The following is a 121,669-nucleotide window of genomic DNA, read 5'->3' on the forward strand; positions in this document are numbered from 1 at the left end:
TTGTCATTGGTGTTACATTATGTCATTGGTGTTAAACCAAGTTTTGGTGTTATGAATGTATTTTCTTGTACTTTCTAGTAATATTTTGTTGTTGATATGGGATGTAAGCCATTGTTGATATTTCAGTCTTTGCATCAAAGCCTTTTTGGTTGAATATTTTTGTATTTGTTGGTTTTAAAGAAAAAAGTCAAACTGAGAATAAAATAATTTCATACAATGCTGGGTAAAGATGAAAAATTTGATTAAACAAATATTAATAATCAATTATTTTTCTTGCTGTTATCATTCCTCTACTCAACCTTTAACTAAATACACAAGCTGTGATGAGAAAAAATATTTAGTATCAACATTAATGTTGTTTAAATCACAGGTAACACCAATGACAAATAAATGACTCATGGATTCTTTATTAAAATGTATTAAAAAGTAAAAAATAGATTAAGCTCCCAGTTTTGCGGATTCATAGATTTGACAAGTTAATTAATGCTAATAAAGAAGTTTTGGGTATATTAAAAGAAGTTCATTTAAGCAAATTTCCATCACCCGAATTCCACCTTTTCTGTAGAATGACCCACATGACGGGCTACATACATGTTGTGACGAACTTCGCATCGAGCGCCCTTGGAAAAAGAAGTCATCGGCCCCCTAGTCGTACATCACCACCAGCCCAATCCTGAACTTCAACCATACCAAGACTGACTATAACCGTGAATTTTTATTGTTTACACCTAATTCAGTCCTAGCTATCATGATGCTCCTGCCTGAATATTTCAAAACAGGCAACATTTTTTTAAATAATCTACAGTCTAATTTTGGTGAGCCTGACCCCGCTGTATCCTCACAGTCCTATTTCTAGCTGACAGGAGTGTGATGGTCATGCAGGTCAAGGTATAACACATTCAAATATGCTCTTCTACATACAACTACATCTACATTTTATTTGTTGTCACATTCCTGTCAGCTGGAACCACCAGGTGTCCTTTGACCTCACTTGACAACAACAATCTTTTATCCTGGACATTCTTTGTTTTCCTCACCATTCTCTCTATAGGCTGTGTTACTATTCCAGGAGATGTGCAGGGGATCTGAAATATTCCCTGTTTGGATCTGACATTATTCCATGGTCAATGCCACTTTGATCACATTTCATCCCGGTTCATGACTGTGTCTAAATTCTGAAAAATGTTTGCGCTGCAGGAAGCACACAGTGGCAGTAAGGTATCAAGGCTGTCAAATCCAGTGTTTGCATAACATCCTGTCAACCAAGATGCCTTTATCCGACAGGTTTTTGAAAGCATTAGATTTGTCCTTTACTGCTTGTGATCCAACAATTTTGTGTGCGGTGATGCATGAACATCTTTTTTTTGTATGAACATTAATTGCATTCTTTTAGAAAAATAAGCATTTTTTAATGATTTGAATTGAAATTCTGATTTCAAAATCACTTGATTTTGTATTAAAACATTAGACATGGTGCACCGGAAGTAAATTGTACCGTAACTGAGCACCTTTTTTTCTGCATGTTTTTATGCTACATGTTTGGCTATTTAGGTACTTGCATTATATATGAATGTATTTGAAGTCAAAGCCTCTGAAAGAGAGTGACAGTGTGAGCTCTGGATGATTGAATTAAACTCATAATGCTTTCCAGTCTAAGCTTTGATGTCATTAACATCACACACAGTCAGTGCTTTCATACGCCAAACAGAGTAATATTATTCTCTTGTCTTTATCTGATATATTTATTGGATTTCAGAAAACTTTTGTGACGGCCCAGCACACATCACACAGCCTCTTAAAGATGAAGTGTGGATTGTTATTATCAGATCAGCCAGTTACAATTATGCATCATGCAAGTTTCAAAAGGGCCAAAGCCGAAAAGTGAATAATTAGTGCCATTGTCTGCTGTTACCATATGATGATGTTGCATTGCCATTGGCTAAGCTGCATTTAAACAAAATATTATTTCAGATATGACAATTCCACATTTTGGGGTATTCTTTAGAAAGTGCATTTTATCGCGCACTCTTAAAAATGCTGGGTTGTCTCAACCAAAATCCCTTTGAGGAAGTTGTGCCAATAGTCGACCATGTTATTTCAGTTATGCAGAACTTATCTACTTGAATGAGGAAGCACAGATATCCGTAAAATCATGTGCTAATCACTATTAAACATATTTTTGACCAAACATTAAACCTGATATTATCTGTACCTGAACTTTGTTTCTTAAGTTTAAAGGTGCAGTGTGTAGTTTTTAGTGGCATCTAGCTGTGAGATTGTGAATTGCAACCAACGGCTCAGAAGCTAAAGTAGCTCCCACAGGACAAACATGTTGTCGTCTAAGACAAAATACAGTAGTGACAAAATGTGCTCTATAGAGCAGTTTGTCCATTTAGGGCTACTGTAGAAACATGGTGGCACAAAATGGCTTCTTCCACGTAAGGGGAACTGCATTGTATGTAAATAAAAACGGCTCATTTTAAGGTAATAAACACATGACAGTTCACACATGACAGACCTCATGACCGACCTCATGTAAGGGTTTATACTCCACTGATAATAAATGTATGTATATTATATTGTATTTCTGTTATTAGATCCTTCTAAAAGTTGCACATTGCACCTTTAAATTGAGATAAAAACACCTTTTTTCTAGGTTGTTTTAGCAACCGCACATGCGCATTGGTTAAAAAACACTTCAAGCAACTCTCTAGAGCCCTTGCCCCCGAGAATTGTCAGTTGTTATTGATTGATGATTGGTTCCTTTAACTAAAAGGCGGGACTTCTGGCACCAGAGCGACCATATTGAATGCTGCATTGTCTCCTATATATTTATAGTAATACAGTGCATATTGTTACACAGTATCTTTGTAAAATATGGATAAACCAAACTGTTGGTTTAAATTAACTTAGAAAATGTCCATGTGAGACCTAACAGTTGGGTTTGTTCATATTTGACCCAACCATGGCAGCAGAGTTTATCAGATATCAAGTATGCATGTGCATTGCAAAGGTCCATGCCTATCTGATCCACTCCCTCACTAAACTCTAATTAACAGAATAAAACCGATTAGGTAGAAGATTCATTACGCTTGACATCAGGGATATCAAACAAGCCACTGATCGACAAAAGATACCAAGCGTCTGACTTCTGTATCGACCACCACTGTTGGCTACAAAGCAACAATCCGAAAACAAGCCTGTTCTTCTGAAAAAACACCTTTATCCTTGATGTGTCATCAAGATAGAATCACAACACGACAGGAAATTCGGTTCAGACCCAACTGAGAGCTCTGTGTATTTAAGACGGGGTGTGTGTCTGCTCACTCTTTGGTTTGTAAGGTTCAGGGAAAATTTATAGAGCTCAGATGCAAAACCGTACATGTTTTCTTGTAAATGAGCATTTTTTAGACTCTTAATTGATTCTGCCAACAAACCCATTCTACTGTATAACTATTTTATGTTATAAAAAAAACTGATACAGGGGTAATATATGCTATATTGAAATCTGGGCGCATTTGTTTTATTTTTGGTGACATTATGACCCTGCACGACACTATTTTATGCCGATGCCATTAGTAAAATGTTTTAAAAAATGTAGAAGTTTCAGTGTTCGTTCATTCACGAGTTGATTGTTAATAACTTTAGCTGTATTGTTTAAAATGATTTGTCAGTGTTAACATCTCCATAAACAACCTTTAAAAGAACTGCTTGTACTATTTCCCAGAATATGGTAAATATTCCAGATATAGGTTATGTGATCTTTATTTTTCTGTGTTGTCTAGTATTTGTATTTACAGACGTTTTAGTGCCACCTGGACAATAAATAAATACAATTTTGAGAATAGTCAAAACATTTTGAGATAAATATAATTATAAGAATTAAAGTCACAATTATGAGCATAAAGTCAAAGTATTTCGAGAATAACAGAATTCACAGACATTTTGGATCTCTAAAAATCTGAGTATGCATTCAAGGGTTGAAGAAATCTCATTAATGTTCAATCCTATAGAAAGACTGACATAAGCAGTACTACTGTTCAGTATTGCATTGTTATTTTAAAATAACTAAAAAATAACTTTTAAATATTGTATCATCTCATAATGATAATTATCTTGACACCTTTAATAGCATGTACAGTTCATAATGTATATTTACTGTAATGCGTGACAACAAGAATGTAGCATATTTTTACTCCTGAAAAAGTGAAAATTTTAAATTAATATAACTGCTCGTCCTGCTTTGTGTGTCTTCTGTAATAAATGCATTCAGTCCGCTCCATCTATTCTTTCAAACCAAACTACTGAATTTCAAACCATTCCTGAAAATCAGTGACCTAAAATCTTCAGCTTTGTCTTCGGTCTTTGAGTTCACTTAACACAAAATTACTGACAAAATTATTAATTTTATCTTAGTGTAATGTCATAAAATAATGAAATCTTTTTTTGGCTTGGGTGCTTTTTTAAACAATGTTCTTAACAATAGACAAAACGCAGAGACAAACTAAACCTTAAAATAAAATAGAGGTGAGTGTGTATACAATAGTTGTAGCATCTTTACCCACACTGCAGTATATTTTACTAGTAATGGTTTAAATAGAAACAGAAGACGTATGCAGTGATTAGGTTGAATTTATCTTACACTGTGTTGTATTCCAAAAAGTACTGTCAAAACGGTACCATCAACAGGTTTTTCATTAGTGATAATAATGCCCTGGGACATAGCAGGAAGACATCAGAAAGCATGAAGCTCAACTTAATTATAGACAAGCTAAAGCCTCATGCAAGATTTATTATTTATTCTGTCTTCATCATCTCTCGCAGTATGAGAAACACTTAATCCGTCACCTTTCAATATGAACTCTCATGCAGACAGCACAGAGTAACAGTAAGGTTTTTATAGACTGATTTTAGAATAAAGTTCACCCGCAAACTATTATTTACTTAATGTGATGGGTCAGACATTTAAACCACACAAAGTTCATGTATGGCAGAGGTGGAAAGCCCATCTCCAGGAATTTAGATCCAAACCTCATTAATAACCCAAATGAGCCCATCAGGGATTTGTTTGGAGGTAAATGAAAACACATTCAGGTGTGTAAAGGCAAGTAATTAACACTGCAGTACAGCTGTCCAATACAGAAGCAGGGTTTGACACCTCAGATTCAAAGATACAGTTCACCCAAATTATGAATATTATGTCAAAATTACTCAACCTCAAGTGGATCAATTCTGTAGGTTTTTCAGTAAAAAGATTAATTTGCTTTGTCTTTATAATAATTCAAAGACTGAATGTGTTAACCTTAGATTTTTACCAATGCATAAAAAAGCATAAATTAATTCTAAATTGGCCTAATAAATACACATTTAGACTCAGTGAATGGCAAGAGACAAATATAATATGTTTTGCTGTAAAACCAAATACTACAAAGCACACGCAATCACCATAATGCAAAATCATACAGAGCTAAGAAATCATTTACTATAACCTTTAACCTAACACTGCTGTCTAAAGCCAAATACACACATTTAAAGACCTTTTTTGAATTTCTGTAGTACACTTTATGCAAATTATCACACACTAGTTGCATTAGGATGAAAGGTGGGCTTCATTCTTGTATCATCCCTCCTGGTGACAAGTAGGCCTATTGAAAGGGCAGGGGCGATGTTTGCGTTTGGCAGGTAATGGCAGTTGCCATAGCCTAGCATTCACACAAAACAGCAAAAATTAACAGGCTATACAGATCCTCTTTAAAGACAATTTTAAAAATTTTTAGAAGAACATATCTGAACTGTGGTACATTACTAAAAGTGATTATTTACACGTGTGTTCGACTTATTGCTACGCCACAGGAGCCAACAGGCGGATGACATCAAAGAGTGATTCAAAAGCAAACTCTTCCGTATGATTTCTCGAATTGCCCTCACGGTACTTTGATGTCATCCGCCTGTCGTTCTTGCAGCGCAGCATGAAGTCAAACACAACTTATAATAGTAGGGTTCCCCCTGCATGAGGTCTCATGATGATCGCTGCTGAGCAATCGTCATCTCAGTTAAAGATTGGGGGTAGTGTAGTTCTTTACCTGTATTTTGGCAATTAATTGTTTTAACATTTAGACAGACTTATTGTTCTCCCCCACACGCGAGCAAGATGCATATTGCATAAATTATTCCAGAAGTAATATGATTTGTTATCTGTGGATAAATAAACATGTCCTTCCACTTATTCATTATTTGTGCGCTTTTTAAATATAAAAAAGACCTGTTTTTACATTTACCCATTTTAATTAATATTTAAGTCTTAGTTGGTTAACTCGTGTGTGCTATCACATCATTTAAAAATCTGTTTATTGCCGGTTGTCATGGCAAGATTTGGCTGTGGAGGGATGTTACAGTAGCCTAAATATTTTATGTTGATAATATCTTGTTTTAGTTTATCTGTTGCTGAAGTTGCACTTACAGTCTTTGAAAAGCTTTTTTGCAACAACCAGGATTTTCAGTTTCTATTTTTGTTTTTCGTTTGTATTACTTACATATTGTTGTTGCCTGTAAGTGAACGTCCGTGCAATCTTTAGCAGGGCCGTGTACAGGGGGATGACCCAGGATCAAAATCCAACATTGATTTGAAATCAGGATCCAACGTTGACAACATACATTTTTTCAGTATAAATCTGTGGACATTTATTATGAAATATTAGCTTACAACCTTTAAAGGGTTTCAGCAGATATTAAATAGTCTTAATTCACAGTAATTAATAGTCAACACATCTGCTCAAAATTGGATATTGACGTCAAAATCCTGTGTTGCCTGATGTCAAAATCCAACATTGGCCTGACGTCAAAATCAGACATTGATCCATTGTCAGGATCCGACATTAAAATCCAATGTTAAAATCCGATGATGATCTGACGTCTTGATCCAACGTCAAAATCCGACGTTGATCCGACGTTAAGATCCAACGTCAAAATCCAAGGTTGCTCTGACATCAGGATCTGATGTTGATTTGACTTCAAAATCCGACGTTGATCCGACGTTAAAATTTGACATTGATCAGACGTCAAAATTCGATGTTGATCGGACACATCACATTTTGTGTGACGTCCGACGTCACAATCCAATGTTGATCTGACATCTTGAAATCCGACATTGATCCGACATCAGGATTTGATGTTGCTTTGACGTCAAAATCCGACGTTGATCTGACGTTAAAATTTGACATTGATCCGATGTCAAAATCCGATGTTGATCGGACACATCACATTGACATCTGCTCAAAATTGGGTTTTGATGTCAAAATCCAGTGTTGCCTGATGTCAAAATCCAACATTGGCCTGACGTCAAAATCAGACATTGATCCGTCGTCAGGATCCGACGTCACAATCCAATGTTGATCTGACGTCTTGATCCGATGTCAAAATCCGACATTGATCCGACACCAGGATCTGATGTTGATTTGACGAAAAAATCCAACGTTGATCCGACGTTAAAATTTGACGTTGATCCGACGTCAAAATCCGATGTTGATCGGACACGTCATATTGACATCTGCTCAAAATTGGGTATTGATATCAAAATACAGTGTTGCCTGATTGGCCTGACGTCAAAATCACACATTGATCCGTTGTCAGGATCCGATGTTAAAATCCAATGTTGATCTGACGTCTTCATCCAACGTCAAAATCCACCGTTGATCCGACATCAGGATCTGATGTTGATTTGACGTCAAAATTTGACGTTGATCCGACATCAGGATCTGATGTTGATTTGACGTCAAAATCCGATGTTGATCCGACCTCAAAATTTGACAGTGATCCAACCTCAAAATTTGACGTTGATCCGACGTCAAAATTCGGCGTTGATCCGCCGTCAGGATCCAACGTTGATCTGACGTCAAACTTTGACATTGATCCGATGTTAATATCCAATGTTGATCGGACACTTCACATTGACATCTGCTCAAAATTGGGTATTAATGTCAAAATCCAGTGTTGCCTGATGTCAAAATCCAGCATTGGCCTGACGTCAAAATCACAAATTGATCCGTTGTCAGGATCCGACATCAAAATCTAATGTTGATCTGACGTCTTGATCCGACGTCAAAATCCGACGTTGATCCGACATCAGGATCTGATGTTGATTTGACGTCAAAATCTGACATTGATCCGACATCAGGATCTGATGTTGATTTGATGTCAAATTCCGAAGTTGATCCGATATCAGGATCTGATGTTGATCGGACACATCACATTGACATCTGCTCAAAATTGGGTTTTGATGTCAAAATCCAGTGTTGCCTGATGTCAAAATCCAACATTGGCCTGACGTCAAAATCAGACATTGATCCGTCGTCAGGATCCGACGTCACAATCCAATGTTGATCTGACGTCTTGATCCGATGTCAAAATCCGACATTGATCCGACACCAGGATCTGATGTTGATTTGACGACAAAATCCAACGTTGATCCGACGTTAAAATTTGACGTTGATCCGACGTCAAAATCCGATGTTGATCGGACACGTCATATTGACATCTGCTCAAAATTGGGTATTGATATCAAAATACAGTGTTGCCTGATTGGCCTGACGTCAAAATCACACATTGATCCGTTGTCAGGATCCGATGTTAAAATCCAATGTTGATCTGACGTCTTCATCCAACGTCAAAATCCACCGTTGATCCGACATCAGGATCTGATGTTGATTTGACGTCAAAATTTGACGTTGATCCGACATCAGGATCTGATGTTGATTTGACGTCAAAATCCGATGTTGATCCGACCTCAAAATTTGACAGTGATCCAACCTCAAAATTTGACGTTGATCCGACATCAAAATTCGGCGTTGATCCGCCGTCAGGATCCAACGTTGATCTGACGTCAAACTTTGACATTGATCCGATGTTAATATCCAATGTTGATCGGACACTTCACATTGACATCTGCTCAAAATTGGGTATTAATGTCAAAATCCAGTGTTGCCTGATGTCAAAATCCAGCATTGGCCTGACGTCAAAATCACAAATTGATCCGTTGTCAGGATCCGACATCAAAATCTGATGTTGATCTGACGTCTTGATCCGACGTCAAAATCCGACGTTGATCCGACATCAGGATCTGATGTTGATTTGACGTCAAAATCTGACATTGATCCGACATCAGGATCTGATGTTGATTTGATGTCAAATTCCGAAGTTGATCCGATATCAGGATCTGATGTTGATTTGACGTCGAAATCCAACGTTGATCCACCATCAGGATCCAACATTGATCCGACGTCAAACTTTGACATTGATCTGACGTCAAAATCCGATGTTGATCGGACACGTCACATTGACATCTGCTTAAAATTGGGTATTGATGTCAAAATCCGACATTGGCCTGACATCAAAATCAGACATTGATCTGACGTCAAGACCAACGTTGGCCTGACGTCAAAATCTAAAAGTGATCTGAATTCAAAATCCAACGTCGATCTGATGTCGCAATCCAACACAAGTGGATACAGCAAACTTACAACATAAATGTTTTTCCAGTATAAGTCTGTGGACATTAATTATGAAATATTAGCTTACAACCTATAGGGTTTCTGCAGGTCTTAAATAGTCTTAATTCACCTTGACATCTGTTCAACTTCGGGTATTGATGTGAAAATACTGCTGCAGTTATCATTCAGTGAAGCTCATTAGCACCACTACAAGGAAGATCTGTAACTACACCATCGCCACTCCAGCCAGCTACAAGCGCATTGGCAACATTAAGGCAACAGCAGACATGATTTCCTTTGAAATTAATAGATGGTAAATAATTACTTTATATACACAGAGAACTGCTGGTTAAGAACGGGAAGAAAGGAAAGAAATACGACAAGACAATCTAGACACCTCCAGCGGCAAAAGAGGGCAGGGAAGAGAGAGACATGGAGGAACTCTTTCATGGCCTGCGGGGACTCTGATATCTGCTTACTTCTGTGCTGAGTCCCACCCCACTGTCATCTCCACAAACCTCCTTCATTTATCAACAGAATGAAGAGCATTCCTATCTCACGAGAGAATGGTGTGCTCCGCATTAGCACATCAAAGACCCTCTTATTTCTAATTCCATCTAAAGTAATTGTTAAATGAACATTGCTAACTGCTGACTGGAGCTTGGATATTAAAAAAGGAGCTATGTTCAGAAGAGTTTTTGGGTGATCAAAGGTATGGAAATATTTCCATAAAACATAGGCTGTTAGAAGCTTTGACAATACTGAGCAGGTGGTACCAAGTGTGATCTTATTCTGATTTGGGCAAGGTGAATGGAAGCAGAGCAAATCAAATGAACACACTCTTAAAAATAAAGGTTTCTAAAAGGTTCTTTGTCAGCTTAAACAGCTTTTCTTTTTAACAAGTTATACAGGCTATAAAAATGTAATAAAAGTAATTGTTATTTTAAGAATCTTTGGGGGAACCTAACATGCTTCTATTCATATGAAGAACCCTTCTTTTTTTTAAGAGTACATTGAACTGTAATGCTTGTTTGATGACCAAAGAACTTGCAATGTACATTATGTAAAGTTCTCCCTGTGCTTTGTCTGAGCATTGTCTAATACCTCATGCTGTATGTGCCCACTTTAACAATCAAGCCAGTCACTCCAATGGGCCACTGTTTCATTCGTACCTTTTAACTTAATTAAAGAGCTAAAGGGTAAAGACGAAGTCACCTACTTTAGTTATAGCCGTCCACATAGATCAGGTTCAGTCGTGGGTGCTAAAATCCCAATGCACACAAGCTAACAATTACATTCTAAAAGAATTACAGTAGTCACATGCAGTCAACAAAAAACTCAACATCTTTCCATGTACATGCTGGAGTCTATCCCAGTGTGTCCCAAGGAGCATATACCTCATTCACACAGCACTTTGGTCCTACAAAACACCCATAAAATGAAGGTAAAATGAATGTCCCTCCTAGAAAGGGGACCTTCATTGTAAAAAATCTTTGCTGCCTAAAATTTTTTGTTGAATCAAATTTACAAGTCATGACAACTTAGTATTTTTTATCTTGACAAGGGATGAGTTGCTACAACTTATAAAATTAATTAGACTTTTTTCAACTATATGTTATAAGTTATAACAACTCATCTGTAGTTATAACAACTCATCTCTAGCCAAGATAAATAATAGCTAATAAGTTAAAATGACTTGTACATCTGAGTTGATTAAAAAAATCTAAGGCAGCAAAGAATTTGTTACAGTGTAGTGACATTCCCATAACATTCCCGGAAAACCCCACTGTGTGAACAAGATGCAAAATCAATGCCGTAAGGGGTGCGCCGTAGTGAAGACGGGTGTGTCATCGCAACAATTAAGTTATGGTTCATCTCTTTAAAATGATGGCAGACCAACATTCATGACAAGAAATGTCAGTAAACTGGACTGAAACAGGATTTTCTGTGTATTTTCCGTAATGTCTGTCTGAAAAGGGCTATATAGGCATGAAGCTCTCTAAAAATGTGGCCAGTAAAACATTTTAACAAATGTGTACAATCTGTTTCTAAATTATTTAACCTGGAAACTTGAATACAATGTTTTGTTTTGCATAATACATAGCAGTAACACTAGTTGAACACTAGTTGTTGGTTATTGAATGTAGTCTTCATGTTATGCCACGGTGTTTCATGTTTCTGTCATCGTCTTCATGCCATGGATTATGTTTATTGGATTAAAGTTCCCCATCTGCACTTAGGTCATCTCATGTTTGGGCGTTGGTTTGGACAGACACTTACACTACCACACAATTTTACTTTTTCTTAGACAAAAGCTCTATTCGGACAGGATTAGTTTTACAGGGGGACCTTTGAGAAAATCGTGCTTCTCTGTGTTTTTAATCCCGTCCGAATCGGCCATGTCTGTGTTTTTCTCTGACGACCTCCGTAAAAATTCCAGAGCAAAACAGGGTCTGCAGCTTTTACAAAAGACTTCGCTCCCACAAAAACGTGTTATTTTCTCCCGCTCCAGCCCACTAGTTCTCCAAAATACGTTCTGCGCATGAACCACATATGAGTTAGCTTCCGATACTTGTGCATAAAAATTATTTTATTCAGGACAAACAAGAAACCTTAAACAACTTTAACAAAACAAAGAAACTTTCATTAATTGTCCAAGTAACACCGTGCAGTATTTTGTAAGAATTTCTCATATAAAATAACTTCATAGCAGGACTAAATTAAAAACAAACCTTAATATTTGAAAATTCCTCTTCTTTTCTGAAATTTTAGCATTTTCCAGATGCTGGAAGCAGGTGTATGTACACTTTTGTTGGCAACTGTATATAAAGATTATCAAGAGCAAGCTGTTTATTTCATACTACAGGAATCCAGATGTTCCAGCACAGTGCCAAACCATGTAGACCGGTAAACTGAATTAAAAGGATCAGGCTGGAATAGGAATGCTAAAGGAATGCAGTTTGGTAAATCGTGTTACCGTGGCAAAGCAACATGTGCCTGGTAATACCGAGAGGGCCATGCTAATGCAACACAATGCTCATCTCATTTCAAGCTTCGTTTGTTTGTCTCTGCGAAAGACAGTTTCTACCATTTCTACCATGACAGTGCAACACTTTGACACTTCTGGGATGAATTCACAAGAAATGATCATGTCTTATGAAGGTTAAGTGATAAATGTTTCTGCCTAAACAGCATCCACATAACCAGCTAATGTAGCAAAAAAAATCTGTGCCTGTATAGCTCAGTGTAGTGATAGAGCATTGCGAAAACAGCACAAAAGGTCATGTGTTCGGACCCAGGGAACCAACATACTGATAAAACAATGTATACCTAATGCATGTCAGGATCCTGCCTAGGAGTCTTGTGTTGTATTTGTATTTGGTCGTGGTGGCAGGGTTCTGACAGTCCCAGGCTTTATGTGGAGGCTCATGTCTTGTTTATTGTGTCATGTACCTCCGGTGTCTTGTCTCTTGTCCCCGCCCCCTCGTTCTCCTGCTTATTGTTAATTATTACTTATTCCCATCACCTGTTCCCTCCTCTTTATCTTGTTTGGATTCCTTATTTAATGTGATTGTGTCCTTAGTTCTGTGCAGGTTCATTTTGTATTGTCCGTGTGATCTAGTCGTATGTATTCCAGTCAAGTATCTAGTAGAGTTTTAGTGTCAAGTCTAGTCTAGTGTTTTGTGTCTGTCTATACTGTTTGCCCCCACGTGGGCCTTTGTTTTGTGTCTGTTAATAAAGTGTTTTCAGTTCACCTCTAACATCGTCTGCATTTGGGTTCTCTCCTGCAAATCCCTGACAGAATGAACCTGCCAAAATTGAACCCAGCAACGGTGTCGGGGTCAGCTACAGTGTTTGTCCTGCTGCCCGCCGTGGTGCGCCCTGTCTCAGATTGGCTGACCGGGCGGGTCCGAGTGAAGCTCTTTGCCGATCTTTGGAAGCCCGCTGTTGAGTCCGATCCGGACCTTGAGGGGTTGGCTGCCTTGTCCGGTCCGATCCTTGGACTGGCCGCTGTTCAGTTTGCCTCGGCCTACGGGATGGCCAAGTCCGCGCAGTCCACGCCGCCCACCGAGCCCGCGCATCAGCTGCAGCCACTGCCGTCTGTGCATCAGCTGCAGCCACCACTACCCAAGCCCCCTTGGACTGTTTTGTTTGGTAAATGCCATGGACTCATGTGTGTCTGATTTAGTTTTGTATTGTTTTATCTTTTTTTTTTTCCAGCACCTACTTTTATTATCTTATATTTTGATGTGTTCATAGTCTAGTCCTGCTATTATCTGTCATGTTTTTCTTGTCTTGTGTGTTCCCTTTTGGGACGCCAGGTGGTCCGTGTGATCTAGTCGTATGTATTCCAGTCAAGTATCTAGTAGAGTTTTTTTTGTCAAGTCTAGTCTAGTGTTTTGTGTCTGTCTATACTATTTGCCCCCACGTGGGCCTTTGTTTTGTGTCTGTTAATAAAGTGTTTTCAGTTCACCTCTGACATCGTCTGCATTTGGGTTCTCTCCTGCAAATCCCTGACAATGCACTGTAAGTCACTTTGGATAAATGCATACATGTAAGAAGGATATGCACATGGATAAGCTGCCTATTTGTTACATTTGATATAAACCTCTGACAAACCATTTACCATCATATGCATACATTATAATACCTTATATTATTGAGATGCAGGGTTGCCATATACTGAAATCACGTGATAGCAATAATGGATACTTTGGACAGAAATTATTGATCATACTGGTCTCTTAATCATTGGCAAATCGTATAACAATTAGTAAACTGAAATGATATATCTAATAAAGTCCTTATAGTATTAGATTCGATTTTATAAGAACTATTTGTAGTTATCCTATTTACTTTCAAATATGGCAAAAAGATATGCACCCAATTTATAAGAAAATAATGAATGATGTCAGACAAAGACATCATATATGGTTTTTTTTTTTTTTTTTGCAATTGCTCCAAGCAAATATTTCACTTCAGTTTAATTCTTGAGGCACACTAACACACCACAGACTCTAATAAAAAAAACAAAATAATGGATTGGGTTACTGCAGCTTAGTTAGTATTGCATTGTTTTATTCATTTATTTCTTGAATAAAAGCATATGCATAAATGTAAAATTAAATGACAGAAGTTATAGACAAAATTGGACAAAGCCATTATTTGTACACTCTAAAAAACAAACGGTGCTATATAGCACCAAAACAGTTGCTTTGGATCGTAACGATAGAAGAACCATTTTTAGTGCCATATAGCACCGGTGAAGAACCAGTGAAGCACCTGTGTAGAACCATATAGTGCTATGTAGAACCATATGTGGTGCTATATGGCCCCTATATGGTTCTACACTGGTGCTTCACTGGTGCTTCACTGGTGCTTCACTGGTGCTTCACCGGTGCTATATGGCACTAAAATGGTTCTTCTATCGTTACGATCCAAAGCAATTGTTTTGGTGCTATATAGCACCGTTTGTTTTTTTAGAGTGTAAGTTACATGAAAGAAAAAGTTTTCTATTAACCATAGTATAACCCAAAGTACTGAGGTACAAAAATAAGCTATTAATCACTGCCAAGAGATGCAATCAGCAGCACACAATGTCTAGGTATACGATGCCATTTGTTCTGTCCTAGTTTAAACGCACAAGGTCACTTTCGGAGGGTTGCACAGCACCGGGTTCAAATCAGGTTATAACAAAACACAGAGAAAGCACCAGGCTGTCAGCTTTTTCATTCCAATGGTTCATATATTCCACAACTCGCTAAATATTTAGACATTTTGACAAACAGCCTGTCAGCATAAGTCAGTGGTGAGCTGGCAAGACCCGCAAACACCCAGCCAGAGCAAAGGTAAGAATGTATGTTCTTCCTCATCGCTCACCCCATGGAGCAGAGCAGTTCTGTCGAGTACACAAGCTTTATTAAAGCAGTACAGAGCAGCACATTCAGCCTCTGCATCAAAGAGAGTCACAGATGGGAAGGAAGGATAAAGATGGGCCGAAGACATGAATCTGATAGTAAAATATGAACTGATCTCTTGGCGGCTCATTACGGCAGCCTGAATGATTTCCATAACCTTTTATTGTAAGATTCGTATCTTTAGGCACTGGGTCAGAATAAATTACATAAACAATTATATACTGTATTACAAAAATAGGGGACTTTTCTATGTCTCAAAAAAAAGTATAAGAAAAGGGGAGTAGGAACAACAGCACAGGAGTCAAGGCAAAGTTTACAAAAATGTACGTATGTGGTCGTTCGATTTAATACGAACCTCATGAAAAAATGTAATTTAAACCACATTTAACTACAATGTTGTTACAATGGTATAAACAAAGTTGTGACTGCTGAGGTAGCGCTATATGCAAGGTAAAGTTATATGCTAGTGTTTACTATTGACTATTGATTTGGCAGGTCCATACTGAACAAAAAGAAAAATTTATCACTCAGAAAAGTCCATTAACAATCTCCAAACAACTGATTATTCCTTAAATCCCATATTTTCATCTGATACAGACTCAAACATAAGGGGCCCAATCATACACCTGGCGCAATGCAGTGCAATGCGTGACGCAAGTGTCTTTTGCTAGTTTCAACCTTGCGCAATTATCATTTTCACGTTTAGCACCACATTGTTGCAAATGCATTTGTGCCCAATGTTGCGCCCATGGGCGTTCTGTTCTGAAAACGAGGTGTGTTCAGGCGCATTGTTGGCGCGTTGCTTTTTTGAGGCAACTAAAATAGACTATGCCATTGACCAACAAAAACATGGTCTAAAGTCAATGGCGCAATATTGTTAATTTATTTATTGAGCGCATTAGAAATATGCACCTATAAAATGGACTAAAACGCGGGTTTGCTTATCACACATAGATGCGCAGCAGCGCAAAAAAGCTTTTAAATATAAAAAATGTAAGGATTAAAATGTAAAAGCTTATTATTGAGTCTCTTGGACATAAATGAGGACCGATTATGAGACGTTAGAAGGCGTGAAGAGCTGCTTCACCTGTAGCCTGGTAAGTAAATAAATGCTTTGCTTTAAACAAATGCATCTGTTTTTAAATGTTTTTTAAATGCTTCCCCACTGATTTATTATGATGACTTTGTACTTGTGGATATGGTGAGATGAGAACCTTTTTTAAGTAATGCTTTAAAAAAAATCCATGGTGCTGTCCGAGTGCTGAAACGGCTCTCCACACATTTGTAAATTCTTTGTCTCTTGTTTGTATTTTTAGAGTACAAACCTTTACTTATTTGCAAATTATTTTATGAGATTACAATGATTATGTAGGATATTAATACATTTACAGCAATTAAAAGCCTGCTTTTTTACTTCCAGGACTGAAAGAAAATGGTTTTAATCGGCTTTTAAAGGTTTTAATCCCAGGCACAACTTGATTTTAAAGGGGATGAGGGCTGAGACTCTCATCGGTTTATTGCATGTTATGCCCAAAACACACCCATTACTTATTACGAAAATAGGAACAACCCCTTTAGGCCGTGCGCTTGACGCATAAACCATTTTTCCCGTTGTTAAATTAGCAAAAGTGGGTTCGGACACTCCCATTTAGACCATGCGCTTAGATCGTTAAAATAGGGCCCAAGGTCCGTCTGCACACACACAGAGCTACTGAAAGGAGCTGCTCTGTGAGAGAGCCAATCAGAGCGAGCTCAACATTATTATTCATGACCCTTTAAAATAAGGTAATAATAGACCATTTCATTCTGGGGGCAAATCTTAGGTTTGTAAATGTACATGTAAAACCGTCTCTGGATAATTTTTGCACTTAATTAAGCCACATACCTTCTATAGATATATAGATATCAGAGAACAATTGAACTTTTTTAAACCTTAAGCAGTGAAAAAGATAATGAAAAAAACTGCTTTTCTCACCCTCAAGCCATCCGAGATAGATATGACCATCATCTTTTAGACAAACAAAGTTTTAGTTATTTTAGAAAATATCCAAGCTATTTCAAGCTTTATTACTGTAAAAGATAGGGTTCACCACTTTCAAACCCAAAAAAAGTGCATCCATCCTTCACAGATGTAATCCATACACTCCAGGGGGTTAATAAAGGACTTCTGGGGGTAATCAATGTGATTTTGTAAGAAAATATTCATATTTAAACTATGATAAACTATTTATAAACTATAATACCTAGCTTTTTCTCTTTTCTTTAATCTCTAATATCCAGAGGATCTTTGTAACATTGGGTAATATTTCATGAATTAGGCCAAGTATTTCAAAGATACGGTTACTTCGTGCAGGAACACAAATCATCATGACAAACATCATGTGGCTCTATCCAATCCTGAACAGCAGGTTGGTAAATGATTATGTTCGGTAAATAAATTCTCTCTTTTTCACTCTAAATGACTGGGGGTCTATCTGACAGTCCCTAGTAACAGCAGACAAGAAGAAGTGTCCATAAGATTTGTTTCTGACACAGCTCGACTAAAGCACAGGTGACGTGCTAAGAATTATGTCCATTACAATAAGGCTTTCTGTGCAGAAATAAAGAGAAATGTGCCATTCTCACCAACTGAACACTAATAAGGGGCATATAACTAAATTGTGACTAATGGAATTTGTACATGGCCACAGGCTATATGAGAAGAATTTAATGTAATCAAAGTGACAGTTGCATAGAGGAATTATGCAAATGTGCTTATGGCTCAAGATTTAGGATGGCGACACAGAACAAAAAAATTTTACACATGCATGTGTGCCCACAAAGCAAATCATAAGCTATTGAATTTGCTTTCTGCATACAAAAGATGCAAACACTGCAAAAAAAATATTTTCTTAAATATTTTCTGTTTGTCTTGTTTCGAAAAACATCTAAACATCCTTAAAGCCAGATCAATTTGTTTAAAAACCATGGTTCTTAAAGGACAAGTTCGGTATTTTACACTTAAAGCCCTGTTTTCAGATTGTTTATGATGAAATAACCATTTTGACTGAAATTTGGACATATGATGCTGGCCCGAGAATTTTTGGTTTCTGTTGTATCACCCCCACCTCTACAATGGCTACATAGGTGCACTGCAAAAATCCTTCCTAAAATGCATTAAACTAGTTTACAAAGACGTGAAACTGACCGAGTGGTCAGGGGTGTTCACTGATATGCTCACACAAAAATCGCTGCAAAAGATGCTTTCCAACAGGTGTTTTATCATTCGTTGTAAACTTGTGGACCTATTTTTCCAAACGCCTCGCACCCGTATATTCTTCCGTTGAGAGCTTGAATAATAGACACTCCAGTCCAGTAGGTGGCGATAATCCACCTTTGCCAATTGCAAGAATACAAACAAAGTTCCCGTCGCGGAGTAATATCGTCCCTCACAGCACATCTAATTCAAGTCAATGGCAAAAACCACGATAAAACCTGATAAAAAGCATCTTTTGCAGCGATTTTTGTGTGAGCATATCAGTGAACACCCCTGACCACTCTGTAAGTTTCATGTCTTTGTAAAAGAAAGTTTAATGCATTTTAGAAAGTGTTCCAGTGCACCTATACAGCCATTGTAGAGTTAGGAGGTGATACAACAAACACCCAAAAATTCTCGGGCCAGCATCATATGTCCAAATTTCAGTCAAAACTGTTTTATTTCATCATAAACAATCTGAAAACAGGGCTTTAAGTGTAAAATACCGAACATGTCGTTTAAGAGTATAATAAGTAGAATTGGGTTATTTTCCTACCTTATTGGCAAATAGTTAATTCTTCTTTTATACATAAATCTAAGAAATCTTACTAACAATAAAAATTACCAATAGTTAAAAAAATGAACTTAATTCAGTAACTGGATAATCTCTACAATGTAGAAACCAGGGGGAGGAGTTACTAGAATCAGGAGCTTTTACCCCAGTTATCTTGTTGTATATGTTTTTGCTTATTAAGGGGATTTTGTCATCATTTACTCACCCTCATGTTTTTGTAAACCTGTATGAGTTTCTTCATTCTGTTGAAAACAAAAGAAGATGTTTTAATAAATGATGGTAACCACCATTAACTTCCATAGTAGGACAAGTAGTAGCATCTGTGTATATATCAGTTTATAAAACGACTTATTTTGGACAACATGAGGGTAAGTAAATGCTGACAATGATTATTTTGTGTGAGCTATGCCAAGTTTGTTTAGTTATTTTACTGCACTTCACTTTTTTTGCACTGCACGTACTTAAAACTATTCAAATTTTGTGGAAATAAGAATCTGTTTTTGGAACATAGTGGACTTTGGGTGCAGTTTTATGAGTTCTTCCTGAATATGATCATCAAAAATAATTGCTTCAATCAAATGTGTTCTGATCATTTTAACTCTGCTCTGCAAGAGGAAAACAGAAAGTTTAAAAAAAAAAGCTGAAAGCCTTGTAACAATAAATAACATTAGCCATTTTTTTTGTGAGAACGGGATGACATTTGCTGTCAGGAGCTGAGTAAAAAATTAAATCCATGTGCGACTGTCATGTACCTGATAAATCATAATTTTCAGCTGACATAAGGCAGCTAACCATATTGTAAGCACCATCAACCACTTCTTTTCGATAAACTTCCTCTATAGACGGTTTCAGCAGTAACAACATAAACAAGCGGCTGTCGTGGTCCGCACGTAACTTCCGGTAAACTCTGCAAAGAATAAATAACAACAAAGTTCTTTAAACATAGTTTATTTATATAACAAGCATAAAAACAACACATAGATTACATAGGAAACCAAAACATTTGTTATTTTCAACAAGTCATTTGTTCAATAGATCAGTTTAGCAACTAGTCAGAAATAAAGTTCGGATCCAGACGTGCATTGCGTCAGCGTCCGATGAAACCGTCTATACTTTCACCATCATAATTTATTGATTAAAAACAATAGGTAGGCAGCACACAAACAATGTTTACACATTACATATGATTGCTAAAATTTCTACAAGGTCCATTTAAATCAAACTGCTAAATTTCATCAAAAGAAAATCACTACATCATTAAGCTTGCACGTGTGCAGCTGAGAATAACATCACATTGAGTTATGGTCAAGTTGGACCATAGGTTCAAGGTTGTTTCGGGTTTTGAATAGAGACATTTGTACCTGACACAGAGATTCAGCAGTGCCATGAAACAACATAGGCTTAGTTAAGCACTAGCTGACCCACTCTTAGCAATAAATCTTTTATCAGAACCACACTGCGCATCAGGCGTGCACCCGATCTTTGTGCAAAGCTATATCCACGTACAGTATCCATTATTAAGCAAAGTGTGGAGAAACCCAGAGTGGGGGGCAGGACAGAGATATTTGGGATGTTAAGGTTAGACGCATAAGAAATTTAAGGTCCATCTACCCTTGTACGTATATGCCCTTGCAAGATTGTTGACCTTTGTGAATTTTAAATAAATATTTACTACAATATTATTTCATGACTTTAACTAAAACTGAATTTGTGCATGTTTTTTTTTTCAGTTTTAAAAATAGAAAATATATATTTCTTTTTTTCATACCATGATGTTTCAACTTAAATAATTTTTTTTTAATTTGATCATTTTTTATATTTTTTATTTATAATCTGAATTCGTTCATTTTTAGATGAGTGGGATGTCCCATGATCACAATTATTCACCAGCTAAAACTTACAAGTGTTCTGCAAGGTTTTTATTTTATACGGCAAGATTTGCAAATTCACTATGCTTCCTCAAGCATGAACATTTAGTGCTATTTTTAAACATTCACAAATGTCATTGGTGACCTTTCAAGGATTTGACTGAAAAGTGAAATGTGAAGTGGCAGGTAATTACTCGTGTGTGATGGCTGTCTGTCAATCTTCCCTCCGTAAGCCATTGTTGTTTCACTTCATGTACATTCCTTGATGTACATTTTCCTGGTTCTTCATCTCGTTCAGTTCAGTCATGGTGGCACTTGCTGATAAATGCTTTTATATGTATGATATACATTAAAAACAAAAATAAAAATGGCATTATCAAAAAGCGGCAGCACCTTTTACTTTAACATTTAGAGCATTTTTCCAATCTCATAATGAACTTGAGAAACAAACACATTCAGTTTATTCCAGCTAAGCCCTTTTAACTTTTTGTCAACAAAACTGTTTCTCGTCCCCGATGGGCGCTCAACTCTTCGACTCCTCTACAAAGGCAGAAATTTGCAAATGTAAAGAGTGCTTTTCCCCAGGGCACCAATTAAAACTTCCTTTGGCTGAACGACAGCATGACTTCCATCTTTTGGTTGCTTTTTCCCTCTCCATCTCCTAAACTTGTAACAAACTCCTGAAATCCGCAATAGCGGACTATTAAAAGCCTTGGTGATAGAAATGGAGAAAGATGCTATTAGTCACGCATTAGGCTTAAATTATGGAATCATTTCTGAATGTATAATCAAATATCTGCCGCTTGAAAATCATTATCATATGCTTTGCATGAACTTGAAACGTAGCGCATCCAGTAGACTGAGGCGGATGAACGGAAATGAGATTTTACACTCGGTGCAATTTCAATTCCAGTGAACAGTAGACTTTAATATGTGTCATCCAGCTGTGTGTCCAAAATCAGTTTACTACGGTGAGCTGCAGGTTTTAATAAACTGAATATGCAGCATTTATTCACATTGGACAGGGCAGACCAAGACATCTAAGAGCACAAGAAGCAAAAAGTATGACCGTTTTGCTCATTGCCATTACTTAAAATCTGAGACAAAAGATGTCTGAAGTGACCAAATGTGACACCGTCTGTGAAATCCAGGCTAAAGTCTTGGATTAGGAGCTCCAAAGTTTGATTTCAATCATTGATTTTACATTGATTTCCAACCCAGTATCACAAAATTACATACCTATAGTCATTAGTCACGTACATTTTTATTCTTTTTCGTGACACTGTCACGTTTTTGCGCATTTATACGTGACCCTATCACGCATTTCTGTTTACATGTCCCTGTCACGTATTGGTTACTCAATTGTATTTTAAACCATTGTCGCTTTGGTTTAGGGTTGATTTACATAAAATTACATTCTTACCCAAACCCAACTCTAACCGTGGGTTCACACCAGCCGAGTTTGAGGCGTCAAAATCACGTCTACCTCGCCTAGTTTGCCGCTTGAACAGTTTGAGTTTACTCGCTTCATTCACGCGTGACAGGCGCGTGTGAAATTGTAGTCATCGAGACATTCACACGGAAATTCACGTCATGGGAGGGGCTTCTGCGACTCCGCCTGCTTTCTGTAATCACGTCACTACGAGAGCAAGCTCCTGATTTTTTAACGTGGCACGTTTTTCCGGCAAAGTTTTTTACATTTTTTCAACTCGCGCGTTTGCCGCGGCAACGCTCAATTCGCGGCAATCGCGCAAACTAGACGAGCAAATGAGGCGGAAACGCGTCTACCATGCCACACTAAACGCCTCATTCGCGCCGTGAGACCTCCAGACGTGCGTCAACGCGTCTTCACATTGACTTAACATCAAAATCACTCGCGGTTGATGCCTCTACCATGGCTGGTGTAAACGCAGCCTAACCCTAACGCCAGGCAACAATGGTTTAAAAATTTGAAAATATAAAAAAATTAATCCGAAAAAAATGTATAAACCAATACATCGTAACGCAAACACCAAATCTATCCCTAAACCGAAGCGACAATGGTTTAAAAATAGGAAAAAGCAGTTGAGTAACCAAAACATGACAATGACACGTAAACAGAAATGCGTGATACGGGTCACGTATACACGCTGAAAAACGTGACGGTGTCTTGGAAAATAATCAAAAATGTATGTGACTATAGGTACATAATTTTGTAATACAGGGTTGCGAATTCAATCTTTGACATTGTCTTTCTCAGTCAATATTAAAGATATTAATGTTATATTATCAGAATTTTCTTTACATTATGAATTTATGTAGAAAACAGGAAATCAGAAAAAAGGGTTTTCACAGTCAGGGTCACAAATCCTCATTTTCATCATAGCAAAACAGCTCAGAGAGAGAGAGAGAGAATAAAACTTGTGCTACTGAATCTCCATCAGCACAAATCTTTTACTGAATCAGTGTGGCCTTTAAATGTCCAACGTGAAATCAGCCAAGTCAGATTATCCAGTGATGGAGTGCTAAACGGGTCAATGATGCAATCAGCATTCAATTGAAGATGCTGATAGTTTGGATATAAATTATTGGATCATTTGAGAGAGAATATTATTCAAATTAAATTTTCATTACTTTTCCAACAGCTCAGAAAGGTTCTTTAGGTCAAATATTGTGGTAATGTGTCTAATTTCTGTGGCATTATCAAAACATTTCTTTGTTGTTTAGGCATGCGGCCATCCCAATTCCCAACACAGCAGTCCTGGATGAAAAATGGCTTGAGGTTTGGCCGCCCAGTGACAAATGGGACAATGCAGACAGCATGTGTAAATAAATAGCGCTATTCATTCTTACTAAAAATCTCCTTTATTATTTCTGCAATTCTGTTTGGTGCCACAGACAACACCCCAGCTTTAAGTGTCAGAGTTACAGATCCAAGGATTTTGTTATTGAGTAGTTCGGACTGCACTGTTTGATATTTGGTTTCACTCATTTTTATAGCCCAGCAGAGGGGTTGAAAAAAGATGCAGGGTTATTAAGCATCCAGTGAAGTCCTGTAGAGAGAGCGAGAGAGAGAGAGACTTTCACTTCTCAAGATAAGAAACAGTACATCTTGGCTCTTGGTGGATAAAAAATGAATGGAAAACCAACTTAAATCAAACTCTACCAGTCTGAAACACACTCTATCCCAAGTGATCAATTTTGATTCGTGCTTGTGCTGCAACATCATCTCAACTAAAAGAAAACATTTTGTATCCACAGCGTATACAGTTTGTAAAATCTGCAGTGCAAAAAAAAGTGTAAGGTTAAAAGGAAGAGAAGCAAAATATACATTAAAGTCAGCATGACTGCAGTAAATAAATATCAGAGACAAGTTCGCTATTTGTTTTTCATCAGACAGCCTTAAAATTTGGTCTGGGGATTGTGTAACGATATCAGATTTTAGCTGATAAATGATCCTACTTACAACAGTAGCAGCACCACAATGAAATCTGATGTGAGGTAAGATTTCATCTAAAAGCAATAATGCGGATCACATCACTAAATTCATCGTAATACAGAGCCCCTAAGGTGACATTGGAGTAAAAAAAATCTAAAGTTTAGTTTCATTTGCTCACGTGAAACTTTCATGTGCTCCCGTGAAACTTTCATGTGCTCACGCGAAACCTTCATCTGCAGATTTTTTTTAAGTTTAGTTCCAAGTGTTTTTTAAGTGAAACATACGGGGCCCCTAAGGGGACATGGAGCAAAAATTAAATAAAGTTTAGTTTTGCATGCGCATTTAATTTAAATTTTTTAGATTATCATTATAAAAAATTATCATTACCGCAACATGATATTACATTAAATATATGCATTTACAAACTTATGTTTTGGTAATGAGAACTAAAAAGTTGTCAACTTTTATCTGTAGAGAAAAAATAAGAACTGCTTACCTGGTAGCCATCTTGAGTGTTACAGTAAATTATGTCCCTTCCTACATTTTTTTTTAAATATTAGTTCCTTGAGGTGTTAAACAATGATTGAAAATTGTTGCGGAGGATGAGAAAATTGGTCTTGGACATATTTATATTCCTTATTATTGTCCCTACATTTACACCAAATACCACATGTTTCTTTACTGTCAATGTTTATAGTATAGCATGCACTGAAGTTTTTTATTTTTTAGATTTTTTGATTATAAATATGTCCATGTGAAAGAACCCAAATCCAGTCGTGCGGTTATGAAAATGTTCCCCTTAATTGTAGAAAAACAACAAAATTGGTTTATGATGTCATTTGAAATCATGTGCAAAATAGTACGTGAAGAGATGTTTGTAACTGTATGCTTCTTATTTTGATACTCTTACTTTGCATTTTCATTTTTTTTTATCAAAATGTTTCATGACAAGTCTAATTTCGTGAGAATTATCCGAGCGTCCTTTTTTATCATAAGCCCTTTAGACACATCTGCAGCAGGCACTTATTTTGGCATGACACGTGATGCACACAGGATCTCTAAAAGCGTATTTTGAAAAAAAGGAACCACACATGATGGGCTACATACATGTTGTGACGAACTTCACATCGAGCACCCTCGAAAAAAGAAGTCACCGGCCGCCACTGCACTTGGTCATTTGCATTTTCTGAAATTACTCATATTGAATGTGTTGTGCATGATGTTTAAATAAAAGTTTAAGAACTCATTATGAAAAGTTTGCAGCATAAGAAAACTGACACATTTGTGGAGTAAACTTCTGAAGCAACAATCCCTGATTGATCATAATTTTCATTTCTAATCTGAATTCAACAAAGAGACCACACAGCAACTTTTCACTAAGACAAAGTGGGTTGGTGAAGCATTTCAATCTGAATAAAGTATGTAAAACTTTGTAGCCAGATGGAAATGTAGGATAACTACCCTTGAGCCAGATGTTTCATTATTTTCTCTGGGGTGGATATGCACATCAAGAAACAAACATGGTGATCAAAACCACTTTAATCTTTCCATCTTCAACCTTTTCTAAGTGTGCATTAGCATCATGCTTCTGTGTGCACATTTTATGAGCAGAGCTCCAAAAGAGCAGCATTGAAATTATTCTTTGACTCATTTTAGCACACTCACTAAAATGCTCACTGGGAGTAAATCAAATTTATATAGTTCACCATATTATGATTAATATGCAGGATCTTGTCAGAACGTGACCTTTAATGTGTAATAAAATAATTAAAGACGATGCCCAGCTCCCTTAGCATTTGTGTATTCTACAGTAAATATCCAAGGTTAGATGACTCTCGATGTAATGAATGCTCTGATCTTTTGTTATCGTTCTCTGCCCGCTCCCTTTTATCCCATAATTGACTCACTTAAGGGTCATGTTGCGTTATTCAACTGCACGAATAAATAGCACTTTGATCCACCAACAATGGACCCATGATCTTGAGGATAATGCACCCATCATTCAGCCTGAGCATCTGCTCTGTGTCTCTAAAGATACTCACTTGGTGGTGGGCACACTTGTGGACTGTGGGTGGACACAAACAAATGACCTTCAATCAGCCCATTATTATCGACATCTGACTCTATACTTTATATATCTCTCTCAGTAAGATAGATTAGCCATATATATGCCATCCGAAGCTTTCTGTGTGAGTGTGATTTCATAAATCATAGCTTAATTGAGATATGAGACTGGTGTCAAAAGTATTCCCATTTAGTACTCAGGTACAAGTATAGATACTAGAGTTTAACAGGACTTCTGTAGAAGTATCAATTTAAGCTTTTTACTCAAGTAAAAGTGTAAACGTTACGGTTTCAAAACTACTTAAAGTATAAAAGTAAACGTAATGTAATGAAAAAATGCCATTAAGGACAAAAGCTTAGGCCGTCCCAAAGGGTCCTATTGTGCACTACTTTACCTCCTCAAATTAAAAAAAATTAAAAAATCCTAAAGGCCATAATGACTATAGTGGTATATTAAAATGTTAATGTTAAAAAATTGGGATGCACTAGGCTCCCTACTGAAAAATCCAGCCAAGACCAGCATAAGCCGGTAAGCTGGTTTCAGCTGGTCCCCAGCTTGGTTTTAGCTGGTTTTGCTGATGTAGGAAGCTGGTTTTGTTGGTGTAGCAAGCTGGTCTAGCTGTGTTTTGGTCACATTTTAAGCTGGTCTAGCTGGACTTAGCTGGTCATGCTGGAACACCAGCTGGCACACCAGCATGACCAGCTTTGTCAGGCTGAGAGGACCAGCGTAAACCACCTTAAACCAGCTAAACCCAGCCAAAACCAGCTACCAGCCTATGCCGGTTTTAGCTGGATCCTTCAGTAGGGCTACCTGTTTCAGCCACATATATGCCCATTAAAAATGAATGCCTTTTAGTACAATTGCAAATACTCAGGGGCCAGTCACACCAAAAGCGCTTTAAACGCTTGCAAACGCAAGGCGCGACGCACTGCCTTATAGACCAGTTCAAATGATGTAAACAACACTGGTCCAGAAACACTTCCTGTTACAGTTTGTGACAGTTATTTTTTTATTTTACATATATTATTATCTTTAAGATGTTTTTTTAACTTCAGTTAATTCAGGTTTATATGTTCTGTTGGGTTTTTTATCCCAACGTTTATCTAGTGTTAAAAAACGGAAACAGGAAGTGCTTCTGGACCAGTGTTGTTTACATCTTTTGAAATGGTCTATTAAAAAAAGAGCAGTGCGACGCGGCTTTTCATATTGCTAAGCAACCACCGAGTCAGCTGTCTTGTCAATCAAATATTGAAGTGTGAGGGCTCTTTTGCTGTTAACTGTCATATTAGCAGAAACTTTAAAAAGAGGGCGCTTGCTCTGGCCTTGTTTGAGGGTGAGAGGTCACGAACACGCAGGAGAGAGTGAGCAAGTGGAGTCCGGTTCTTAAAAGCAACTGTAAACTTCCCTCACCACAACGCAAGGCCTGCCTCTCCCCTCATTCGATTGGACAATGGAAAGACGCGAATGACATCGGGCGCTTCTCCGCTCTCAGCGCTCCTTCAAAAACGCGTGCGCGGCAAGCGGCAAAAAAACGCAAGGCGCTCGCCGCGCATAAACAGCGCGCAAACGTGCCCTGCCCATAGAATATCATTCAAAAAAGGCGCATGCAACTGCCATAAACGCTTTTGGTGTGACTGGCCCCTGAGGCTATTTTGGGGATTTTCGCCTGGATTTGGCCTACCCAATTTCAAAAGCTTCCCATACCCACATGCAGAGGTGTACATACAAAAGTTTGGTATCATTTTAAAGGAAATGCTTTGAAATTTCATAAAACACTGTTCAAAGTGCTAAACATGGTTGTATGTGTTGTCAGTCCTCTAATAAACAAAAAAACGAATAGGCGCTTTTTGATGTTTTTTTTCTAAAGTCTGTATTTTAAAGTGTATAACTCTGGCCCTGAATGGTAACGAAACCTGCAGATTCCAGCAATTGCCAGCTTACAGAGGAAAAATATTTTTTTTCTCTATCATAATCTATGCAAAAGTTATTCTACTCCAACTGAAGGGAGGAATAATGCCCTATTTGAAGTGCTCCCATAACCACATACAGTGGAATAAATGCAATATCTTTATATAATTTTAAAGAAAACCCTTTGAAGTTACATAAAAAGCTGCTGTTTGTGACAAATATTATTATTAAGGGTGTTTTTCATATGATGAAACACCAAATTGTCTATGAAAGTGAATAACTCTGGTTCTGTGTGCTCTAGCAGACAGTTCTGGGCTGGGTTTCCCGATAACGATTGAACTTAGCACTTAAGAGCGTTTTCTACGAGCTACTTTACGAACATTCATTGTTCATTTACGTGCGTATCCCAAAGATGCACGTATAACGATTGCTCGCAGTTGGGTTTTAAGTGCTACTTACGAGTCGCTATCCATTTGTAAAGTGCTGAAATGCCACCAATAGAAGTACTCGAATTTTTAGCAGAAGCTTGTTTAGGCTAATTATTTTCAGCTGATGTGCACTAATATTTTTAATATTATTATTCATAAAAGACTTTTTAAATGTTTTAATAATTTGCGCATAATGAAATATTATTTTCCGTATTTAGCTAGGAGTCGTCCCACTGCGAAATGCCCTCTGCATTTAATATTTTAGTTTAGATTATTATTATTATTATTTGTTTTTATTATCTATGTTAATTTATTATTGTGGATTATTGCATTGTACCATAAATATTTATTTGGTTTCTTTAATTAGATGCCATTTCCCAAAAAATTTCAAAAAAAAATTTAGATGCATCAATCGGTAGGAACCATTTATCAATTTGCTAGTACCAACTTTTACCAAAATACAAAAAAAAAATTACCAACTTGTACCAAATACGTTTTCCTTCTTTATTAATTTATGTTTAGTCATTTAAATTTGATTTCTCATTTGAATTTTAAATATATTATATTATATTATATATTTCATATAAAATAAACAAAGAAGAACCCAATAAATAAATATACATTAAAAACATTAAATTATCGTCATTGCAGAAGTGCAATTTGCTGGTTGTCCTGCAGGTGACCTTGTAACTCTGTTGTCTTACGATGCACTTATGAATGAACGATTACTCCAGAGCACTCGTAGATCTACAATGATTTTCAAGTGCTACTTAAGTTACAAAGCTTTTGGGAAACGGCCCGTAATTTTAAGATGATTTGTACGATCGTTTTTACGATCAACTTAGCCTTACGATGCTTTTGGGAAACCTGGCCCAGGTTGTTAGCAGCAGCAGACAGTAAACACCCAAAAAAAGAATGATCTCTTTAGCATGTCGCATTCAAAAGTTATCATTATTTTACTGAAGGGTGTGCAAATAAATTTTTCATATAAATACAAATTTTTTGTTTTGCACATATAATAAATAGCAAGGGATTATTCATGCATACAACCAAAGAAAATGCTGTGAATGGACTCATTTTTTAGAGTAGGACCTAAGAGAAAAAATGGTGTAGCATTTGTGGCTATCTGTGCTATCTGAGGCAGTTCACGCTCAAGTTTCACATAAGTTTACAAAAGTCCATTTTTTACCTCATTATTCATTTGACGATTGTTAGATAGGTGATGATAATATGACAAAATAACACTGTAGCCTTATTCCTGAGAATGAGAGCTTTCATTTGATATAAGGCTTGTGTTACGATGAAAAACAGACAGATAGATCCCAGAGCAGATGACAAATGATATTTATTAAATGAAATATAATGTATTCAGTAGCACGTCTGGGCGCAAAGGCCACTCCGAGGCAGACGGCAAAAGGAAACCACACACACACTGGGCTTCAGAGATAGTCCACACACGTCCGGGCAACCGCCACACTCAGGCGAACGGTGGGTGAGAGAGAGAAGATCACAAGCCACAGCAGGAGAGATCCACAGCTCGCTAGGGCACAACGCCAACTCGTCAGGCGAGCGAGATGATCCTGAGGCGGGCAGAGAGAGAGAGAGCGTTAGAGGTGCTGTGAGCCGACAGAAGCTGGACAGCTCCCCAGGCGTGGGACCGCCCAACAGGACAGCGACAGAGCTGCAGAGGAAATCCTTAGATCGCTGAAGGAAAGGCAGTCTATGAGCAGCGGACGAGAAAGCGGAGATCAGCAGATGACAGAAACAGGAATCCAAAATCTACGGGTAGCAGATAGCACAGATTAAACGGGGCAAAAATAAAACTGACAAGGTAAACTAGGAACTAGACAGGACAAGACTTGAATCTAGCAGCGCTAGAAACCGGCGAGCACATACTAAGACGGACTTGCAAAGAACACTAAAACACACAGGGATTAAATACTGAATCGAATGGCCATGAAATGCATAGCAGGTGAGTGGCGCAGGTGCAACAGATAACACTGATTACACCCGTGACTGAAACGCGCACATGAAACTATAAACACAAAACACCAACACAGAGAAACCAAAAATAAAGCAGTCAATGAAACCAAAGTCATAACAGGACCCCCCCCCCACGACCGCCACCAGGCGGTCCAAGGGAGGGCTCACCTCGTCGCCGACGGAAGTCCACAATCAGGTCAGGGTCCAAGATGTCCCGGGCCGGTACCCAACACCTCTCCTCCGGACCATAACTCTCCCAATCCACTAAATACTGAAAACCCCTGCCCCGCCGACGCACATCTAAAAGGGATTTAACAGTAAAAACTGGGGCACCGTCCAAAAGCTGCGGGGTGGGAGGGGTGGGAGCAGAAGGGACAGGGTTAAGGGGAGAAAAAAAAACAGGTTTCAGTTTAGACACATGAAAAACTGGGTGAACTCGACCGAGAGCAGGAGGCAATCTGAGCTTAACCGTCACCGGGTTAATAACCTTTTCAATACTGTATGGCCCAAGGAAGCGAGGTGCCAACTTGCGAGATGGCCCTCGGAGAGACAGATCCTTGGAAGAAAGCCATACCTTCTGCCCACAAATAAAGCGGGGCGCGGGTCTACGGTGACGATCAGCCGCGGCTTTGGTCCGTCTGGAGGTCCTGAGTAAAGTACTTCTAGCCCTCCTCCAGGTGCGTCTGCAACGTCGAACAAAGGCTAGCGCAGACGGGACCACCGCATCGAGTTCTTGATCTGGGAAAAGAGGGGGCTGAAAACCCATGGAAGCTTCAAACGGAGACATCTTATGGGATGAAACAGGAAGAGAGTTATGTGCATATTCTACCCAGGGTAACTGTTGGCACCAAGAGCTCGGATATTGAGATGTCAGACAGCGGAGCGCACGACTAAGATCCTGGTTAGCCCGTTCACATTGCCCGTTGGTCTGTGGGTGATAACCTGAGGACAAGCTGGCTGTGGAGCCGATCTGTCTACAGAACTCTTGCCAAAAACGGGAGATAAATTGGGGACCCCTGTCAGAAACCACGTCCGAGGGCAGACCATGTAAGCGAAAGACGTGTTCTATCATAATCTGAGCCGTTTCCTTGGCAGAGGGGAGCTTGGGCAGAGGGACAAAATGCGCTGCTTTAGAGAAGCGATCGACAATGGTCAAAATTACAGTGTTACCTCTAGAACTGGGTAAATTGGTAACAAAATCAATGGCTATATGAGACCAGGGACGGGAAGGGACAGATAAGGGCTTAAGCAGACCTACTGGGGCTTGATGAGAAGCCTTATTGCGGGCACAAACCTGACAGGCTAACACAAACTGTCTGACATCGGAACCCATAGAGGGCCACCAAAATCGCTGACGGACGGCAGCCAACGATCTCCGAACCCCAGGATGACAGACTAATTTGGATTCGTGACCCCACCGGATGACCTCGGAACGGAGCGATTTAGGAACCCAAAGCAGACCCGCTGGGCACCCCTCTGGCACTTCTCCCTCTCGTCCGGCCTCTCTCACCCGCTGTTCGATGCCCCAACGCAGAGCGCCCACCACTCGCCCTTTCGGAAGAATGGTTTCGTCTCTGCCGGAATCGGAAACATCGAACAAGCGAGAGAGAGCATCGGGTTTAGTGTTTTTTGAACCAGGCCGGTACGAGAGGATGAAGTTAAACCGGTCAAAGAAAAGTGCCCAACGAGCCTGGCGAGACGTTAACCTTCTGGCTGAACGGATATATTCTAAATTCTTATGATCCGTCCAGACCAGAAAGGGTTCCGAGGTCCCCTCCAACCAGTGACGCCACTCACCCAAAGCCAATCTGACAGCCAGCAGCTCCCGATTCCCTATGTCATAGTTTCGTTCTGCCGGGTTAAGCCGGTGTGAGAAGAAAGCGCAAGGATGCACCTTGCCATCCTTAGACGATCGTTGAGACAAAACGGCACCAACCCCGACATCCGAAGCATCCACCTCAACAATGAATTGGGAGGTAGGATCTGGAATAGAAAGAACAGGAGCAGTGATAAACCGGGACTTTAAATTATCAAAGGCCTCCTGAGCCTCCTTACCCCAGACAAACCCCTCCTTAGTGGAAGTGAGAGCCGTAAGGGGTTGAGCAATCTGACCAAAGTTTCTAATGAATCGCCGGTAAAAATTGGCGAACCCTAAGAAACGAAGTAATGCCTTACGGGAGTCGGGGACAGGCCACTCGGCCACCGTTCTGACCTTGGCTGGATCGGGACGTATCTCACCCTCGGCAATCACAAAACCCAGAAACAAAACTGACCTCTTGTGAAACTCGCACTTCTCCGCCTTCACATATAACTTGTTCTCAAGTAACCGACGTAGGACTTGGCGGACATGCTGAGTGTGTTCCTGCATAGAGGGAGAAAAGATGAGAATATCGTCTATGTACACAAAGACAAATTTGTTAATCATGTCTCTCAGCACATCATTAACCAAAGTCTGGAAGACAGACGGAGCGTTACAAAGCCCGAAAGGGAGAACGCAGTACTCAAAGTGTCCAGTAGGGGTGTTAAATGCTGTCTTCCACTCATCGCCCTCTCTTATGCGCAGCAAATGATAGGCGTTGCGCAAATCCAACTTGGTGAAGACCCGTGCTCCCTGCAAAAGCTCAAAAGCAGAAGACATTAAAGGAAGAGGGTACCTATTCTTGACAGTAATGTCATTTAAACCCCTATAATCAATACAGGGACGAAGGGAGCCGTCCTTCTTTTTAACAAAGAAAAACCCCGCCCCTGCGGGAGAGGTGGAGGGACGGATGAGACCGGCACGAAGGGCATCATTAATATAACGGTCCATAGCCTCTCTCTCAGGACCAGACAAAGAATAAAGTCTACCTTTAGGCGGAGAAGTGCCTGGGAGGAGTTCGATAGAACAATCGTACGGCCGGTGAGGAGGAAGGGAGGTGGCCCAAGCTTTACTGAACACCTGACCGATATCGGCATACTCCGCCGGGACTCCGGTCAAATCAACCGCTGAAACCTGAGGGAGAGAAGAAACAGAACCCGAAACAGCAGAACCAAGACAAGACACATGACAAGACTGAGACCAAGCTAAAATAACACTTTGTTGCCAATCAACGTGGGGACTGTGTTGTGCCAACCATGCATGCCCTAAAATGATGGGAGATAGAGAGGCATGCAGAATGTACAACACAATCTCCTCACGATGATTGCCAGAAATAAAAAGACTTACAGGGGGAGTGCAATGAGTGATCTGTGCCATCTGCTGACCTCTGATGGACCATACATCCAGGGGAGCTTCGAGAGGGACTGCAGGAATGCCACAAGCACGAGTCAAATCCTCACTGATAAAGTTGCCCTCGGCGCCCGAGTCGAGCAGAACCATGGTGGGATGATCGACCTCAGAGAAGGACAGGGTGACCGGTAGTTGGGTGCAGGATGATGTGGAGGTTTTCTGTGACGTGGTGCCCACCAGGACCCCCTGATTCACCGGTGGGCGGCCCCTTTTACCGGACAGAGTTTGGCAAAGTGCCCAGGTTTACCACAATAGAGGCATAGTGAATTCTGAAGGCGACGCTCCCTCTCTCTCTGCGATAGACGCATCCTGCCCAGCTGCATGGGCTCACTCTCCACTGACATCGAATCATTGGGCTGGCTGGACTGGGTGGACTCGCTCAGAAAAGCCCGGTGACGGAGAGAACGGCGCTGGTCACGAAACAGCATCCGGGCCTCAACTCTAAGTGCAAGCTCGATGATACCGTCAAGTGAGTGTGGCAGATCGTGGGTTGCTATCTCATCTTGAATCTTGTCACTCAGACCCTCAATAAACTGCGCCCGGAGAGCTGCCTCGTTCCAGCTGCATGCCGCTGCCAGGGTCTTAAACAGAATAGAGTAATCCGTCACCGAGCCCGTTCCCTGGGCGAGACGAGCCAGCCGAGCCGCGGCGGCATCTCCACGAACGGAGCGATCGAAGAGTTTAATCATCTCTTCCCGAAACTCCTCAAATGACTGGCAGCATGGATCCTGGGCGTCCCAGACTGCGGTGCCCCACTGGCGCGCTCTTCCCACTAGCAGGGTAATAACGTAAGCGACTCGGGTGCGCTCAGTCGCATAGCGGCGAGGCTGGAGAGCGAACACCAGCGAGCACTGGGACAAAAACGCCCGACATGAAGATGGATCGCCGTCGTAGGGTGGAGGGTTGGCAGCATGAGGTTCAGAATCAAGGGAGTGACGGGTCCGGTCGAGACGTGTGGAGAGCTCGCTAATACGAGCGGACAAATCCTCCACCTCCTGAGCAGTAGAAGAAAGTTGCGCAGTGTGTTGGCCCAACCAGGCTCCCTGCTGTGCGAGCGCAGAACGGACAGAGTCAGCATCTGCGGGATCCATGTAGGTGGCAAGTCCGTTCTGTTACGATGAAAAACAGACAGATAGATCCCAGAGCAGATGACAAATGATATTTATTAAATGAAATATAATGTATTCAGTAGCACGTCTGGGCGCAAAGGCCACTCCGAGGCAGACGGCAAAAGGAAACCACACACACACTGGGCTTCAGAGATAGTCCACACACGTCCGGGCAACCGCCACACTCAGGCGAACGGTGGGTGAGAGAGAGAAGATCACAAGCCACAGCAGGAGAGATCCACAGCTCGCTAGGGCACAACGCCAACTCGTCAGGCGAGCGAGATGATCCTGAGGCGGGCAGAGAGAGAGAGAGCGTTAGAGGTGCTGTGAGCCGACAGAAGCTGGACAGCTCCCCAGGCGTGGGACCGCCCAACAGGACAGCGACAGAGCTGCAGAGGAAATCCTTAGATCGCTGAAGGAAAGGCAGTCTATGAGCAGCGGACGAGAAAGCGGAGATCAGCAGATGACAGAAACAGGAATCCAAAATCTACGGGTAGCAGATAGCACAGATTAAACGGGGCAAAAATAAAACTGACAAGGTAAACTAGGAACTAGACAGGACAAGACTTGAATCTAGCAGCGCTAGAAACCGGCGAGCACATACTAAGACGGACTTGCAAAGAACACTAAAACACACAGGGATTAAATACTGAATCGAATGGCCATGAAATGCATAGCAGGTGAGTGGCGCAGGTGCAACAGATAACACTGATTACACCCGTGACTGAAACGCGCACATGAAACTATAAACACAAAACACCAACACAGAGAAACCAAAAATAAAGCAGTCAATGAAACCAAAGTCATAACAGCTTGTCCATGTTTGTCATACTTGAAAAATATGGGGGGGTGATAGTGTAAATTAATTGTAAATAACTTTCTTACAGTAAAACATATCTCAAAGTGATGCATATCTGCAGAAAGTAGAGAGTCTAAGCTTTCAAACAGTATCTCATATGTGGTACTGGGTCCATGACAGACGATTATAAATTTAAGGAAGATTTTATATTAAGTAATAATAAATAGTCCTGGACCCGGTACAGGGTCCATGTGTACTACTGAGCATTAACATGTGTTTCATAGAGCGGAAGATATGTTGACTGGTTGCCTAATTGTAATGGTGCAAAAAGTCAAAACCATAGCCTAGTTATCCCAACATTGTCAATCACGTTATCAATCGCAAACACTAATTTATTCAAACGTCTCTCTACTGAATTACCTACTTTAGCTTAATTTGCAGAGGATGAAGAGAAAGCACTTGTTTGATAAATGACCCAGTAGTGGAGAAATTATAACCTTTAAGAAATAATCTTTTTTGAGTAACGACCCCAACACTGACTATGTCCTCCTTGCTGGAGTGTGACATGATTTGTGTCATGTGCAGGTATGATGGATCACGTACAAACCAATAGGGTGTCGGAAGGTATATGTTTATACTTCTCATCTAACCACAAATTCACTATATCCGGATGGCGTGATTTATCTGGGTTTTTTTAACGATGAAAAGCCGGAATGAAAACTAGTTGAAATAAAATAGGAGTAACAAGGTTATTTTTAAAAGGTAAGGAGTAGAAGTAAAACGTCAACTGAAAAATAATTACTCCAGTAAAGTATTAATACCCAAAATTTTTACCTAAGTCAGGTAACAAAGTATTTGTACTTGACACTTTCGTTCTAAAGCCCCTTAAAAACAAGCCATTTGGTTGTGTCCCCTCCGTAGGAGTTTTTACAGGAAGTGAAGTGGGTAATCACAAATAAGCATACTAACAGGCTGGTGGATCGAAATTTAAACACAAAATTGTGTCAGCAATGTATGTTTGTGTGATTATTCAATAGTGTCCTAGGGTTGTAACGGTAACCGGTATGGCAACACAAGCGGGGGACTCTGACGTAATATTATTACAATTTGCGTCAATTTAAACACGTTATTTCTCCTGCACGAGTTTAAACGAAAGGGACTTGCCTACAGTCTCCACAGACCATCCCCTAAAAGTAATCACGACAGAAGTGGACAAAAGTGGAAATAGAGACAGATTAAAATGCCAGGTGTAAACATGAATGTGTCTCTCTCGTCCACTTGTGATCTGATCGACGAAACGGCATCTTAATACCACGTATGAACAGCTCCTAAAAGAGTAAGATAAAATGTATCTCTCTGAGGCATTATACATGCTAAAACCATTTAGTGTCACCTTGCCGTTGAATCTATAATTTTAACATGCACTACAGGCTGCGATACATCTGGCTCCAAATCTCTCTTCTGTGGTGCAACACTAGAGCCATCATGTGGCTGAAATAGAAGTTATACTTTACCAGAGGATAACATACTCTCAGAAAAAAGGAACAGGAAGGTACAGAAGTTGTCACAGGGGCAGTACCTTTTTAAAAAATACACTTTTGTACATAAAAAGTGCACATTATACCTCAAAAATACATATTGGTACCTTAGAGGTATACATATTGGCACCTCCAAGGTGCATATCTGTACCAAAATGGGACATATAGGACCCTGTCAGTACATTATACTTTTTTTCTGAGAGAGCAGTTTGCCTTCGTTGAGTGTGGGACAAGTTGGTGATTTTGAGTCAGTTAGGCAAAAAAATCAATTTCTTTGGGCAAAAATATGTTTTAAATATATGCTAAATACATTTTGTTGAAAGTAAAGCTTAATTAAATATATTTTTGAATTTAAAAAACAATAAAAATATATTTAGTTTTACCTTCATATATTAACATATTTTTCAAAATGTATTTCAGGGGCAACAAATACATTTCTAATTTTATAACCCATATGGCAAAAATATATGGCTCCTGGCCAAAATATCAAAGTTTCTATAAAATGTATAATTATAAAATGTATAAGTATAAAATATAAAATTATAAGTATATTTGTGCAGTTGAAAATATATTTAAAGGAATATTCCATTTTCTTAAAAGAAAAATCCAGAAAATTTACTCACCACCATGTCATCCAAAATGAGGATGTCTTTCTGTTAAGTCGAGAAGAAATTATGTTTTTTGAGGAAAACATTGCAGGATTTTTCTTATTTTAATGGACTTTAATAGACACCAACACTAACACTTAACCTCAACACATAACAGTTTTTTCAACGGAGTTTCAAAGGACCACAAACGATCCCAAACCAGGCACAAGGGTCCCATCTAGCGAAACGATTGTCATTTTTGACAAGAAAAACAAAAAATATGCCTTTTAAACCACAACTTTTCGTGTAGGTCCGGTCCAGCTCGACCTAACGTAATTGCGTAGTGACGTAGGGAGGTCACGTGTTACATATATAAAACGCACATTTGCGGACCGTTGTAAACAATAAACTGACACAAAGACATTAATTAGAATCAGTTGACAACAACGTAGGAACGGTCCTCTTTCAACACACTTGTAAACACTGGGGCGGAGTTTCGCGTTCGTCCTCTGTGACCTCTTGACGTCATGACGTATTGCGTGGGGTCACGCTGGCGCATCTAGACGAGAAGTTGTTGTTTAAAATTGCATATTTTTTATTTTTCTTGTCACAAATGACAATCGTTTCGCTAGATAAGACTCTTATGCCTCGTTTGGGATCGTTTATAGTCCTTTGAAACTCTGTTGAAAAAAACTGTTAAGTGTTGAGTTAAGTATTAAATGTTGGGCTCTATTAAAGTCCATTAAAATGAGAAAAATTCTGGAATGTTTTCCTCAAAAAACATAATTTCTTCTCGACTGAACAAAGAAAGATATCAACATTTTGGATGACATGGTGGTGAGTACATTTTCTGGATTTTTCTTTTAAGAAAATTGACTATTCCTTTAATTTTAATCTTTTCAAACCTACACTGTAAAATAAAACTTGCTGCACTGTAAAAAATACTTTGCTGCCTTAAATTTTTTTGTTAAATCAACTCAGAAGTCATGTCAACAGAGATGAGTTGTCACAACTTATAAAATATAGTTGAGAAAAGTCAACTTAATTTTTAAAGTTATACAACTCAATACTCAATACACAATAATGGGTAAATTAAGCCTATTTTTACTAAGTACGAACACTGACATATGATATTGTGCAAATCATGTCGATAATGTATGTTGGGGTGATCTCTGTTATACATTACATGTTCTAACTGGTCATATGGCAGAGTAACCATCAATGCACTTACACTAATGGGAGCTAAACCACTTATAACTGTGCATAAGTGCTTTGGGGCAGGGTATTCAAAATGTATATAAACCTTGAGTGTTAAATATTTTAAAAACATGTCAGTAGTTAGGCCAACTTAGAGAGTAAGTAGAGTAGAAGAGTATTTCAAAGTAAAACAAAAAGGGACAAACCTATATTTGGTTGTAATTTAACCTATGGTGGGTTGTTTTAATCCAATGTTGGGTCAAATATTAAAAATTGAAATAATGCAGCATTTTTAGATTGTATGTGAATCTTCCTGAAATGTACTGACAGTGATGATCAGAATGAATGCAAGGAGCATGACAGTACAATTAAAGCAGACATTTTAGTTGTTACAATAAGGGTCAAAAACAAGACACACAATTCAGTTCAGGATAACAGCTAGAAAACCTAGAGTGGAAGAGCTTAAGGGCATTTTTATCCTCGGGCCAACTAACTAAAAGATGTGTCAAGATATTTGGACTGTTCAGACGATGTAACACGTAATAATGAGTTAAACTACATTTTTTGCTTACCACACTATCATAATGAATGAAGATCATAATGCAATTAATAGACAGTACTATAATTTTAAAGTAGTTGAAACCCTGGTTGAAAATGAAGTGGTTTTGCTCTGAAGCACCAACAAATGTGGTTAGGAGAAAGCTCATGAGCGCACTGAGCAGAAACAAGTGATCAAAACAGAATAATTTGTGTATGTGTTTAACATATATTTATTCCTGTATCAGTTACTAATGATGGTAATCATATTTGTTTGATTTTCTCAGATGCAATCAAATGTTTCATGGCAAAACTCATTAGTTACAACCAAGCGCACCCTTTGCATTTTAAAAGGCAAGAATTACAATAATCGTTGCCTTCATTTTAAAAGTGCCTTCTAGTATCTCATGGAAAATGCAATAGGAAATTACGAAAACATGACCATATTAAATTATGCTGATCTGGATGATGTTTAGTTTTCATAAAACCTTTTTTTCAATATTAACACTTTAATTCATAAATACATGAATGTCTGCATGTTCCGATTTTGAGCCAGTGAACCACTTTTACTGCTGTTTAGCACCACTTTTAGAGTGCACAAATAAAAAATGCAGAAAATGATGGATGATCATTCCTGGTTCATGTATAATATATAATTTGTGTATTTGATTAACAATTTTATTTTAGTAAAATGTAAATGATGAAATGAAAAGGTTACTTTCAATGTTAAAAATCCAACAATGTAGAAATAGACCTTCAAGGAAAAGTAAACAAGAAATGTATTTTGTAACATGAGCCGGTAGTTACTTCCAGTGTGAAGAAAAATGTAAAGTTAAACCACTAGATTAGTACAAAACTAGTTATTTCCAAACACATCCCACATTTATTCGCAGGACAAAACAAACTGAAAAGACATTGTATAAAGCTCAAGATCAAATCAAAAGATCAAATTTAAGAATATTTAATGCATTTTTTGCCACTAGTAAATTGATGCCGTTTTTGCCACTAATGTTTCTGAAAACCACAAACGTATTAGTTCTCACTACAGGTAAGATAACCTGTTTAACCTGATATTTGTAGTAGAACTATGGTAAAGCAAATGGTAATGAATCCACCAAAAACATTGTTACTTCCCTTTTCTACAAAATAATAAAACCATGATTACTTTTCTATAAAATACTACTAAAAACAGTAAAACATTATTTTTCGTATTCACGTTTTTCGTTGTTGTTAAACTGTCACGCGCCACTAGAGTGCGCCACAATGCTTTCGGTTTGTAAAGATTTTGTTTGGGGCGGGGTCTCGTGAGCTCATTCGCCTTCCCATTTCTATCATCCGTCCCACTACCGAACGGCCATTTTACAAATCCGATCGTGAGGGTGAAGGTGAAACACTCTTCGACGGAATTTATCGGCAAATCTTGACCACATCGCGTTTTTAATCGTATATATCGCTTTCGTAAATTCTTTATCATTTTTTCAATCAGCTACTTTGTGATCATGTCTCGTGATCGGTCCCGTAACCGCGGAGGATTCCAGCAACGAGGCCGCGGAGGCTTCGGGATGCGCGGTGGGATGGGAAACCCATTCTTTAGGAATCAAAACCAGCAGCCTTTCCAAAACCGTGGGGGCCATATGGGCGGTGGGAACAGGCCAAACCTGGGATTTCAACAAAATCAAGTCTCTACGCCGCAGAAGCCACAGGAACCCGCACAGAATAAGCCTGCTATCCAGTCACCGCCGGCCCAAGTTCAAGGCACGGCCCAACAGAGTAACGCCGCAGCAAACAAAGGCCCGTCGACGCCGCAGGCTGCAAGCGCCGCTAACGTTACTCCGAAGATCCAGTCTCCGCCGCCTCAAAATAACGCCAACGTGAAGAACCCAGACCTCGGTTCTCCACAGAACCAACCAAAACCTAACGTAAACGTTAATCAACCGAAACAGAACGTTAATCAACCGAAACAGAACGTTAATCAACCGAAACAGAACGTTTATCAACCGAAACAGAACGTTAATCAACCTAAACCTGGAATGGGGAATGGCCAGAAACCACCTAACGTTACTCCGTTAAAAGAGCCAGAGCAGGCAAAACAAAGTCCAAAAATGAACGATGACGTCCCTCAATCTCATGTAAAATAAACTACGAAATAGTCATTTAAGAGGAGAAAAGTTATCAAATATTGTAATTTAAAAAAATGAACATTATTGCTCGGTGGCGTGGCGTTGCTGAGGCACGTCCGCCATTTTGTAGACACTAACAATAGATGGACCCATGTTGGTGTTTTGATGCTGTCTTTTTCCCGTGTGAATATGAGATAAATAATAAGATTAGTGAACCTTTAACGTGTATCTATATTGTTTTACTGCTATTTTTAATTGTCTAGCGGTGCCTTGTTGGTAAAAGTAGCGTTATGTTTGTTTTGCGCAAACCTTTGCATCTGAAGCAAGGTTGTTTTTGGAAGAAGCGTCGACTAAAATATATTATTTTTTAATCTTAAGTTTAAGCAAATTCTAATTGGGTAATAATTTTGTGAAAGATGAATTCAACGTTTAATGTTTTGACGTGAAAAAAGCATATTCATTTGTCAATTGCTCTCATTTTAGGAGCTGAAGGCAACACTGTCTCTACTGCGCAAGCCTGGGGAGAAAACATATACTCAACGTTGCCGATTGTTTATTGGTAACTTGCCAAACGACATCACTGAAACAGATTTCAGGAAAATGTTTGCAAAGTTTGGGGAACCCAGTGAAATCTACATCAGTCAAAGCAAAGGTTTTGGCTTTATCAGACTGGTAAGATTTTTTTATGTGTTTTCCTTTTAAATCTTCTTTGTAACTGGTTCATGTAAATGCACACATCTAAAATTACATTAAGACTAATTCAGTCTTTTTGTTTATAGGAATCTCGTGCCATTGCTGAGATTGCAAAAGCTGAGCTGGATGATACTCCGATGAAAGGCAGACCACTCCGAGTTCGTTTTGCCACTCATTCTGCTGCACTGTCTGTGCGCAACTTGTCTCCCTTTGTCTCAAATGAGCTATTGGAAGAGGCCTTCTCTCAATTTGGAGTCGTGGAAAGAGCCATAGTTATTGTGGATGATCGTGGACGTTCCACAGGCAAAGGCATTGTGGAATTCTCTTCCAAACCTGCAGCTCGGAAGGCCATTGATCGGTGTAATGATGGGGTGTTCCTTCTTACAACGTATGTTGAAGATCTTTATTATGTAATGAGACAAAGGAGCCATTTGGTTTTATTAGATACAATAGATGCATGTATTCATGCTATTGTTTGTTTTTTGTTAGGTCACCTCGACCAGTGGTTGTTGAATTGTTAGAGCAGTATGATGATGAGGATGGTTTGCCAGAGAAGCTTGCCCAGAAGAACCCCACTTATCAAAAGTAAGTTCTAAATTATTATGTTTTTTTTTTTTTTCGGTTGCTTTAATCTCCGTCTCTTGCAAAGAAATAATCAATTTTTAACTCAAAATAGGCATTAATCAATATGAACTTAATTGTGATGTTTTTAAAGGTTTGTAGGTTTTTTATCATGTAAATTGAGATGGACAGATGGTGTGATAATCATTTGGGTTGGGGGTGGTGTTTTGGCAGCTGTAGGGCTGTAGGTATCAATTCTTTTTGTAATAGAGTAATCTAGCACTTGATCGATCGATTAATCAAGTAATCGGATATTTTTTTTTACCAAAACAAATAATGCATAACGAAAATTATGTTGCTGTAAAATGTTCAAGCATTTGGTTTTTATTTCTGAACAAAACAGAGGTATTGACATTTGGCTTTTATTTCTAAAAAAAACAGAGGTATTGATTCCAACTCCAACATTTGGCTCCAAAACTAAGCCTATTTATTGCTATTTTTACCCATTTACTGTTTATGCCAGTGCCAACAATTAAGCCATTTAATTTATTAATATGCACAACAGGTTTCATACTGTAATCTAGCCCTGACATCAAAGTAAATATCTGTTTTATGTAGATTTCTACACCTGCAGCATTTACCATTAGGTTACTAACAAATAATATATAATTTCTGGGGTGAGCCTAAGCAAAGTTATTGCTTACATAAGGTACGAGAGCCGTGCTGTATCGTGAATTAGTAACAGCTGAAGGTCGTTGTTATGCTGCGTTCAGACCAGCCGTGTTAAAGGTGTCATGTGCGAGTGATTTCAATGTAAAGATGCGGTAGACGCGATTCCATCTCATTTGCGCGTCTAGTTTGCGGGGATTGAGCGTTGACGCAGGAAACGAGCGAGTTGAAAATGTTGAACTTTGGCGGAAAAACGCGCCGCGTTAACCAATCAAGAGTAGTAGTGACGTGATTACATGAAGCGAGCGGAGTCGCAGTAGCCCCTCCCGTGACGCGAATTTCTGAGTGAATGTCTCGATGACTAGAATTTCACGCATGAGTGATGACAAGAAATCGTTACTTCGTATCAGCAGCAAATATTCTGTAGTTACTTCGTATCGGCAGCAAATATTCTGTAAGGAGCATCTCTAGTTTTTAAGCTAAGCTTGCAGGCTTCCCTGAATAGGGTCTTTGTTTTCAGTAGGCTAACCGTATTTGCATTTTCTGTATTGGATCCTATTAGATCCACTGCGGATGCAATTTCGTTGGGTTGGCAGCTTGTCTCGCATGACATTAAAAAGCCCACAGGTGTGTGCTTGGCATTAGGCATGAGCCGGTTTCAAGGTATACCAAGGTTTTAAACAGTCAAGGTTTCAAAACCACTAACATTTTACACAAAATTAATTAAATAATTTAGTCATGTAATTTACATTTAAATATGTTACAAAACATTTTTTGAAAGGAAATTATACTTTAAATGCTTTATTTTCACCCAGCATATATGTTGCTTACAAATAAAATGTATTGTGTCCAGTTTAAGTTGTTTGTATACATCTGAATAAACACTTCTTAGTGTTGCAATGGCAATACCGCAATACTGTGAAACCATGGTATTTTTGCTTAAGCTAATCATACCAGCCCATGCTCACTTGGCATCGAGCATCGTTATGATCATGACTAGTTTAACTCCTGCACGCTCACTTCATTTTTGTTTCTCCTCCTGTGTTTTGTGTAGGTCACGTGCATGACCTTGCTTTTTCTACCATCGTCAAGTTTTATCAATTAATTGTTAACATCCCTAATGTGAATACCCCGTATGAATGAATGGTCAAGTTTTGTGTGTTTATGGTCATGTATAGTGTATGGATGGAGGTTATGGCAGTATAGACAAGAATAATTTTTAAAACAAAAAAGCTATAGTGTAAACGGGGCCTTAGATGTACAGTTTATCTTGATGTTGTAAATCGTAATGAGCATGTTTCTAATGAGATTTTCTTTGACTTTAGGGAACGGGAGAACCCTCCACGGTTTGCCCGTCCTGGCACCTTTGAGTTCGAATACTCTCAGCGCTGGAAGTCTCTCGATGAGATGGAGAAACAACAGAGGCAGCAGGTGGAGAAGAACATTCGTGAAGCCCGTGAAAAGCTGGAAGGAGAAATGGAAGATGCCTATCACGAGCATCAGGCGAACATGCTCAGACAGGGCAAGTAGAATTCTACAATTGAATCAACACAAGTTTTTGCTCTCGAGTTTATTATTGTAACAAAAAGCTGTATTAATGGTTATCTTGTTTTTCAATAGACCTTCTTAGACGTCAAGAAGAGCTTCGACGCATGGAAGAGATGCACAGCCAAGAGATGCAGAAGCGTAAAGAGATGCAGCTCAGGTATGTTTGTGTAAAGTTTTGATGGTAGTTCTTTCCTTCATAGTTCATATTTTTCACAGACTGTCTCTGAATGTTCTTATCCAAAGACAAGAAGAGGAACGCCGCAGGAGAGAGGAAGAGATGTTGCGGCAGAGGGAGCTTGAGGAACAGATGAGGCGCAAACGTGAGGAATCTTACAGAATGGGCGGTTATATGGACAACGTAAGTAATGCAAACCCATATTAAAATGACACGTTGATAAAAAACCTTTTTAAACAAAACTTAACTTGCTTTTTTTCGATTTCTACAGAGAGACAGGGAGATGAGAATGAATGCTGGTGGAGGCATGGGTTTGTCAGGTACAATGCATATTAGATCTTATATCTCAGAAAATTAAGAGTGATTAAGTTGTTACCTCTAGATTAGTGTTGAGAAATGAAAACTAATTCTCTGTTCTCTTTAAAATATAAAGATATGTCATTTGGATCAGCTAGCCAGAAGTTCCAGTTGTCAGGATTGAATTTTGAAGCACAAGGATTGGCGGGAACATCACCGGCGGGCATGGCGTCCAACGAAATGGTAATGTATTTCTGAGACGAAAGAGCGAGTGGATGGTGTGTGCGTGTGTGTCTCTTGTGGTTCATAAGAACTGCGGCCATCGAATTTAGTTTGATGTTTTAAAGGTTAGGTTTGTATTTGGACGCTTGTCTGTGGACCTTATGTTGATCACCTATGAAATAATGATATTGCTACCAACTATTAGCACCTACAAAGTCAGCACTCAAGCTCAGCTTCCATCACCACTTTTCTCTGGTTGCTTTGCAAGTCTGTCTGTACTAAAGCCTGGGAAATGTGCAACTGTTTGCTTACAGCAGTTTTTTGTAAGTCCTGTCTTAATTGAGACAGGCACATTTATGCAGTGTTTGCTGTGTAGTATTGAAATTCTCAATATGGCATCTTTATAAAGACAAAGTCTGTGTGATGTTTTTTAATATGTGGTGGAACAATACGTTGAAATACTGTGCTTGTTTTTGTAGTAAACCACTTCTGTCATTGCACTTTTACAACCCCCTCCAGTCATATTAGCTGCAGCAGTGTCCATGTGAAAGTGCTGTTTCTATGTGTGGTACACTTTTCTTTTCAGTTACTTTTTTGTAGTTCGGAAAAAAGAGGCTTTTAGTGCAGATGGACTTCAAAGCAGCTTGTTCACAAAATGTAAAGTTACATTATTGTAAGTGTGTTACATGGCTGAACTTTTGAGGAGCTGATGTTGGCTGGCACCCATATTTTAATTAAAGTAATTATGGTTGGCAAAATGGAGTTGGGCTTGACCCTGTTCGCTGTGAGGAAATGTTGGCAGTTTCTTCCTTGGACTGTCGCTGTTGCAAACTGCAGGGCACTCCACAAAGACCCTGTATGTCTGTTGTGGTATACTTACCTGAATTTCTACTTTTAAGTGATTCCAAAGTTTTAAAGCATTTGTCTTTAAATACGTACAGCATTGTTTTTTTGATGCAACTGTACCATTTAAGACCACAAGTTATATTACCTGTGAGCTTTGAATATTACCGTAACTTAGCTTTTTCTTGGAAAGCTGTAAGGTGCATTGAAGTTCTCATAACAGCAGCAAGAGCAATTGCTTGCTTTTTGGATGCATTTTATTTTTTGTTAAACTTATGTGTGTCGTTGTTAGGAGGGCCACTCGTGCCAGAATCACAGGCATTGTAATTAGGGACAGTATGTACAATATATGTTTAGCTCTTTAGCAGGCTACATCTAAATTTGATAATCTGCATCTGTTTAAAGTTGTTTTGATGTCTTTCTGTGTCTTAAAGCTATTGTGTTTACCAAAGCATTTTACATGACTTAACAACGGCAGGCGCTTTTGTGAAAATGCAAGCCGTGTTAATTCGCAGACCATTTGTTTAGTCAACAAATATTATTATTGGGTTAACAGGGTTTCCCACAGAAAATGTGTTAAGGTGGTAGGGTTGGACAGGTGGGTGAGGCCGGGGGCGTGGCATCAAAGGGGCGTCATGATGAAAATTAAAATTTTTATTTAAAACACTCACATAAAACTTAATTTTGAAGAAACCATGAATGAACACATACCAGATTATTAATTAATTAAATGTTTTTGCCTCTAACGGGAATAGCTAAACTAAAGGGTTAATAAACACAAACTAAAGCAGATGTTGTAGAACGTCTGGCGAATGATGATACATAGCGCAAAAATTTTAAACTGATTATTTCCCACTATTAATTACATTATCTCAAAGAATTGTAGCATGTAAATAATTCACATAATTAATCTGAGCAAGAGCACTCAACAATTATATCTAATCAACAGGCACGTGAAACCTAGCTAGCAGGTTGCACCAGCTAACTTACTTTAAATTGGCAACAACTATAAACTAACATAATAACAGGCTTATATAAACCCAAAACATAAGTCCATTTACAGTTCTCACCAACATGTTTTATCAACTGGCTAATCTCCACACATGACGGACCACGTCTTTATCTCATTTCGGCCGTGTGGCGCGCATGCACGCTCGCGGTTTAAAGCGCGTCTGCGGTATTCTCCGAGATGTTTTATCAACTGGATAGTTATCCTCCAGACACTAACGGTCCGGACCACGTCGTTCTCATTTCAGCCGTGTGGCACGCGTGCCTGCTCGCGGGTTTTTTACTCAACTGTCCAAAGATTACAAATTTTCAACTCGTGGGTACTGGGAAAAAATGCAAAGGGCTCAGTGTTGAGCTTGAAATAAAACCAATACAACCACTCTCATTTTAAACTGCTGGCCTCAGGAAAAATGCTTTGGTGGACACATAGCTGAATGTGAGTCTTATCCCAGTTGTGGAATATAACAGGATTGGAACTACTTCTGCAAATCAAAAAAAATCTTACAAAATATTATTTTAGTGTTTTATCTAGATTTATTAATTTTTAGCCAATTAAATTGATTAATTTTTACTGAAACAAAGTTAAAAGTGTGTTTAGTTAATGTTAAAGGTGATGTTAACTTTTAGTCCACATGAAATCAGAATTGATCTCATTAACAATAATGGCTTTGCTACACACAATTTTTTGTTTTGAATGAAAGCTTTTCAAAAAGGCAACCAACTGTTGTCTGCTTGGGTGTTGTGGGGTTCGGTCTTTTTTCAGGTTTGGCTTGATTCTGGTTGAATCTTTCCTCTGTAACAGTTTGGTCCTGTGACCAACATTAGTGTCCGGTGATATTAAATGGATTGCAAATGCAGTTCATGTTGACTTCTGCAACACTGCAAAAAAGATTTAGATGTGCAGCAAGTGCCTGTAGCAGAAAAATGCCAGTACATTACAGCTATTAGTGATGCACTGAAAGTAAAATTCTTGCCCAAAACCAACATATCTAGATTTATCTAGAATATCTAGACAATTAACAAAGTGCACAATTAAATAAGCATATGTTCAGTGAAAAAAAACTTTTACATTTAAACTCATTTTAAATTAAATGATTACATGTTTTTTGCTGCTTGGACAGTTGTGGATGCAAATGCGTTGCATTAAAGGGTACCATGACTATAAATGCATCTATTTTTGCCTTCTACTACTGAAATCCTTTGATGGAAACAATTATTTTCATTACTTTAAAACCACAGCATGTAATAGTCATTTTAACCTTTGGAGTTCTGCATTGTTTCACAGGTCGTGCATGCTTGGTCGATGACGTAATGGTTGTCGCAAAATATTACTTCAGTTTACTATATTAAATACTGTGGCATCTACTATAGTTTTTCATATGAGAACCTTCTTGCCCCTCAGATCGTCTTTATTTTGATCATCTTTCATTTATGTGTTTTCTGTATTGTTCATAATTTGTCACTCGCCGGTTCACATTGAAAAGCTGAACAGAAGACATTGATGTTCTTGTGTTTTTAATGGCATTCAGGTGTCAAGAAAACATAGTGCCATCTACTGTCTTTGTGCATTTAAAACTCTCATCTTCGGTTTCACATCCTTTTAGTTTTACCTCATTGTAGCATTATTAGAACATATTTTGATAGGAGCCATTTGCAGTCATTTGGTTTTTAATATAAAAAATTTGAGTGAAAATATTTACCGTAAACCTTCAAATAATAGCCGAGTCCCAAATAGACGTCTGTCTCTTTTAGACGCCTGGTGTGACGACAGGTTTGGCTAAATAAGCGCCTATCTCAAAGGGCGGGGCTGTTTTTTTAGTTTCGGGCTCTAATTAATGTTCTAAAACCTGTCAGATTGTCTGTTTAAGCCAGTTCTATGGTGCAGATTGCACACGCCAAAGTTTTTATTACCGTTCCGTTACTCATCACTATGACAACACAACAACGTTCGTCGTCAGGATTGCTGTGATGATGACAGTAGCGAAGTGGCAATCGGGAGAGTTGGGACTTTTCCCGGTGGGCCGGTAGTGTTTTGAGGCCGCTAATAATAGCCGGGCTTTCAGTCTTTTGTCATGCATGCACTCCCGCCACACATTGTATTTCTCACGCAGAAAAACTATTTATCATATATTTAAAATGCTGCAGCGCCAAAAATGTATCTGGCTGCACCGCTCTCTCTATCAAGCCCATCTCCCCTGGAGTTCTAGTCGAGCGTGCTGTGTGCCACTTATCAGCCAATCAAAAAAAAGAGAGACTACACAATAGCCAATCAGAACATAGCACTGTTGTATCTGTGTAAGATTTAACGCAACAACCAATAAAAAGGCATATTCTCGTTTGCTTTATTTATGCTGCCAATAATTTAAGACTGTTATTCTTACACTAACTAATTTGTTAAACACATTTAAATTATAAATAAAACGTTATATGTGGTAACCTCCTGCTGTCATCCTTGAACAATTGAATTAAAAGCCTGTCTCTTTTAGACGCCAGGTGTGACGATAGGTTTGGGAAAATATAAGCCCGGGCTATTATTTGAAGTTTTACGGTATCAAAGTTTATTAAAATTATGCCATTTGAACTGTTTTTAATTCCGTTTCATATAGCCAATGCCAGCTTAATCTCTTAAGCCATAAATGTGTTTATAGTCAGGGTACTGTTTAAAGTGTGCATCTGTGTCTTGCACAACTGGAAAACAATCCCAAGAAGATCTCGGCACCAGCATTACACTACATGATAACTTTTTATGTGAGCCCTTCACAATGCTTTTATTATCTGATCTGGTCAAGTAGTGTCCTCTGTAGCATAAAAATTAAAAATATGATTAAAGGTTTCTGTGGCAAAAATTTTGGTGCATCTCTAATAGTAATTCTTATAAAACAATATATTAGTTAACCTTGACAAAACGATTAGTCGCAACAGTTCTTCAGTCAGACTCCGTTGTCTTTTTGGGACTGTTTACACCTGGTATTAAGTTGTGATTCGATCTACCAAAACATAAGTGGTCGATGCAAAATACAGGTCAGGGTTTTCCACAGAAAATGTGTTAGTTAAGGTGGTAGGGTAGGGGCATGTGGGCGTGGCCGGGGGCATGGCAATCAAAGGGCCAGGGTCATGATGAAAATGAAAATATTTTTATTTAAAACACTCAAAGAAAACTTAATTTGAAAGAAACTATGACAGAAAATGAACACATACTAGATTATTAATGAATTAAATGTTTTTAAAGGCGCTCTAAGCGAATCTGTGTGACATCACTTTTTGTTGATGTTTGAACTGTTTTCAAACAAACGGAGCGTAGCTAACTCCTCCCCCTCCCTTCCGTGCTTTCATGAACGCGCCCAAACCCCACCCTCAAATCCTTCTGGTCGTTTATTGGCTGGTACACTTTATGGTTTCTGTTTGTAGGTTTGGCCACTGTTATTATTGCAGTTTGTGGAGCCTGGGCTGTCTACAGAGATCGTGTTTTTTTTTTTACAGTTTGATCAGCGGACAGACAGCAAGCAGATAGTGAGATGTTTGCTGTATGTAACAAAAAATGTTTTATTGTCTAAAACGCGTGAATTCGCTTAGAGCACCTTTAACAGATACCTCTAACGGGAATAGCTGTGTGATGAAGTGAAACTAAAGTGTTAATAAACACAAACTGAAGCAGATTGTAAGATTGTAAAAACGGATTATTTCCCACTATTAATTACATTTATTTAACAACAGGCACGTGCAACCTAGCTAGTTTGTTGCTCAAACAACAAAAATCACCAGCTAACTTACTTTAAATCTGCAAGAACTATAGACTTTTTTTTTGGACGACCTAGTTAAGGCGGTAGGGTTTCCCAGCTTAGGCGGGCCGCCCAAATTGCAAAGTGCTGCGGGAATCTCTGCAGGTGTTAACGGGTCTAAAACATTTTGAGCGTGAATGTGTTCAAGCAGCCAAAAAAGACTGCCTACTTTCCGCCTACTGACCTAATGTGTAATTTACAGCCACAATGTTTTCCCATCAGTCCTGATTAGCGTGAACCCTCAAACACGTCTCCATTAACCGCATATACAACACGCAGACAATTGCATCCTCATGCTGAAAGTTTATTATTTAAACCAGTTATTTCTCCTGCTCCTGTTGTAACATTTCGCCCATAGACCATCCCCTCGAAGTAATCAAGACAGAAACGGTCGAAAGTGGCAAAAGAGCCAGATTAAAACACCATGTGTGAACAGATATGTCACGTCCACTTGTGATCCGATCGACCAAAACGCATCTTAATACCAGGTGTACATGGGTCTTTTGTGACCTTTTATCCTTGAGTGATTTTGCCTATTGATTTTATGGTCTCTTAAGTGTCACACCCATGTTTCAGATTTAAGTAAAATTTTATAAAACTATCCTAAACCAGTCATCTGCCTTGGATGTGATCGTAGAAGACTTCTATTGATATCTTTGTCTGCTCAAAGGCCGAAAAAAGTGTTAAAAATTACAAGCATTAAAATATCACATTTGAATAAAATAAGTCTTTCACACAAATGATTGTAAGCCTTAAAGGTATAGCGGAAGATTTTCCCGAATTATTTAAAAGAAACGCCCCTCCACATTTTTTAAAAAATGCACAAGCGCCACACTCTCCCTCCTCCCGAGAGGGAACACCTGTTAAACGCGTTAGTTGCTGTCGGCATGTTTACCGTGTCTGTGCGGTTCGTGACTCGTGCCATCGCTAATCATAGCTTACATCAACTTTTACTAGCAGTGATTTTAAATGGATTTCTCCAAATAGCATGACAAAATGTACCTTTCCAGTAGAAACTTCGCGTGGGAAGCCCAACCTGTCCTATTAGCTCACGCCAGCATGTGAAATAGTCTCCCATAAACACTCTTGTCTTGTTTCTTTCTTCATAGTCCTTTCTCTTCTTGTCATACAATTCGTTGCGACCCTCCAGACGTTTTGAAAAAAAAACACTGTGAGAACGCAAGCTTCAATCAATGGTTGACACCGTAGCACAACACACGTACACGTGAAAGTGCGCATGTGCAGAAAGCAAACCTAGGGACGAGCACGTACGACGGTTATACGTCAACATATCATCAGAATGATTGACATCTGGGATGACCAATAATATATGTGATCCACCCGGAAAACGAAAATCTTCCACTATACCTTTAAAAGTAATTCATCCTGTCAGCATGCAAAATACAAAAAAGTTTTTAAAGCAAGACTAATGTAAGTCTTAAGTAATATTAGTCTTAATTCCATTTAGTAATCTTGGCTAATTACCAAGATTAGGAATATAGTTTCACAGTAAATAAAAGGGTTTCACAGTAAAAGCCAAAGACTTATTGCCATTGATTGTTACTTTCTGGGATCAAACTGTGAACGTCACAAGCTTTTTGTCACGTTTACACTTCTAAATCTTCCATGCAAAAATCGTCCAACTCTGTGTACTGTAGTATTTATCATAGCTGCGCTAATAGAATGCAATGTAATGGGATATGACTAATGAATACATTACCCTCTCTTCCTTTTTCTATGTCACCTGTGGCACCCGTGGATCTGCGTGTTGGAACTGTTTCACCGATTGTTTTCCTTGGACCCCACTTTTAAAAAACGCTTTGCTCATAATATGAACTCATGGAACTTATTGACCTCTTTTGATTTTCTCCCCTACCAATGGAAACTTCACAATTTCAACAAAATTAAAATCCCCCCTACTCCAACTGATACATAACTGATGATACATGTAGCGCAATGAGCGTTTCCCACAAGGTGGCCCAAGGGGCATGGGTGCTGGGAACCCAGGATATGGCAGGGTCCGTGAGGAATTTGATGGACCTGCCAAGAAGCCACGCTTCTGATCTGGCACTTTAAAGCAGATTTTGTGTGATGTGGAATTCCAGAGGCTCAGTTCTGCAGTTAAGAATGATGTATTTAAGTTTCAAGAATTTTCTTGCAATTTTATCCTGAAGACTCCTTTTTTCTTTCTACTTTTATTTTGTATTCTTAATAGGTTTAACAATAAAATGGCTCAAGTTGGCACTAGCTTAGTGCTACCAATATGTAATTTTTCCCTTGCTACTACTCTACATCTTGTCATGTTACTTGTGTTTATACTGGTGAATATTGTGAGTTGTTCAGCTATCTTTATGGCTATGTTCTTTGCCAATTACATTTACAGTAATGCATGTAAGTTTTCAATAAAGAGTACAGTTGTTATTCCTAAACCCCACTCCGGTGTTGTTGGCACAATTTTAATTTAGTCTCAAGATATCTAACCAGTTTTAAAGTTGCTGTTTGTGGTTTTTGCTAGTTTCAAAGACCTAAACATCCTTTTTAATTTAAATATAAAACTTTATTTTTTGCAAGAAATATCTTGTCGTCCATCTAAAAAAAATTAACTGCTAAATTTTTAATTTGTTTATAAATGTAATTTGTTTGGTATACATAGGTCCTGTACACACTGCATTTTAATTCGGCTGTCACTTTACCTTTTAATGCTTGATCCTGTTCATTACACACACAGTTCAGTCGTTTACGGGACTGACCACCGCATTCTACAATCGAATTAACTCCCGCAAAATGCAGGTAGTGACAACCGCAGTTACAGAAACTCTCCATAGACACATTGGACATAGAATAGCTTTTGGCTTTTTTCCATACTTTTGTAATGACATTCCAACGTTCTGCAACCAAAAAACATCCCCTGCCTTTAATCTACCCATTTTTTATCATGCAGCATTTTTGTGGCATTTCCAATTGCAATAATTTTAATAACAAAAGTTGTCCAATGTTTTTGATTTAAAAGGGAACAAAACTATATACTTTTTTATCTTATTGCTAATATTCATTTTATATACATACCCTCCCATACACTTTGTTACAGTCTACTGATTTAAAAAAGTTTAAATTTTAAACCTCTTGTACTTGGTGCAAGAAACGTTTTTCAATTTTGAACATCACCTCAACCACAGCATCTAGGGGTTGATTGAGTCCCTTTCAAGCATTGTTGTCCGTTCTTCTTTTAACAATAAATATCCCCGGAATTCAAATTTCTTTAAAAAAACATAATATATTGGCTGCTAAAATGGTTTCGTTTTTTTTTTTTTTTTTTGCTTTGCTGGGGAGGAATTTTTAAGAAGTTTTCCCCTACTTCGACAACGTTTTTCAAGAACGGAACAGAAAAGATCTGAGCAGCATGTTCTGCTTCATCTATATGGGTGTACACTTTTGCTTGTGCTTTAAATCAAGCAATGCTGTAGCCACTGAAATTCGTTTTTGCTTTTCTTAAACTTGGTCATTAAAGCGACTTGTGTTTAATTGTGCTGCAGACAAACCTTAATCAAAAAGTGCAGTTTGTCTAAAATAATACTAAAGACACAGAAATATACTTTTGCACATCCTTGTTTTTACAAAATTGTCCAACTAAATTTATTAATTTTACATATTTGCTTATATAAGCATAATGCTATGACAACAGGGTGAAAGTTTAAGTTATTCGACGTTTCAAACAATTGTACAGTGACGCTATTTTGTAAAAATTTTAGTGGGTTTTTTCGCTCACTATACCGGCATATTGCGATTATTTTCTACAGTGACCAACATTGCAATAATCAAAACTAAAATGCAACGAAAAAATTATATATTAGAACAAGAATTCAATGTTTAAATTACACAGAAATATGATGTGGGAGAATTTTTTCCTTAGAAATATTTTTCAACTCAGTAAATTTAACAAATTTTATGCAACGTTTAATCAGAGCCATTTATACATGCAAGTTAATTTAATTTCAATGGCGGTCATGTTATTCAATATTTGGCACGCACAGAAAGACTGAATTTAAAACTCTTGACTATATGAACGGCAATGCACTAAGTGCTGCCCATCCACATGATTAATTCTAGTCTCATAACTGTTATGAACTTAAATGTGGAAAGTATTTAATGTAAGTGTAAACTCAGTCACATTATTCTGTAACAGTTCTTTTCTTAGCATTAAAATGTCTATTTTGAGAACAATGACACTGTTTTGCAGTAAGGGTTTATGTGTATTCAACCTATTTGTTGAATAGGACAAAAACAGTTTTGCACATCTGGTATATGGTGTAGTAATTGACACACAGTTTTACATAGTTTTATGTCTCATGTTAAGAACTCACTTAAGCTGTTAACGTTTTCCTCCAGTTAAAGATTTGTTTGTCAGTTAGAAAAATTACTATTCAAAGCAAGTTTTCTATCTAGTGTACACTAGATTTGTTTTCACAGATAACATTCAATCAAATACAGTAATCTAATTTTTAAAAAAAAAAAAGTGCATCAGTTTAATTTTGGGCATGATGCAATTTTTGCTAATTTCATAAAAATTCAATAAAAAAAAATTATCAGTGCAATTTGTTTGTTTGCAGAATAATGAAGTTACTTTTAATTGATTCACTCTAAGGCCATCCAAAGATGTAGGTGACACAAAAAACACAAGATGCAGGTACAAACATAAAATTCAGTCCTAGTCATTTCTGACGGTATATTGAGGAAGTGAATTGGTTTCTTCCAGACTGATCATGTGTTATTTACAACATTGTGGTGGTTTCCTGGACAGGGTTTATCTGAGTCCCTGACTAAAAAATAACCTGCATTGACATATCTTAACATATATCAGTGCCATTGTTTTGTCCCAAGATGTGTTGCTTTTTGCAATAAACTAAAACTACTAAGGCCTAGTCCTGGATTAATCTAAACCCAGTCCAGGAATCTGCCACTATAGCCAGTAATCCATCTGGACCATTTGCCTGTGGACAGGCTAGAGTAAATGTTCATTATGTAGTAAATCACTTTAATGTATCCATGCAGACAGTTTTTATTTAATTTAAATTGTAATATAATAATATCTACTCTAAAGCAGCTTTTAGCAATTATGGTGACTACTTTTGGTTACATTAAAAAAAATTAAAAATTATTTACATTTTTCTTGAACATATCAATGTTATTGCTAGACTAATTTGATTAATGTGTAATGTTGACTTTTTTTTTTTTTTTTTGATATCTATGGTATTTTATGATTCAAATCCCATTAAGCATACAATTAGTTTTGTTTTAACGTCAAGAACAGAGCTAAGTAAGGTAATTTCATAATTTTGCGTTTTCACGCGTACATTGAGAAAAATGTGAGGAGCTCAGATGCAAAGGCACTAAATGCCACCTCCGTCAAAAAATGAGATATTAACCAAATGCTTTCGGCACTTATTATACGTTAATCGAATACTTTAGTATTTCATCTTTTTTGTATTTTCGTAGAGTATTACTTTTTTTTGCAGAATTCACTATTTTTTTCTGTAAATGAGGATTTTTATCATAATATAATACATGTTAGACACGCTTGGAGGGTTTTGCATCTAAGCTCCTTATCTGTTGTACTGGTTGTCTATACATTTTTTCCTTGACAGGTTTGTTGGTGACTGTTTCAAAATATCTACGAGTTTGAAACTATTGTGGATTTTGGCCATTTAAATACAAATATTCTCAGCATCAGATGTCATGCACATGGACTGTGACCAGCTATTTCATATGAATTGTACATATGAATGGCAATACGTTAGAATTTCAAGCTACACTCTGATTGGCTGGCTTTCCACAAGAACCACAAGACAGGGTACTCAATTCTTGATCAGTCCATCAGGACATGCTTGAATAAGCACTGAAGAGGAAGAACTAGCTGCTTGGTATGCCGTTATGAGATTTGTGGCAAGATATGAAATTTTGTTTGAGAAAGGTAAAGAAAGCTCCTTATTCTTATTCGCACATCTTTTCTTTCAGCTTTACAAACATATCATGAAGGGAACTGACTATGCATGTTAGTCAGATGGCTTTTGCTCAGAATGCGCTACAGGGTTAATCATAGAAGATTATTATTTCTCTGTTTACACTAGTGCTTTTTTATTTTAAAACTGCCTTAATATCTTTAGCTACATTAGTGCTACAGTGTGCTAACCAATACATTTAGAAAAGGGCTTTATCAGTGTGGGTGTCACATTAACACCCAAAAAGTCATGTCTAATGAGACCGCTTTGATTTGTATTATTATAGGGTGGTTGTGTTTAAACACTACCAAGAAACGTTTATTTCCAGACACCTTGTAAAAGGTTTTTTTGCATAATTTGTGCGTTTTAGTAGCATTTGAACATCTGAAACACTGCAAACCCTGTAGTTCCATCTGCATGTCATTGTTTAGATGGTCGTTGCAGCTGGCCATCTTTCCATAGCCTAATCTTTGTATGAGAGAGGCTTGATGAATCATGAAAAAATACACAACACCCAATTAGGGAGGAAATGTGGGCGCGCATGTGTTAGTTTACGAAACTTTCCGGCTAGATCCATCTACACGGCTTCGCAACCCCGAACTTTTCAAACTAAAATGGGGTCGGCAGTGTTTACAAAAGTCTAGGTTTACAAGGGTGTTTATGCCAGGCATGAAAATAATAAAAGTTCTGCGTTTAAAACTGAAAACACTAATGTAAACTAGGGCTGTCACAATGATTGAATAATCGTCTCATTGCGATTATTTGACCTCATCGCAATGATTTCAGATCACCGCAATGATTGCACATCTCTTTAAAAAAACACAAGGGGGAGCTGTAAGAATTGATTTTTGCAGCCACTACAGACATGTGCGATCCAATCTAATATGACCTTAGCAGGATTGGCTACTATTTCTTAGCTATTTATTTTCGTTTTTTTAGACACTTTATTTTGTTAATTTCTTATCAAAATTTTTAAATTTTTGAAAGATATATTCATTAAATAATTACTTTTAAATATGTGTTATGGTATAATTATTTACTGCCAGGTAAACCTTGCAAAAGATTTTAAAAATTACAACAATGTGTGAAAATTATTTAATAAACAAACAAAAAATGTATGAGAATTAAATGTCAATGCAATAAAACAGACAATTAATCGTCAAAGCACTAAAACAGGCAATTAATCGTTGTAATCGCCACAAATTATTAGACAATCAACCACCAGCCAAATTTCATAATCGTGACAGCCCTAATGTAAACAAAGTATATGTTAGGCTATTTCATATTAATACAGTAAAAGTGTGATACCTGGGATACTCTGTTCCTTTAGCATTTACCAAATTTTAGTTTAGTAATTCAGGGTTCCTACGGGTTTTGGAAAAGTATGGAATTTAAGTACTTTCCAAGTCTGGATTAGTATGGAAAAAAGAAAATTGATTATGGAGAAAAATGAATTTCCAGACTATTGGCCTATTCAGTTTACTAAAATATAAAGATATATCAGAAATTTCTAATACATTTATATTATGACGTTTGGGGCATGTTTTGAGTGCTGCCATAACATCAGCGCTATATCAGACCTGCTGCAGGACCCTTTAGGAAGCAGTAAACATGAGAGTCAGGCACCCCCACTGTTCGACTAAACACATAGAACATTGGTCAAATTTTGAGTGTGAACCGACCGATCGGCCACAATAAGTAAATGGGTAACGTTTTATAATGGCTGGCTTGATACTCCTGAATATAAAGGCTGGCTAAGGATCCCAAAATGGAAATGAAAGCTACAGTAAATGCTAATTTTGTCTAAAATATTTTGACATCTCCAACATGGGTGAGGCAGCAATTGTAAGCCACGAGATCGATGTAGGCCCAGACCTACATGACACCATAACCTATGTCAAGCAACGAAGCTACCAACGCAATGGATAAACGATGAGAACCTGAGCTAGTCAGTCTAGCGTTAAAATTGCTAGCAAACATTACAGCACCTTAGCGTCACTAAATCAAATATGCAAAAGATTAAGGGAACATGCAATCATAGATTACATTGTGCTTTTTGTGTTTAGTGATTGTTTAGGTGCATATTTCTATAACGCAATTGTTATAACGCAAATCTGTTATATCGCTACCATAGTGATAATTATGATAGTGTCATAATCCTGTGCTTTCAGCTGAGCAGAATTGTAAACATTTCGATGAATATTCAAGCTATATACACATGTTCATATCCCCGTTGGCCGGTGTTTGGTGATGATTTTTTTTAGTCTTACTCCATTCCTGATGGATCACTTTGCACTAATAACTGAAATGACAATAGAAACATCACAAAAATTCTAATTGTTTCTGTTTATTATGAAGCATTGGCTGTTTCTATTAAAACCCTTATAAAATTCAGTTTTATTCAATCTGTGCCAATGGCATCTTTTAGAACTTTGCATTATTAACAAAATCTTTTACCCGTGGGCACCACAAGGTCATGAAGTACGACCATGTTGTTTTTTATAAAAGTTAATCTTTTTAGAATTTGCATGCCAAAACAAAGTCATTTTTATAGGTTTAGCTATTTACATTGCATGGTTATCAATACAGAGTGTTAGTTAGTTTTTTTCTTTTTTAATAAGCATGAATATATTTACAATTTTATGTAATTATTATTGATTTAAGAAACCGTTCACCCTAAAATGAAAATTGGCCTTTATTTTACTCACCTAAAAGCCATTCATGTGCTTGACTTTATTTATTTTTTTCAGTATTCAGCGATGGTATTTTGCAAGAAATTTTTTTTTCTGGACTCCGTTGTGAATGCGCATGTGACTGTAATTTATAAAGTTAAAAAATATGTTTTTCTTGAAAAACCCATTGCTTCGCTTCGGAAGGCATTTAATCGCCATATGGATTAGTTTTTGATGGATGGGCTTTAAAAATGTGGCAATATACATTGCCATTAAAAGGTTGGAAAGAACCTTATATAATATAATTCTGTTTATCTTCAGCCTAAAGAAAGTCATAGACACCTAGAATGGCTTGAGAGTGAGTAAAATGTTTTATTTCGGGGTGAACTTTTCTTTTAAGCTGCAGGCTGAAATTCTGTGCAGACTTGCATTCGCATCAAAGAACCAAAAGAGATCTCGGACCACACTTTGTTGTTGCATTCGTGGGATACATTGCGACACATTGGACCATAAGATCTATTCCTTTTGTGTGGCGAATATATAGCATTGTTTATTTCATTTTTGCTCCATCTCTTAGACAAATCTGACGGAGTCTGGCCAGCACAGGATGAATCCATATGGATTATGATGCTGTCCTACCATTGAGTTGTTTTTTTGACTGAACAAGCTTCCTTGTTTGAACTTCTCTTCACTCATCATGCTTTGCTCACTTGAACCTATTAATCTTCAGCATTGCAATGACTACAATTGCACCGAAGACCTCAAATATTTTGTCCAGTTTCTCCTAACAGAGGTGTGTCACCTCATCACACATACCCTGATGTGCTGACCTGAACCCTGGTATGCTTAAAATCCATATATCCATGTGTCCTTATTTGACTCCTCAGAGATCTGATGGTGAATCATCGCTCTCAATATTGCTGTTGCGTGATTTGGCTAAAATCTTAATGTGTCTAGTTACCGATATGATTTTGATACTAGAATTCTAAGTATCGGATGATCTGATACTACTGTATGTTTCTTGAATTTACAATAAATAAATTTAAAGAGCTATTATTTAAAATGATGTGCAAAAATGTCAGTCTCTTAACAAATAATTAATCATGGCAATGTTTAAGACAACATATAATGCTACATATGAGCAAATTACTTGCTGAACTATTGCAGTAAAAAAGGCTTTAATGCAAAGTGGCAGAATCTGCGAATCCCTGGTTTAGTAGGCCCTGACCATTTTCTGTTCTCAGATTCAAGCATTTGTTGCTTTTGCAGAGCCTTATGGGCTGTTAAGATTACCAGCAACTAGCAGTAGCAGAGCGACATGATCTCATTCATTTCAATGGAAGATTTGTGACTTTCGGCAACACGAGCGACAATGATCATTGGCAACCGGATGGGGCATGTCCAGGGATGCAACAAAGTTGAGAAAAGTGTAACTCTATGCAAATGATGAGCGCAAAACAGTGGAGTTCACTTCACCCGTCTCTTGTCAGTTACTGGAGTGGATGTTATTCATTTGTTTGACTACCAGATTGTGAAATGCCTCCTAACAACCTTACTTGAAAGAGACAGAGCGACACACAGCGACAATGTTGCTTGTAATGTGTACGGGGCATAAGAAGAAAACAAGATCTGTGCTGAAGTAACATACATTTAACTATACAGTATTTACCTATTATATATACAAATTTAGATCATTTGTTAGGGCTGGGCAGTGTTTCTAGAATAATAAAATGTTAACCATAAACAATTACAATTTTGGTTTTCCAACTTTTAACTGCAGTCAACATAAACATGCAAGTTCAGCATAATTCAAATAAAATGTATTATTAGAAACTTGCAAGACCGTCTGCTTAATCAATTATATTATATAATAAAAATGTAATAGTAGTTATATCTATTTATTATTATTATTATTATTATCATTATTTAATCATTTCAGTTTAGTTTTAGTTCTTTTCAGTTGTGAATAAATAGTTTTTAGCAGTAATAAATTGTTTTATTTGTAGTTATTTTAATTATGTATAAGTATTGTTTTAGTCTAAAGCGTACATTGGTAGTCAAAAGTTTACATACACCTTTCCAAGAAGATTTAATAAGAGGATTTAAAAAAATACAAGGTAGGTTTGTTTGTTTTTTCCTGCTCTGAACTTTACACACTGATGATGATGATAAAGAAATTCGCACACAAATTTCAAAAAACCATTCACTGATGCACCTTCAATATTGTTGTGTTCTTACCCTTTAGTACAGTCCCACAAATGCTACCATCACTTCTGAGCACCATGTACTTGCTGTTATTTGAAGCAGAATCATATTAAAAAAGATCCCATATTGGACCCTGTCTCTTTCTACATACTACTTTCGCCATCACTTGTGCCAGTGCCACTGCTTCTAATTCGCTGTTGTGCATGTCAGGACTTAAAATGAACATAAATCTGCCACCCACTGGTCATTAATGATCCAGCAACATTTGCCCATTTATGATTCTGTAGCATGAGTCACTCTGTATTCAACTGCCGATCTAACACCATTCAAAATACGAAACTGCAAGTTTTGTTTTTCTAAATTTTATTTAGTTTTAGTTCGTATTGCAAGTCCACAGTTTAGTTTTACTTTCGCTTTTGTATTTGTTAAAGTTCTTTTGTTAATAGTTTCAGTTGTTTTGATTAGGTTTTTTTTTTTTTGATAACTCCGATTGTATATAAGTATCTGTGCAAAAATTATGCGTTATATATATTAAGGGTATATAAGGGTATAATATGTGCTAGCTAAACTTAAAACCAACGTTAACAGGCACTTTTGCAATGTTTTGTAATATTAACGGTTGATAGCTTATGTGCACAGTTCTTACCGGTTTCTCTCAAACAGATTTATCTATTATCCCCCATCTCTATTTGCATAAAATGGAAAGCAAAAAGTTAATTCCAATTTAACCGTAAAATCTTTTGGCTCTATAAATTTAGTATACTCAAGTAAATGGTATAAAGTATAACAGTATAGATGGTTTCAGCAGCAAAAACATTAACAAACAGCTTTTGAGTCCAAAACTTAACTTATAGTAGACTTCCACAAAGAATCAATACCAACAGGGTCTCTAGAGCAGATTTCTGATAACAAGCTAAATAAGTAAATTACCTTAGTTTAAATCATAGCTAAAACATATCAACTACTACACTGAGCTTAAATTACTGTGTGAAGTTAATATATACAATGTTAGCTACAGATCCTTGAATTCTTGCCTGGCTGCCAAACCTCTCGTTCATCAGTGATCCATGCTCACTATCTGCCCTCTTCTTTAGGAAACCGAAATAATTTTATTTTAACAACGTATGTGTTACAGAGGTCAGTTTAGTCACTAAACTAAACTAGCTGGATAACTGAATACAGACCGGAAGTTAACTTTAGGCCATGTGCGTAACCGCGACAACACACTTGCAACAACTGAAGCTTGATGTCCAATTTGGTGGCTGCGTAGTTAATATAAATATCTGAAAATTATACTAATTATATTCATCCCTGAATGCTAGTTTCTACCTTATGTATTAATGTAGTGAGAGAAAAGTGAAGTCTGATTGAGTCGATTTTATAACAACACTTGCAAAATAACACCCTTAAAAACTTAAATGAGAAGAATAGTAATATACAGTGAGAAAAATAAGTATTTGAACACCCTGCTATTTTGCAAGTTCTCAACTCCTCCACACAGATCTTCTCTAGATCAGTCAGGTTTCTGGCCTGTCGCTGAGAAACATGGAGTTTGAGCTCCCTCCAAAGATTCTCTATTGGGTTTAGGTCTGGAGACTGGCTAGGCCACGCCAGAACCTTGATATGCTTCTTACAGAGCCACTCCTTGGTTATCCTGGCTGTGTTTCGGGTCATTGTCATGTTGGAAAACTTTGCCTCAACCCATCTTTAATGCTCTAACTGAGGGAAGGAGGTATTGCCCCAAAATCTCACAATACATGGCCCCGGTCATCCTCTCCTTAATACACTGCAGTCGCCCTGTCCAATGTGCAGAAAAACACCCCCAAAACATGATGCAACCACCCCCATGCTTCACAGTAGGGATGGTGTTCTTGGGATGGTACACATCATTCTTCTTCCTCCAAACACGTTTAGTGGAATTATGACCATAAAGTTCAATTTTTGTCTCATCCGGCCACATGACTTTCTCCCATGACTCCTCTGGATCATCCAAATGGTCATTGGCAAATTTAAGACGGGCCTGGACATGTGCTGCTTTAAGCAGGGGAACCTTTCGTCCCATGCATGATTTCAAACCATGACGTCTTAGTGTATTACCAACAGTAACCTTGGAAACTGTGGTCCCAGCTCTTTTCATGTCATTGACCAGCTCCTCCCGTGTAATTCTGGGCTGATTTCTCACCTTTCTTAGGATCATTGAGACCCCACAAGGTGAGATCTTGCATGGATCCCAAAGTCCGAGAGAGATTGACAGTCATGTTTAGCTTCTTCCATTTTCGAATGATTGCTCCAACAGTGGACCTTTTTTCACCAAGCTGCTTGGGCAATTTCCCTGTAGCCCTTTCCAGCCTTGTGGAGGTGTACTACTTTGGTCTTGGCCATGTTAGTACTTGTATTCTTACTGATTGTATGGGGTGGACAGGTGTTTTTATGCAGCTAACAACCTCATACAGTTGCATCTGATTTGGGATAATAAAAAGGCAGACTAACAGGTCTTTGAGGGTCAGAATTCTAGCTGATAGACAGGTGTTCAAATACTTATTTGCAGCTGGATCATACAAGTAAATAGTTAAAAAATTATACATTGTGATTTTCTGGATTTTTTTTAGATTGTCTCTCACAGTGGACATGCAGCTACGATGACAATTTACATGATTTCTAAGTGAGAGGGCTTGCAAAATAGCAGGGTGTTCAAATACTTATTTTCCTCACTGTATAAAGGCTTTGTCCAATCAGAGAATCTAATATTTCAAATATTCATGTTTACGCATTTACAAGCAAAATACACCATTTAACAGTCTCTTTTTTTTCTAAAAATGCCTTTAAAGAAGTGATAAATCATTTGTGTAGACACTGTTGCTTAATATAGTCATAATTCTGAAATATTCACGCTTGTCTAGCCCACAGTTTCAAGTAGAATATGTGTTTGCAAAATTGAAGTGCCCGCAAATAAATTGAATACAAAAGCCTTCTAAGAATTTTTGAGAAGAGTGCACTCTTACCAGCCTAAAACACTTCATAATGCAAAATTAGGAAAAATAAATTGACTTCAGTTTTCAAGGACAACATCTTCAGACTTGGTAAGTGCACAGCGCATGATTACTTGACAATCTGATGAGTCTTTGCATTTCAACAACTGTATTTTTTGTTAATGTTCCTACACATTAGCTATAGTTTTAACTGCATATTAAAACTGGGTAAAACTGGGGTATAGGTATATAGTATAGAAATTGCAAATTAACCTCATACCACATTTAATGGACTAGTTTACTTTAAGACATAGTTCACCCACAAACAAAAAACTTTATTTACTCATCCTCTTGTCTTTTGATCCCTCAGTTTCTTTAGGTCTTCAGAACACAACCGCACATTTTTTTGTGTGTGTTTTTGTTGTTTAATATTTTGACATTTAAAGACGTTACACTATTTTAGTGCTGCACAATTAATTGCATCGCAATCGCGATGTCAGCCTGTGCGATTATATGACAGCAAAATGTTGCAATTATATTAAATAAATAAATGTGTGGACTTGTTAACACAAACTTTCTGATAACAGTTTGATGATTTTCCTTGCTGTTTAAAAAAGAAAGCAAAACAAACAAAAAAGGCAGTGCACGTGTGGCATGCACGTGTGTGGTGTGCGTCGTCACTTATACCAGAGCGAAGATGGATGCAGAGGAGGTTGACAGTGATCTGGTAGCTAAAAAAAACCTCTGTCTGTTGTATGGCAATATTTTGGATTTAGGATTACTGACACTGAGCAGTTGCTACATCACGTGGCAATACGAAAACATTTCTAGTGTTACAAATACACATTTTAGCTAAACTGTGTGTGGATTTTCCTTAATACCCATCAAGTTGACTCATAGTATCACATCGCAATATTAGCATCAATAACCGCAATTGGAATAATTGCCCAAATCGTGCAGCCCTACACTATTTTAAAACCGCACAAACTATGTAGTTTAAGGCTAGAAATATAAAAAACAAAAAGATTACATTAGTCAAACTCAATGTGTGTCTTTTGCACTTTTTAAAGTACATTTCTGCACATAAACAACCAGATTTAGGGTTTTAATCCCTATAATAGTAAAAAAATCAAATTGAATAGATACGTTTTTATCCGGTTAGTTAAATATTCAATTGTTTGATTAATTTGATGATTAGTTGCAGCTCTAGTAACCAGAAAACCAAAAAGAACCCTTAGAAAATGCGTTTAGGTTCTAAAGAACAAAGAGAGACACTGGTGGTTCAAATAACATGAGGGTGATATTTGGATGAGCTATCTTTTTAAATATAAAAATTCTGAAATGTTCTAAACCCATTTGTCTAACCTTGCCACAGAATGCCAAAAAAGTTCTGTATTTCCAAATAACTCTTTACATTCCTCAGAACTAGAATTAGGATTGTAATCTTTATGCTTTTAATTAGACTTCATTTCTCGCCCTAGAAATGGAAACAAATTTATTTTTGAGAGCACCTCTGAAGTTCTGATAAACATGCAGTCATTTATACAGAGTGTGCTTGAGTAACTTTATATTGTCAATTCTTTGACATGTGCATATTTTTAAACTGGGGACTTGAATTACATAGGGTAACCAGATTACTTGATTGTGTGGGGTGTTTTGCCCTTTGAATTGAATGGAATTATGCATTTATCAGGGTCCTGGGATTTCAGCAAATGGCAAGAGCTTGTCTCTGAATCTGTAATCTGTATTGAGTGAATGGTAGTAGTTAAGCATTAGGGGACAGTGTCAAGCTCAACCACTACTCCACATTTGAGTCTCCAGCAGTTGATTACATTGAGGATGAGTAGTTCTGCAGATCAGTGGATCAGTTGAGCCTGGACTTGTTTACATCAAGAGGTATGCTTGTATATCACCAGAAAAGGTAAGTGACACCTTGTCTTCTGTTCCATGAAAATCAACCAAAACTACTATTTTATGTGACTCATCTCTTGCGCGGCAAAATGTTAACAGGGTTCTGGCATCACACCTCTGATAATGGATTCACAGTGCAGAACATGTTGCTGTTTTGTAAAGACCTTGCAATGACGCAATACTTGAAATGTCTGTGGTTCTCTGGCTCCCAATGTGTGTTTCTTTAGCTTCTCTACAATGTTTTTCCACACCAGGCATTGTGTATTTAGGCACTGTACTATTAAGAAAAAATAACTTGTGACGGGGTGGTGGCATTCTTGTGGGCTTGGAATACAAGGTGGAAATATTTTTGTCTGTAGGGAATCACGAAAACACAATAGACCAAAAGTGCTTCAGGGGTTAAGGTGAATCTGTATACATTTCAGATCAAGCTTTTTAGTTTGCTTTATGATGGTGCTTATTCATGCGCTATGAATTTCATCCCTGGTGTTTTTGTGTGTTCTCGCTAAACAGTCTTGTACTTGGAACGGACCTCCAAGAACGATTGCTACATTTGTAGTGACGTTGGTAATATATGTGGCAAATTAAGTTGGAACATAAGCTATGTTTCAATGATACAATTTCCATTATCTCTTCATATTATTTGAGCTTAAGTAAAATTCCTCCTTGTGAGGGTTTGTAAAGAGGTTTTGAGATAAATTTTAATAAGGATATTTTATCCTTTCCCAAGCAGAAAATCACCTTTCGGGGGTGGGTGACAAAGTCAGTTATTCAGCAAGTACATAATCATCAGTGTTCAAAGCACTCTCCTTATCTTGCCCTGACTTAAAACAGTTATAATAATGAATAAGTTAAGATTATCAGGTCAGATTTTGTGGGAAATGTCAGTTGTTTCTAAAAAAAAGAAAACAGAAAAAAGATCTGCACACTGTTAGTTGTTTCTTAACAAACATAAAAATAAGCACACAGAATAACCTGCAGTTTTGTTTCAAACTGAGACGTGATTAGCAAATGTATGGATTGCAGCTTTAAAGGAGCTGTATGTAGCTTTGTGACTGTACTAAATAAGAAAAAGACATCTAGTCGTAGATATTTAGGAAACATGCAAATGTTATGTATCTGTTTTTCTGGAAAAACATTGCTGTAGTCAGTTATTCTCTATGAAATGCGCCTTTTCGTTTTGTCTGTTTTTGTTTTGGTCCATGTGATCCTGCCCACTGCCAAATTACCCAATAGTGTATTTCGACAGCTGGATTGCCAGTCTTTACAGTTGCTTAAATGAGAGCGCAGAGGCCCACAAATGGACACAACTGCCGAAATGAGCCGCAGATCGAGTTAAGATAAACTGCTCTTTCCATCGTCAGTTGCGCTCCTATATGTCTGGCAACCCGAAGGGGGACGGGGAAAAATCTCCAATAATTAGATTTTTGACTGCTCAACAGCTAGAAGTCAATTTACCTTTAAATAAATTGTGTGTATGATAGGTGATCTGTGTTTTTGACCATAGACTGTAAAAAAATATGGACGTAGTGTCCGTGATATCACCCATTGGTTTGTGAAGGTCATTTTTGAAGCTTAAAGTAGGCGTTGCCTGCCGGCACCATCTTGGCCATGCGCCACCGCGAATCACTCGCGGATAACTGAAAATGGGTAAAGAGGCGGGGCGTGGGTGAAGCTGAGGCGACCGGTAGCTGAAACCACACCCGCCTAGCTTGATTCTAGTGACAGCAGCGTCAGTACACCCCTCACTCAAGTGGCCACGTCCTTAATTATGCAGAGGTTTAAGTCTTATTAAAACAGATGAGTTACATAAAATTCACCCCCCTCACAGTTGTCATGAAGGGCAACATTGGCTATATAGATCAAAAACACTTTTTGTACGAGACTGTAAACACATTATTTTCTAATGTAAAGAAAATAACATGGAGGTCTATAGGAATTGACTCGCTTTTGGAACCAGTCTCTAGTGGCCAGGCGATGAATTGCAGCTTGAGTCACTTCCGTATTGGCTTCATCAGAGATATCTCAAGGTTGCCCCTCATTTTTGACATACCAATTCCCATTATAGCAGTGTGTAGTAGATACTAAATGAGATAAGAAAACAGTTAAAGTCTGTGTAAAGTCCAATATTAAGTGTTCTCAGTTTGTAAACCACAGAAAAATTTGATATTAACCACACAGCCGAATTTATATGATAAAATAAGTTAACACAATCATGGAAAAAAGGCAGGATTCTCTTCTTTCAAACGCTGGGGTCGTGTCCGCTGTTGGCGCTGAAACCACACCCACTCATGGAAAGCCTCCGTCTTTCAAATGTCATAACCTGAATTGACTTGCGATTGTGTTGGGGCGAGGCCATGCTTGGTGTCTACAGTGCGTCATCGAGCCATAATTTTAGCCTCACCAAAATAATCCTGAAAACAAAAATGGAAAAACTGTTTTAACGGTGTAACTCCACAAATCAGCACCGCATAGTTCAGTCTTTACAATGTGTTTCTAACACTTATAATGTGTTTAGAAACAATTCTCTGAAATGACTTTACACAGACTTTAAGTCTTTTAATGCAGAGATTTTATTAGACCATGATACTCATTTGTTGTTAAGTGCTTCTCATTATCTGAACAAATCACTATACCTGTGGTTTTTACTATGTTGCAATAATGCTTTTATGGTTGATCTTTCCTTGAAAAAAAACTAAACCTGGCATTCAATCGGTTTGTTTGCGTCATGTTTATTTAGATATTGCAGTATTGCTGCCTCCACTCTTTCCTAGCTTCTGTATGCATACCGGGGTGGGAAATACTCTGGGTGGTAATTTATTCAAGTGCCAAATCTATTCCCAAATCCACTGTGGACCTTATGCAGTATTAAGGATTGCAGTCATACGTCCTCCGGCAGTGTAATGCAGCCATGTTACTAGAGACTATTCATGGTGCCTTAAATGGTGTGCGTGTACGTGCCTTTTCCAACTGGCTTATCAAAGTCATTTTTTACATTTGGATCAGTTTTTGACTGTCTGGGTGTATGTCTCATTTATCTGCACTGTGATCCATTCACCTTGGGCTAGATTTCTGAAGTGTGATGCCAGAACCTCTATTGTGACATCATGACTGCCTCTGGAGAGGCTTAACCAAACATCTACTTCATATGAACTACACTTTAGAGATCCAGTATTGTGTTTTGGTGCCGTTGTCTGTATGGAGATCAGCATCTCTGTCACTGCCTGGTTGGCTACTGAGTTGTACAGCAGCTATAACAGATACACTGTAGTGTTTGAATAAGATGGAGCTAGAACAGAGCTGGCCCTTTGGCCATAATCCTCAGTATATGTTCATATATTTCCATTTAACCTGAATATGCCATGTGTGATGCATGTTATGTCAAGTAAGAAAATAAAAAACATTATTATTGGTGTGAAATATTTCTTTTATATAACAGCTCAACATGCATTATAGATATAAACAAAATTATATGGTATATAAATACCACACATATGAACGATTATTTACTTGGGCATTGTTTCAATAAAAGCTTGCATCAGTTCAGATTTAAAGCAGGAATGTTGGATTTAAGTACATCGTTACCATATAGATGCTCACTGTCTTTTCTTACTGCAGGGGCCTTGGGTGATTGAAGGAGGCTGAAAGGTTTTCCGCAGTGTAAGATAAAGGTAAGCATCCACTTCACACTTACAAATGACCTGTTTATCTCTTCGTGTTTGGTATGTTTACCACACAGGTGTGGTGTTAAGTAAAATGTTTTTCATCTTTTTCAACAGACAAAACCGTTTTCTGTGCTGCTTGTTTGGCACTTGGATATTCCGGTACAGTGGACGATAATCTACAGGTATGTGGAAATATATTATTCGCCGTTGTCGTGTGCAATGACACTTGATTTGTAGGAAGTCCTTATCAATCTGAAATCACTGATAGTTTGAGTTGTTTACAACATAACTTGTCAAACATAATCATTATACATATTCTTTATTATCATGTAAATACTTGAAAAGGCATATTTTTATTGCTGTTCTTCAAACCTAAGCCATTTCCTGGAGATGCGCGTAAAAATGGTTGTTCTTCTGCGGCCCATATTGAGTTTCTGCACGAGGGCGCACACTGGCATTTGGATGTAACAGCATTTTACTGTAATTCATTGAGAAGCATAGCAAGCATCATCGGTCGATTTATCGGCCCAACACTACTTCAGACTTTGGCAAATAATGAAAATTACCCCACAATTTACTTGCCCTCAAGCCATCCGAGATACGCATATCCATCATCTTTCAGACGAACACAATTGGAGTTATTTTTGAGAATGTCATGCCTCTTCCAAGCTTTATAATGACTTTCAGGGGATAATTTTCATTTTCTGCTGAACTATCCCTATAACTCATTCTTCACCAGCCTTTTTTTTTAACAAAAAGGTTGTTTGCCAGCATTTTTTGTGATTTTCACAAAATGCCCTCCAGGAAAATTTTCTTCTATAAATATATAAACATACAAATATATGAAATGAAAGGAAAAAAAACTCTGCTTTCAAACAAACAATAACGGGGGAAAAAATGTCATCCTATCTTTTCTTTTTACAATCTTTTATGCTACGTTTACACAAACCGCGTTCGAGGCGTCAAATGCGCGTCTACCGCGCCTAGTTTGCCGCTTGAACAGTTTGAATGCATTCATTTGACTCGTGTCAGAGGCTAAATCCGCTTCTTGTGGGTGCATTTACAACTTACCAGGTTGCCCAATGTCCTCACTTGACATACTTCCAAGCAAGGTCCTTTTTATTCCTGTCTCTGTAGAAATAAGTACTTGTGTCATGTAGCTCCGGGTGACTGCTCACGGACAATATCAGCCTTTCCTTCATGTTGAATGAGTGTATCCGGGCGGGGCTGCCGGCACAGCAGCAAGCAGGCTCCTGAATTTTTCAACTTGGACGTCAGCTGCAAATTCGTGTCAAACGCAAAATGCACAAAAAGCAACATTCGCGCGCACCGCGCTAAACGCCTCATTCGCGCAGCGAGACCTCCAGACGCGTGTCAACGCGTCTTCACATTGAGTTAACATTTGAAATCACTCACACTTTACGCCTCTACTGCGGCTGGTGTAAACGCAGCATTAGGTTGGTAGGGTTCTTCTGAAAGCTGAAATAATTGCATCTTTGTAAAGGAATTTTGAGAGATTAGATTCAGAACGTTTATCAAAACATACACAGAGCTTAAAATTGTAAAATTAAAAATTTTGCTTCAGTTTTTTATGAATTGGTAATATTATCCATCTAGTGGATAATAGCAGAATCACAGATTACCGTAAAAACTTACCAGGAAAGTGTCATTGGCTGGGAAATGTTTTCTTTTAATTGACAAGATAAATTCGCGAGGAAAGAGTTAAATATTTTTAAATAAAGTTTAAACCTTGCATAAAGGCATAGTTTTATTTTATTAGTATACTTTGTCTTGATATTGATATTCAGTGATGTGTGAGAAACTGCTACTTGTGGATAATACATTATGAAAACAATTATTAATTACCCTGTTTTTTTTGTATGTCTTATTTAGTCCTGGAGTTCAACAGACATGGTGTGGCGACTGGGAAGTCCAGAGTACAGCATTTGATGCATCATCATTTTTATTTTTACTAAATAAACTGATAGTACATTAAGATATGTTTGTGTGGATTGTTTTGTTTTCTGGTTTAAACCTATGTGCATAGTACCTGGGCTTACAGAATTCTGATCTTTTCTGCCATCTTATAAGATCATGACAGATCACACCGTGATGGACATGGATCTAAAAAGTTTGGGTACGACATTTACGTAGACTTTACGATGAGGACACCTCCTTTCATAGGCCACAATGCAAGTTAGTAAACGTCATCAGGATACACATGTTGTAAACAAAAGAAGGTAAATTGTGAATGCCACTTTTGCACAGGAAGCTTGCATGCAATTTATATAAATGTTGCCTGTGTTTACAGTAATGCTACTGAATATTTATATTAACACAAAAGAAGAGTTTACGCAGTAAAACATATTTACCTTTTAGCCCTTTACCTTTAGTTGCATTGATCATTGCATGTTAAATTTTTATTGGCAACTTGGGTGTAATTCGTAGGATGATCATAAATTTTCAATACTATAAGAAAACAATTGCACACCATCCTTGAATCTCTCACTGTATGACGAAGGACCTCTGTTTAGGAGCTACGATCATAGAATTAGTCAAGAACGTTTCACGATGGCCTTCTCAGATCTGGAAACAATTGTGAACCCTGCTTTTGGTGCGAAGATATTAGGAATTGAATACAAGTGGTGTTCTTATCTGCTTATTACAAATTGTATCTGTGTTTGTTTGTTTTTTAAAAACCTGTAACCAAGTAGGACCTGAGTAGCTGCCCATAGCAATTAAGGTCAAGGTGCTATGTTTCTCTTGTTTTATTACTGTTGCATCCTATTGGCTGACGGAAAGAAGCCTGCAGCCAAGGCAAATGTTTAAAATATCAAGAGGATTAAGAATTTGATAAACCACTGTGGAAAAACTTGTAAATAAAGTCTAATTAAAGGAAAATATTACATCCTTAAGTTTAAAACATTTGTGTTCAATGTGTAAACAACTCTAAATTATTATAAAGAGACTGCTTTGGGTTAAGGGATATAAAGTTTTTCATTTCTCGTTTTAAATAAAGTGTTACAACACACATTCTAGATTTTTATCATTTTAGTCTAAGGTGTTAAACAATGGTTTATGAAATTAAGATTAATAGCCTTTGTAATATAAGGCTTTTTGTGTTCATTCAAGTCTCCTACAAGGTGACATCAAAATGAGAGAGGAACACTGGGAGGGAGAATTTGGTGGTGTGCAACCAATGGGCTCACTTCATGTGTTTTTAATGCTCATACATTATTGATCACTGTATATGGACACATGCACCCCCAGAGGGTTCATGCAGTCCGTCTGGTGCCGTCGAGACAGGCATGAGATAGTTAGTAAATCTCCTGGATTAGACATGAAACCTGCCAAATTTAAGTGGGCAATGCAAAGTCAACAAACTATGGGCGAAAATTACATGCTATCCAGCTCTATGCTCCCACTTTCTAATTCCAGCGGAGAGGATTTCAGGCTCCCATCACTGCCCAGATTATCGCATGCTAAGACCACCACAGTGCCTCTCAGGTAAGTCAATACCTAGGGATCAGGTTGTGAGGTTATCAACATTGCCTGTGACTAAGGAACAGAGTCTTTCAAATTAATAGTGCACCCGGTAATTAAAAAGTCTAATTTTCTAATCCCTGTGCTATTCTGGAGGTATATAACTTTTTTCAGTTAAACACAGGTATTTTTATTGTGAGGACGTACAGAGATGATATCAATGACAAATTTTAATTTACTGTTAATTTACCCTCAGCCCATCCAAGATGTAAATGATGTAGATGACATTGTTTCTTCAGTACAGCAGTAATGTTCCTTTACATTTTCTAAAGTACCTGTTTGGGGTTTTCTCTCATCTTGCACAGTATCAGTGAGCCATCCTTGTTTAAACCAAGACACTGGGCGTTGTTTGGGGAGTTTTCAAGAAACAGCTGTCCTCCGTTACAAAAGCACACCCCATCTTTTCCATCTTGCAAGAGTCCTGAAAAAACAAAGATGCCCCCTCAGAGCTACCATCAAGTGTACATGCATTTCTCTCAACCTCTGAGACCTATTTCAAAGGTTTCTCGTGGCCGGAGACAAACCACAGAGCACAGAAACTTACAGCCATTGGTGAGACACCATAGACAGCCGGTCAACCATGAGACTTTTTCTGTCAGAGGAAAGACTTGCCTCGCATCCAAAAAGTTACCCGCTACAGCATCCCGTAAGGAGTTGCATGTTTATCTTCCTGCAGAGAACGTTGGAGAAGAAGAAGGCAGGGAAAGCGAGTCAGGTGATGAGGGTTTTATGGATGACTTGGATAACAAAATCACCACTCTTAAACTTCAGCAAGATCCAAAGATCACCAAAAACCATACTGCTAAGTGATGCTGTACAAGTAACATCTTGTCAATAGTTTTTTGACAGAACCTTTGCCACGCTGGGTGCTTTAAATTTGCCTTTGAAATGTGACTTAGACTGTTCAGTTGAACTTCTTCAGAAAAAAAAGTATTTTTTTATCATCTAGTTGAATAACCAATTAGCAATATTTGAGTAGCCTACATGTTATAGTGGCATAGTAATAAACCAATAATGCTCAGATATACTGTGCTTTAAAATATATGAGCATCCTTGCAGTGAAGAAGTCATTCATGTACCTTATTGTGAGTGAATAATGTTTGAGAAATCATTTCTAAATGTTGGGTTAAATAAAAATGCCACCGTTTTAAAATATTTTAATATGCTCTCTCTCTTTCTCTCTCTCACACACACACGCACACACACACACAGTATTCTGTCTCTCTCTTTAATAATGAATTTAAATAAATATGATAATTCATTTAAATAAAAGCAATACAATGGCACTACTTTATTTAAAGCGGACGGAGTGCGAGCCTAACTTAAGAAAATTACCACAATTTTTACCCGTCCGTTAAAAAACTACACTGTAAACATTACAGCTTTAACTTGTTTTTTACTTGGCAAATAACCAAGGTATAAGCGGGATAATCCTCCGCTACGCGTTTGGTGGTTCTTCGTCGTGCATTAAAATCCTTTAATGCATGGCTAGCCGTGGATTATCCCTTACGTAAATTGCTTAGGCTATACCCGTGACCTCATGAGTATCAAACGTATGTTTGTTGCTTTGTCTGACTGTGTGTGTTGCTTGGCAGCCATTCTGCTCAGTATTTCTGGGCTCATAAAACCGCATCAAAATGTCAGATTTTGTTGTGAATTCTGACTTAATGAGTGGGCTAAGCGCTGATGAGTGCATAACAGAGATGGACAGGACGGATGAAGAAGATAAACAACAAAGACACGGCGAAACTGATGAAAAGGAAATTGAAGAGCTGGAAAAGTCAAGAAATGAAATTGCGACTATTAAACAGACTATGTGGTCTGTTCGCTGTTTTCAGACCTGGTGTGACGAAAAAAATCTGGCTATTGATTTTAACACTACAACCAAAAGTGAACTAAACCAGGCTCTTCAGCAGTTTTATGCCACCGTTAAAAACGCGAAAGGTGAACCGTACGGTTTCAGCAGTTATGCTTGCCTACGTTCAGGGCTCAACAGATACATCAATGATCCACCGATCAACCGAATCTTGTGTCTGTGGAAAGATCCCGAGTTCACTTCCAGCAACAACGTATTCGTTGAAGTAATAAAGAAACTTAGACGAGAACGACGTGACAAAACAGCCCATCATCCTGCGTTAACAGAGGCGGACTACAACAAAATCAGGCACTCCCCGGTACTAAATCCAAATACACCTGAGGGTCTTGTCAACAAAGTCTGGTTTGATGTGCAGCTGCATATGGGACGCAGGGCTAAAAAGAGCAACCGCCAACTGAAGCCCGACTCATTTATCATTCACAAGGACGAGAAGGGTCGGAAGTATGCGACACTCGACGAATTCTGCACAAAAGACTACAAAGATGCTGCTGGGGAAATAAACAAAATTTGCCTTAGGTTAGGTGGGTTTATGTTTGAGCATCCTGGTGATCCGTTGTGTCCTGTCGCTTCTTTGGAGAAATACCTGTCGTTGCTGCCGCCTGATCCACCTGCATTTTATCTCCATCCAAAGCGGACAAACTACAGCAAAAATGACTGGTAAGTTTAGCTAGTCTGCATTCGATTATTTGTTGCACAATGCTCAGTTCTGTTAAGTCAGTTGCCAGGAATGTTGTTGTTACAATGTATGAGAGACCGGGTATGTTGTAACACGGGGAAAGTTGTAACACTAACTTACCAATTCCACGAATCAGGGATAAGATAGGAGTCATGTGACAGTTTCAGTTTTCTCAGACTTCCTTTATGATCCGCATGGAGGTGTTGCCATCTCTCCTGAAGCTACAGCAAAAAATCTAATTCTGAGGTAAGAAAGTAAAAAATAACATTTTGTTTAGTACTTCTACTGTTGTAGATAATGTTGTGTGAGTTATATTAGGTTAAACTTTAGTTTCTCTAGTGAAGAATTGTGTATCAAACTCATGCTAATTTGAAAGCATCATGCTAATACAGCTATCTAAACAATGGGTGGCAGTGGTGGGGTAGGTTGTAACACGTGTTTGGAACGTGTTACAACCATCCCTTTACATACAAACAAGAAAAATTTTCTGATTTAAATAATTCTACAGAATGCCTAAAACTTGGGTGAGAAAAACAGATCGTGGAGTCGATGCCAGTCTTTTACAAAGAGCAGCAGAGGAAGTTAGTAAAGGAAAGTCTATCAGGTCAGTGGCAAAATCCCACGGAATCTGCCATGTCACCTTGAACAGATATTGGTGGAAATATAAAGAACTGAAAGACCAGGGATCAAGCGACCTTCCCCATGTAGGATACTACAGACCTCACCAGGTTATCAGGCAGCAGGTAGGTTGTAACAAAGGACCACCTTGTGTTTGCCATCCTCTCAAAAAGTCTGTGATATAGTTGGAGAAATTTAAATTGTTGCCATTTGTAGTAGACAAATTTGGGTACTTCGCCTAAAAGTATTAGCCGTGTAGCCAAAAAAATTAGTTTTAGGTGCTTAAGAAAAAAGTGTTACAACCATACCCGGTCTCCCCTACACATGGACATTTTTTTTCAATGCAACAGGCAAATTTGTCTTTCTTCTGATGTTAGGTATACTAAAGAGCCCATGGGGTTGAACGGTCTTGGCTCTATGTTGCCACGAATTTGCAGAGCAGCTGACACTAAGACGATCTACACCAACCACTGCCTGAGAAGAAGCACTGTCCATAAATTCTCTGATGCTCGCCTAGCAGCAACAGGAAACGTGTTATTGACAGTGCATTCACGTGAATCGTCCCTGCAAGTAAGATACAATAAAAGATGTTGGGCTTTGGTATCGCACAATTAAAGTTCACCTTTACAGAGTCAAAAAGTCCTCCTCGTCCACCAAAGAGACGTTCAACGACAATTGCGGTGGGCAGAGGAATCTACATCAATCTAAGCACCCTGCTGAAAAAAAAACAATAAAACCATTACAGAAAATTCTAATGGTTTTATTGGTGTTATTGGGAATTTTATTGGTTCTAATGAAATATGGCCCAAAACACACTACATGTATTGTTTTTTGTTGGTCTCTAATGTTATATATTGGTTCTATTGGTTCTATGTATTGGTTCTAATGAAATATGTATTGGTTCTAATAGAATATGGACGAAAACACACTAGCCTACAGTGTTGTGGTTTTAATGGTAAAAGCGAATGGTTCTTATTGGTATTTTAATGGAAACCATTAGAATTTTCTGTAATGGTTTTATTGTTTTTTTCAGCAGGGCATGCTTTGCGCTAGTTTTGATGCTGCGTCTGTGTCGCTTGGCAACCAATTTGTTGAATTGTTTCTGAATACTACATATAGGTTGGCAGAATAAGAATATTTAAATATCACTAAAATGTCTAAAATTAATATCATTATTGTGTTGCTGTGTGTTTATTTTATAAAACCTTGCCATATAACATATCTGTTAAATATATCTATTTGATTTGGCAGACGCTTTTTTTAACTTACAAAAGTGAGGAAACACGAAAGAATTTATCTTAAAAGCATGTTCTTAAAAACCGTTTTATCTAAAGGTGTATGTTTAAATGTTTCAAGCTACTAGAAGTGAAAAAAAAAAGTTTTGCCAACAAATTAATTTTTGTTAAAAAGCTCAAATTCTGGTTAAAAAATGTGTGTACTACGTATCTGTATATCATATACGTGTTTACCACGCATGCGCAGTAATGCGCGCGTGGTTGCGATCGTCTCCCATAATGCATTGCAACAGGCACAGAGAGGAAGTGCTTTCGCGGTAGTTCTTGCTAAGCGAAACCGTCCCAGTTATCCACTAATTCGTGCTTTTAAATGTTTTAACACCTTAGCGCTCAATCGTGCATCATATTAGTTGTGTGTACGCTGTTCTGCGCGAGGGAACGTTGTCAGAAGACCAAAAGATCTTAAAGTGAGTATTTAAACTGTTATAAAGAGTGGCCCGCGTGTTGTTTATTATCTCTGCAGAGATTCGCTGTAAAGCTGTGCATGCATTGTAGACTTTCACATTTATGCGGTTGCTTTTTCGACACACGTTTAACTACAGCTTCATATTTAAAACGCATAATGGAGTATTTCGTGTTTTCGATGCTTATTGAATAACTGTTAGGACAATAGAATGACCCGGACACCGTAGTTTTTCGAAGGATTAGAATATGCACCAGTTTAGCGCATTATTAGCTTAAATAAACTTGAAGAAAATAAATTAAGATTTATTATTTTAAGGTTGCATGTCAGGTGCAGCAGGGCCGTGCAGAGACCTTAGGAGGGGAAGGTGCTTAAAGTATTAAAAGCCACATGGAACATTCCTAGCTGACACACACACACAAAACAAATAAAAAAACAAAACGTAATAGGAAAAAAAAAAACATTTTAAGTGTAATTTGTTTTCTTCATTGTAGAAAAATCTATAATAAACACACACACATTGCATTGCGACTATTATATATTATTAATTACAGCCTATTGTGGATTTTTTTGTCATATTTTAAAATGTAATCCTGTTCTGAATTTATTCTTTTTTTAATGATTAGATGATAATAAAAACAGCAGAGAATTTGAAAGCCCTTTTACTACTGTTATGAAAAAAAATTGTGTAGCGCTCTACTTTTTTTATAAAAACTGTTGTTAGTCAAATAACATGAAGACCAGAATCCTCAAAGCCTGTGAATCTTTTTTCCTCCAAACAGGATGAATGAAGTGCACCAGTATGCACCGGCCCAGCGCCAGGATGGCATAACGGGGGGGCTTTTTTAATCCCTTCGGGGGGCTTCACACTATACCTTATCTTGACTAATTTCCTGCTGCTTTTCATTTATTTATTACGGCTACCTATATTATTGCCTGTATTATACACATTCGACTTTATACACAACACCTTACAATCTTAATAAGCTTGATAATCATGAATTAATGGCGTTATCTCTTACCTAATCTCAGGTAAATGATTTCAGCGCGCAAATGAACGGTGCAGTGGAATTGGCTTTTCCTTGATTGGTGATTCAACCTGCAAGGTTTTAAACATTCGTTCCTTAACTAGTAATCACACGAGCTAGTAATGTTGCTGTCAGGATTATCATCATGGGAAGATAAATCCGATTTTATTAATCAGGGCTGCCGTCTCCTGCAAAAAAGTGACTGAAATAAGTTTAAGTTAAACACTGAATTAACTGAGAGAAAAATCTAAGCTTAAACTAAATTAAAAACTGAAATATAATTAATAAAACTAATATCAAATAAACATATAGTAATAAAATGACAAAAACAACTAAAATACTACAAAACTATCAATGAAAATACTGCTAAAATAGAAGCACATCTAGAAGGCTATAACTATTAATTTTTAATGGCAAGTTAAATGTTTTTGGCTCTGTTTTATTATGGCAGATGTGATAATGTGCGGAAAAATATAATTCGGATTAGAGATCGACCGATATATCTGTTTCCTGATATTTTCCTAGATATTTAAGCATTTTCCCATTAGCTGATATCGGTTTTGTAATATCGGACTGACCGATTAACGCCGCCAGCTTGTGGCCGTTTGAGAATTGAACGCCGGAGGCCATTTCGTCACAGCTTCTGAAGAGATGAGCTAACAACAACAAATATGACATGAGTTCATTAAAAGAACTTTGAGTATACTTGCTTTGCTTTAATTAATCAACTAATTTCACATAACAGACATTAATGCACAGATTAGATGTGTTATAAATGCCTGATATGCAATGTATGCAGCTTGGCTAAGAATTCGAGATAACGTAAACGGATCCATTAAACCTGTCCCAATAACAACATAGCTTTACATGAATAAAACAGCCATGAATGAATGGAATTAAAATTGCTGAATAAATTTTTTTTTAATGCTTATTAGTAGCCTCGTAAAATTGGGTCGAAGGCTGAAGCACAGCCACATGTAGCTAACCTTTTAACTAGATTTACCCGAAGTTATATTAACATTTGCCAGATAAACTTTATTTAGCTAAAAACATAAAATAAATGTCTGTGGATATTAAGTAATTATTTATTACCTCCAGGAGCTATCACAGTTTGATACAGTTAATGCGTGAGTAAAAGCATAGGTAAACAGTGCTTTGTTAACAGTTATTTCATAACTTATAACAACAAAATATGAATTACTCTAGCATTAAATACTAGTTAAGAAAATCAATGACATATAAGCTGTTTTGTTTGTTACTTTATTGACTATGTATTATTCCAGTGTTATTATTTATTAATTTAATATTATTCTTCACTCTTTCAGACCCCTATTTATTACATTGTATTCAAAGAGGGAGTGATTGTTTTTATTATAAGGGTTTGTTCAGTTCAGTAGTGTTGTAGTAATCAAAAACAGTATTATAACAGTAAATAAAAATCGGTTTAGCATATCGGTTATCAGGCACATAAGCATCCAAATATTTGCTATCAGTTTTAAAAAAATCTGTATTGGTCGATCTCTAATTAGGATTATTATAAAAAGGAAGAGAAAACAAAAGGAAAACTGTTGTTGTTCGTGAGCAGTACTTTTTAAGAACAATGAAACACATGTTGGAAAGATGATATCTCTAAAGGAACACTCTACTTTTTTTTCCAAATAGGCTATTTTCCAGCTCTCTTATAGTTAAACATCTGAGTTTTACCGTTTTGGAATCCATTCAGCCGACCTCCGGGCCTTTCAGTACCACTTTTAGCATAGCTTAGCATAATCCATTGAATCTGATTAGACTATTAGCATCGTGCTCAAAAATGACCGAAGAGTTTTACTATTTTTCCTATTTAAAACTCTCCTGTAGATACATCGTGTACTAAGACCGACGGAAAATTAAAAGTTGAGATTTACAAGGCCGATATGGCTAGGAACTATATTCTCATTCCATAATCAAGGAACTTTGCTGCCGTACCATGGGTGCAGCAGGCCGATAAATGCGGCAGAGCCCCGAAAATAGTCCTCGGCAAGGTAACTTTAAATGTGACCGGCACTAAGTTTGTGTGTTGCAGAGTTGCAGTCGGCAAATTAGGAAGTGGATTTACCTGTGTGATTAGCCATGGTTCTGTGCGTTGTAAAGCACTGTGATAGTAAGTCGAAGTGGTACTCCACCATCATGTTTCACAGAATACCAACGAAAGGCATACAAATGTATCAATGGTTGATTGCGCTGAACATAGATCTCTTTACACCGGTAGAATTAATTAAGAAATGGCGTGTTTGCTCAAAGCATTTTGTACCCGATGACTATATGGAAAACATAAACCATGTTACCCATACCACGGTACGGCGTCTAAAGGATACGGCCATCCCAACAGTCTTCAGAGTACAGACAGAAGCAAGTGTATCATCACCCATGGCTGTAAGTATAACATTATTATTTTTAGTTATCTTGAATGACCAGATTGAAAAAGCACTGCTGTTGTCGTTAGTTAGTAAAATTAAATCAGTGAGTGCTACGTTTGGCTTATACAGTAGTTGTGTTGTGTTGTAGTTCGTAGTCTTTCTATAATACAAAATACTAGTGATTAGGGGTGTGACGGATCACAAAACTCACGGTTCGGTTCGGATCACATTACGGTTTTTGAGGCATGGATCGGATCATTTTTCGGATGAGCAAAAAAGGTGGGGAAAATCTAATAACAAATAAAGAAATTACAAACATTAGAACAAAAGTTGTACATTAAGTAAGGTCTAAAATTAGCATTAGTTACAGAAATCGAATAAAATGAATAATAACACTGTCTTCATTGTATAAATTAAATATAATTATTATTTTTTAGAGATACAGACTTGATTTTCTCTTTGTCTCGTGTTGTTTGATTAACATTAACGACACAGACCTAAGTAGGTTAATTGAGGTTACTGTGTCTTTAAGACCAAATAAGCACAGACTGGTTTCTGACTGTAATCTATACATAAATTTAAGACACAAACAAATTTTTTTATTAGAAAAAGAATACTGTGGAGATCACTTTGTTTGTATGTAAAAAGATTGTATCTTCGCTTGCTTTTTGAAACGCGTCTCTCCGTGTGTGCACTTTTAACCTGCGCGCGCAGACAGACGGAGGGCAAATGCCAAACGGCGCAGCATAAACAGTCGCTCCACATAAAAATGTTACATTGTTTTCAGTGCTCTATTCCTCAAATGTGATTTAGTGTACTACAGTATGCACAACTCTCACTATAGTTTACACATCAAGAGTTTTGATCTTTGAAGGGCATAGGGTTGATCACATCTGACTGAAGCTGGACCGGAACAGCTGCTCACTTTAGCCCCTTTTTGCTGTTAAATTGTTTAAAATCACTTGAATGTTAACATTTGCAAGCCTTTGAAACACGTGCAAATGGTAAACTTTCCCTATTTAAATTTGCGTATTAATCCGCGAATCGCATGCGAGCCAAACCGTGGGTTGTGATTCGTACAGATCAACTGCGATCTGTCACAGCACTACTAGTTACGAGTCTTGAGAGCATGTTTGAATCTTGTAAATTCACAGTCCCCTTCCCTGTTTAACTCAGCCAAGTGTCAGTTTTTATACTAATAATAGGCAGGAGGGGCAATGTTATTAGCAAAGACTTGATTAACACAAATGTGATAGCCCCATTCATTGCAAGCCAAATATGTCTATTACACACCCAGGTGAAAAAATACTATAGTGATTTATAGATAATAGTATAGTGTTTTTGAACCATAAAATAGTATATAATAAATAGTACTTGAATTAATAGTACTTGAATTAATTTATTGTGGTAATTCTATTGTTGCTGTGATAACATAACAACTATAGTAATAGAAATTACCAATACTGTAAATATGTTCTGCCACACTTTCTTGCCTTATACGTTACAAAAGCTCCTCTTTAGTGTATTTCGGTTAAAATTGATACGGTTCAGGATCTGCGCCAAAATATTTTCGAATTGTCTCTCACAAATGTTTCCATGGTTTCAAGGCATGCTCCCTGCGCAAGCAGTTTGTCACGTTGGTTATGTTAATGGAAGTTAGCCTATTTCCGGGCACTGCGTAATATCGTTGCGCTAGCTGAACCCATGGTACGGCAGCAAAGTTTCTTGATTATTACGCCAGAATGAGAGGATAGTTTCTAACCATATCGGCCTAGAAAATCGGTTTTATCAACATTTCATTTTCTGTCTGTCTTCGTACACGGTGTAACTACAGAAGAGTCAAGTTTTAAATAGGATTGAAACAGTATCAAAACTCTTTGGTCATTTTTGAGCGTGATGCTAATGGTCTAATCAGATTCAATTAATTATGCTAAGCTATGCTAAAAATGGTACCGCCAGACCTGGAGATCGGCTGAATGGATTCCAAAACTGTACAACTTAAATGTTTAACTCTAGGGGAGCTGAATTTTTTTCTTTGTCTCTCCACTCTATGTACGGATCTCCTTTTGGCATTGATGGCACTTCCTTGTTTGTTACTCTATGTGCTGTCTATGGTCCTGGATGGTTTTTTGCTTTTTTTGCTTTTTTCTTTGGATTGTTCCAAAGAAACAATCCAAAGATTGACTGGACGACTCTGATAGCGAACAGACTCTATCCTTGTCTCTCTGCCCTGCTGGAGTTGATAGCCCGGAAGACAGCCCAGATGTTCAGCTTTATTAATAAGAGTCTGATTTATCTTCGCAGTTCGCTTTGATTATGAAAGTGACAGCAACATTAATAGAGTTGCATTTAAGAAACATGGTGCCAGGTCTGTAAATGCACCATTGTTTATATTGTATGCTTTGTATAGAAGTTAAGCTGCAGTAGCTAACGTTACTTACATCAAACTTTCTAGAGAGGTTACAGGCATCAATTTAAACAAAAGCTGTGCATGCTCTGTTCACGTCGTCTTTTAAAATAATTATGGGGCAGTTTTCGGGACAGGGATTATCTTAAGCCAGAACTAGGCTTAGTTTAATTAGGGAATATAACTAGTTTTAACAAACATGCCTTACTAAAAACATTAATGTGTGCATTTTGAGGCAAAACAAAGAGTACTGATGTATTTTAGCTCTTAAATTTTTTTAGTCTAGGACTAGTCTAATCCCTGTCCGGGAAACCGGCCCAATAAGTAACAAGCATACCACTTTGCTTAATGCCACAATGGCGACGTAAGGATATCCTCCTGTAGCGTGCCATAGTAAGAGCGCATAAGCAAGGGATTGTCCCGAATGAAATGGTCCGGTGAATGGTCAATAGGTCGTCATGTGGATCATTTTGATTATGGTAAAATTATTATTCATTATTTTACTAATAGTTAGATTAAGGAGTCCTTAACAAAAGGGCATTTAATTAAAAAATATCTTGACAAAGGGCACTTAGGCCATCCTGGTCTCTGGCCGGTTAACCAGCATCTCTAGTTAAAGGAATAGTTCACTCAAAAATGAAAAAATTGCCACATGATTTGCTTGCCCTCAGGCAATCCTTGGTGTATGTGATTTTTTTTTTCAGGTGAACACGATCGGAGTTACCGTAAAACTTCAAACAATAGCCGAGTCCCAAATAGACGCCTGGACGACGGGTTTGGGTAAATAAACGCCTGTCTCAAATAAAGGTCTGATCTTTTTTTAGTTTTGGGTTGTATTTAATCTTATAAAACCTGTCAGATTGTCTGTTTAAGCCAGTTCTATGGTGCAGATTGCACGCGCTAAAGTTTTGATTACCGGTAGATTTCACGTGACGGACGCAATCGTTCCGTTACTCATAATTATAACAACACAACAAGGTTTATCGTCAGGTCATCAGGTTCTTGAACTTTAAGTCTAAAGTTTTTCTAAATTTTCTCAATACCACAATGGCGACAAAAAGAAAAAAGTATGATTTGACCTTTAAGCTGAAGGTTGTCAAATTTGCCGAACAAAATTCGGGAGAAGAGGCGGCAAGGCATTTTTCGGTTGATCCAAAGAGAGTGCGAGAATGGCGTAAAAATAAAGCTGAACTGCAACGTCTGTCTGAGGAAGACAACAAAAGGGCCAGACTGCGAGGTGGAGGGAGGAAGAAGGTCAGTGAAGAGCTAGAGGTGAGCGTGTGCGAGTGGATTCACAGCATGCGGGCAAAGCATCTCAGAGTCTCACGTAAGATGATCAGTGCCAAGGCAAAAGAAGTGTATGCAACCATGAGTGATGGCAGGGATGAGGAGAGTTTTACTGCGAGCGCTGGCTGGCTGGATAAATTCCTGAAGCGCAATGTATTTTCGGTCAGAAGACCCACAAATGTTGCCCAGAAAAACGCAAGTCACTTCACTGAAAATCTGGTGAATTTTGTCACATATACAACGCGGATTATTAAGGCAAAGAAAATTCAGCAGAAAAACATTATAGCCATGGATGAAACACCAGTGTGGTTTGATATGGTGGGCTCTACAACGTTGGATGCAAGAGGTGAGCGCAGTGTTCCACTGAAAACCACAGGCCATGAGAAAAGCCACTTAACTGTGGTGTTGGCTGCGAAAGCAGATGGGACCAAATTGAAACCTTACGTTGTCTTCAAAGGAGGGATCAAGAAGGTAAAATCGATGCAAAATATCAGTGGTGTCGTGATCGCCACGTCCAAAAATGGATGGATGAATGAGGAGCTGACTGCAGACTGGCTTCAGAGAGTGGTGGGAAAGCTCGACTTCGCCCCTCGTCTCCTCATCTGGGATTCATATCGCTGTCATATCAGCGCAGCAACCAAAGCTGAGCTCAAAAGGGGCTACAACATAACCACGGCAGTGATACCCGGTGGCTGTACAAAGTACATACAGGCCCCTGACGTCGTGTGGAACCAACCATTCAAAGCCAGCCTGCATGAGTCCTATGACAACTGGATGGCAGGGGATGTGGACAAAGAGTACACCACTGGAGGAAATATGAGGGCTCCAGCTCGCCGCTTGTTGGTTGCCTGGGTGCTTCAAGCGTGGGAAAAGCTGGATACGGAGCTCCTGAAAAAATCCTTCAAGGTATGCTAGTGCGCACGCGTGCGTGTGTGTGAGCGTGGGAAAGGCTGGATACGGTGCGGCTGCTTGTGCGTGTGAGAAAGAGAGAGAGCAAAAGATAGGAGAGAAACCGGTAATATATTTAATTAACTTCGGGATCCTTGTCCTAGGTTTACCTTATCCATTGTTTCAGAGAGGAAGAGCTCTGCGCATCTGGGCGGGAGCTGTTAGTACAAGCAAGGCATTTATTTATGCTGCAAAAAATAAAATTTAATGTTATTCTTACACAAACTAATTTGTTAAACACATTAAAATTATAAATAAAAAGTAATATGTGAAAACCTCCTGCTGTCATGCTTGAACAATTAAATTGAAAGCCTGTCTCTTATGCTGCGTTTACACCAACCGCGGTAGAGGCGTGAAGCGCGAGTGATTTCAATGTTAAGTCAATGTGAAGACGCGTTGACGCGCGTCAGGAGGTCCCGCGCCCCGGAAGAGGCGTTCGGCGCGGAAGACGCGTTTCCGCCTCATTCGTGCGTGAAGCTCGCGCGAATGGTGCTTTTTGTGCATTTTGTGGTTCACGCGAATTTGCAGCTGACCCCCGAGTTGAAAAATTTGAACTTTAGCGGAATTTCGCGCCGCGTTAACCAATCAGGAGCCTGCTTGCTGCTGTGGTGGCAGCCCCGCCCGAAGTCACTCATTTAACCAACGCTTGATATTGTCCATAAGCAGTCACCCGGAGCTATACGACACAAGTTCTTATTTCTATAGAGACAGGAATAAAAAGGACCTCGCTTGGAAGAGTGTCAGTGAGTCAAGTTGTAATACACATTTCACTTTTGAGTCACGTGACGTTTATCGACCCGCGTGGTTTATTTTACACCTATAGTATATTGACCAAATACAAACTGGTAACTCTAGATAAATGCCCAATCAACATCAGTCATCTTGCAAACAGACAACCGCATAGCACTTGCCCCTGCCACAAGAAGCAGAGTTTGCCTTTGACGTGGGTCAAATGCTTGCTTTTTCCGCGCGTCTACTCCGCTCTACACGTGCGAATGCATACAAACTGTTCAAGTGGCAAACTAGGCGCGGTAGATGCGATTTTGACGCCTGAAATGCGGTTGGTGTAAACTCAGCATTAAAGTTTGTAAAGTTTTTTTTTCTTAGAAAATTGCATCTATGTCCTAATAACCCTGATTTTGTTTGTCTGAAAAAAATATAATCCTATTCATTTGAGGATGGTTTGGGGGCGGGTAAATCATGGGGTAATTAAAATTTTTGGGTAAGCCCTTTAAAATTTTCAATCTGTCAGTGTATTATTTTTTTCTTGTACCTTTGCATGAATCAGCTTAGTTCCTTTGGAGAGATTTTGTAAAAGAGCCCAGCAGTTTAATGTTTGCACTATGTTATCTTTGTGAAAGCAAATTTCTAGAGATATAAGCTGTGTCCCAATTCGAAGACTGGGAACGTATTTTAAAGGGGGTCGCAGCAGTTCTAAAAAAATCGAACACATTGTTTTCTACGAGTATACGCACACTGGCGCCGACAGGTGGCGCATGTCCACAGCACTCAGCTACGACTCAGGAAGTTGCTCAAATCCTGTCGCACCACAGAGTGCCACTCACATAGTTTAACATTAAATAACATCATATTTGTCCCAAATCATTAACGACTAACATTGCCTGCTGCCGTATATTTAGCATTTTGAAGTAGATGCTATCTGACTAAGCTCACACTTTTTAATGTGCACATACGGTGTACGATGCCTCAGACTTGTCCATGGCGCTGAGCTGCGCGTCCTGTGTGCGACCCCCTTAAGACCGATTGGGTCACAGCCGCGTGACTTGAGGCTAGTAAGGCCGTCCCAATTTAAAGGATGCTTAGAATGAAGCCTTAATGCGTCCTTATTTCTCTGCGCTGTTAAGGATAGAACGAATGGATCCTTCACAGCCGAGGATATCCCAAGATTCATGTGTCTTGCTGACAGGCGCGTGTAGCAGGGTGACACAAATTATGGGTTCTCTGAAGGTTAGGTCTCATTTGAGTTCCCTCATGAACTTCTGAGACTGCCACCTTGAAAGGCCGATTGCTCGCCTTTTAAGGTTGCATCCTTAGAAGGTCGCAGCCCTTGAATTAGGACACAGCTATGGTCAGCAGGTTTTATGCATCAGAGTAACTTAAGATTGATTGTCTATTCTGTGCAAAGTCATTTAATTATAACCTTAAAATAAATAATCAAGTAATTTAAGTTTTAAACGGGAGGTTATATTACATTTTCACGTTTTTAGCCTCGTACATCATCAAAGTTGATTATTTCTGGTCTTAAGTGACCGTTATGTTTCTGAGTAAGAATGAATCTACTCTTATTTCATACGAGGTATAAAGGACTAAATTTTAATTTTATTATGTTTTTTCCTAAAATTAGAGGACCTCGATGACGTATATGGCCGACAAACAACCTCCGAAGGACGCAGCCTTCGAAATGAGACGCAGCTTGTGTAGTCCAGCGAGCGGTTTCAATTTGCAGCTATCTATCTGAGCAGGACCACCTCCAAGCAATATACGTAGTCTCCTTATGTGGCTGTAGACCGCCCTCTTTTTACCCGTTTTGTACAGGGGTAGGGAAGTTAGGTACATTTCGTTTTAGCAAGCGCTGGAGAATGAAGCGAACTTGGCATGTAAATTGCTCTGTGTTGGGATGTAAGGCCTCACATGGTTCCTTACACCGAATCCCAGCCTCAGAGGACACAAAAGCAAAATGGCTAGATTTTATATTTGAGGGAAATGTCCCAGAAAGAGTGAGCAAAAACTTGCTTGTGTGTGGCAAACACTTTTTGCCGGACTGTTTTACAAACCTGGGTCAATACGAAGCTGGACTCGCATCCAAGTTGTATTTAAAGGATGGAGCTGTGCCAATAATCCGATACAGAAATGTAAGTTTTTTTTATAATTCTGGTGCTGTGATTCTTTTGGTTAATGCTAGCAAACACCAACGTTTGAGGTAGAAGCTAATATTAAAGGTGTCTAAGTTTAATCTTAATACATAATGTAATAGCTTACAATAGATGTGTGCTTAAATACATTTTAATAGGAAATTGTACAACAATCTACAATAGGGTTGGCTAACATTATTTGTCTGTTGGCTTCGGTCCGAAAGATGACTTTGCTGTTATCAACAGCAGTTTCTTGACGTAAGAGCGCAACAAAACTACAAAAAGTCAAAACGGAAACTATTTTGACATATTGTAGAAGTTACTCCAAAATTTTACCTTGTTACTTCTGTAGCCCGCCCAGTGGTGACCAGCTTGCAATGTATTAAGTCTCTACAAGATCAAACCCATGAACTTTGTATTGCTAATGCAAAGCTTTACCCGTTGAGCTACCCAGAAACGCACATCGACACATAAAGCTGAACCAGGGGAAAGCACTTTCCTGTAGTTAAATTAAACAAGTGCAGGATATCCACAATTTGGATACTGCTCCTGACTTAGTTGAGCTCTGTTTGCGGGGGTAAACCTATGAGATGTACAATAGTTTTAATTGTCTTTTATGCAGAACGCCACTGAGGTACGTGTGATGGACCGTCAGGAGGGCCTGATGGGTGAACATCAGAACATCCAAGAGGAGGCGGCAATGAACATGGAGGACACAGCCGAGTGTTCAGAGCAACTAGTCATCGCTAAAGTCGAGGACTTGGGGGATGAAATTCCAGTGGATGTAGACCCGACCATAGATCACAGTGAGAAGAAAGAGGTGGATAAACCTGAAAATGCAGGTCGGTTTATTTTGCTTTATAATTTTCTTTCCAATTGAGATGTAAACCTGCTTTGGAAGTTGATATCTTGTGTGCACTGCAAAAAAATGATTTTCAAGAAAAACAAAAAGTATTTTTGTCTTGTTTTCAGTAAAAATATCTAAAAATTCTTAAATTAAGATGCTTTTTCTTGATGAGCATAACAACCCAAGAAAATAAGTCTAGTTTTTAGACCAAAAATATCAAATTCAAGTGATTTTGTGCATAAAACAAGCAAAAGACTGCTAATGGGGTAAGCAATTTTTCTTGAATTTATTGTTTAAGAAAAATGTCCAAGATTTTTTGCTGACCCCATTGGCAGATTGTTATTTTTTTTTTGCTTGTTTTATGCACAAATCACTTAAATTTGATATTCTTGGACTTATTTTCTTGTTGTTTTGCTCATCAAGAAAAAGCATCTTAAGTTTTTTATATTTTTACTGAAAACAAGATAAAAATACAAAAAAAAAAAATTCTTGATTTAAAAAAAAAAATTGCAGTGTGACACCACAAATAGATCTATATGAATTGTAATTTATCATTTCACTTGATAGATAAAAACCCAGATAAAGAAATAAAAGCGGAGGTGCCTGCAGGAACAGTAAGAACAGTATCACAATTTTATTGAAGTTTTGAATTCAAGTGTTTATTTGTTCATTCCTGCATTAATGAACTTTGGTAACTGATGTCTAGAACCCACGGCCAGTGTTAAAAGGTGAAACAAAATCTCAAGCGGCCCAGCCCACTGTCCCACTACCTGTGAATATCAAGGATGAACCAATGGATGAAGAGTATGAGAAAGCCTCAACACCACAGCAGCCCATAGGAAATGTTAAGGATGAGCCTGACGCCTCAGCCGTAAGTTATTTTAAGTTTGTTTATCTTTTTTTGGGGGGGGGGTTAGTAAGTTAACAAAAATTGAAAGTGTCATTTATTTGCTATCTTTTTTACTTTAAGGACTTCAACCAAAAACCAGATGAATTGAAAATCAGCGCTGTGTTTACTGTGGGAGGAAAGTCAGATGGTATGATTTACTCTGTATGGTTAATAGTTTGAGGGTCTAAAATCGGTATTTACATTGTTTTTTTTTGTCTCAGGAGCCCCAGTAGCCACCCCAGGTCCAGTACCCACACATCCTCCACTGGCCCCTGCCTTTCCAATTGGTGTCGTCTGCACGGGCTGTAAGAAAGTTCTGCTAAAGGGCCAGACAGCTTTCCAGCGCAAAGGCTGTTCGAAACTCTACTGCTCACCTCAGTGTCTCTGTACTGCTTCTAATTTGGTGGTCAAGGCACCTCAGAAGAAAACATGTCACTGCTGCCACAAGTAAGCCTGGGGAAATTGCCATAGTTTTCGAAATATTTCGTTTTTTAAGTGATCATACCGTTTACATATTTACCCAAACTGATAGAATGTTATACAGTTTTATGCAACAGATCTCGAATCTGGTTCTCGAATCTGATTGGCTGAGCGATATTTTACCTGTATTGTCACTTTACTGTTAGTATCATTCCGCGGTCAACCACTCGAGCCGTACGGTCACTCATTTGTGACTGGAAAAAGCTGCCACCAGAGCTAACAGTCATGACACGTCAAGCACGAGCAAAGGGAGAGAGTGAGACTGCGGCAAGATTGACAGAAGATGAAAGAGGAAAAAGCGCTCATCAAAGCGGTCTAACAAAAACCTTATTGTTAATAAACGTTTAATTTCTTGTTTCTAGGAAGTTCTAGGAAGTTTTTATTACATACTGCAGTTGTTGTAGTAGAGAGCTAAAGTCTTTCGTTCCCAGTGCTTGTGGATTAAGGAGGATCGCTGCCGCTGTATCTTTTCATACGCTGCATGGTGTCTTGATTTTAAATGATAAATGAAACTTGTTTTGCTGTATGTTTTCGCATCTTTCTCTGACCCTTTAAAATGTTTTCAACACAGAAAATTATTTAATAACCAAATAATTTCAGATGGCAAAAAAATTGGTGCATCCCTACTCTTATATGATATGACTTAATGAGTAGGATCTAACATTTTAGTCTTGCATCTGACCTCTGTACCAGTGTGTTCTGTGCCATTATTCAATAGCCCCACTATCACTTTACTTAAACTAGTTTCACAACAAAATGTTTAGAAGAGTTGACAGACATTCAATCCTTTTCACATTCAAATCCAGACTGCAATCTAGATCAAAATGACATAAATGGTTTTGTATCCCAGACCATAATAAAAAATTCTTGTTAATTTTTGTTCACTGTGTCCTCCACCGAAATCCATTAATTTCTGTTTACTCTTCTTCACTGCAGAGAAATTGTTGACTTAAAGGAAGTGCTCAACGCCCCAGACACATCAGGGGGTATGAAGGAGTTCTGCAGTCACAAATGCCTAAATGCCTCGACCTTCATGTGCAGTGTATGTCAGAAGACTGGTGTGGTAAGTGACCATCTTCATCTGTGATGCAGAATATTTATTTGTGCTCTGTGGAGAGAGATTAGTAAGAAATTGTTAAAGGCATAGTTCACAAAAAAATGTACTCAATCAATATGTAGATGACATTTATTACCTAGTAGAATGGTAAAGAGGATTCTAAGCTGAAACAGTTGACCTTGGTGAGTCAAAAAATGTAGATAAGCAGTTATAGGCAACACAAAATAATAAACAAATATGTGCATTTGCTGATGATATTTTTAACGTCCTATGAAGTGAAACTGAACGAAGTTGTCTGTGCTAGGCAGGCCCGGATTAACACAGTGAAGTGCACCAGGGTGACCAAATTTTAAGTGCCTCCTCCCAAAAAATTATACATTATATATATTTATATAATATTGAACTCTAGTCATTCAGGGCTCCAGACTAACTTTTTTTAGGAACACTGTAGCCCCTGACTGAAAATTTTAGGAGTGCCAGCAGAAAATTTAGGGCACACCCTAAATCAGCCTGCAATGCTTTATTCACATTTTTTCCAAAATAACTGCATTATTGAAAAATACTAAATAGACTTTATGCAGTTGCTGCATATGTCATTATGCACAATTGATGAAACTTTTAGAATAGGAAGTTATGAACCAAAGAATCATACAACCTTCACTAATTCTAGGCATAAGAAACTTTAGGGCTGGGACGATTAATCGTGCAAATGCGCGTTTTCTCAATGGAAGAAATTTAATGAATTATGTTGAAATGCCACCACATCCAAAAGCCAGGGGGCGCTCTTGTGCAGAAACGCCAAAGGTGCCACAGAAGAAGTAGCATTAGAAACATTATTCCAGGAAATGTCTAAAGTAGGGATGCACCGAAATGAAAATTCTTGGCCGAAACCGAAAACCGAAAAAGAGGAAACCAAGGCCGAAAACCGAAAGCCAAAACACCGAAAGAAATTATGCCAATTATTAGTACTACCATTGCACTTATGGTATTTTTGCGTGTAATAGAAATGGAGTCAAAACATACAATTTGAGAAGAAAATTAAAAAACAGCCAAACAGCATGTGGCATAAACAAACCCAACTTCAGTTATATAGGCTATCTGCCTCCCATCTGGAAAAACTGGTGAGTAGGCTACTAGTGACACATCAGGTTGTTAAAAGTTAAACTGTTTGTTTAATTAATCCTTTGGTGCTTGTTTGCCATGCAGTATACATTTAAAAACTGAGATGTGCTAGTTGTGGTTTTGTTTTAACGTTAATCTTACAAAATGCTGATAAAAATGATGGCATTTTAATGCACGTTAACCCCGAATTGATCGAAGGCTCAGTCAAATATGAATATCTTCTTTATTTAGTCTGACATGTTTTTGTTTAGAAAGAAAATCATATTTAGCCTACCTTCTCCGGTGAAACCTGTTTTTCTCATTAATGCCAGCTGCAGAAAAAACTCTGCTCTATTGTTATCCAGTGAGAACAACAAACGGATCTAACAAATATATCTGAATTTAATATTATGTTACAAATAACGCAAGCTGGCTTGATACATTATTGCTGAGGGTGCATAGTTACGAGCTTAATTTAACAACACTTCACAAAACGGAGCTATTGTTTGCTGTTACGGCATTTGCAGTTATTGGGTTCGTTATAACCATACTGATGCAGCGGCGGAGAAGCACGTCTAACCGGCATTAAAACTCTAAACACTTAAATGAGCCTGCAATCTGAATTACCAAAACAATCAGAAATACATACATATTAATTTTCATGTATATTTTATATTAAAGTCTGTAAAAGACCGTACATGTGAAGTGAAAAAGGATTAAATGAGCAGTAGCCGTAATGCTGCGGTGGCGGATTAAAAACATTTGAATATCATTTTTCCCCATTCTAATTATTATTGCAGATCGAATATTTGACCATTCGTCCACATCCCTAATTTTAAAAGCAATCATGTTAAATGTCTGTTATTCTGGATGTTAATCTGAACGAATGTTTAGTCGGAGCTTGTGAAAACTGTACACAAATGCCCAGAAAAAACTCTGCGGGTTTGGACACAAACATTACGGTCGTGGGCGGGAGTGGAACTCACAGGTTGCGGAGATCCTGGTCAGAAATTCGGCGGACGCGGGTTTGAGAGAAATCTAGTCCACACCGCAGATATGTTACTTCAGACAAGCACGTGCAGATATGTACCTTCAGACAAGCACGTGCAGGTCGCGGTTTCTGTTTGCTTCATCACATTATTCCGGCCGTATTTTTTCGGTGATAAAAGTCTTTCGGCCGAAAACCGAAAATCCACTTTTGGACCATTTTCGGCCGAAAATTTTCGGTGGCCGAATATTCGGTGCATCCCTAGTCTAAAGCATATTTAAATCGCTGTTCTTCAGATTGTTTCAGGTTTTTTCATGATAATAAAGAATATTTTGAATGATTTCGAGTGTTGCTTTTTTTAACATTCTCTTTTATTGTTTTTTTTACATTGGCACAAAGAAAAATTTTAACAAAATTCACTTTGCAGATATAGTATACAATACTATTCTTCCGTATGTAAGTGATTTATATTTGAGTACAGGTAATAATATAGAAGAGAAAGAAAGAGAGAGAGGGAAAAAAGAAAAAAAGGGGGGGTTCATGAGATCAGGGTTCAATTATTGCTCTCTTATTAAAGTAATTAATAAACGGTTTCCCATACTGCATAAAAGTTATCAGTCTTGTTTTTTAAAGAAAATCTAATCTTTTCTAGCTGAAGGTGGTACATAATATCTTTAATCAGGACAGAGCAACGAGGTGGATTTTTCTGTTTCCAGTTAAGCAAAATCAGTCTGCGTGCTAGGAGTGTAATAACAAGCACAATACACTTACTTTTAGAGAGCTCGAGTGTTGCTTTTTTAAATGCACGTTATAAACGACTCAGACTCATAATGATTTTACACTGATAAGGACTTCCTACTGACCAAACGCCGTAGTACACGCATGAACTGTGCATGAAACACAGAATCGGAGCCTTGTGATTCAGAATCGATTTAAGACAGGTCTTTTTAATGGGACACGCGATTAATCGTCACAGCCCTAAGATACATACATACAATAAGTTATATCCAGATAGCATACTGTAATGAGATGAATGGCAGTGCAATCTACATACTTGTATCCTTTACACGTTTCTCATCTTTTATCCGGTTTTCCTTAACTTGGCACTGATGTCTGAAACCTTTATTCTCATCTATAATGTTGTTGGTGTTAATGTAGGCTAAAGTTCTCCCGCTCTCTTTGTCTCTCATCTCTGCAATGTTTAATTTTAACCTCTTACACTCTGAGGCTATTTTGGGGATTTTCGCCTGGATTTGGCCTAGCCAATTTCAAAAGCTTCTTATACCCACAAGCAGAGGTGCACATACAAAAGTTTGGTATCATTTTACAGGAAACCCTTTGAAATTACATAAAACACTGTTAAAAGTGCTCAACATGGTTGTATGTGTTGTCAGTCCTCTAATAAACCCAAAAATAAATAGGCGCTTTTTGGTGTTTTTTTTTCTAAAGTCTGTATTTAAAAGTGTATAACTCTGGCCCTGAGTGGGAACGAAACCTGCAGACAGTTTTGTTTGATTCCAGAAATTGCCAGCTTACAGAGGAAAAAGGATTTTTTTCTCTATCATTATAAATGCAAAAGTTATTTTACTCCAACTGATGGGAGGAATAATACGCTTTTTGTATACTTTGTATATATATTTCTGCCTAAAAACATTTGAAGTGCTCCCATAACCACATACAGTGGAATAAATTCAATTGCTTTATATCATTTTAAAGAAAACTCTTTGAAGTTACATAAAAAGCTGCTGTTTGTGACAAATATTGTTATTTATGTGGTTTTTCATATGATAAAACACCAAATTTTATTTTTTTATGTCATAAATACTGCCTTTGATAGTGTATAACTCTGGTTCTGGGTGCTCTAGCAGACTGCAGACAGTTCTGGTTGTTGCCAGCAGCAGACAGTAAACACCCAAAAAAAGAATGAACTCTTTAGCATGTCACATTCAAAAGTTATTCTCGTTTTACTGAAGGGTGCGAAAATACATTTTTCATATAAATATTAATTTTTTGTTTTGCACATATAATAAATAGCAAGGGATTAATTATGCACAAAACCAAAGAAAATGCTGTTAATGGACTCATTTTTTAGAGTAGGACCTAAGAGAAAAGATGATGTATCATTTGTGGCTATATGTGCTATCTGAGGCAGTCCACACCCAAGTTTCCCATATGTTTACAAAAGACAATTTTTTACCTCATTATTCATTCAACGATTGTAGGATATGTGATAACAATAGGACAAAAATAATGCTGCAGTTTTATTCCTGAGAGTGAGAGCTTTCATTTGATATAAGACTTGCCCATGTTTGTCATACTTGAAAAATATGAAATATGTGAATATTAAATGATATTCAAAAATATGGGGGGGGGTGATAGTGTAAATTAAGTGTAACTAACTTTCTTACAGTAAAACATATCTCAAAGTGATGCATATCTGCATAAAGTAGAGAGTCTAAGCTTTCAAACAGTATCTCCTTTGTGGTACTGGGTCCATGACAGACCATTAAAAAGGAAAGGAATATTTTATATTAAGTCAAAATAAGATAATTCTGGACCCGGTACAGGGTCCACAGAGTCAAACAAGTTAAATCCCCGCCAGCGCTTCTCCACGCATTTCTGAGTGAGATGTGTTGACTTTACCCGGGCTGCGTAGACCCATCGGTACAATCAACTGAGCGCATGGTAAAATAAAACGATATACGCGTCATGCAAATGAGCATTTAAAACCCGATCGTGCATTCCGTAGTTTTGTCACGGGTGCCGCACATGCACGAGTACTTGTAAAAAAAAAAAAAAACATTTTCGCCACATTCTTGAGCCCTTGGTGCCCCCCATTGCCTGGTGCCCCAGGGCACTCCCCCAATCCCGTCTATGGATAATCCGGCCCTGGTGCTAGGAACAAAGCATTATTTGCAACATTATCACCAATTACCAAATTTTATTTTGTGTTGGCTGTTACTTAATTTTAGACTGAATATTGAAGAAAAAGCAGCCAATAAGAGCTCAGAATAGATGTGTTTAAAGGTGCAGTAGAATGTAAATCTGTATTTACCTAGGCATAGATGAATAATTCGAGCTCTGTACGTGGTAATGACATATTGTGAGCCTCAAACACTATTGTTTCCTCCGTCTTATGTAAACCTTGTGCATGCAAAAGAGGCTTTTGCAAAACAGGCCAATCTCAGCACAACACAGACTGTGACATTATAGTTGGGATGTACGCCCCAACATTAAATTACACATTAAATTAATTACAATGTTGTTACAATGCTAAAAACAAAGTTGTTAGTTACATTTTGCAGGTCCATACTTAAAGGGGACAGAGAATGAAAAACCATTTTTACCTTGTCTTTGTTGAATAATGATAGTCTACCCACATTCACAAACATACAAAAAGTGCTAAACATCTCGGTCTCATAGAAATTCCTCTTTTAGAAATGTCAGCCAGAAAACAGCCCAATCTGAAAAACTGATGCTTATGACATCACAGGCATCTAACTGCCCCTCCAGTTTAAAATAATTGGCTACATTTTTTGAGTGGCAGCAAAGTCAACCAATCAGTAAAGAGATTGCAAGTTAAGCCAGTAGGGGGAGCCAAATAGGAGCAAAACCACTTGTTTAAAATCCCCCGACCTAATAGAGCTATCTGAGAGAGGTTTTTAGGAAGCTTCCAAGGCATTACAGAACCAAACCAAAAATAATTTTGTCTACATATCACATCACAGAACAAGAATAAATATTCAGGCCAAGTCCACACGGACACGGGTATATTTATAACCAGAGTTTTCCCTAAAAAAATCCCGTCCACACGTGCTCGGTTTAAATTAAATATTCATCCACACGATAAAGCAAAAGCACGCTATCAAGCGCTGTCAAGAGCATGCCACACCAGCGGGCGGGGATATAACCCAAACCGTGTTCCGCAATATAGTGAGATAACTGAGCATCTATCTGTATACATGTTAGCACAGTTATTATTAGCAAGATACGTCCGCCATTGCACAGAATCATCAACAAAGCAGTCAGCGGCGCACAATCTTGATGTCAAACACAGGGGATAACGGTGCACACTCTGACGTCGCAAGGCAAAACCCCCGGTTTTACGCTCTACACGATACCACTGTAACCGGGGTTTCTTAAAAAGCTCACCCTGGCCGGGGTTTTCAAATATGCTCGGTTTCACTGCCCTGATCGTGCGGACGAACGGCTGAACCGCGTGAAAAAACTCACGGTTATGGAAGTACCCGTGTCCGTGTGGACTAGGCCTCAGTTCAATCATTTTATGTCACCTTTAAAGAAACAAACTTGCCACTCAGAAATGTCCATTAACAATCTCCACAAAATCTGTATCTTCGTCTGATACAGGCTCAAACATAAGGTCTTTAATACACACATAACAGAGCTACTGATCTGAACTGCTTGGAGTAATAGCCAATCAAAGCAGAGCTCAACATTATTAATTACCTTTTTAAATAAGATAATAGACCATTTCATTCTAAGGGCAAATCCTAGGGCTTTAAATGGACATTGTAAATGTAAAAATGTTTCTGGATAATTTTTACACTTAATAAAACCACATTCCTTCTATGTAAATATCAGAAACAATTTAACAACATATTATTCCAATTCATTTTTGGCACCTTTTAAAATGCATCCCTGTGCATAAAGATGAAGTATAATTTAGCAAATTCTAGGAAAGGGCTTACTTCACTGCGAATAATAAAATGTGTTTTTTTATATTTTGGATGCTTTTAGTTTCAACATAATTCTTATAGTTACATTTGTGTTATGCCATACTTTTGACGAGTCTACTATTATATTCCATATATATCTATATATATTCCATAATGTGTAAAAATATTAATAAGGAATGAGTAGATGTTTCCAAATGTTTGACCAGCCTGTATCTGTTTTGAAATGCCATTTCCTTAGAGTTATACTCACCAAGTGAACATCATGGGCTCCATCCAGAAGCTGTGTAGTGAAGTCTGCTTCAGCAAGTTCCGCACTACCAGTAAACTAACCATGAATTCCTGCATGAACTGCAGTGGCTTCTGCAACAGCACCGACAGTTCATGTCCCACTTTACTGATAGAGGGCACCGCTGCCAAGTTCTGCACCCAAAACTGTCTCACAACCTTCCTAAAGGTAACATCCTTGCGAAGGAAAAATAAATACTATTAGTATAATAACACTGACATTTCTACTTAAATATCATCATTAAAAGTAATTAATAAATGAATTGGTTTTTGATTCTAGAAGAGTCAGAAGAATGTCGCCTGCAAGATGTGTCTTACCATGCGCCCGACCGGAGAAATGGTGGACAGTCCAAACATAGAGGGCATCAGAGAGCTCTTCTGCTCCGCCTCCTGTGTCACCGCTAATAAAGTCCAGGCTGTCAGTTCCTCAGGTAACACAAATTCAACAATAAACTGCATTCTTAAAAAGTACCCTGACTATAAACACCTGGGATTGACTACTGTATATGGACATGAAATTAAAAACCGTACTAATGTCAGTTTTGAAAAATATTTTCACTCTGAGGCCGCCATTTTTTTTTACTTTACAAAACATGCCATCAAAAGGTTGCAATCAAAACCAGCTCTATTAACACTATTTACAGCGAGGTAAACAAGTCTTTGATCAGAACATTGTAAAATTATGTCAAACAGAAGATGAGAGTTATAAAGGCACATAGACAGTAGGTGGCGGTATGTTCTCGACACCTGCATGCCATTAAAATACAAGAACATCAGCATCTTCTGTTCAGCCTTTTCAAAAATGAACTGTAGATGGGAAATAAATGATGAATAATACAGAAAACATACAAATGAAAAATTATCAAAATAAAGACAATCTGAGAGGAAGATTGTATTTACTATACTTCTATCTAGAATTGAGTAAAGGCTTGAAATGGGCTTTGTGACATATGTTCTGTCCTATGACTAAGTTTCAATTTTGTCCCGTTTCAGGGAAATGAGACTTTCAAAATTGCACAAACTACAAAATCTAAGTCAATACCAAGGCGAACCATAGCAAGTGATGTTACTGCGTCCTACAGGCTGTGACACCACAGATACTGCGGTCTGCCTTGGGAGCCTTAAGGCCGAAATGTAGTCCATTTTTTACGTGTACGTGAGGGTCTGCGTACGGTGTATGTGGCGCAAATTTTGTCATCAGGAGATGTGCATGTTCTGTACACACTGCCGAATTTTTTAAACCCTGCGTACGTTGTACACGTAGGTCGCGTATGCGCCTTTAGGAGAATTAAGTATGTTGCCCAAGAGATGTAATGACTTTTGGAAGGGCAGTATAGACCTTTTACGTGTTTGCAAACAGAGATGATGCTTTTTGTGGGCGGAGTCTAACTGGTGGCAGAAAGTGACAGCTCTGCAATAGCTGTGTGAAGGGTTTTATCGTTAAACTGTGATTTTTATGCATCCGGTGTTCTGTCAAAGTCTGTTTCCCCTATATTTCTTTAAGTGTAATGTTTCTTAAAACGTTTTCACCAAGTTACGTTTATTTTTTAAATCATTTAAAAGTTTAAATGGCTTGGCTACTGATATGTGTGCATGTATGTAATGTATATGTATTGTTCTTTATTGCTAAATCAATTATTTTTACAGTATGAATCGCTGAAGTACTTATAAGAGCAATACTATCATGTATAATATCATTTAGTAAATATTTCATCATTTCATGTTTTCAATTGCTTCCTTATTATTATGTTTACATACAAATTAATTAGTAGGGGAGAGTGGGGTAAAGTGAGACATCGGGTAAAGTGAGACACCCCCTGTATCTAGGCAACAGAACACATTTGTGGTCCTATGGCTATTATGTTTTTAAGCCCCTCAAATTTCCCCTTGGCCATGAAGGACAGGACCTCATGCTGCTGTGGTTAGCATGTTTTTTTCACAAAAATATATTTTTTGCTTGTAAAAGTAAATTTTCTTGCTGTCAACTTAATCAACTGTTGTGCCAAAGCAAATTGATTCAGGTAGAAAAACTTATATCACACATGTTTATGAACTACCAACATATAAAATCTTGTGCAGGGTTCCCGCGGGGTCTTAAAAAGTCTTAAAAAGTCTAAAATTCAGAATGTTAAATTTAAGGCCTTAAAAAGTCTTAAAAACACCCAGATTTTTATCCCAGATCTTAAATTTAATTTACCCAAGTCTTAAATTTCTTACCTCTTTTCATTCCCAAAAAGCGTTGTCCGCAGAATATAAAATAGTAATTTAAAACGCTGAAGAACTAACTTAATCAGTGGCGGAGGCAGAAAGTGTATGATGGTGGGTCTCTAAAAAGAAACGTTCCGCCCTTTGTCGTAATCCACGCAAATCGTGCCATAAGCTATATTTCAGGTGTTGTGATCTGACTGTTTACTGTGGGTTTGGCGAGAAACAATCCTTAAACTTAGTTCTGTATAAGCAAAAATCTTTTTCGGGGTAATTTATAAGCCCGTGGCTTACCTGAGCATTTGCCAGGTTCTGAAACATAGAGGACACAGAAGCGAACAAAAATCAATGCTGCTTTATTGAAAATCAACTTAATCAGTCGGGCCGTCGAGTCACGATAATATTGCTCTTTGCTGCGATGCACTTGAATCTAACACGCTTTCCCTTCAGCTCTCCACAAACAGCAGCGATTGACAGACGGAAAGCAAGAAAGTACCGTAATAAACCATATATTTCAAAAAAGTGCAATTGTCTTTTAGGAACAATTCAAACGTTTTGATTGCGCAAATCAGGCGCGGAGCTATGGGCGGGCCTGGGCCCGCCCAGATTGACAGCTGGCCCGCCCAATCAGAAATGTAAAAAATACTACTCTGTATAGTTAGACATGTATACTACTTTATGTGGTGTAATTTATCTATTGCATGTTATGTTAAAAACAGTAAAATTATAAGTAAGCCTGATAACTATTTAAAAACTATTAAAGCAGTTAAATGTTGCGTTATAATGAAATATTCCCGAGCAGCTTTCAGCCATGATCACTTTGAGAACTTTTTTTGCAAGCAAGTAGAAAACGTATTTTGAATAACAACACGTTATAAATATGTGCTGCGCGCTTTCCTCTCAATAACATAAACACACAACAAATATGACAGAGGGGTAAAAAATAGAAAGAAAACATCTGATCATAGTGATGTTGATTGATATAGCGATATAGCAGCACTATAAGTCACGCCACGTTTATTGCTACACTTTATACAATATAGCCTATTGCTTTTAAGCAACAAATAGCCTATCATAACAACCTATAAGCCTACTGTGTAATTGAGACATTCATTTAAGAAATGCATTAAAGCAGAAAGACGTAGGCTGCGGAAATATAGTGGGTTCACTTCAATCCACACCACAGACGTTCTTGGTTTGCTTCTTATTTATTAAATCGAGGCAATTGTTTGATCAAACATTGATTAATATTAAGATACAATTTATACAAAACGAAATTCACTTTAAAGAAAGTCTTTCTACAAAACAAACCTCGCAAAATCGCTTGCCCGACGTCCATTACGGGCTAAGGCGAATTCCTGTCGGGCAAAAAAAAAATGATGCGCCTTGGCCGTCGGGCGGAGGAAAAAATATTGTAATGTGTTTGCATTCTCTCAGATTTAGTTAGGTAATTATGTTGTATGTAATTCGGCGCCATCTTGTTAGTCATTAATATCCTCACTAACAAGTGAAACTGTCAGGAAATGAAGTGAAAGCATTAAATCCATTATTCCTTTCGTTCACGTCTGATATGCGCGCTCCTCGGCTCCGCTCTTCACGAGTAGGCTTGCTCTTGTGCTCATCAAAAAGTATATTAAATGTTTATTTATTTGTCATTTCGTTTAACCCCAGAGTCTAACATTATTCTAGCAATTCCCTTTTTCTTTCTTTATTTAGTAAGTTAACTTAAATATGTGAGAACGAAATATATTTTTAGTGATTTGCATGAAGAGAATATGATGTTAGAAGCTTCATTTTAAGCATTTAGTAGCCGTATTTATTTAAACACTTTAATAGGTTATTTAAAAAAGTATAAGGTTTTTTTTGGGTTCATTTATATTTCCTGTCACTGTGTGCAGGTTCTTTTTTGTAGGCTATGAGAGCCCAATATTTTTTTTACCAAAAAGGCTTAATAAATGGCACGTTGCATTACAATTTAAAGTATCAATAATGTCAAAAATGTGACGTGCAGTTCGGGTGTGTGTGTATGCTGTTTAAATGAGTGTTCTGAAGTTTTGACGAATTTTATAGACTTGTTATAGTTTCTTATTCAAAAGTGACACCCATAGATTCAGGCCCACCCGGACTTAATCCATGCCCACCCATATGTCATGTTCTGCATCCGCCACTGGCGCAAATGCTTCAGGAGTTACGGTTAAATGAACAGCGGTAGATCAGAGCCCTTTCGCATAGGCAGGCTGCTGCATACGGCATCGCCTGGTTTATTTCAGTTAACTGAGCATTACATTCGCAAGTCATAAGCATATTACAACAATTAATGATTAACTAAGAATAATAATCAATATTTTAAAGTTAATTTCAAAGTTAATATTCTGAAATAAGACCATTTCTGAAATAAGAAATGCGACCCTTCAGAGGCTACAGCCTTCGGATTGAGAAACGGTCTTAGTGGATAACGTTAGCAGCACATATCAAACAGCCTTTTAATGGTACATTTCATTTTCTTAATGCAGATTCATCCGTTATTGAGTAATTAGAGAGGCTATTAAACCTGATGGCAGTATATAGTGCATATTTATGCATAAAACGTATGGGTGGAGTGTTTTTTTGGCCCTGTGATTCTGTATACAATTAAATGCGATACATTAATTTATTAAAAACTTGTATTAATAAAATGCATATATTAATGCTTTTAGGGATTAATAATAATTGAAAGTGATCTTTTGTTCTTTGTATATTTATAAACAGGCACAAGATATATACACAGCACACAGTCAGTTGTACATTAAACATTATGGGGTGGTTTCCCGGGCAGGGATTAGCTTAAACCAGGACTAGGTAGGTCTTAGTTTAATTATGACATATATAACTAGTTTGAATAAACATGCCTTACTAAAACCATTACTTGTGTGCATTTTGATGTATTTTAAGATATGTCAGTGCAAATTGTTTTCAAGTTTGGAAAGCTCTTATCCCTGTCTGGGAAACCTCCCCTATAAGCTTACGTACTACAGAGTGTGGTGCATTTTCAAGCTTTAAAGTTGTATGAGGCAGTGTAAAACTAGGCACAAACCAGCAGCTGACCATACTAACTGATCTAATATTAGTGCATTTTATTTGTCAAAAAACATTGTTGATAGAATTTTATAAAAATACTACTTACACATTTTAGTGTGATGTATAAATATTGTAAATCAATGCATTTCTTGACTATTAATTAAGAAAAATCACAGCTCTTTGCCTCTAACTCAATGTATATCAATGGCTCACTATGAGCCATTTTTGGGCTTCCATTGTCAGAAGTCTCTTCCTAAAGGGCTATGGGTAAAATTTTTCGGCGCCAACACTCGCGGTCTAATAGAGTTAAGCATAATGTATTTCCATGTATTTTGATTATCTGTTTTAAAACTGCGTTCATTTTATATTTTTCTATAACTGAATCAATAAAAATAGAACGTTTTAAGAATTTCTGAGATCATTTGAATGCTTCTAGTAATGTGTCGTGTTGGTCTTAAATTTTACTCATAATGGTCTTAAAAGGTCTTAAAAAGGTCTTAAATTTAACTTGCTGAAACCTGCAAGAACCCTGTTGTGTTGATGCTAGCTGAAGATTAGCCTGAATTTCCAAGAGAGAGAGTTTTTTTCCAAAATGTGGGGGTGGGGTAAAGTGAGACAAATGCTGTGGGGTAAAGTGAGACATGAGGCACAAGTTCAGTTTAGTCTAAAACATATTTTAATGTAATATTACATTACATATGTTTTCTTTTTAATGTTATAAACATTGCAGAAAAACCATTATGCCTAGTCAATACACCAGGAAGACAGCCTGGGGAAAAACACCCCTTGAGGAGATGGAGAGTGCAGCTGCTTAGGTCAAGGAAGGAAAGAAGTCTCTAATGCTACGTACACACCAAACGCAAGGCATCATGGAACTGTGGGTTCACACCAGACACAAGTTCGGCGATTTGCGCAAGTAGATTACATACAAAGTCAATGCAAAGACGTGATCAGACACGTCCTCGCGTGTGGCGGTGCGAATGACGTGATGTGGGTGGCGCGTTTGCCACGAAAACACGCGCTATTCGCCGCAAACACGTCTTCGTCCAATTTGAAAATATTCAACTCAAGCGAAAAATTCGCATGACACAATGTTAATTCCTGCGAGTAATCATCAAGTAACGCGATGCCCCGCATTTGGTGTGTACGTAGCATTACTCACTCTAGATTACTCACGGGATTTAACATTGTGTCATGCTAATTTTTCGCTCGAGATAAATATTTTTAACTTGGGCGAAGACATGTTTGAGGTGAATAGTGCGTGTTTTCGCGGCAAATGCTCCGCTCATATGGCGTCATTCGCATCGCCCCAGGCAAGGATGCGTCTGATCGTGTCTTTGCATTAACTTTGAATGTAATCTACTTGCACAAATCGCCGAACTCATGTCTGGTTCGAACCCACAGTAAGAGCAGCTGCAAGGGATAGAAATATTGATAGATGGTTCTGATTGTCTTTTGCGCTGACCCGCAGACACTAGCTGGCTCTAAGGGTCCTTTGTTCTGACCCCCAGACTGCGTTCTAATCTAACTGGTTCTATATGTCATTTGAATGTTAATTAAAAAAATTTGAATTGTCGGAGCCAATGGTGTATAGTGGGCAGCGCTCCGACGTGTGGTGCTTTCACACTTTCTGGGACCCAGGTTCGATTCCCGGCTCGTGGTCATTTGCCGATCCAATATCCTTCTCTCCTCCCTGTCCTTTCCTTTCCTCTCCAAAACTCACAGTTAAATAAAGTCAAAAACTGGCCAAAAAATATAACTTTTGAATTATATTATGTTGTATTTAATTTTGGTTCAGAGTTACTGTACTTTCAAGTGTTTAGAAAAATAATGTTCTTAATTGACCAATCCCCTTGATTCTTTTACTAGTCCAACATTAGTTCTGGAATGTGTGGTTGTCAAGCTAGCTGTCAGGATTTTAGCTGTTACAATATGTGCTGTTATGGTAGTTTCAGAGTGGAAAAAGTAAGTGGATCAGTTTACCCCGAGCTGGTTCACTTTACCCCCTTGATTTTTCTGGCCTGTCTCAGTTTACCCCTAAGCTGGGGTAAAGTGAGACACAAGACCACTTTTTTTAAAACAATCATATTTTCACTGCTCTTCGTCCTGAATACATTCTGGTAATTTACATAGCTAGGAAACATCCTGAATTAATGGGAAATGTGTAAATTTGACTGATATATCATTTTAGCTTGCTTAGAGGGGAGCAAATGTAAAAAATGTCTCACTTTACCCCACTCTCCCCTATAGGCCTGTTTATATATTATTAACACTTTACATTGTGTGTGTGTGTGTCTGCTATGTTTATATATTTATTAGTAAACATCATAATTTAGGACAAACAGGAAGAAGACATAGGCTAAGATAGAAGGTAAAAAGAAGTAATAGAAAACAAAAAAAAAATGAAAACTTTAATAAAGGGTAATATTACTGATATTATGAACTCATTCAAATCTTTAATCTTTCTAAATAAATTATAAACGTAACGTGATAAAAACGCTATAAGAATCACATAGAGGGATCAGACTTCGACAGAACACCGGATATCTTCTCTAATTATTTTCTATTCTAATTATTAAAATATTTTCAGAGGATTTCATCACTCCAGTCTTGTTCATTTCACTCGTGTTCATTTCAACTGTTTTTCTGCCAACAGAATGGTGGCCTCACAGCTTAAAATGTGCATTACGTGTGGGATTTTTATGTAATCAAATGTAATTAATGTAATGAAAATATTTTGCGTTTCTATCGTTGGATTTTAGTTAGTAGAAGGCAAATGCTTTTTTTAGTTTTTGTCAAGGTACCCTTTAAAGGTCTTAATTTCACTACATTTTCACTGAGTTTCTTGTCATACCTGATGTCTTAATTGTCTGTATGCAAACAAGGTGCTGCAGTGGAGTGCAACAGCTGCAAGAAGAAACAGGCACCTCAGTATCATCTAGCCATGTCTGATGGCACCATTCAGAACTTCTGTTCCTTTTCCTGTGTAGTGTCATTTCAGGTAGAGTTTCAGATTCAAAATATTTTACTATTCATAAATATTGAGCTTTTTGGTAATAATTTATTCTTTGTGTTTCGCTTCAGGAGGCTCTCAGTAAGAAAGCATCTCAAAACCAGGTAAACACTGTAACATCTACAAGTAACAGCCTACCTACCCCAATACCTGCTGCCGCCCCCAAACCTGCATCAAAACCTGAACCCAGCTCTTCAAAGAAGACTAATGCACCGGTGCAAACAGTCACCAAAATCCCCTGCGCTCAATGTCTACAGTCGTTCTACCACAAGCCAGATCTACTGGAGTACAAGGTAGTTGTTCAGTGATGTTAGTGGGTTCAGATCAATGAAATTGTGTTTCTAGTGATTACTAGAACATAAGTGTTAATTGTGTTATTCTGTATATGGATGCTTGTGACACGTTTTATCTGTTCTTCCAGAGAAAAATGTATGCTTTCTGTGGTGGCTCCTGTGTCGAGGAGTTTAAAAAGATCAACAACATCATGGCTCGCTGTGAATATTGTAAGATAGATAAGGTTATCAAAGAGGTGAAAAGGATCAACAAGATTGACCGGTCTTTCTGCAGTGAGGGTAAGTACTAAAAGCCTAATAACTGAATTAACTTAAGTACGAGATTTATTTTATACATGTTTTGTAACTACAGTTGAAACACAAGTTGTTTGTTTTTTCTATACAGGATGTAGGTTACTCTACAATCATGACCTGGTCAAGCGCTGGGGAAAGAAACATTGTCGCAATTGTCTCTACTGTAACGGCTCGGCTCAGACTTTAGTAAATAGTTTTGTTGGCAAAAAGCAGGAAGAGTTTTGTGGAAATGCATGCTTGGCACAATACAACTTGATTCTCCGTCAGGTAATAACTACGTTATTTCACAAAACTGTGTACTTGGCCTCCAATGTGGCTTTGAAGCAATGTCGATTTTCCATATGGTTTTATATGAATTTATATTTAACCAATAGTGTCACAGTACGTTAACAATAAATTACATTTTTCTGGACGTTTTTTTGGACTGTTTGCTTGTTTCATGATTTTACTTTATTATAAAACTATTACTAAATAGTAAGGGTGTAACGGTTCACGGTAAAGAATCTAATCGTCCCGTCATCCCCCCCATGGTTCGGCACGCACGTGCTCCGCGGTGCACCGTGTTTGATTCGACCACACATTTCTATTATACTTTAAAACCGCTAATGTATGGTTCTGAGTAAGCTATGCATGTGTTTATGTGAGAGTACCTGTCCAATCAACTCGTAATATGCAAATCTGTTGCCAACTCCCCACGTGTTGGTGCACGCATGTGTGTGTGTGTGTGTTTGTGTGTGTGTGTGTTGCAGATTGTTTAGCGCGGCAAGCGAAGGAGAAAAGATGCTAATAAATGCACCAGCAGCTTCATTTAAGTCTACTGCAGCAGTGATGCTCAGGAAAACGTGGACAAAACTGTAAAATTCGCGAGTGCCGTATGCTTAAGGTTTTTCTTTTTGTAAAGAAGCCTGTTGTGACCAAAGTGTTAGGTGTTTGTAACCCATTAAATAATTTTTATTTTTTTAATTCGACAGTAGTCTTTTTGTACCCATAACTGTACAAACACCAAAACGTACCGAAACTGTGACCATAGAACCGTGAAACACCAAAAAGTGAGAAATTTGAACCGTTACAACCCTATTAAATAGTGTTTATTATATTTATAAACATTCAGTTATCTGACAGATAAAAGGTTAGATAACATAAAGATTTGCTACAAGGCCATTTTTACACAATTAAAAAATATGAAGAGTTTGGTTCCAAAACGCAATAAATTCATTTTGACTAATTTCTGTAAAAATGTGTTTTTTATACCAAGAAAGTGACAAGATGAAAACCAATATTTTCTATTACAAACTTACACACAGCATCTTTAGATTAAAATAACATTAAAAATCTTATTATGGATTTGAATCTTTTAAGATTTATTATAAAATGGATTTTTTTTCCACAAAATGCAATAAATCAATTTTTTTTCCAAAATGATAAAATCTATTAGACCAATATATAAATGTGCATTCTTCTTTGCCATGTTATATTAATTTAATTGACTAGTGGTATACACTGATTAAAAAAAAAAAACATTTACTTTGTCATATTAAGAACACTGTCATTGCTGCGTTTATGCTTGGGAAGTTGTAGATGAATTTTTTTGACAGCTATCTGCTGTAAAATGTTTTAGTCCTGCTGGATTTTCGTTGGCATAAAATAATGGAAAGTTTTTCATAAGATCCCCTGGGGTCAATGTGTTAGCATGACAGAAGCTTGGTGCTGTCGGCAGAACAAGCAACAGCTGCCATTTTTCACTCTCCCAAATGTGCCTCTCACGTAAATTATTCGATTTTGATGGCTTACGATTCTTCCCCGCTACAGAAAACCACCACAGGTTTATCAATGCCATCAAAATTATTATTTTGTTTTGTTTGTTTGTTGATCACGAAGTACAAGATGAGGAAAACTAGGATTCTGTGTCTTTTCAACACGCTGCCATTGTGTTTACAGTGCAAGGAATGGTGCGCTGTGATTTAATGAGCAGAATTGCGTGACGTTCGTGGTGTTTTGGGAAAAAGGGAGAAAAGATGACAGAATAACACGGCGTATATTGGATTTTGCGTAAAAATTAACTTTTTAATACTGACCTGACACAATACTGATTTTGGTGGTAACTCATAAAAAAAAGTATATCGTGTTTTGGAAGCAAACTCTTCATGTATATGAGGTGATTTTGTTACATTTTGTGTCCTTGTTTCCATAAGTTCTGGTTAATTTTTGACCCCTATGTAACATTGTTCTCGCTGCACAATTTTAACAGGAAGTCAAGTGCACAATGTGCAAGCAGGCCAAGAAGATGACTGAGACTGTGAATTGGCTGGGTGAGATTAAGCATTTCTGCACCCTGCAGTGTCTGATGTTCTTCTGCAGTCTGCAGGGCACCACCGGGACAGTCACTAAAGCTGCGAACAAAATTCTGCCTGCACCGGGTATGTCCCCTTAAAGACCTTTTGAGTGTCTTTAGCACTATTTGCTGTGTCTTATGTTTTGATATTATTCTTTCCTCAGGGACGCCTCCAGTAGTATCTGTATTGCCTCAAAATACTGTTAATCTCACACCAGTGGGAAGTAAAGATGCCACACCAGTCATTGCCAAAGTTATATCGCTGTCAGGTGCAACTAATGGACAACCAGGTGCTGTGGGAAACACGGCTCTGCAAGGTGACTGACCTCTTAATACAAGTTTCATTGTCTGAGAAACACTGCTGATTTATACATTACCTCAAAAAATGTGTTTTTCCCGAAAGGAATAGCTTTTATTTCATAAGTACCATATCTGCATTTTGTAAATGGTTTTGTTTAAATTGACTCGCAGTGCCTTCAAAACTGACCATAACTGACTATTCAAAATATGAATCATTTTCTCACAAACTGAACGTTTCGCGTTAGAGGACTTTGTTAACCCAATGAATATTTTTGAATTGTTGGATTATTTTTATGATGGATTGATGCTCTTTAGGCGCTTCCAGTTAAACGCAAGGAAGAGCGAGGATGTTATTTAATAACTCAAACTTTGTTTGGCTGAAGAAGGACAAACATAAACATCTTGAATAAAGGGGGCGTGTAAATAGTCATTTTGGGGGTGAAGTTATCCTTTAACGCTCTATAGCAGCCTGAATCTTCAAAACAAAGATATTAGATTTGTGATTAACATCTGAGATGTTTTCTTTCTTTATTCAGCATCTGTTCCAGCTGCAACTGCAAAAGTTAAAGGACATGTAAGTGTATTAAGAAATTATTTGCACCTAAATAAATAAAAATAATGATTGTCAAAGGGAAAGGGAGTGTTTCTTAGTTAAGTCAGAAATAAACTGTTGCTTTCTGCTGTGTCCTCCAGCTTTCAGCGAGTACACAGACAGATGCCGCGAAGACTCCTGCCCCGCCACCCAAAATCCTTAAAAACAAGGCTTTACTGTGTAAACCCTTAACCCAAAACAAAGGCACGTCCTGTAAACCAAATTCATGTGATGCGGACACACAAACAGGTACTTCCCAGCACTGCTCCAGACCTGATTTTTGGTGGGTGTCAAGTGTATACTTGATTTTTCATTGCATGTGTATTTTTGTGTTACAGATTTACCTCATTTCATGGTGGTACCTGTTCCAGTACCAGTGTATGTACCAGTACCCATGAATCTCTACACCCAATACACACCAGAGCCTTTCGGGTTACCGCTGCCAGTGCGTATAAATCCCTCAGTTTTCTCACCATTCATCTTGATATTTTAAGACGCCTTTAGCAGTATTCGCCAATGGTCCATGATGTAAGGTTGGAGTTGTCAGATCTCTTTTGTGTTCAAGTTGCTTTTGAATCGAATACATATCCAAAGCATTGGCAACCAATAGATTAAAGGAATAGTCTACTCATTTTCAATACCAAAATATGTTATTACCTTAACTAAGAACTGTTGAATCATCCCTCTGTCATCTGTGTGTGTGCACGTAAGTGCTGGAGCGCGCTGCGACGCTACGATAGCATTTAGCTTAGCCCCATTCATTCATGGCGTAATAGCACTTTTGGGAGTACTTCGACTCGGCGCAGTAACACCCTCCCTCTCCCATTATGAGAGTGAGAAGGGGAGCGGACTTTTCAGGCGAGTCGAAGTACTCCCAAAAGTGCTATTACGCCATAAAATATAGTTACTCTTTTAAATCCGCTTAGAAAAGCACTACGTTTTATTTTGTACCACCAAACTTGCTCGTATAACTACTCGTCTTAAATAGGAAAAACGTTGATGTGTTTGGTCACTTCTAACTTTATCTCTAAATGGTACCATTGAATGAATCGGGCTAAGCTAAATGCTATCGTAGCGTCGCAGCGCGCTCCAGCGCTTACGTGCACACACACAGATGACAGAGGGATGATTCAACAGTTCTTAGTTAAGGTAATAACATATTTTAATATTGAAAATTAGTAGACTATTCCTTTAACACCCCTAGGTTAACGCCTACTACACATGCTTAGTGTAGTTTTATAGTGTGACGTAATGTTAATGTGGTCTCTCTGTGTAGATTCCAGTGCCCTTGTTTTTTCCCACAACTCTGGACAGTGCTGAGAGCATTGTGCAGACCATCCAGGAAATTAAAGAGAAGATCCCTAATGATCCCCTTGAGGCTGATCTCATCATGATGGCTGAGATGGTGGCTGAGGATGCAGAGAGGGACAAACACACCACACCTAGTGGTAAATAATGAGATAATCATGCAAATAATTAAAGTTGAGCTGTGTTTTTTCTGCATGCATATATTTAAAACCCTCCCGTTTTGTTTTTCAGACCAGGCTGGTACCTTAGTGGATGATTTTGATTTTGAAGCTTTATCCAGCAATCTAAGTTGGGAAGAGGATTCGGTCTCTTCTGCCCAGACATGGGATCAACCCCCAGAGGTCGAGAAAACTCAGTCAGTTAACCCTGTTACTATGACTCTCATCCCCACCCCAACCCCAATAGAAGAGCCACAGAAGGACCTGGAGGCTGATTACCCAGTTGGTAAGAGATGCTTGAGATTCTTTGTCCCGCTGGAACTAACGATTATTTTTATAGTCGATTAATCGGATGATTATTTATTTTGTTTAATAGTATGAAAAAACATAACATCTATTTAATTAAATAACTAAATTCAATTAAATAACTAAACTTAATAATTACATTAAAGGGGCTATGTCACAGAACTTTTTTAAAGGGGCCATGGCACAAGATTTTTTAAGATGTCAAATAAATCTTTGGTGTCCCCAGAGCACATATGTGAAACTAATCAATAATGAATCACACATGTATTTTCTTTACAATTGCAGAGAACATTGCACTTTTGAGAGGAAAATCACAGGAGCAGGAAGTGTCAAGTGCGGTCAAACGGAGACCTCGCAGAAAGGCCCGTGATGGATTCCCTCAAAAGAAACGGGTATGGAGATCTAAAGTGGAATAACTTCTGACCTTCCGTCAAAATGTCCAAACACAAACTATGTGTGAAATACCAGTTGAAATATTTGTTTTAATAAACATACTTTTCTGACTAGTTTTCATTATGCTAGAGAGGTATAAATCAGTGTTAGTGTGAAGTGCAATGTGAAGCAGTACATGATACAAAGGGATAGGGCTGTGCAATTTATCGTTTTTGATTTTCAGTTTAAACAATTACAAAACGAGATATAAATATAAATTGCATGCTACTGGACTGATTTGTTTGTAAGGCACTTTGAAGGCACCACTGCTTTGACACTTTTAGCCTATTGTAATCAAAAGGTTAAATAAATGCATGTTTTCAAAGTGTTAAATTGTGATTTTTACCAAAATAATCGTGATTATGATTTTGCCCATAATCGAGCTGCCCTAAGGAGGAAATATAGCAGTATCTTCATACTGTCAATGTGACAAATGCATTGGAAAGCTGGATGGCAGTGACGGCATGTGTATTGTTTCCATGTAGGCCCGTAAGTCTGCGGCACCGGTAGCGGCCACATCAGCTCAAGACACCCTGACTAACCTCTCCAAACTGCAACAAGAGTATGGCGTCAGTGCCTGGAAGGACTGGGTACACTGGAGAAACAGCCAGCCTAACATGGAGACTCCTAAATTTGGCTGTGAGTCTGATTCATTTTAATTCCAAATAAGAAATACTTTTTCATCAGTCTGTGTTGTTTTTCTGGAGCTGAATGATTAATTAATATTAGGGCTGTCAAAATTAACGCGTTAACGCAATTTATTTTAACGCGACTAATTTTATTAACGGTGATTAACGCAACGCCCAATTGGTCCAGCCTATAGTTGGATATATTAGGACGTAGCCTTACTTTGACGCGTGCTGTCTAAATGAGTCAGAGGTTTTCATAAAAATAAGAACATTAAGCTCTCGTCTAGCAAATCCAATGCTCTAAAGTCTAAATAGTCATTAAAGATCTAAAATGATTTATTTGTACGTTTTCTGAGAGGTGAACCGTCATAAATGATTTAATGCAAAGACGGGTCTTCACAAGCATGCAGAAATGTAAAAATAAATTGCAGGACTTGCTTGATGTTAAAAGGGTTATTAAAGGCGATAGGGCTGTCACTTTTCGTTCGAAAATCGATTGCACAATCGATCGGACCAACCAAAAAACGTTTCGAAAACGAAAATAGGCAATCGATTTTAACCAAATATGTACACTATTAATTTTAAAAGAATTAAACAGTTAAAATATATATGTAACAAAACTCACAAACAAGCAGAAAAAGAAAATAAAGAATCCCGAAAGTGCAGTAGGTGTGCGAAAGCTAGACAGAAAATACCCAGCAATTTTACGCACCTATAGTTTCACGCTGTCAATCGCTGCATCTAGTGTTTTGCAAAGAAAATGGAGGACAACGTCAATAAACCTGTGCAACACGAGACAGCGTCGAAATTGTGACCTTACAGGAGATGATGAGTTATGACAAGGAGCCACCCTTGCGAGCTGACAGCGACCCGCTTTTGAGATGGAAGATTGGCAGTACGAAATACGCAGCTGGCAACGAAGTACCCGAGTTTCCCTGGGACATCAGTGCGGTTGGAGTGCGTCTTCTCAACAGATGGACATATAGTGAATGAAAAGCGCTCTGCTCTTGACCCCTTAAATGTTGATCGACTTGTTTTCCTGACCAATAATTTGTAATGGCCCTAGTCTTTTTGCGCATTTCATTATGCCTGCCTAGTGCCGCCTAAGTGTCGGTTACGTTTAATAAAAAAATACACAGCATGTTCTCAACTTCAAGTAAGTCTATTTAAAGTTTCATTTTTGAACAGTTGTTTGAAATGGATCGAATCATTATTTAAAATAATTTTTGAATTGCCTAAATCATAAAAGCAGCCGGTTGAACCTGCAGTAATGTTTTTCATTTATGGCAGCAGTCCACTCTGCATATTTTTTTAGAGAATGTTGCACTACTGTTGCTGTTTTTTATTCTGCACGAAACTTAATGACAATGAATAAGAAATATTGCTGACTTGTGCGTTTCAGGCGCTCTCTTTGCATTTGTCTGTTATTTGGCGTTAAATGGAGACGTCTTTTTTAGACATGGAAAATCGATTTTACAATCGATTCAATGAACACTTGTATATTAAAAATCGAAAATGATTTTTTCACAAAAGTGACAGCCCTAAAAGGCGAAGTTCACGATGTTTGAAACACGGTTTGGAAAGGAGACGGGCCGACTACCAAAACACACTTAGAGCCAATCAAATCAAATCAAATGCTGGGTTGCGTATGTGTGGGGCGGGTCTATCAACAGAAGGTCCAGATTCTATTGGGGTAGGGGCGTGTTTGTTTAGGTGATTTCAAATATCAACATTGGCTTTCAAACATCATGGACTCCGCCTTTAAGAGAGATAAAGTTCGGGACCTGATTAATGTTTAAAGAGTTAAGAGCAACAAGATTCAAAAGCGATCTTCCTCGCGTGCACATAGAGGCGCAAGTGCGCGACTCCGATATGTAGACATCCACACAAAATTACAGTTTTAAAAATATCCGTTTTGACAAGAATTCATGCAGGTAGGGCCTATAATCTGTTATATCTGAAGTGAATGTTTGGTTAATTTTGACTTTGTGTGTGCTAAATCTATTTATTAAATCTATTATTTTAAGGAATGGATGTGATAATTTTTTGGTAATTCTCAAAATTACCTTTGCTGACTCTGTCAACTTCAAACAGGTTGAAGATTCAAACAAGTTTTGTAATAGAGAATGTCAAAATATAAAACACTCATTTTATAAAATTTGCTCATTCTGACATAATTTGTCAGCACAGCTCACAAATGATGCAGCAGCAAACATCTATATTTGTCCACACCCATGTTGATTAAAACTGAAAATTGTTAAAGTAAATTTAGGACAGATAAAAATGTGAGATTAATCGCGAATTAACTCATGAAATCATGCGATTAATCTAGATTAAATATTTTAATCTATTGACAGCCCTAATTAATATCAAAATGTGTTTCCTAGGATGTTAAACTGCATTTTCTCTTCCTCATTTTCAGCACGAAGCATGACGCTAAAAGAGGACTTGTTAAAGTGTAGCACTGCCGAGTTGAGCTACGGCCTTTGCAAGTTCATCGCTGAGGTCCGTCGACCCAATGGAGAGAAATACAGCCCTGATAGCATCTTTTATCTCTGCTTGGGCATCCAACAGGTAAAACGAAGATACCACACACGCAGTTGCTCATTAAATGTCAAACTAAATGTTTTCTGGTCATGCTTTATTTTCAATATATTGTATGTAGTTTTTTTTATTTGGCCTCCGTGTGTGCAGCACCTGTTTGAAAATGAACGGATGGAGAACATATTCGCAGACATTTGCTACACCAGATTCTGCCAGGATGTGACTTGTTTACTTAAGGAGTGGAAGCCAACTATTTTACCTAGTGGTGAGCAATTTATAAATCAAAGCTTTGTTCTTCCTGCAGTGATTTTTGCACGGTATATGGCACAGATTTTAATCAATCACTGTTTTTTTACAGGTTACGTCCATTCTCGGATAGAGGAGGAGTACCTGTGGGACTGTAAACAGTTGGGGGCTTTTTCACCTGGCGTGCTGCTTAACACGTTGCTTTATTTCTTCACCAAGTACTTTAACTACAAAACAGTAGAGCAACACCGTCGCCTCTCCTTCGGCCACGTCATACGCTGCTCTCGGAATAAAGGTAGTGGCAAAGAGGGCTGTTTGCGTTTCTACCCACCCAAAGAGGAGGTAAACGAGGGTAAGTCATCAGTTATATTTTCACAGCATGACTGTGTATTTTTGAGCTTGTTGTGTTACTGGTTGTTTGTGTTGTTTAATTAAGATGGTGTCCCGGCGAAGAGGAGGAAAGAGGATGAAGATGACCGGGAATCTGTGCTGGAGATTAAAGAAAATACCCAGAATCCCCTCCGCTGTCCAGTCAAGCTTTACGAGTTTTATCTCTCAAAATGGTACGTCAACGTGTCTTATGCATCTATATTTTCGTTTAAAGTGTATATTTTATTGTACAAAAGCAGCTTTAATGTACATATCACACTTTTCTTACTGTTTATCTCTCCTAGTTCTCCCAGCGTGAGACAAAGCATCTCCCATTTTTACTTGAACCCTGAACGCTCATGCGTGCCCTGCAGTCCAATGTGGTTCTCCACATCCTCACTGAGCGATGAGGCTCTAGAGGGCATGCTCACACGCATCCTCACGGTCAGAGACCTGCACCTGCAAGAAGACCAGCCGCCCCCCGAATCAGAATCTGACAGCGACTCGGACTGAGAAACAAGCGCACATATAAATGACTGTAAAGCAGTGGAGGTGTGTCGGGGGAAGATTTCTCCATGTTTGATTCCTTGGTAGTTACAAGGCTGTATATATTATTTCTTTCAGTGGTCAAAGCATGATTTCAAAGTATAATTGAGAAATGCTTGTGTGACGATGTCAGTAAAAACTGATGTTGTATGGGCCATGGCTACTAAACTTACTGCAGTGTTATAGTCACTTTTTTATTATTCTGAAACACTAAAGTCTATGGAAGCATCATTGTGTGTTTGGTAGAGGATTTGCTCACTTGTCATTAAGGAGTAAATTAAGTATTGCGGGATTTATTGTCATTTGACAGCCATGCAACTCCAGGGCTTCCTCTACTATGGATAACTCTGGATTAGTTTATGGATTAATAAAGACCACACAAATGTAAATGTCTTATCTTTGTTTAAAAGTGTCTTGTTTTAAGGCAACATATGAAGAGCTCAGATGCAAAACCCTCTTAAGTGACTTGTTTTCTTGTAAATGAGCATTTAAAAGACTCTTGGTGGATTCTGCCAACAAACTGGTATTTGTGAATGACCTGAGGTCGGAATTAAATGGATTTGAAGCTGAAGTATTTGAAGTTAATATCAGTATCTCATTTTTGATGGAAATGGCATTTTAGAGGATTTTGCACCTCATATCTATCTGGTGGGCTTAAAAAATACTTGATAGCTGTGCAATATAAAAGCATCCTGGCTCATTTTAATGTAAAAATAATTTATGTGCACTGTGCAGTACAGTATTCCGGCAGATAATGCCACCTCTTAAGGAAATTTTTTATGCTGCGTTTACACCAGCCGCGGTAGAGGCGGCAAGTGTGGGCGATTTACATGTTAAGTCAATGCAAAGACGTGATTACATGCGGATTATTATCCTGCGGCGCGGTAGGAGCGAATTGAACGTTGCCACGGGAAACGTGCGAGTTGAAAAATCTGAACTTTGGTGGATTTCTGCACCGCATTAACCAATCAGGACCTTGCTGTAGTAGTAACGTGATTACAGGAAGCAAGCGGAGTCGCAGAAGCCCCTCCCATGACGCGAATTTCCGCTTGTATTTCTAGAATGACTAGAATTTCACGAGCGAGTGAACTCAAATGTTCACTACGCACGAATAGCGCGTTTTTGCCTCCCCTACTGCGGCTGGTGTAAACGCAAAATGTAGCAGATAGACTAATGCTACATAAACATCAAATGCGGGGCATCTCATTACTCGCTCTAGATTACTCGCTTGATTTAACTTCGTGCATATGCTAATTTTTTGCTATGTACACACCAAATGCGGGGCATCTCATTACTCGCTCTAGATTACTCGCTTGATTTAACTTCGTGCATATGCAAATTTTTAGCTCAAGTTGAATATTTTCAACTTGGACGAAGACGCGTTTGAGGCGAATAGCGCGGTTTTCTTTGCAGTAAACGCGCCGTCCATATCGCGTAACTCGCATTGCTCCACGCGAGGACGCGTCTGATTGCGTCTTTGTATTGACTTTGTATGTAATCTACTCGCGCAAATCGTTGAACTCGCGTCTGGTGTAAACCCACAGTAAAGCTATGTAGGCTACACCCTAAACGCATGGCATCATGTTGCTCACTCTTGATTACTCGCAGGATTTAACTTCGTGCATATGCAAATTTTTTGCTCAAGTTGAATATTTTCAACTTGGACGAAGACGCGTTTGAGGCGAACGGCACGTGTTTTCGCGGCAAACGGGACGCCCATATGGCGTCATTCGCATCGCCCCACACGAGGACGCATCTGATCGCGTCTGCATTGACTTTTATGTAATCTACTTGCGCAAATAGTTGAACTCGCATCTGGTGTAAACCTACAGTAAAGCTTTATAGGCTACACCCCAAACGCGTAGCATCATGTTGCTCACTCTTGATTACTCGCGGGATTTAACTTCGTGCATATGCTAATTTTTCGCTCGAGTTGAATATTTTCAACTTGGAGGAAGATGCGTTTGAGGCGAATAGCGCGTGTTTTCGCGGTAGACGCGCCGTCCATATCGCGTCATTCGCATTGCTCCACGCGAGGACGTGTCTGATTGCGTCTTTGTATTGACTTTGTATGTAATCTACTCGCGCAAATCGTTGAACT

General features: G+C 38.1%; 2 protein-coding genes and 1 long non-coding RNA gene across 14 annotated transcripts; 2 read left to right on the forward strand and 1 right to left on the reverse strand.

The window, feature by feature from the left end:
• The first annotated feature begins 41,244 nt into the window (after positions 1-41,244).
• Positions 41,245-73,246, forward strand: sfpq (splicing factor proline/glutamine-rich). 4 transcript variants are annotated; one of them, XR_012359723.1, is made up of 12 exons: positions 41,245-42,046; positions 42,521-42,709; positions 42,817-43,118; positions 43,220-43,315; positions 45,286-45,482; positions 45,581-45,665; positions 45,752-45,866; positions 45,955-46,003; positions 46,117-46,223; positions 71,204-71,257; positions 71,358-71,432; positions 73,144-73,246. XR_012359723.1 is itself a non-coding variant. In XM_055220615.2 (10 exons), exons 1-10 carry the CDS (start codon positions 41,417-41,419, stop codon positions 53,893-53,895), a joined length of 1,881 nt encoding a protein of 626 aa, XP_055076590.2. In that variant the 5' UTR covers positions 41,246-41,416; the 3' UTR covers positions 53,896-54,266. The 4 variants fall into 4 exon arrangements, 1 of the variants encoding a protein (XP_055076590.2); XR_012359724.1 differs by having other exon boundaries at positions 71,204-71,256; positions 71,338-71,432; XR_008648521.2 differs by having other exon boundaries at positions 71,204-71,256; positions 71,365-71,432.
• An 854-nt stretch (positions 73,247-74,100) lies between these two features.
• Positions 74,101-75,471, reverse strand: LOC129455827 (uncharacterized). The gene is made up of 3 exons (XR_008648526.2): positions 75,338-75,471; positions 75,069-75,214; positions 74,101-74,769 (listed from the first exon to the last, which is right to left on the reverse strand). It is a non-coding gene; the product is annotated as an uncharacterized lncRNA (long non-coding RNA).
• A 1,010-nt stretch (positions 75,472-76,481) lies between these two features.
• On the forward strand, positions 76,482-119,964 carry LOC129455808 (zinc finger MYM-type protein 4). 9 transcript variants are annotated; one of them, XM_055220599.2, is made up of 28 exons: positions 76,482-77,326; positions 78,341-78,533; positions 91,223-91,442; positions 92,015-92,061; positions 92,154-92,318; positions 92,418-92,484; positions 92,558-92,783; positions 93,753-93,879; positions 100,898-101,113; positions 101,225-101,375; positions 109,092-109,207; positions 109,291-109,512; positions 109,641-109,791; positions 109,898-110,073; positions 112,055-112,223; positions 112,303-112,455; positions 112,975-113,012; positions 113,132-113,279; positions 113,369-113,475; positions 114,307-114,478; positions 114,570-114,782; positions 115,088-115,194; positions 115,720-115,873; positions 118,286-118,437; positions 118,558-118,672; positions 118,766-119,005; positions 119,090-119,216; positions 119,328-119,964. In XM_055220599.2, exons 1-28 carry the CDS (start codon positions 76,497-76,499, stop codon positions 119,533-119,535), a joined length of 5,010 nt encoding a protein of 1,669 aa, XP_055076574.2. In that variant the 5' UTR covers positions 76,482-76,496; the 3' UTR covers positions 119,536-119,964. The 9 variants fall into 9 exon arrangements, with proteins under 9 accessions (XP_055076574.2, XP_055076576.2, XP_055076581.2 ...); XM_055220601.2 differs by lacking the exons at positions 76,482-77,326; positions 78,341-78,533 and adding exons at positions 77,506-77,591; positions 77,854-78,088; XM_055220604.2 differs by lacking the exons at positions 76,482-77,326; positions 78,341-78,533 and adding exons at positions 79,449-79,665; positions 86,197-86,299.
• The last annotated feature ends 1,705 nt before the right edge of the window (positions 119,965-121,669 follow it).

The sequence above is a fragment of the Misgurnus anguillicaudatus genome, chromosome 20 (genome assembly GCF_027580225.2).
Source record: "Misgurnus anguillicaudatus chromosome 20, ASM2758022v2, whole genome shotgun sequence".
Lineage (NCBI taxonomy): Eukaryota > Metazoa > Chordata > Actinopteri > Cypriniformes > Cobitidae > Misgurnus > Misgurnus anguillicaudatus.

Coding starts and splice junctions, on each gene's coding strand:
- sfpq (XM_055220615.2), top strand. CDS start 41,417: ATGTCTCGTGATCGGTCCCGTAACCGCGGAGGATTCCAGCAACGAGGC. Junction 43,119..43,219: donor GGGGTGTTCCTTCTTACAAC/GTATGTTGAAGA, acceptor GTTTTTTGTTAG/GTCACCTCGACCAGTGGTTG. Junction 45,867..45,954: donor TGGGCGGTTATATGGACAAC/GTAAGTAATGCA, acceptor CGATTTCTACAG/AGAGACAGGGAGATGAGAAT.
- LOC129455808 (XM_073858269.1), top strand. CDS start 86,540: ATGGCGACAAAAAGAAAAAAGTATGATTTGACCTTTAAGCTGAAGGTT. Junction 87,686..91,222: donor TCCTGAAAAAATCCTTCAAG/GTATGCTAGTGC, acceptor TCTTTTATGCAG/AACGCCACTGAGGTACGTGT. Junction 114,783..115,087: donor GGAGGCTGATTACCCAGTTG/GTAAGAGATGCT, acceptor TTACAATTGCAG/AGAACATTGCACTTTTGAGA.